A 144179-nucleotide genomic window follows, 5' to 3' on the forward strand; every position below is an offset into this window, starting at 1 on the left:
GAGTTAAAATAAAAGCCCAAACTATAAAATTCACAGAAGAAAACATAGAAGGTCTTTGCACTGTTGGGGTAGGCAGAAATTTCTTAGATAGCAAATAAAGAGCACTAATGCTAAAAATTTTTCAATGATAAACTGATCTCCATCAAATTCTTCTCTTTGAAAGAAAAAAATGAAAAATAGACAAGCCACAGACTGAGTAAAAATATTCACAATATATTTCTCTGGTAAAGGACTTATATTTATAGAATATAGAATGTATATATTCCCTCTCTCCATCTGTGTGTGTGTGTGTGTGTGTGTGTGTGTGTGTGTTTTGTACTTCTGACATGCCTTTGAGCTAAACATCCATTTTTGGAGGCTCTAAATATTAGAAATGGGCCACAAGAGGAGCAGCCTATAAGAAGGAATCAAACAAGGGGAGACCCGAGTGGCCTGAGACCTTGAACAACTCCACATCTAGATGTTTGGGGTTCCTGTGCACCAACCTGTATCTCTGGTGATAAGAAATGCTGCCAGCATTCTTCACTGAGCCACCCTGTCTGAATTACTGCTCTTGCTTTGAGATCCAATTTAACTCACCTCTAGAGAAAGAATATTTTCCACAGTAACTCACTGAGAAATAATTTGTCTACATTTTGTCAAATATTAAATTTTTCTGTTAAAATATTATTTTTATGAATTCCTAAAGATTTTGAAGTGTTCAGTTTTATTTCACAGTCCAAAATCCTGGAAAAGTGCTCTCTCTTTTTTTTTTTTTATTCTTTATTACACCTAAAATACCAGCTACCTGGGAGGCAGAGATGAGGAGGATTACAGTTAGAGGCCAACACCAGGCAAAAAGTTAGCAAGATCCCCATCTCAACAAGCAGGTCAGGTGTGGTGGCTCATATCTGTAATCCCAGTTATAAGGGAGGTGTAGGTAGAAGGACTGGAGGTCAAGGTTGGCCCCAGCAAAAGGAGGAAAACTCTATCTGAAAAATAATTAAAGTAAAAAGGACTGGGGGTGTGGCTCAAGTGGTAGAGTTCTTGCCTAGCAAGTGCAAGGCCTTGAGTTCAGATCCCAGTACTGCCAAAAAGAAAAAGAAAAAATGTACATCTCAGTACTTGTGTGATGTGTGTGCCAGTGGAAAAGTGCTCTCTTCTGCTCCAAAAGGGAATGGCAGGGTGAAACCCCCACCCCCTTCCCTCAATACCCAGTGGATGAGGCAGTATCCCAGTGGCCCAAGCTCGGGACAAAAGGGGGTGAAGTTCTTTTACAGCTAGAGAATTCTAGAGTTAGAGCCTGAGTGACCAACAGTCCTGGTTTCCCCTGGGGCTGTTCTGGTTTTAGCCTGGAAAGTCCCTCATCTCAGGATATCTCTCAGTCCCATGCAAACAGGGATAGTTGACCCCTTGCAAATAGGTCAAGAGTTGCAGGTTGGAGGCCCTGTGTCATTGTGTCCTTGTTGCCCCTTTCAGTAATTTGTACCCTGCCTGCTCCATCCTCTTTCCCTGAATTCTTTTCTTGGAAACAAATTTCTCTCCTACCTACCCACCCCTCTCCCATGCCTTATTGGACTTCAACTACATTGCTGTTCTTGGTGCCTCTGCCTAGTCAGGTTACTTCACAAGGGGCCCAGGGTTTAGAAAGGTTTTTGTTGTTCTTTTTTTTAACACTTGAGTTATCTGTAAATATACTAAGTTATCAACTCTGATGATAAAGGGTGTCTTTTATTTGTTGCTGCTGCCCACAGTAGAACTACCTAATCCAAAATGCTTTGATATAGAGCTTGGGGTGTAGTTCAGTGGTAGAGCATGTGATCAGCATGCCTGAAGCCCTGGCTCAATCTCCAGAACCCCCAAGCCAGAAAACAACAAAACAACAAACTCCAAATGCTCGAACACCATGTGACACCACTAATCACTTCCCTAGTCTGAGCATTTGGGATTTGCTTTTTTGTTTTGTTTCTGGTTAGTGTGAGGTGAACATAAATAACACACACACGGTGGTCACTGCTTTTTAGCTGCTTTGCAGAGGTCTATCTCTGAACATGAAAGCAGCTCTATATGACCATGTCAGTCAACCACCAAAGACAGAAAGACATTCTGGCCTGTGGTATCCACTCATTCAACAAATATGCATTCTCTGCCTAGGTGCTCCAGAGACGAAACAAAAACAAAAATTCTACCAGTGTTCAGTATGGCCTTGGCCTCCACCACTGCTAAACCTCAGGTCCATTTTGATAACTATGTGTTTACAAACCGCTATGTAAGTAGGGATTTCATGAGTGGATGTTGGACTCTGGCAACAATACTGCTGTGGCCTGGAAGAGAAGAGCCTGTAGCTGCACAGTAAACCAGGGGCGGAGACTCATGACACCAGCTTCAGCCCCATTGCCACCCTCCCCCAACACATCCCAAGTATACCTGACGTTGACAGAAGCCAGTGCCTATCATGGCCAGGGCCAGGTCACCAAGACGCCAGTCCACAGTGAGGAGCGCTGCAATGAGTCCTCAAGTCCTACATTAAGTACAGAGCAGATTGTCCCTGTGCCTCAGGTCTGGAGAGCAAGTAGTGACATCGGGTCTGTGAGTTCCATCACAAGGGCGGAAGAGGATTGCAGATCTCTGAACCACTGGGGAGGCTGGCACTTCAGGCTTGGGAATGGGTGTGCCAGGGGAGGGGTACAGAGAATAAGGACAGCAAAAATGAGCATGAAGCAGGAGTGTGATCAGGGGTCACTGCTCAGCTGAACAACAGAAGCTCCCCAGTCTCAGAGAGCAGTATCCCAGGTACTGAGTTTGGTGGTATGTCCACCCCTGGACAGAGAGGAGGACTTGGCCTTCTGGATCCTGTGTAGGCTGCCATTTGGGTTCCCCCGAACCCCTGAGGCATTATGCAATAGTGGGGACACTAGCAGAGGAAGCTGGGCACTGTGGGACTAGGGATAGTGCGAAGTGGCCCCAAAGACACTCAACTCCTGACAAGTTTTGGTTGTCCCTTTGCTGCTAGGCTTTCAAGTACCACTTAGAGGTGCAGGGGGTTGTCCCGGGAGTATTCGCTATGACTTTCTGTACAAGGCTGTATCACAGCCCCCAAAGATACCCAGAAACCCCGAGAACCTCAGAATGTTACTTTACAGGGCAAAAGGGACTTTGCAGATGTGATTCAGTTAAAGGTCTTGAGCTTGCGAGACCATCCTGCATTCTCTGAATGGGCCCTAAGTGTAGTCTTGTAATCACTGGGGTGATTTTAAGAGAGAGGCAAGAAGGTGATTGAAGGAAGGAAGACCATGCGAGGATAGCAGCGATACTCCAGTAACCCCGTTAAGGTAGAGGAAGGGGCAATGGGCTGCTGGCAGCCTTGAGAAGCTGGAACAGGCAAAGACAGCAGTTCTCCCTCACAGATACCTTCACTTTGGCTGGTCAAACTGATTTCAGGCTTCTGACCTCCTGAGCAGCAAGAGAGGACACTTGTGTCACTGGGAACAGCCATGGGAAATTAGCGCACTTTCTCTTTGCAGGAGAAAAACAGGAAGCCAGAGGAACCAAGGGGGCCCCTTAGGCCATGGGGAGTCACATCCCAGGAACTCAAACCTCTGCATCTTCTGGGAAACAGCCTCCGAATCTCCCAACCAGGAACACCTCCCAAAAACCCTCAGAGGGCATCCTTCATTAGCTCCAAGTCGGGGCACTCACCACCGTCAGCCTCAGCCACCAGCCTCTGTGGCTGCGCTGCACCTGCTGGCTTAACAGGCAGTGGAGCCCCCTCAGCTGGAGCACTTGCTGGGAACAGGGCCTGGCTTGCCAAGGCAGAGTGGGAGAGTAGGACTGACAAGACACATCCCCCATTCCCGAGTCTGAGGCTGGGACTGGCTCTTCCATTGCATGGACTGACAAGCACATAGTGGGAACACCCAGAGCAGAGTAGAAGCTGCTAATGGCTCAGCAGGTAAACCAGAGTGGTGTTGCTCTTAAGGCCATCACTGAAGCATGGGGAACATAGAACAGGGGCGTGACTCTTGGGTCACAGGTATCCTTCAAAAGGTGGGGAAACAAGCCCAGATGGAAATGAAATGTTTCCTGCTGGCACATTGAGTGCATTCACCTCCACTGTGCTACTCAGCACTGTGGGGTATGAAGTGCGGGAGGGGAATAAAGTGGGGGAGGGGAGAAGCTTTGGAGACTCCTTGAGTGGGGGGAGGGTTAAGGTTCATTTGGTAATAGCTCCTATTTACTGAAATGGCTTTCTCCTGACAAAGAAAAAGTCCCAAAAAAGGGGACCTGTCATTGCTTCCTTTTGCTTTTTGGTTACAATATTCAAAACTGTCCTTCAAACTTCATCCCAAAAAACATCGGAGCTTGACAATGGCAAATGGGGAACAGATGTTCCGGAGCCATCAGAAATAAAGCTTCCTCCTCCATATGCGGGGCCGTGGGACATACAGTGTGTCCCTAGCTGGCCTCTGAGGCCTGACAGGTCAGGCTCTGGCCACCAACATTTGGGCTCAGGGAGTGTGTGAGACCAGATGACACAGGCTTCCCCTGACCGGGTTGGGTAACTTGGGGCTTTTAACTGCCTTGGGAATAAGGGTGTGCCTCAAATGAGGAAGTAAGACTCTCCTCACTTCCCAGCAGGGGTGCTGTCAAGCTCACAGAGTCCCTGTTCTTGTGGTCTGGTAGGCAGGCCTATGAACACCACTGCAGGGGTGGGTATTCACTCATATTCCTACCTCTACTTACTCCTGCTCTCTCCTCTTCCCCCTCCAAGGGTCATGGAGTGTGGCAGAGCAGGCAGGATGTACCCCAGCTGGTGACAAGGGCAGCCTTGTTCCCTTTGGTACAGCCTCCCTAAAAGATGAGCCCCATGGGTGTCCTCTGCTGCCCTCTGCATACCGAAACCCCAGGCTCCTGCTGATACTGACCTTGAGTGTCCAACCAGCAGTTCTGAGGATCCACGCTGTGAATGATGTCCATTCCCAGGACAGCTAGTACAGGAGGTGGGGCATCGCAGACAGAGGCAGAAGGATCCACAGTCAGACACTTTTCTTCCCAGCAGCCAAGAAGCAGCATGGTTTAAAGGCATCTCACACACTTCCCTGTCCATCCAACTTGGGGAAACTGGCTGCTCCTGCATTCATATTACCAACCACCAAGACCTACTATGTGTCAGGTTCTAAGTATCAGTGGTTAGGAGGGAAGGTTCTGGAGCACGAACCCCGGGTTCAAATCCCAGCTCCAAGATTTATCCTCTTTGGCCCTGGCATTGCTTAAATTCAATGCCTCAGTTTCCCTATCTTTGAATGGTAAGTGTAGTACTTTCCCGTAGAGCTGCTCCTGAGTGTTAACACTGGGGTGTCAAGGGCCTGGGTCTGGTATTCAGGAGAGCCAGTCGTAGATGAAGAAACAGAGGCTCAGAGATGCTGAGCACCCAGTAAAAGCATGGCAGGTCATCTGAACCAGGAGGCCAGGGGCTCTGTCTGAGAGCAGACTTGCCAGCATCTATGGGCCAAGTGCACACAGAGCTGTCATCCACACTGCTCTTGCACACCAAGCAGTGTCCCAAGGGTACAGTGAATCCTGAGCAGAGGTCAGGGGGATGAGGGGGTCTACTGGAGCCCAGTGTACTTTTGTGAAGTACTTCCTGAACAGCGTATTTAGTCACCACAAAATGAGTCAAAGTCCCTTTTAAGTGGCTTGCTGAACTCCCCTCTGATGTGCACTGTCTCCCCAGGATGGATGGATGGCATTAGGCTTTCCTAACCAGCCACCAGACTCCATACCTCCAGCATGGAGCCCCATCACTGGGCACAGTCCTGCCCAGGCCCTGTGTCTCCCCTGCAGCATCCCCACGGGGTAAGGGCCAGTCTTGTCTCCATTTCACAGATTCAGAAACTCAGATTTAGAGAGGTTGGGTGAGTTGTCTTAGATAACAAAGCTAGTCAGGATCAGGGCTACATTGTGAAGTGTCCCCTGCCTGCCTCCTACCCATCTCAGTCACTCCCTGTGGTGATGAGGTGTGGTCAGGGCACTTTCATCGTCTTGAATAAGGTAAAGAGCCCTGGAATAGTGATTCCAGGAAGTGGGGTTGTGCTTCGAAGCGTTGGAACTAGTCTCACATCAGAAGGAAACAGACTCTGTGTTCTGTAGATGGAAAATATAAGCACCTTACTGATGGGACAATAGGAAAGGTACCCCCACAGCCTCCTGTGAACGGATGCCCCGTAAGAAAGGGGCCTCCTACACACAAGGGGCTTCTCTGGAGAGCTTCATTTTCCCTGGATGTGGGACACCCCCAAAGGCTTATGAGACCAACTTTCAGGTGCCTGACTGAGAGGAAGCCACCCTGGAAGGTCCTTTATCCTGGGGGTGAGACTGGGGGCAAAAAGGCTCCCAGTCTCCCAGAAATGTGCTGTCCCACACAAGGGCCCATGCACGTCCTTCCACAGTGGCTCCTTTGGGGTCCAAGGGTAAGGGCAAGTGACACAAACAGGCATGTCTCATGCACAGACACCACACGCTGACAGCAGCACTCACTAACAGGGCTGAATCCTGCTGGGGGCCATTCGGGTCTTCTTTATTTGTTTGTGTTTTTGTCATTGTTTTGATATGGTTTAGGAATTTCCCCAGTAACCACTACTAAGAGCCAGACCCACATACCCACCCACCCACACACCCTCTCTCTCTCTCTCTCTCTCTCTCTCTCTCTCTCTCACACACACACACATACGCTCACACACCTCTCTCTCACACACAAACAGCAGTGTAGGTGATAGACAAGGCTCCACAAATCTGAGAACATTTCCCCATCCTTCCCTATCTTGATGCAATGGAGTAAGATCAAGGTCTAAAGTCCTCACATGTGTTTTTTTTCCGATTCTCTTTGTCTCTTCAAAGTACCTTGGACGGCAGAGCTGGTCAAGTCAGGGCTGACTCTTTCTTATTCTACTCAATGGGGAGGCCTGGGCACCTTTGCTGCCTGGGCCATGTAGAGGCTTGGAATCACTCTCTGGGCCCTTTGTAAGTCAGGGAAGTGAAGTTGTGGGGACGAAGCACAAGCCTTGCACTTTATTGATAAGGCTAAGAACCTCTCGGGCTCAGAGCCCCCCACCTGCTCCTCCACCCCATCTCCATCCCCATCCCCAGCTGGTGTCATGGGACCCTATAGATCACATCTCAAACTTTGCCTAATTCCTTTGCCCTCAAAAGGATCCAGCATCTTCCTCCAGACAACACCTTGACTTCTTTGCAAAGGCCCTCAGCCAGGGCAGGGCTGAAGTTCCCTCCTGCACACAAAGCAGAGTCTCTGCAGAACTCAATCTTACACAAATCTACTGGCAATGGGTGGGTTTTTCACTATGGCTGTGACTCCTTGTCACCAAGTCCTGCCTTCTCACCAAGGTCTCAAGGTCCTGGTGCTGCTGAATTTCTAGGCATGAGTATCCCATGACCAAACTCTGAGCAATGTCCTCACATCCCACAATTGCTCTTGCCTCTAGCTTCATGGAGCTCTGGGGCTGTGTTCTTGCAGGAGGGTCTTTCATACAGTCTCTCAAAACAGAAGCAGAGGGACACTTGTGAGGCTCTAGGAGATTAGGAGGCCATGAATACCCAGCCTTCCACCAACCACAGAGTTAGCTGCCCAACAATGCCTTCCAAGCTGAGCTCATCTGCATGGGAAGTCCCCGATGGTACTGCAGTGTAGCTGAGGACAAAGGAGGGTTCTGTGTGGGGAGTAGCCCCTGAAGTGGGGACAGGTGGAGAAGATGTAGATAAGAGGACAGCATGATGGACGGCAGGGCTTGGGGTTCACAGCAGCTTCCTCAGAGACTGTTGTGCAGGCATGCTCTGCACTCAAAGCCCTCCCCACCAGGCACGCTCAGGAGACTTGAACAACCCTTCTCTCCTAAGTCCACCACGTTCATCAGCAAATTCAAAGTCCTGAGAAGTCTGACAGGATGGGAACAGTTCATTTACCTAGGCCCGGGTTTCTTGAACTTGCAGACCAGAGAATTCTTTTCTAGCAAAATGCTTATTACTGTCTCCCGGGGCAGAGTGAGGAGCACACATTGAAATTGCTGGCCAGGCCTACCTGGGGCAAGGGGCAATGTTGGCCTCCATGCTTCTTAAGCAGTCATGAACTTCCACTGCCCAACTGCAAGGGCCCTACCCCCATTCTTGCCTCCAATGGGTTGGGCAGACTCAGTGTCAAAAACACCTTTAATGATGGCTTGGGTTGAAAACTATGGGATCCCAAACTACTACATATGGGGCAAAAATCTGGCATCCTGCCTATTTTGTTTTTTGTTTTAAATAAAGTTTTATTGCAATACAACCATTCTCATTCCTTTATGTATTGCCTATGGCTGTAAAATCGGGTCAAGTAGTTTCCACAGAGACCATTGGGCCTGCAAAGCCTAAAACATTTGCTGTCTGGGCTCTAGAAAAAGCTTGCTGATTTTCAAAGGAAATCTAAACTCACCTGAAGATTAGTTCTGTAAAGCGTCAATAGCATGGGAAATTTGGATTCTAAATCTTTATAATTTGGACCAACATGGGCTCTGCTGTGAATGGGTTCCATGCTGAAGTTAATGGCCCACATGAGCGCTCTAGGGTAGACAAGGTGTGTTTGTGTGTGCATGCTTGCAAGATGGGAACACAGGAGCAGGCATCGGATGGGGAGGAAGGAGTGCAGTTTTCCTGCTTCAGAATACTGAATTTGGAGCCAGGCCAGGGCTCAGAGTCCAACAATATCAGCAGGCAAGTTATGTCATCCCATAAGCCTCAACTTGATCGTGTGAGAAACATGGAGATGATGTCATCAACTACACAGGGCTACTGTGGACAGCAAATGACACCATGTGCACAGAGCACCTCTGCCCTTCTACAGCAACCTCAGCAAGTCCTGGGAGCACCTGGGCAGGTCTCCATGAGGGTGTCTAGCATATAGTGCATGCTTAACAAGCTGACTCCTCTTCAGGAATTATTCAAGGCAGCCACAGTCATATTTCAGGGGCAGACAATACCTAGATGAGACATTTTTCTCTGGTTGAATGTTAGGTGCTAATTTGGGTGACCTTCTGCGTGTGACCTTCTGCAAGATTCTCAAATGTGTGGGCACACACACTGCTCTATGTGTAAGCCACACAACTGCCTGGAAAGCGAATGGCTCTGTAACTGGAGCCCATAGACACTAGCTGATCCATAGGCAGATGGTATGGTGTGCTTGACTTAGGCTAGAATTACTGGTGAAACGTTTTGGGGTTCCTCAGGGAAAACCTGAGCAGACCTGCTCTCTGTCAGTCAGCGAGTTCTGCCCAGAAAGACCCTCGTGTTTATCTGCCACTTCCTATAGCTTTTATTGCACTCGGTTGCCTTGTATAGTTAATGGGGGAAATTTACCGAAATGGTTACTAAGCCACAGGGAAAAAAAAAGAAAAGGGGTGGGGAACTGCTGCTCCATCTGAAGTGGGCAAAGTTGCCTCATTAATCAGACCTGTGCTGGAATACAACGCTATTCATGTTTAGGACATTAAAACTTGAAGCTAAATTTGTAGCAGGAGGTAATTTGAGTACAGGCTGCCTGTCTTCCTACGATAGATTTATGATGTTTACTCAACAATGGATGGGAACTTTCAGGGAAAGAATGGCTCGCCTCCCCTCTTTTTAAAAAACACATTGTCAGCCCAAAGTTATCGAGTTCCCAGTTTTTATGTGAGTGTGTAGAGCTTTAAAAAAGAGTGTTCAGGGTGATAGAAGCATAGTGGGTTTGATTGTCCCATTCTGAGCTTGGTTGAATGTACAGCTCTGATTAGAATGAATGCCTGTGAGACAATTGGTTACTGCAGAGCTATCTGACAGCAGGGAAGTTCTCTAAAGTGCTCCCTCCCCAGTGCGTGATGGCTGGTGAATCAGGAACATCTGGCCACTGTGCCACCTCACAAGCGACACAGAATTCTCAGTGATAGCCTCCACATTCTGTGTTGAAAGTTTTGCTTTCTGGTGCTTTGTGGTTACAGTTCTGAACACTGATTGCTGGAGACTTCAGAAAAGCGAGGGCTCCCATTTCCCAGAAGAGCCACATCTGCCTGTCAGTTCAGGTACGTGTTTCCCTCAAGTCTCACAGAGCGAAGGAAGAGCGGGGAAGCTCTTTCTGGAAGAGGGTTCCTTTAAGATGTGTCACAAAACCAGGCATGATGGTGCCTGCCTGCAATTGGAAGCCTGAGGTAGGAGGACTGCAAGTTCAAGAGTTTGAGCTCAGCCCAGGATACATAGCAAGGCCCTCTCTCAAAAAAAAAAAAAAAAGTGCTGAAAGGAACTTTCATACTGAACTTGGATAAGGAGGCAAAGAGCCAAAAGCACTTCCAGTGTGTCCATCTTCTCACCTTGGCACAGATGGCCTAGGAGTCCATGGAAGGGGCTCCCATGTTGGTTATCTAGGTCTCTAATTGCTAAATTTGCCTTGGGCCTGGTGAATTGGGGATAAATTGGAGATAATCAGACCAATCACACAGGGTTGTCTCACAAACTGAAGTTAAACTTAACGTAACATTTTAAGCAGTCTGATTAAACAAACCTACTTTCCTTAATAGATCTCAAAAATATGTTATGAACACAATCTAACAGATGAACCCTCATACTTAACCAGTCTCAAAAATGTTGCCTCGACTGACATTTGTCAGCAAGGACACAGGGAGAGAAATAAATGCAATTTCCATTCTTTAGTGTTTGCCCGATGTCTCACCTGGTTTGCTGGGGGACAGTGGCTCCTTGCACGGCTGTTGAAGTAAGTGAAACAGTTTACTAGCAACCAGCAGAGGTCTGCCAGACCAACTCTCCAGATGAACTTGAGAGGAGGGGTGACCTCACAGTAGCTATGTTTTTCTGCAGAGCAGACTCATGTGTGTTCATAACATTTTAAGAAGTAACGTGCCTAGAGAACAGGAAGGAGGATGCTAATAATTTATAAGCAGAGATAAGATATGGTTAGGAGGAGGAGGTCAATCAGATAAAAATGCCACACACACACACACACACACACACACACACACACATACACAACTTGGATTTTAGCCTATTCTTTAATTTATTCTGAAAGGAAAAGGAAGGGAGAGGGATGAGGGTTAAGAATGTTAGGAGTTGACTTCCTACTAGCTGTCTGTCTTAACACATTTTAGGGTTTATTTCAATTCCATCTGTAAGGTACAATGATTCATTTCATCTTTTCTGCTTCCTCCTTCTTTTCTTCCTCCTCCTTCTAAGATGTCAGGGAGAAAATTCCTCAAGAGATCCTATAGTCCTTGCCATAAATCTTACAAGACTTGAAGTATTTATTTTCAATGTCCTCAGCTTACCTTCCAGGTGGATATTATTTGAAAGACTGGCCCTGACAGCATCAGCTAGGCAGACACCAATGCTGAGAAGCCACGGGTACAAGTCACGAGGAGAGTCTGTCCAAGACTGGGGCTGCCATTAGGTCTCATTAACATTTGGACATCGCCATCTCCTGCTACATGAGCCTCCCCGTGGCTTGAGACAAAGAGTGTTTCCTCTTATTCCTCCAACTCCCATGAGGCTTAGAAGCTAAGATATCACATCTTCAGGTAACAGTTAAAGAGATTACAGGGCAGAGGCAAGAGAGTACTTCCAAGGGACAGGCTAGTGGTAGAATGTGTTTCTGGTATGGTTCTCTGTCACTGTTCTCATTTATCACCAGTCTGACACAATTGATAGGCATAGACAGAATCTATGAAAAAAGATGGACCCATCAGCCTTGGGCCTAGAGAAAGATGCTCACTTGGATATGGAAATTGGATCATCAGGTTTGCTCTTTTCTTCTTAGAAGTTATAACTAATAACAAGGTGGTCAGGGTAGGACCAAAGCCAGCAAGAAATGAGGTATAAGAAATTTCTCATTAAAAACAACAAAATTAAGCCAGGCTCCACTGGCTCACACCTAGAATCCTAGTTACTTGTAAAGCTGAGATGGGGAAGAGGATAATGGGTGGATGCCAGCCCTGGTATAAAGTTCACCAGAACCTATTTCAACCAATACTTGGTGTAGTAGCATATGCACCTGTCATCCCAAGCTACAGAGGAGAATGAGATCTGGGGTATTGTGGTTCCAGTCACCTTAGGCAAAAAAGTTTGCAATGGAAAAAAAGCTGGGTATGATGGCACACACCTATCATCCCAAGCCTAAAACATGAGGATCTCGGTCAAGGCCAGCCCTGGAGAAAAAATGAGACCCTACCTCTAAAACAACCGGAGCAAAAAGGGCTATAGGCATGGTTTAAGTGATAAAGAACCCACCTGCCTAGCAAATTTGAAGCCCTGAGTTCAAACCCAGTACTGCAAGAAATAACAAAATGGGAGGTTAGGTTCATGGCTTTGCTTTGTTTTTGTATTGGTTTATTTTATTTTTCTTGTCTCAGAATCATTCTCCAGAATGACTCCCTCCCCCTTTTTGCTTTGTAAGTTTTGTTATCTTTCAATTGGTATTCTTTGCACATTTTAATGATTTTTATTTCCATAAATTAAACTAAAGATACTTTTTTTTTGGTAGTCCAGTGTCTCCTGAAGCAAAGCTGAGAAGCAGAATAATGTTTTCAATCATGCTGACAATTAGCTAATAAAAATCCTTTTCCTCCTATTTCCTCAAATGTCAGTTCTCAGAAAACAATTCATTTACTGAATATACCCTGTTTACCAGCAAGGTTAAAAGTTCAGGAAAAGAAAGACGTCAAAATATTTACATTATGGCAAATGGCTGTTCCTATACCACGTCTGGCCTGCAGATCAGGCGTGTGTCTTGGTTCTCCCCCCGACACCCATCAGAGGCAGAGGAAGCGGTGGTCTGACAGACTAAACCCACATTTTTGACTGTTCTCTCACTCTCTGCCTTCTTTCTTTCTTTCTTTCTTTTTCTTGAGACTGCTGCCATTCTTTTTTCCTAGGTCTTTTTCTTTCTTGTGATATTTTCTATTTCATGGCTAAGGTCATTAGGACTCCATGGGAGTATTTTACTAGTGGCACACTTCTACCGCTTTCCGATACATTTTTTTCAAAGTATTAGATTTTTATGAATTGGATGGCCACCATGGATTGCCTCTGTGTTTGTGGCAGACAGTATGCTAAGTGCTTTCACATATTTCCGAAAATGTTCTCCGAAGCCACTGTGGTAGACATTATTCTCCCTAGTTTATGGATTTGAAAAGCAGGACTCTGAGACAGCAAACAACTTTCAGAAGGTCCTGCAGACCAGACCTGAGCATGTCTGACCCAGTTCTGTAATTTATGAAGTCTCCAAATCCTCAGCCCTAAAAGAGGATCCTTGGTCACCACTGACCATTGTCTTTAAAAATATCCTCCTGGGCCACTCTTGCTTCTTGGAGAAATAGATGAGAATAGTCAGATAGCCCTTAGCCAGTATGAGCAATATTCTTACAGAGGGGATAAGTGAGGGCTGAGGTTGGGAACGGGGCAGTAGGCAGGGTGTCCCTGCTCCCAGGGCTAGGTAGGCTGCCCTCTGCCCATCAGCATCTTGTAGCTGAGAAGTTCACTGTGGGGTTGTGACTGAAGGAAGGACTCCACCAGCTTGGGCCCAGCATCCTCTACAGTGTCTCCAGGAGAAAGAACATGGGGTCTTCAGCAGCCCAGAGACTGGAAGAAGGAGCATATATCTTCTGCATCATGGCTGCTAGACATCAACTTAGAGCCCGAGCATCCAGGTATGCCCCTAGGTCACTAAGCACTATAGGAGAAAGGGGCTTCCATTTGGTGACTCTGCCCTGGGCACCTCCTTCATGAGGCTTAGCTATATGCTGGGCACTAGCTGGGTAGGACAACATAGCCACCACCTGCCTTCCAAGGCTTTAGAGCTGGGTGTCCAGGACTGCACTCACAGTCCAAGGCTATGCCCCACACAGTGAGGCCACCACGTCCAATGACTTCCAGGGAATTGGCCAGATGACAAGGAGGCCCCATTCACACACCAGCTCCTGAGCACAAAGGCTTCCCCATGGGAGGTAGCAAGTGGAACCTTGAGGGTGTCTGTGAGCAACCACAAAAGGCATAGACCTCTGCACCCACCAGAAGCTTAGGAAGTACACAGGGTGTCATGTGCCACTCATAGCTGAGCACCACTCCACACACCCATCACACACACACACACACACACACACATACACACATACATACACACAGCTACTGCACACACCCACACACCTACCACAGACATCACACATCACAGAGCCCACACCCAGCTATATACAAAGCACACATACCACACACACGAACTACACGTACCTGCACCCGCAATATACACATGTCACTCATCCAGCTATCACACACACACAACACAGAACTAAATTCACATCCATCCAGGCACTCCTGTACACCATACCACCGCACACATACAAAACACACAGGAATGTGTGCACAAACACACACAGGTACACACATATTGTAGACACACATCATATATTCACACAGGCACCATAGACTTCCATCCCACATAGGTGATATGTCTTCATATCACCACACTCTGTATCACACATTCATGAACACACCACACACACACATATACACTCATTTCCAAAGTTGGCTGTGCTTATGCTAAGGCAGCCCTGTCACATCTGTAGTGAGCTGCCAGACACCCTTCCTTTCTAAAGAGTCATGGGGTGTTAAAGAGATAGTGTCTGTAAAGCCACCCCCTGTTGAAGTAAAAGAGGCAATCAAAGGTCACATCAGGTATTCAGACTAGGTAGCATTGTCCAGTCTTTGACAGTGAATTGCAGTGCACAATGTAATTAGGGGCATGACAAGCCCACTGTACATGGTCCCCTTACCTACAGGGATGAGGGACAATACATACTGTTATGCTAGCAAGGCCTAAAGACAAAAGTAGTGAACTTGGAATGGAAGTGAAGGCTGGAGGCGGAACAGTAACCAGCTTTGATGGTATAATTCCCTGCTTCCTCGAATGGCAGCAATAAACCATCCAGCAAACTCTGGATGGTTTGTCAGCCTGTTCTCCATCTCCACCTTGTTGATTCTCAAAGGCTTCCCATCCCAACAAGCTGAGGGGTGGAGGTCTGCCTGGGGCCCCCAAGAGTCTCTGTCTGACTGCCTGCCCCACCCCTCTGCCTAGCCTGGGAATAAGAAGGACCGAATTCACTTTGTTCACATTTACTCAGCATTGACACCGAAGAGCAGACCTGGCAACTGCAGGTCCTCTAAGTCCCCTTGGATCTTGTGGAAAGGGTAGATTCTGGTGCCAGTCAACAGGGCTGGAGCCTCTGCAGAGTTGATGTGGGTAGGCAGCTGCAGCAAGGAGCAGAGCCTAGGACTCCGTATGGTGATTCCACTTCCAGTTCTGCTTTGGTGTCTTCCTTCTCAACTGTCACTTACTGCTCACAGTCCTTCATAAGAGAAAATGGCATTCATTTTTTCATATCTACAAACACAAAGAGGCTGCAGAGGTACAGCTGGTGAGGTCAGATGCTCTGGATTTAAAGCCAAGGTGCACCATCCCATTACCAGCTTTGTGTCATGGGGTGAACTGATGGTCCTCACTAAAACTCCATTTCCTTGACCCAGACAGAAGGATAGTGAAGCTGCCTTCGGGACCATCTACCAGGGCTTGAAATAATGATGTAAGCCACCAGAAGTTGTATCCAGAGCAAACCAGAGCCTCTGCTGGTAGCAGTCTATGTTTATTAATCTGTCTACTCAAGCAGTCATCGCTGAGAAAGCACAGTGCCTTGGGACCTGCATAGACTTAGGCAGGTTCATTCCAGCCAGGAACTCAGGATGGTTTTTGAGGTCCTGCTAAGTCACATACAAAAAGAAATTCACCTGTCACTACAGATGAGAGTGCACGATGCATAGACAGGTCAATTTTCAAAAGGTAAACCAAGTCCAGTTTTGAGAGATGACAGTTCTACTGAGACACTTGCATGTCAGGACCAGCCCTTCCCTTTTTCTACTGAAAAAGGCAAATATGAATCAAAAGTACTTTAGTATTAACAAAAAGATTATGATTCTAGAAATTTCACTAGAGCCCTTTGTCAGAAAGCTTCAGCAAAGATAAGCATGATACAGTTGGCCAAGCCTACAAAACCCTCACTGCTTTCAACAACAGAGTCAAAGAACCTAACATAGAATTCACTTCAATGAAGCCAGGCCCAGTTATTTTTGGTCTCTGCATTCTGAGCCAAATGCTCCCCTGTGGTGCAGGGGAAGATGGAGGATTGTTCGCACTAAATTTTCTTCTCCTCTGCATTGGTTTTCTGTTCCTGGCATCTCTGCAAAGTGGGAACATGTAGATCTAACAGTGCCTTGTGGAAAGGGGTTACCTAAAGATCAGGCCAGAGAGCCCTCGTGTGAACCCTTCTGCCTGGGCATGGGCACAGATCCCTTGGCTTAACCACAGTTTTCCTCATTTGAAGTATGTGCAAATTTAACTTCAGACCAACTTGCAACAGCTTAGAAATACCAGTGTGAAAGGGAGAAGGTCTGAGAGGCTGGGAACAAGTAAATCTCACCATTTTCCAAAGGAATGGAGTCTAGAAACTACAAGAGCAGATTCTGTCCCACTTCCAGGAAAACCCAGGGAAGACACAAAACCCAGGCCCACAAGCTTTTGGGAAGAAAGTGGTGGTCTCTAGGAGGCAGCACAAGTTCTCTGAGAGAAAGTCATTCCATGCTAACCTCATTTCCTGTTTTGACGAGCCTCACCAGCACAGTCGATTAGGGGAATGCCCCAGAAAGTGTGTCTTGCTTTCAGTAAAGCATTTGAAAACCTCTCATCATATCCTATCTATGTAAGGTATGCAGATGGGTCAGATGGTGGTACGACCAGGATTCCCAGTTGGCGGAGCAACCATCCCCACAGTTCACTACATGGCACCAGGTCATTCTGGTCGACCTCTACTCCCACTGAAGTCACTGGGTGTGTCCCTGCTGGCCAGGCCACCCATGAAATTTCAGATGGACAGATTGTTTGGTGCTCTGTCCACTGGCAAGTGTGATTTGAAATGACTCTGGAGCTGTACATGTGAGAGCAGGTGGAGGACCCCAGGGTGGTGTTATTAGCCTGTGGCTGGATGCCATAGATGTCCCTCGGAGAGAGCAGGAATGATTCTCATACAGAGTCACTGGACCCTGCCCCACCTGCCATTTTGAAAGTAAAAAAGGAGAAAGTAAGGGGATATTTACCAAATTTGTTGATCGCACAAAGCTCTGAGGAAGAAATTTCTCCCAAGAATCAAGACTCAAGGGTTGAAAGCTGAGATGAAACATGACAGAACAGATGTGAAGTGCTATGTTTCTATTAAAAACACAGCCTACTATAGCAATAAAAGAAAGGAAGAAAAAAAATGCTATGTACATTTACTTCGCGCTGTACCACTAAGCACTTGAGTGTGGCCAGGGATGTGAAAAACCAAGTCTTCGCTTTTTAATTCTTTCCATAATATTGAGCTCTTTCTTGGGACTCACACTAAAAGTCCCTCCCCTACTTATCTCAGGGCCTTGTTATGAGGGCAAAATAAGTCCAAAATGGTAAAGTACTTTGAAAAAGGGAAAGCTCTGAAATTCAAAATAGTATTCTTTTTTGTCTAAGGTGCTTTCCCTCCAACAAAAAAGAAAAATCTGAGTGAGAAGCAGAAATGATTCAGCTTTGGCTTCTACTTTTTCATCTCTAACCCCAAACTGGTCGAGCTTGCTCAGCCACCTTCCCCAGCCAATTCAAAAGCCATGACTCCTCTGAATAGTGGTTGCTTTCCCAAAGTTCATCTTGCATTGTCCTAAATTCTTGGGTTACAGCAAAGGCAGTTCAGAAAGCTTCTTTTCCAGGTTTGGGTCTCCAAAGAAGCAAACGTAGTCAGAAACCAGAGTTAGCCACCAAAAGATGTAGATATGGACCTTGGACTTTGGCAGATATTTTAAATCGTTTTCATCCTATAGTTCAGTGCTTTGAAAGTATTTTTCCTTTGCTTCCACACATACCCTGGCTCAAAATCTAAATGCAAAATACATTGCAGGCCTAAAATGGTAGGGCAGGCCAATATGATGTTAACAGGCAGAAAGGATCACCTTAAACCCCTTCCAGGTTCCACATAATTTTCTGCTTAAGAACTCCCAGCTCCCATAGAATTTTCCATGGTATTATCTTTTCAGGATACATATATTCTCTTCTGAGCTGTGCAATATAGCAGCCACAAACCACACATGGCTATTTACATTCAAATTAATTAAAATTAAAATGAATTAAAAGTTCAGAGCCTTGGTCACACAAGCCACATTTTAAGTGTTCACTGAACACATGTGGCTGATAGCTGCCATGTTGGGCAGTGTAACCTAGACTATTGTTTTTCAACCTTGGCTATACATTGAAATTGCTTGGGGAGTTTAAAAAAAAAAATACTGATGTCTGCCTCCTCCCCCTTTTCCGTCTCCCAATTCTTATATGGTTGGTCCAGGTGGAACATGGGTGACTGGAGTTTTTATAATTCCTAAGTAATTCTACTGTCTGGCCAGAATCAAAACTATTGTCCTAACCATCTAGAATTGTGCAGTCAATTCTCTTTTGCTTTTTCTCCTGTTAGCCTTGTGAACTAATTACTCTGTGAATACTATCCAGGCTATTTCTGTTTCTCCCTGAGCCTGTGGCTTCCATCTTTTGGCGGCCATAAATAACCCAATGGACAGAGGATGCGACTGTGTTCTGCTCAAGAACAAGAGAGGGGACCCACTTAGAAAGAGAAGTGCTTGCCATCAGGAGCCCCTTGTGCCAGGCAAAGGATATACTCAGAGGGAGCTGTAGGACTGTGTGAGCTACCTGCAGGTCATGTCCACAAACCCATAATTGGGCCTGGGCTCCTCGACACTCTCAGAGCTTTGTCCCTGCTGCTCATATTACCCCTCTATACTGCTAGAATCTGGACAAATGGAGCCAGCAGGGGGGAAAAAGTCCCAGGGGAAATGGGATCTTTGGACTCTCTTCATCCGGCCTTCTTAGTGTTTTGTTGAGGAAAGCAGCTGCTTAGAGACACCCCACTGAGGACATGTCCCTTCACCACACTATGGCGTCTAATTTTCCAGGAAAATACGCAAATAAACCAGCTTGAGGACATACATGAGAAAGGTGAGGTTTGGTTTCAATGAGCATCTGACTATCCAGACAGCAGAGAGTTTGCAATCTACCTTTCCTGCCTGGAGGACAGCCTGGTGACTTGCCCTACTGCTCCAGTGACCAGCTGCAGTTTCATCACACACCAACAGTGTTCAGAATACTGGAATACTCAGCATCACAGCCTGCTGGGAATCAAGGAGATGACGGACCCGGGCAGCACATAGCTGCTAAACACATTGTTGGAGGCTATGGACAAGCTGGAGATTAGAGTGAGAGCAGACAGACAAGAAATGAATAATCAGGATAATCGCTGATACTTGGTAAGTTCAATGAAGAAAATATAACAGAGTCATGAGATCAAGGGGAAGAATTCTCTCAGGACAATAGTGCTAAGGGAGGCAGCCCAGAGTCAGGGACATTTGGACTGAGACCTGGACATGCCCTGCAATCCCTGTGCCATTCACAGTGGTTGGAGATACTCATCATAGCATGCTGATTAATTTATTCTGAGATGCATGAAATAGTAAACATGGTCATTTAAATTTTTTTCTTGGATGTCTGCTAAGCTTAAAAGGGAAGACTGACAGAAAGTACTAGGAGTTGACTAGGTCAAGTTGCCCTGCCCATGGTTGGGGTTGACAGTGGGATTCTGCAGAAGGAATACCTGGCCACTCGACCATTTAAAAAAGAAAAACTATTGTTGTGCCAATTTCAGGGTCTCAGATTTGACGGGTGGGTTTGGGGAATCGGGGTATGTAAATGAAATATCCTGCAATGAACATCACAGCCCTCTTGACACGTCTTGAACAAGGTCCACTCATAAGTAGGCTAGAGGTGCTGGGAAGGCAGAGCAGAGTTGATCTAATCCACTGAATTGTTTCCAGAACTTGGCACACAGCAGCCCCAAAGAAATCTTTATGGGATGAATAAGCAAAGGCGGAGGTGGGTGGAATGGACTGGTGGAGGAGTGGAAAGAGGAAGGGAACAGAGAAGACAGAGGTATCCAACCAAAGTTCAAAACTGAGGGGGATCTTGGGGTCACAGTTACAGGACATGATAAGGATAGGTGTAAAAAGAGATTTCCACATGAACCCTGGTACTGTCAAATATTAGCCTGCCAATACTGACTCTAGAGAGATCTTCTAGAGAGATATAAGCAGTAGGATAAACATGGCTGAGTAGTAAGAAATTCAAGGTCAACACTCTTTTAAAGATGCCCTGATGATCTATGTGGTTACAAATGTTCCTTGCGGCCTTGAAGAAATTCATCTCAAATACAGTTCAGTAGTTTTTAAATGAGTATTTAAATCTAGCTAATAAGCAAAAAACAAGGTCGATTTTCTTTAGTGTTGTTTTTAATGAAGGAGAAGGGATTAAGACACAAGAGACTGCCCAAATAAATGGGAAAACAACTGGAGAAAATCATGACTGAAGCATCGCAGACAAAACATTGCAGCAAACACGGAAGCCCTTACAGTCCACAGTAGTTAGAGTCCAGTCCCAGGGAAAACCTTTCACCTGCTTTTCAGCTGTGATCAGCGGGCAGCTGGTAGAGGTGCTGGAGGGACAGAGTCCTGATTTTTCTGTGTCTGTGTCATTTTCAATCAAGTGTGTCATAGGGCTTCCTGTTTCATCTCCCAGTTATTCTGAAACAAAAACATGTATGAAAAACATAGGTCACTGGCAACCGCATTGAGACAGTCACTCTAGTACATGGAAACCGAAAAGGGAAAGACATCATAAATGCCACTGTAAGCTGGGGGATCAAACTGATCAGCATCTATTCACATAGTGATAACAGAAATTGCAAGTAGTGATGACGATGGGAGTATCCATTTAAAAATAATTCAGGAGAGACCAGAAAGGCAAATGAGTCAAGAAGGCCCTTGCTTTGTTTAGGGCCACTCTGTGTTTATGGAAAAGGTGAAGTCAGTTCTGACTTCCCCACCAGGGTCTGACTCCTGATGGGCCCAAGGCTCCTCCTCCATGTACTCCCATTGATTTGGCTAAACAGTCACACAGGACTTACAAGACAACCCAGGCATTTGCCCAGGGGATGCTCTGAGCCTCCCTCCCCAAGGACTCAAAAGACACCTGATGAGAAGTCACCACAGAATTCCAACTCAGTGAGGCCCTGAGCCTTCAATGACCTCTCTCTTCCTAACTCAGGAGATCAGAGCCTCCCAGGACAGCTACCTCCCGGGAACATCATCCTATAACTATGAGCTCATGTGAACTTGTGCTGAGCAGCCTCCGTGAAGAAAGGAGGAAAGATGAGAAGTAGGGCCCCCAGACCAAGCAAAGGCCCAGAGGACAGAACAGGGCTGACAAAAGCTCCAGAAAGACGGTGGTTCTATTAATAACTGTGTTGCTGCTTGAGCCCATGTGGTTGGCCTCCCAAGATGCACCTTGTTTGCAGATCATTCTCAGCTCTCCCAAACAAGTGAAAGGGTATTTCCAAAGACAGACAAAAGGCAGACTAGATTCAGAAATACAGATGGTGCTTTGTCCCCAAAGTGCATACTGTAGTCCCATAAAGTAAGCTTTAGGCTTAGATCTGCTACTCAGATACACAAGGGTGGAGGAGGAACCATTTTTCTAGGAGAAGAATAGAGACAGTACTCCCATGGGAGGAGGTCAAGTCCAAGCCATCCAATATTTCCAGCCACATTTTCTGAGCAGCACTGTGGATGGCTGAGAAAGGATGCCCTTCTCAAAGCTTTCTTAAAATTCTGCTGTCCCCTCTACATGCAACCTGCCCAAGATGCAACTCTGGGTTCGCCCTGAGTACCAGAGGACCCTGCTCCTCCCCATGGCCTTTTGTTAACCCAAAACTTTTCTGCAAAGTGGAAGGGAGGATGTGTGATTTTGGAAAAGCACCATCCTTCCTCTAGAGATTCATTCACAATGCACAGCAGGACACAAAGGGCGTGAGAAGGTAGGGACTAAAGAAAGCCATTTGGATTGGCTTACTGTGTGTTTCCCAACACATATGGGCAGAAGGCTGTGTTGCACCCCGACCTTTGCCAGCAGGTTTCTGTGATAGGAAATGCTATGGAGGGCAGATTGCCCAGCTGTGAGGCTTGGGGAGGAACCCTCCCTTCCTATAGACTCTCCCCAGGGCTTCAGGCCACCAAGAGCAAAGCTTCTCATGGGCTCATGGCCCTTGCTGTCAGGACACATGATGATTATGACAATCTCTACTGATTTTTTTTGGAAACTGTATTCTTTCTCCCCCATACTTTGTACACATGAGTTAACTGATTCACAGAAATTCCTGTAGCCTTTATTTTCTCTAAAAAACCCCATTTGCCAGTGGCAGTGAGAAAGCGAGCTTTCTGAGAGTCAAGGAATCTGGACATGGGATGCCCACACATTCTGGATGAGCACAGCCTCCATGAAGCTGTCAGGCAAACCAGCTTCCTGTTTTGTGTCCTATGAGCTAGCATTTTCTAATGTGGCCATAGTCCAGCCCAGGGCCCAGGATTTCATACCCAGTGCCTTCCTGGGTGGGCAAAAAGAAACAGGAACTAAGTTACACATCAGTGACTGACATGGGTAGAAGGGGAAACCAGGTTCCTTTAGTTTCACCACTGAAATAGAGGTGGCCTACAGGCCTGTCCTCACCAGTCCCCTGCTTCTGAGCTATCAAAATGTAATAGTGTTTGCAGCTACAGTATGGCATACCCAACTTAAACAAAAAACATGGAGCAAGAGTTGACAAGGCCCTAATGCTCATCTGATCTACCTTCATTGTGCAGATAAAGAAGCAGAGGCACGCAAAGGGAAGTGGGCAACCTTCCCCAGGTTACACTAGAAGGGACACAGCTGGATCAAGACCCAGGTCTTTCCCACCTAGTTCCCATGGACAAGTGGCTAAAGCTGAAGTTTCTGTATTCCAACTCTCCACTGCTAAGCCTGAGCTAGCTGGTCTAGGAGCTTTTACATAAAGTCCTGGGGACACCATGTATCTAGCAGCCTGGTTATCAATGAAGAAGCCTGGGGTAGACCAATCTATAAAGTATAAAAGGATTTTTCCCCCATTCCAAGCATACCACACTATGACCATATGCCAACATACATCAGGAGTGGGCAGAGACACCAGTGTCTCCCTACTGTTGGGACAGGCCTAAGGGGGCTTCTGGTCACAAGTAAGGCCAATGTTACTCCCTACTTGGGTGAGCTATGCTGTTTTTGTGGGTCTTTAACATTTAGGGGCCACCCAGTTAGGTCTCCCTACTATGAGTATACAACTTCACTTTTCCATGTATCTAATGGATTGGGGGGGAACATATACCACATTGAAACAAGCCCTTATTGGGAGCCAGAAATGCATCTCAGGCAATCTTTTGGATGCTTCTGGAGCCAGCTCCCAAACCATGCTCTTTCCATTACCAACAACAGTAAGAGGAAAGGCTATAGGAAAGGCTAAAGAGTGTGGGAAACTAAAGAGGGGAGAAAAACAGTAGCTCAGATGCCCATCTCTCTTGAATGGATCCATCCAAGCCCTTAGGCAGAAAGTACCAAGCAGCAGGAAGCAAAGACCACAAACTTCCACTGCTGAAACGTACAAGGCACTGCCAATACCTCACTGCTGAGAGGACAAACCAGAGCCTCCAGTCACCCACAACCAAAAGTCACACTCCTGACAGCAAGGTCTCTGTCAATCCATAGGAAAATGATGGTGAGCACCTCACATGCTGATCCTGTTGGCCCCCATTGGATTCCAACAGTCTTGGAAGTCAGCGTTTTGAGATTTCTAGGCAGTTTCTGAGGACAGGCCTGGCTCAGTAGTACCACATGCAGTGCTCTTGGGAGGACAATGCTTTTATTTCTCAGAAGTGTTTAATACTTATCCTCAATTCACTTTAGGGATAATAAGATGGGTTCCTTGGAAAATTACTAGGCTTTTGTGCTCGTGGAGATGTCAAGGCAGGGGAACAAGGCTCAGACCCTTGAGGTTCCCCCTGCCCTTGTCTCTGGTGGGCCTCTTGTGTCCAGAGTTACACCCACATATTTCTAGGCAGATTTAAAGCCTTTCAGGAAGACATCCCCTGAGAAGCAGCTTCTGCAAAGTGCTCCACGCATCATTACTGACTACCCATGGTTTAGAAAGAATATATTTCCTTGTGCGGGGATCGAACACCCCTGGCAGCAGAGCACGAGTGTCCCAACACAGCCAAGTCCTCTTGGAAACCATTGATTGGGCTCATCTCACCCACCAGATTGTCCACCCCATGTGCACTCTTGCTAAAGCATGCCACCAGCCTTCTGGGGTGGGTGTGTCAGGACCACTTCTCACCAGGCAGGACCCAAAACATGGGGAACCAAACAATTAGCTGGGGGGGTGACACCCAGCTTTCAACACAGCATTCTGGTTGTTGTGCTCCAGGGCCTCTTGGGATGTTGAGGAGTTCACAGGTGAGTCAAGCACCTGAGCCCTGAGGATCTCGCAGGCTGGCCTGCCTTTTACTACAAAAGAGGAACCTCTAACTGCTCTCTCAGCTTACAGTATAGGTAGAAATGGACAAGTTCAGCAACCCAGAGTCAGCCTTCACCTGTCCCTCACCTTGGCCAGTTTCTCTATCTTTTAGCCAAAACCCATTTTTTTCAAAGACCTAAACCTCATAGACATTTTTTACAGGTTTATAGTCTGGTGGACACGTGAAAGTCCAGACTTAAAGATAATCTTGCTGTACAGTCAGTGAGAATCAAAGAGCTTCTGAAAAACTGGTTTTACCTCTAAGATTGGAACCTAAGTCTTCAGAAAAAATGGAGAGAAGCCAGAGATTCCCTGGGTTGGATCCTTTCAGGTGTTCTAATCTCCCCCTGCCCTGGCAGTGGTTCTCAACCCGGATCTCTGGACCAGCAGCATCCCCTCACCTGAGAATGTGCTAGAAATGCAGATTCTCAGGCTTCACCTTGGATCTTCTAATTTGGAAACATGGTATGGAGCCCAAAGGTGTGTGTTTTCACAGCCCCCAGGTGATTCTCAAAATCAGCTGATCACCCACTCCCTGTGACAAGCTTGTACACAGGGTGGTGAGCTTGGTCTCACTGACCACAGTGACCATGGCTGGTCATCTATGATGCTCACAATTTAGGCAACTGTACCCAAGCCACTCACTGGATGGCTCTGTGCTGAGATCCCCATGGTGGGAGGGAAGACCAAGCAGCTCAGAAGCCACTCAGGACTTTCCACAGGTTCTTGGAGTGACCTTTGGGGGAGGGCTGGGAGAAATATTAGCACAATCCACCCCTCCATCTTCTTTTCAGGGTGTTGCTCATCCACGCAGCATGGGGCAGAGCATCTAGGAATACTAAACCCATGCTAGTGATATCTCCCAGATCAAATTGCTCCTCCAACAAGCTTCACACACATGCCTGCCCCCTTCCTTTCCTTAGTCCACGCAGACCCACCACCCTGAAGCCTACTGCCATTTTTTTCAAACAGGAATACAGAAATGTTCTCACCATCTCTACATGCCTACTGCCACCAAGGGGCAAAGGGGAGGTGCAAAGTGTACCCACATTCAAGCTCTGCTCACATCGATGTCAGCACAGGTAGAGGTACCAGCAAAAGGCCCACAATGAACAGGTTAAGAAAAAGTTTGTTTATCATTTAAAAAACTAACCTCATACAGGAAGTATGAGAAAAGAAGAAAGAAGAAAAGAAGAAGAAGAAGAAGAAGAAGAAGAAGAAGAAGAAGAAGAAGAAGAAGAAGAAGAAGAAGAAGAAGAAGAAGAAGAAACAGGCTACAAAGCTCAAAGTGCACAAGTTCCTTAGAGATAAAATAAAATGTGTTCCTCAGTTTCCATATTCACCTTTGCAGGAATGGAGACAGGGAAAGTACGGGCTCTGGAGGATGGTAGGGACTTACAAAGCAAAGAAGGTGACTGTAAGTACATGAAGCACAGGCTGGCCAGACACGGGGAGGACCACGTCCTCATTCAAGGCCCTCCCTGCAGGTGTGACCACTTCAGCCAGACCTGAAGAAGATACCAAAAATGGAAACAACCATCCCAGATCTTCCTCCACTCCCCACCTCTGCTGCCCCAGTTCTGCCCTCCTGTGTGTTTCAGGTGAAGAAGCCAGAGTTGCAAGACGATGACTCTCTCCCTCCCACACCCCTGCAGAACTCCAGTCCCCTAAGGACATGCTACCAGCCCAGCCTGGGGCCCTGCAGACCTTCAGGACAACAAGCCTGAACCTGCAGACTTGTTTTGGTTTGACGGACATTGACATGAGGCCACCTGAAACAGACTAGAATGAGGGTTGCTGCCTGACCCACAGCCATCTGCCTCTGAAATGCAGCTTGACTGGATTTTTTAAAATTGGGGTGTGGGGGGTGGAGGGAAAGACTCAGCCTCCACAGGGTGATTAGAATGGAGACAAACAGTGAGACTAAAGTCCATTTCCTTTCTTACACCCAAACAGTAGAAGAGGAGGAAATGGGAATCCTCTCCTCCAACAACAAAGAATAAACACCAGCAAATGTGCACAGAGGGAAAAGATAGCAACTAAGAGATTTTAAGTCATTTCCATCGCTGTCAAAGAAAGCAATTAGTCAAGAAAGAAAAGAAAAGAAAGAGGAAAAACTCCACACTGAAATCTCAAAATAGAACCAAAACCTGCAAATCATACTGAATAGTCTACTGTGCACCTATAGTTTAGCCTGCTGTTGAAAAGGTTAATAATTTTCCTACCGAAACTGAATGTGGGTTGTGAAAGAACATTAAAATGAAGAAAATTTCCCCGTGGCTGCTAATTTATTATCGCCAAAGCCATCAAGTTTCAGTTTGAGTTATTTGTATTTATTTGTGAAAACAAAGATTAGATAAGTAGAAACATAAACCCCATCCTAATTATTGTCCTGGAGTATCTGATTTTTAAGACGAAAAAAATATAACACAGAAAGAGAGAGACACACACACGGCAGGAGAAGTCAAAACAACAAAGATGAGGGGGAGGATGCTTTTAACTCGTTCTACCATTTCAAAAAAAATGTATCGTCTATGTAAAACATTAACATTTGTTTACAGTCTGTCAAGATATGAAGTCAATGTGTACTTTTTATTTGTTGGAATTTTTTGCCCAGTCAGAGAACTCTTTTTAAAAAGGCAAACTGTAATTTTTGTTTTACACTTTCAAAAGTATAATAAAAGCTAAATCATTCACTGTGGAAGGCTTAGGGAGGAACAGAATTTAAGTTCTCTTTTAATAAAAGATCAAATTCAGAGTTTGGAGGCATTCATGAGCAGGTAGAGCCTGGAGGAAACATGGGGTTTAAGTGCAGAACTGGCTTTTCACTCAAATGTGCCTCATGCCAGGTGAGCAGTTTCTTCTTTGAAGTTTTAAAAGAAATCCAAAGATGAAATAGTTAATGAAACACTATGGGTGTGCAGAGAACTATCTTCATGCATTTCCCTCACAACATAAACATCAGAATGAAAAAAATAACATGCAAAAAAAGCCCTTCAGTGGTCTCACATCACCGAACAAACTGTTTTTCTACCTATTTTGTATTGCTGGCTTTTGTTATCAACCCAATCGGCAAATTGTGGCCAATTTTGTCATGGTGTAAGCAGACATTTTGTTCCCAAACTGCTTTCAACATTTTAGCTACCAATTACAGTTTATGAGAAAATGAACAAGCCACAATACAAACAGAAAAGGTACCTCCTCTTACCAAATTAACCCCTTTTAAGGTTAAAATACCTATTATAGGTGTTATATATTGAAATAGTGGTGTTATACGTTGAAAAACAGAATTCTAGTAAATTCAAATACTGAAACAACCTAATAAGTCTTTCCTGGAAAAAGAATAATGATGAATGCATTGATTGGAATTTAAAACCAACTACATAACATTCCCTAGTTCTGACCAGCATGATTCCCTGAAACTTGCTTTTAATGACACACCATACCACTGTTAATTTACAAAAAGTTACACACACCAAATAACATTTGAAAATGCAGAGTAAGACTCCCCCGGAGGGAACTGAATTAAGCCAAGGTAAAATAATCAGTTAAGTAGCTATTTACTACTGAAAATAGATGACACCCACGTAGCTCATAGTACATATTAATATTGAAACCAAATAGCTGGCTTATACCACAAATCATTTCATAAAAAATAATGAAACTTAGTTAAAATGAAAATGCACGGTTTTATTTTATAAAGCATTAAATATTAAGATCAAAATGATGGAAGATTGATGTGGCTTTTGAAATTTTGTTGTGCCTAATTATGACAACAAATTGAAAATGAAAAAGCCATGAAAGACTGCTTCCTAAAGATTTAAGAACGACTCCTCAGAGTAGCAGCTGAATTTCAGACAGAAGACTGAATTCTCTTCTCTGTAGCCCTCCCTCATGTTTGAAGGTATGGCAAAATGTACAGCATTTTCAGCCTTTTAAAATACCAGCATGCCCACACACTGTCTCAGATTAAACCAAGGAGAAAATGACACATTCTGAAACCATTTTCTAAAGCTTCTTTTCCTGATAACACTGAGAGGCTTACAATCAAATTAATGAGTTTCTAAAAAGCCCAAACAACTCTCCACCGAGAGACAGAATTGTTCAGAGCAGCCTGCAGACCGTTCTAAATTTTTTGGGCAATCCTTTGAGTATTACTCCTTGCTATTTCTGTGCAGAAAAGCTAAGCCGTTTTTCACATCTATTTTAGAAAGAAATACTGTTCAATGGTCTGGCTAATTAAATTAAGGAACACTTTGCAAAACACCAGTAGAGACAGCACCGTAGCTCCCTGACTTCAAACAATTTAGAAATTAGTTAACTCGTCCCCATATTCTTTGTACACATGTATTCTCACAATCTATTCATACTTGAAAATTCTTAAAGTGGTAAAGAAAGGAAACACCCACAGAGAATAAGAAGTCATCATTTCTTCTGAAAGTAGATTTCTTCATAAACATCTACCAGCAAATAAACAGTGAAAAGAACCAAAAACAAATAACAAAGTCAGGAGGACCACTGAAAAATATAGAGAATGATGATCTGGAAGCTTAGCTGGAGGAATTTTCGATCATTCAGAAAGGGAGACACATTTGTGGTCAGCCTAAAAGATTCTCAGTGAAAGGTCGGCATTGCTTCTGGTAAACTTGAACTATGACAACAACAGTGTATTAACATCTTCCATTCGACAATGTGTGATGTTGTTTAACATACATGTGATTCAGAACTTGTACTTCACATGGTTACTTACTTTCCAATTCCCTTAATACAGTGAGACTGTTCTGATATTTTTCAAGCAAGCAGTCTGACTTATTTAAGACAACAGCACTTAAAAATAAACAGACAAAATAACCTTGAAATAACACCATAATTAAAGATGACAGGGTATGAGAAGACAAGGGGGGGGTCACATAATGTGTCACTTTCAGACATTTTCTGGATGAGAATTTTACTTTAGAATACTTGCTCTGTCCTCATCCACCAAAACTGAGTACTCACATTCAGAAACAACCTGACCCTCACGAATACTTGTCACTTTTGTAAACCACACATATCCCCGTCCCCAGACATGAGACTTGGGAAATGATGGTGACTTTAGTCATCTGGAAAGAGTGAAGAGTGACACGGTCTTGAAGTTCTTTGTTCAGAACCGTTGTCATTTTAACTTTGTTTTCCCACCACAGAAAAGGCCGGGCTCACTGAACAAGTTGAAGTTCACCCTCAGTTGTCTGTGTAACCAGGAATTTCTTAAGAACAGGGGAGCTTAACACAGAAGCCTTCACTGAAGAAACAGTTACAGCATTTTTTAAAAATTCTATTTTGTTTTGTAAGTATATGAATTAAAAATGCAAGCTCTTCTATATTGTTTTAGCACAATTATTTTACAAGCAACCTGGCTAATTTACCCTTCCTCTTTCTCACAAAATGCATTTCTTAACACCAAGGCTTTTTTAAACCTTTGTCCTATTTAGAGGCATTTCTAAGTGTAAATAAAATATGGTTCCCCTGCCTCTCTATTTACCTTTTTGGTTGAAGTAAATTTGTCATGTATGAAATAATGACAGTTTTGTTAAAGCAATCTTGTTTTAGAGGTTAGGACTGGCTCAACTGTAGAATTAAAATATTAAGATTTTTTTAAAAGCAAGGAATAATTTTTCAGGATCTATAAAGAACTACAAGTGGAGGAAAAAACAAAACCACTAGACAGATAAGGATGAGAAGCCCAGAGACTCAGAATCCTTGTCGTGGAAGTGTGAAGGACTCTCACATTACATTTCCTATTTTCCACACACAAAAATTTTTGATTTTAGTGATAACATAAAATACATAAACACAAAAGGACTTTGCAATAGATTTAATACTAATTTGTCTAAGTTAACAATGAAAAGTGTGTCACCCTTCTCAAAGCCAGACTCCAACCCACATGGCTGGTTGCTACAGTGAGCTGACAATTCAGACCAGACACTGGATCTACCCACCGAGAGAAAACAGCATGTTTTGGGTTGTCATGTCCGAGTAGAGCTAAGTGACTGTCCTCCAGAAGGCTCCACTCACACATTTAAAAGGCACCATGGATACCCCTGGTCCCTGAAGAGTAGAGTGTATTCTGAGAGTCACCCAACCTTTTCATTGATGTTGGATTAAAAGCTGTTTAATTATCTGTAGGATGCCTACCAATCTCTTTATCAAAGCCAGCTGAAAACAAAACTGAGAGAAACAGCTTGTGGTTTCACAAAAAATGTATTTACATGAAGTATATTTTAAAGGGAGTTCGATCAGTAGGTACAATGTCATCTGTGATGTGTGGTGGGTTTGACATTTAAAGATGTCACAAGTTGTCAGATTTATCTCCAGTCTATTCTTAGTTGAGCTGTCGCCACCCCTCCCAGCAGATCTCATTTTGATTTCCATCTTAGAAAAGATTTCACCCTTACTTACTTCACCCAAATCCTCTCCATATTGCTCACTTCCTTACCTAAGATCTAGTCAAAAGAAAGTGGAGCTGTGGGTGACAAGGGGAAGGGAACCAACTTTCACACATAGTCACAGGGATAGAGACAGGGAGACCAACCATAGAGCTTGGTAAGCTTGGGAAACAGAGCATGTCATTTGCTGAAATAGAGGAGGGTCCCACCTCTCCGGCCCATTTCTTCACCGCCACTTGTCTCAAAAAGAACCTTCTGACATGATGGGTTTCCCTCCACTTGATGCTTGAAAATTGGCGGTGATGAGGAAAACCCAGAGTGACACCAAACATTTCACCTCGCTTAAAGCTGTCTCGATAGAAGTCATATCAGAGGAGCAAAAAAGTCCCTGGATAACCATCTGCCTTCAGGTATCTTTGGCCAGGAACTCGGTTCAAACCTTGTCTGTGTTTAACAAGCAGGAATCAATGCTTCATGTTTTATCAAGTGATGGAGTATTGTGCATCACCACCATTTCATGTCCACACGAGTGACAAATGTGTTAGTCACCCACTCACTGTTTTCCAAATGTCACTCCCCATCTTGCCTACATTGTTGGAAATGAAACTTAAGCCCTAGCATAAATTAAGTACAAACTAGGGAAGACCCACACAGAATCACACTCTGAATGTACCCCCAGTACCCCTGAATTTTACAACCTCTTCCCTGAGGTTGCACACATCTTTCAGACAGAAGGGGAAATGGTCCTTAGCAATAGGATAGAATATCCAAGTAAATGGGGACTCTGTTCCTTATGACCTTCTGCCTTTGTATTGAGGTGGCAGGCATCGGTCCCGAGACATTAATGCCAGTTTTACAGTTTCCAATGTAGTTTTTGAAGAATTACAGGGGAAAATGTTTTATGAAAGACTGTACTACTCACCCATTATCTTCTACAATTTGTTTTAAAAAGGTCTTCTCCCCAGATTCAATTCTTCATTGCTAATCACCTTGGTTTAGGAAAATTGTGGTATTACTACACACTAAGGTGACTTTAAGTAATGATAATGTACTATGTATTTCAAAAATCTAGAAGGATTTTGAGTGTTTTCACCATAAGAAGTGATGAATGTTTAAGGAGGTTTATCTGATGTAAACAAGATCCAATCTATAGATGTATCAAGAGATCACATGGTTCCACACAAATATGTACTTTTTATGTTTGTAGTTATTGTTTTAAATTATTTTTTTAAAAACTGAATTCTATGAAATGTAAATTATATCTCAATAAAATTGTCATAAAAATTTTGTCCATATGGGTTGCCACTGAAGCCTAGGAGAGCCAGGCTAGAGGAAGCCCCCACCCAGGGTTCTGCAGAGCAGCTAGAAAAGGAAGGACAGGGGACCAGGGGACCCACAGGGGACAATAATGATTAGGACCTGCAATAATGATTGCAGCTCACCTACTATGCAAGAAATAGCAACTTTAATTTATTTTATAAACTCAAAGGCACCCAGTCTTCATTTATTTAGAGCTCTCTTCTATGTCTGAGCTGTGGCCCTCATTCGAGAAGCTCGTGCACCAACCTGAGCACCAGGGAGTCTGCTGCTGGATTCTGCATGCCTGGAGGCCTGTTCTGCCACCTTTTGCCCTTGAACACTAGACTGATATTCCCAGCCAGCACACAGAAGTCCCAAGACAGTTGAGCAGCAGATTTGCTCTATGGACTGGTTTCAAGATGAACACATAAAGGTAGAGTTACGAGACAGCACGTCAACCAACCTAATCCAAAACAACAATGCACACCTACACAGTCAAGTGCAAAATCCTCCACTTCAACAAGTCAACAGGACTTCCTACATCATTGGGGTCTCCTTCCCACCTGCCTCTGGCTACAGGCTCAGATGAGAACCCAGTGAGGTGATGTGCTCTGTCCGTGCGTCCCTCCCTCCACGGCTGCCTTTGTTGTTGATGCCGTCCCCACCAGTTTATTAGGACTCTGTCTGAGAACTCACTCTCTGCTGTTGTCTGTTGCTAGGGAATGAACCCTAATCACTTCCAGAGAACAACAGCAGTGATCGTCTCTCGGCAATGAGCTAGCACAAACATCTCAGTTTGGTGACAAAGTAGAAATAATCCTCAAAAACATACTCATTTGCATTTTCCCTCAGAAAGATGGCAGTGTTTTCCCCGTAATGAAATATACATGTTTTCATCATTAATGTTGGGTAAGGTGCATTGGGAGCAGATATGATTTTTTATACTGAATTTTTGTCCTTTGTCACCAACAAGGGTGCCCTGAGTGACTGCAGGCTCTTACAATAGCTTGGCTATGAAGCTCACTCAGTTGACAGCCTTTGTTTACTTTTTTTTTTTTCTCAGAGAAAAAAGCAAACCACATTGTCAAAGTGTTTAAAAACACAAACCAAAGGAAACCGGGTTTCCAAGGTTTAAGCAGATGTTATTAACCCACAATCTATTTCCAAGAAGCACCTTGGAAACCATTGTCACTTGTCATGAGTATTCTTTTAGAAGCACAGAATCTTAGTTGTACCAATGATGATAGACTTGCCTCCTGTTGGTGATCAGCCCACAGCAACCTGTGTCCTCAACCCCAACTCACCTCAAACCTGGGAATGTGGCTCCCCAACCCTTTCACGTGACTTTCATGGTGGTGGCCAGAGTCTGGCCCCTGCTTGTGACAGTAAGTAGGAAGCTGGTGGGATGGAGCAATCAGTTCCTTGTGCCACCACCCCACCCTGAACAGAAGTCAAAGTACCACTTGTGGTTTAAAAGGCACCTCCTCTCCCTCTCACTGGGAGGATGGGCCTCGTCACTGGGCAACACACAGGCCTTGCACTTTAGGCTGCACACTCAGGGTTCCTTGTTAGTCCCAAGATGGCTCCCTGAGGCTGTTGGGGCAGGGACAGGAGGGCCTGAGACTACACTGCTCACTCTAGTCCCACCCATCTCATTCGTGGTTCCGAGTTGGCTCTGGGTGAGATAAATGCTCAGATGGACTGCATGAACCAACTCATGTATCCTTCCAGCATTGGGTCAGGCCGATCCTACAAGACGAGCCATGCTGACCGCCACCAGGCTCTGAAGTGCTTTCCCGGGCCCACTATGTAAATAACCCTCTGAGGCAGGCACTCTAATGATCCTCAGGAGAAAAAAGAAAGCCAACAGAAGGGTGGTCACCTACTGCAGATGGCAATAGGCCAAACATGGGGGAAGGATCACAAAGACCTGTCAGTCCAGTCCTAGGTCTTGCCTTCTCATCACAAAGGCTTCACTACCATTCAGGTCAATGGCCCTCCACCCCACTGCCCACAGAGCCTCTTCCACTGAGGCTGGGAGTCCAGTCTATATCCCTGCCTTCCTGTTGGGTAGTGGTTACCTAAAATAAATGCTGTGGTTAGCTCAGCTTACTCTGCCTGTCCTGCACTGTGCACCCTACCTGGAGTGTCATGGGTGCATGTTTATGGGACTCTGGCTTTTTAAAAAGTAGTTTGCCATTGTCTGTGCATAAAGCTTTCTAATGAAAAGAAGAAACTGTCTTCAGTACTGGATATGTAGATCTCTGCTAGGAGCAAGAAATTAGCCGACCTATAGAAGGCTCCTCACTATCGTCACAACTACCTTGGGCTGCGCCTGTTTGGATCTGCCCTGTACATTAATTTATAAGTCATTCCTTCAACTAACCACCCATTCCACTAAGTGAGTATCACATGCCAGGAGGGAGCCTTTCATATCAAAGCAGACTCAAATAAAAATCTTTTCAAAAATTGTCCTGTTTTCCTTGTCAGCAGTACCTTGAAAGAAAACAGAAAAGTGAAACTGCACAAAGGTTGTTTATCCAATTAAATAACATTTATCTTTGGAGGCTTGCCCGTGTAAAATCTCCACAGTGGAGGCTATAACAAGTCTGGCACACCTAATCCAATGTTCTGCTGAAAACTCTCACGGGTAGAGACCAAGAAAGCCACAAAGGAGCCCCTGATCCAGGGCTCCAGGTGAGCAGGAAGGAAACACCTGTCATGCAGGTGTGTTCTAAGGTGCAGTAAACCCCGGGGCCTCAGCGAGCTCACGTGGGTTGGGGGATATGGGTTTTTTTTGTGCCAAAGAAGGGATGGAATGTGCTTTTCATAGAAACTAGAAGCTTCCCCCCAAAGGGGGAATACTATTATTATTTCCCCTTTGGGTTTGCAAGGAACCTCCAAGTTCACTGATGTTCTTATAAACATGACTTCATTGCAACTTCAGAACTGCCCTGGAGGGCAGGTGGGGTGGGTGGCTCAGGCCTGTTTACCTTTGTGGAAGAGGAAGGTTTTTAGAGACAGAAAGGGGATCCTTAGATATATCCCAGTGAGAGGACCCCAAGCCTGGCCTCCTGATCCTCACACTGCATCCTGGGTCTCTCCTAGTGACTCAGCCTAGGTTCTCCCTGGGACCTCTTGCCCTATAAAATACACAGAGGCCGAAGAGCAGAAGTGGAAGTGGGCACAGAACTAGGTTCAAGGCTAAGGAGCTGACTCCTAGTGTTGGGTGTTGACCAAGATCTAAGCCAGTGTAGTCTGTAGTTGAAATCCTAACTTCAGCACTGTGTTGGCATGCTCCACAGGTGTGCACAGAATTCACCAATCCTGTCTGCTGAGTGAGGCCTGAGACTCTGTCTCTCTAGGGGCTTTAAAAAAATACACTGAAATAATACTAGTCACTACAAAGATGTAGAAATGATTAGGAAGGTAATTCACAGGGATAAAAATGACATGCAGCATGCACACACACACACACACACACACACACACACACATTCGCTGTGCCCCACAGTATCCCAGCACAGGGAGAACCAACCCCAAGCCTGGGAGTTGGGGGCAGAAGACCAAGCATAGCAGGAAAAGAAGAACAGGAAAGAGAAAAAGAGCAGACCCTTTCCTGAGTCAAGGCCACTTTAGATTTCCCTGGTTCCTCTTGCTCCTACGGGGTGTGGCCATGAACAGCCTGTGAATTCCTCCCCCCATGCTTGCTCATCTCACCCCACCTACTGTCCCACTCTCCTCTAACCCAACCATGCCCTAGAAGGATCAGGAGGTGCTCTGTGACTTTGGGTCACTGAGTCCTGCCTCCCAGACCAGTGGTGGGCAAGAGCTTCTCCTGCTTAGCCTGAAGTCCTGCTTTGGGGAAGTGAGTACTCATGGTCACCAGGAAAGCCACGTGCGCCCCACGTGACAACCCCTCTTGGACTACCCAGGGCAATGTGGTTTTTCTGTTTCCTTGCTACAGCCACGAACAAGATGTTTACCACTTCCAATGTGGGAGTGAGATCAACTTTGAGTCACTCCATAATCGGAAGCTTTTATTATTTGCTTCCTACCCCAATTTACTTTTCTTCCTATAGACTAATATATTAAGGGTGGTTTCACTATTTAACATCATGTCTTATTTCCTTTTTGTAATTTTTTAAAAATTAAATTTAATATATTTTTCTTTCCTGAGGGGGCAGTACTGGAGTTTGAACTCATGGCCCTGCACTTGCTAGACAAGTGCTCTAACATTTAAGCCATGCTCCCTCTCTCTCATATCTTTTTTTTTTTTAAAGGAACAAATGTAAAAGTCCTTTTCAAAATCTTTTTTTAAAAAAAGCAACTCATATACATAGTGAAAACCAATAAAAATAGAAAATAAAATTAGGCATGGTTCTGTAATCCCAGAACTCAGAATGCTGAAACAGGAGAATCTCAACTTTGAAGTCAGCCTAGGCTACATAATGAGACACTGTCTCAAAAAAGAAAAAACAAACAAACAAAAATAAAATTGCGGAATAAAGGGAAGACAAGGTGCCAGAAGGAAAAAGAAAGGATAAGAGGGGGAAATTTCAGGAGGAAAGGAAAAAAAGGAAGGAAAATTAACAGCAAGGCTGACTTCATTCACGGGGAGCATTACAGCCTCCTTTTTGACTCAATTGTTTATTACCTGGAGTGGCCATAGAATAAACTGCTTTAAAAAACAGTTATAACAATTAAAGAGAAAAAGCCTATTGTTTTCTCACTATTCTATGGAAACCTATGGTTTGATGTTGGGAATAGTCATTTGTACCTTGTTATGAAAGATGATGTCACATGGCCTTGGAAACTCTGCTAATGAAACTAATCTCTCTGCCTGCAAGGGAAGCACAAATCTAAGGGGAGACTCAGGGAGGTCACAGGGGGCATCTCGCAGGCCCGTTTAATAGGTATAGTTTTAAAGGAAAATGTTTTAGAATTAGTGATGATTCTGCAATTGATTTGGAAAGTCAAACGACAGTTTAAAAACTGATTTTCTATATAAATTCTTACTTGTGACTCCACAATGACTTCGCAGTCTAGAAGAGGATTGAGTGGGAATACCAACTGCCAAGTTTGGGAGGACTTGGTGAGCAAAAGTCCACCTCAGATGCAGAAATAAAGAAGGGCCACCTGAGCATCAAACAGCTGTGGATTCAGAGCAGGTTGGCCAATGTCAAGCAACTCCTCTTTCCCGAGTATTCCACTGCTAGACAGGCTCTAAACATTCCACAACAGTGCCTCAGGTCAGGCCCAAACCCACCTTGCCTACTCCATCACTCTGAATGCAGTCCATTGCCTCCTTCTCCTTCCTGTCCCTCAGCTTTTCACTCTAACGTCTTTGCAATGTCAGTGGAACTGGAACGTCAGGTTTCTTTCTCTTTTTCTGATAAGCTCATTTCACACTGTAATCAACACTCCCCTGTTTGGAAGTTTATTTCTAATATTACATTCCACAATGTCCTCCCTTGGTTTCGCCCCATTACTCTGGTTACCTTCTTTATAACCTGCTAACTACTTGGTCTGTCCCTGGGTGTCCATCACCTTCACATTTGAGAGAGTTATGTTCTTTTTCCTGCTCAAGCAAACAGCTTCCCTCAGGCAAGCTTAACATATTTAATTCTTGTAAGCCTTGGACCACTAACCATTCCCAGTGACTTTCCCTTCCGTTGCTTGGGCTCTCTCTCTGTCCCTCTCTTCCCTCCAGCTCACCCTCCCCTACTTCACTGTGTGTGGTCCATTTTAGAAAGAGCTCAGCATCAGGAAACATGTATTAGATTAGGAGAAATACAGTTCCGCCTACCGTGAGCAGCTAGCTGAATGAAAACACAGAGGAGGCTGGTGCCACACTGACATTCAACTTCACATGACACGGTGTGCAAGCTCCAGTCATCTATCCATCCCCTCAAAGGACAGTCATCAGTCCTGTATTTCCCCAAGTGGTATTTACACACGCAGTGATGGAATGGAGCCCGTTTTTTTCTTGGCAAGGTGAATTGTAGAAAGCGAAAGGTGAGGTGGCTTTTTAGTTGTGATGCTGCCTCATTTGGAAAGAACAAGTGTCATGCTTTTGTTTCACTGACATGCCTGTCTCACACATGAAGGCATTTGCTGTCCCACACTCAGGCAATTTCTTCATTTCACTGCCACCTGCTTGCAGAATTATTAATGCTGATATTGGGCAAATGTGTTACAATAAAACCTCTCACTGATTTGGTGTGCTACCACAAAGTAGGCTAATTGTCTATGACTGGGACAGCTGTTTGTGTGGAGTTAAATATAATCATTCCAGTGAGGTGAGGTTTTAAAAAATATTAAATATGGCCCTTAAACTTGTTTGATGATAGGGATATACACTGAGTCAAAAAAAAAAAAAGGCATACCTTCAAAAAGGCATAAGAATTGAAGCAATTTCATGAGGCTTTAGCTGTCAAGCTAATGAAAACCACTTACAAAAGATCATATGGATGATTTTCACGCATATGCTTCCCTTACTGAAATGGTGCACTTAAGAACAGCAAATCTGAGTAAAATTGAATTAACATTCTAAAAGCATGGGTTAGACCCTGCCAAGTTCAAAGTTCACATAAATCCACACTGTCTAGTTGCTGTAAAAAGCCTATGCTGTCTACTTGAAGAGCCAGTGGGCTGCAAACTGGAGACAGTCACTTTGTTGTCATCTGCTTCCCCCTGAAATAGAGGTCTCTTGTCCAAAGCATTTTGAGGTCACTGGGACCAGAGCAACCAGCTTCTGGTCTGGGGGTCTTCCCCTGGAGACACACCAGTACAATTCAGGAACTGTGTAGATTAAAGGATTAGGACTGCCTTGCTGCAGGGCCTTATCACACAGCCAATCTAATTAGTGGCACATTTTAGTTTTCCTCAGAGCAAAAAGAAAGGGCCAGTCTGGGGGCAGGGTACAGCCAAGACCAGCAAAGAGTTCTGGGCCCAGTTCCTGCTGGTTTCTCTGGGTCTCAGTTTCCCCATCTGTAAAATTAGAGGGCTGGAAGAGAGGGTGACTCTTGAGAGTTTTCTTTTCCCCTATAATTTCTACATTTTCTTGCAAATCCCAGTTAGCTCCTAACTTTACTATACATAATGATTCAAGCACTCAATTCCCATGAATGTGTATTTTTTCTATGGTACTAAAAATAGACATAACAAAATTTGCCATTTCAGCCATGTTTAAGTGTACAGAGTTGTGCAGCCATCACCAACAACCATGCATCTCCAGAACCTTTCTGTCTTCCCAAACTGAAACACTGTCCTCATTGAAGACTAACTCTCCACTTCCCCATCTCCATTCCATGTTCTTTTCCTCTGAGTTCGATTTCTCAGGGTATGTCATACAAGTGCAACCATACAATTATTTTAACCTTTGCAAGTATACTCCACACCACAAGTGATGAACAGGATTACAGTTATTTGATACACTATTCTTTTTCTGTCCTGCTACATATAAGTTATATTAAACACAATAGCCCCATCCAGACCCACTGGCCTGAGCAATGCTTTCATAGATTTGAAAAATGGAAGTTGTGCCCAAACATCTAATTGTACAAAAAGCAGACAGGCAAGGAGAGCATCCCCCAAGAAACAACAAGGACATGCTACGTTGGTTTGGTAGATGACAAACTTTTCAATCTGGTGTTTTAAAAGTCATTTCAAAAGTTAAATAAACCAGGCTGCCATCTCCTACCCACTGTACACGATCTCTCTCTCACCACTGAGAAAAGCTACTCGCAACAACAGGAAACTGTCTGGATTCTGACTTTAGCCTGGTGACTGTCAGCGGCAAATACAGTGAGGAACTCCTCTGAACAAGGGATAACTGAGGCTGATTTTTTTTCAGTGTTTAAAAAATTTAAAAGGATCAACAAAAATGGGGGAGAGGGTGAAAAGGTTTCTCCCCCACTTTAATGTTAATAGAAAAGGCAAGTTTTATTTTTAAACTTCATCTGTAAATATCAAGCAGTTGTTGATAAAGACAGCAAGTGTCACTTGTTGTGTACAATAAGGACCTTGCTAACTTTTAGAACTTGTTTTCTTCAGGGGATTTGTAAGTATACATATGAATGCTATATTAAATGTATTATATTATAGAGATATGTAAAGCATAAAGAATGAGAATAGCCAAGATTTATTAATAGACTTTAGGGGAAAAAAAGAAAAACATGTAGAAAAGCAAGCTCTTGATTTGGCACAATTACTTATAGGTTCTCTTCATTACCTGGAGGCAGAAGTTGGAGGGAGATGTATTTTATAAATATTGAGAGAAAAGACTGCATCTTTTGATAACCCAATACCAAAGCCTAAAATTACACCATCCAAGTCCTCCACTGTTCCCTTCTTTTTGACAAAAGCAAACCTGGACCCTCTGCCACTGGATGCTCTGGATACCAAGGCAGCAGCCACACCAGCCAAAGGCACCAAGTCCAAGCCCCCTTTCCCTGCCAAGCTTTGAAATCAACAAGTCACCAGACCACACAGCAAGCAGGGAGTGATCACTTCCCAGAGAGAAAATAACTATGTTTAAAATGAAAGCATTATCATCTGTAGCCTGGAGGCTGGTAAAATGACCTTGAAGGAAGTTTCAAACACACCAAATTTGTTTTCAATCTCTCTTAAAATACAAAATGTCTAAAGTTAAAGTACACCAACTAGGTTTAATATACTGAAGTTTTAAAATGACTGAACAGTATTTGTCATGGAAATTCCTATAATTTCACAAGAGGATAAAATGGGCCATGAGCCCATTTTAGTCATCTTGTACCTTTGGTAAAATGTCTAAACTTTGATGACTGATGGCAGAATTGGGGGATGGGGAAGGTGGCTTACACAGGACTCTGGGGTGAATGCTTTATTTCACACCCTTCCCCATCACCAAAGATTGTAGCTAGGTGGGGGTGGGCATGTTCCAAAAATACTGCTCACTAATTACTGCTAGTCAAATTCACATTTGACTTTGAAAGCCACAGTTAGAGAAAATGGTCTAAAATGTCTGCAGTAGAAGGCAGAGTGGCTGTCTTCTAGAGCTGCTGGCATCTGTGGTGAGCATAGTACTTCTAATGAGTAAGAGTGAGATCAGTGAAAAGGTTTGCATTAAAGAGAAAAATAACTTATCTGCTCTCTAACCACGCTGCTCAGTGGTCCAAGAAAGGCCTTGACAAGTTGTGAGCACTCTGCCCAAATGCACGAGAGTAGCCATTATTCTTGCAGAAATTTTAAAATTAACTTGATTTGGGGGGGTTAATCCAAATATTTTATCGTTGCAGAGAAGGCAATGATGTGGTCTAGGTAGCACTGTGACACTTTGATTCCTGAAACAGTCCATGCAGTGATGGGGCCTGACTTAGGTAGATGAAGTTCTTGACCCTGCACAGAAAATAAAATGCTAAAACTAGTTCTGAGAGTGCTGCCTGTCTACAAAATCAGATCTAGAATGTGTAATATGTATATGAAACACACTGCTCAGGACTCCCTGAAAATGACCACTGTGCCAGGTCCCTAAAAAACATGGGGAGGCCTGTGAAATGGGGCTTCCAGGCAACTGAGCCTTGAAAGATCCCTTAAGAACAAAGCTCCAACTGGAGACATTTTCCCTCTGGAAACTGGGAGAATGCTCTCACAGGTACACATAGTCCCATTCTTCCTGAAAAGGCTTAATCCCAAAAGCCTTCCTGAGATGTCTAACCATGAGCCCAAAATACCCTAGGGCACGGTCATGAGGAAAGATTTATTTACTCTCCCTCACTTTTTGATGTAAACACAGCAACATTTTTCCTGGGTCAGAGCTCGAACCTACCAGATGCCTTGACTCCTCTGATTAATCCCAGCCTCACACCTCTGAGGCTGCATTTCTTATCCTTCCATTCTAGTTTTAACTAGAACCCTCTGGGGCACTGTGCAGGTACCTAGGACCAGCTCGTCCAGGCAGAGTTTGTGGAATTCAGCCATGGCCTGGGGTGCTAGTGAAGAGGGTATTAGTGGTGTGTGTGCCTCCGGGAAGCTAGACATGCCTCATGTCCAAAGAGGCGACATCACAGTAGGGAGCAAGAGGCTACAACTCCAGGCCTAGTTCTGCCAGCCTCACACAATGATGGAAAACTGAGGAAGAGAGTCAGTGTGGCCCTCTGCTGTAGCTGATGGCTAGCAACCCTAAGTCAATCCCAGGACTCTGGTTCTCACTTCCAGAGCTTCCAAGCCCTTCAGTTCAAACAGGCCAGGACTTGCAGAGGGCAGAGGGCCTGGGGAGATAGGGCTTTCTCTCAGGTGTATCTGCTCTTGCCCAGAATCTTGTACCAAATCAAGAAACTGAGTAATAACAGTAATAACTATGGTTATTAAAGCCATTCTCCCTCTAAGACAATAACATTTCAGATTTTCTTAATTTGTTCAAATGGCAACAATCCCAGATTATAGCTAATTAGGTGTCCAAAAGATAAACAAGTTGCATATTCCTATTAAATTGTTTGTTCCTGGTCCTTTTACATACACACACACACACACACACACACACACACACACCCCATTCAGGGGGAATTAAATATTCTTGCATACTCAGCATGAGAAGTAAAGAAGAAAAATACATTTTCCATAGGAAGGAATGGCCTTACTTTCACCTCCTTAAAATTCTACGACTTGGTTCAGAACAAATAAAGAGGAAAGTGCTGGAATGTTGAGTGGGGCCCCACCAGTCAGAGTTGAAGCCTGGGCTGGAGGTACACAGCATCCCAAGAGGCTTGTGAGCCAGCCTGGTTCATTTCTTTATTAACACCACCACCTACAGGGGCTGCTGTGAATAGGACCGGGTGGCGTGGCTCATAAAGTCCCCTAAGAAAAACATCCAGAACAATTGCACCACATTTTTTTCAACTTCCTGTTTATTAATCTAAGGGCAGCACAAAAGTCTGTATAAATGAGGGCGGGGGGCGGGGGAGACGCGACACAAATGAATGCACTATACAGTCCTGTTCATAACACACAGGCACAAAATCTTTTCACAAACTAGCACATTATGTTTTTTAACTGAAGTAATTGTTTTTAAAATTGTGGGTTCAGTTAAAATGAAATTCATCAACTTATAAATAAATATTAGATTTTATTTGATTATTTTAAACAAGTTTGTTTTCTGCACATCTATAGGACAGTGTTCATTTCTGCACTGCACAAGTTTCACATTTTATCAGAGAGAATTTGTGTTTTGCTAGAAACACCCACAAGTGCCATGAAAATAGAAATGTCCCCCATAAGATTTGTTGCTGAGCTTGGTTGTAGAAGAGAAGGATGAGCGTGAGGTCAAGGAAAGGTATCCATTGAGGTTCCCAGGCTGAAAGGCAGACAAATCCTATGGGATTTCTCCTCTCAGAAACATAGTCTCTCGACTAGCGTCCTTCCAGATAAGCCATCAGTTCATACAGAATTGTGGCAATTTCTGTGGACTCTGCCTTTCTTCCTAAGCCTGCCCACCATGTTGTTCTCAGGGCTCCTTCCATGCCTACTTTTTGCATGAGGGTCAGAGCCACTAAAACTGAGGGAACCATGAATGGCCATAACACTATGGGCCTTGGGGGGGTCACATCTGCCCTTGAGAACAGCCTGGATATAATCTGTCTTTGTGAACTGATGTTCATCAAAAACCTAGGCTTTGGCACAGTTCCATGGGACCCTTTCTCTTTTATCTCTTGTTCTAAGCACTACTGAGTCTAACCTACTTATTACCATCATGTTTGCTTCACCCAAGGAGGACACATAGAAATCTGGAAATATCACCTCAGGGAGTTGCCTCAGATTTTTTTCTTTACCCCAGTGATCATGAATTTTGTTATCATTTACTCTCCATATCTTGGTTCTCAAGGAATTCACATGTGTAGCCTTTCCTAGTGATTCCTGATACCAGTTTTCTCTCTCAACTAAAAATGAGGAGTAAATAAGGAGAGGCTTCCTATTATACAGAATAACAAGAAACACATCTGAAGATAGGGAAGGCATAAATCAAAGCTGAAATGTGACTTCAACATGGTCAGGGCCACTTGTACTAATCTGAAACAGACTATGAATGCTCTAGCAGAACACACGGTATCTTTCTAAGTGGCTGAAGTTGCTGAGGGGGCTCAAAGTGACCTAATAATCATGACAATGAAGGTCACCAAATAATGCAGCAGTCATCACTTGCTTGCTGGTTGTAATCATTGAGAACTTGGACATGCTTAAACATGGGCTCCAAAGAAAAGTGGGATGGCCTTGATCAACCCTGTCAGTAGTGAAATATAGGATGGGGGACCTTATTGAGAAAACATTCTTGTGTTATTCTTGACTGGCAAACAGGAATGAACCTATGGTGTGCTAACTTTGCTAAGGGAAGAAGTGCCCTTTGGGTATAAGAGTAGACAAAACACTTAGGCAGCATACGAAGGTATATTTGAAGCAATTCATTGGCTCTAGCTAAGTGATGCAACGAATAAATCAGAAACACAAAGCTCTCTGTCTGCTCCACGGAAAAAAAATGTGGGTAAGTGAAATAAGAAAGTCCTCCTCAAACTCAAAAGACAGCTCTGTGCCAGTAAAGGAGGAGCCAGGAGCTAGGAACCAGGAGCAGGGACTTCTTGGGGGGTTGGGGCGAGGTTAAGCTACAAGGGCAGGCAGCCCGTGAATAGGAGCTGTCCTGCCACCACTTCTCACTGGGTTTAGGAATAATGGAATAATGGATGCAATGCTTAATTTGTTAGGGGCTACCTTTATGTACTGAGGACCCTCTTCCAGCCAGCCTAAACAAGGGACAGCTAGTGTGACACGTAACAGTAAGTGGCTACTTGCTAGTCAAGAAAAGGCTCCTATGCACACTAGTAAGCTGGATTTCCTGTCATTAAGCACAACCTAGTGGATATATGTGGCTTGTTTCCCCAGGGTCTATTCACAATCTTCTTTCTGTAGTTGTTTTGTTGTTGTTGTTGTTGTTATTGTTATTTGTTTTGGGTGGCCCTGGGGCTTAAACTCAGGGCCTCATGCTTGTAGGCAGGTGCTCTACCACTTGAACCACTCCACCAACTCTATTAACAATCTCCATAACTCTGTCCCCAAGAGGGGAGGGGAGATGTACATTAGAGTCCTTTGCCCACTGTGATTGGATCAAGGAAAGGCTCAAGACCTAAGTTGGTCCAATCAGTGTGAATACCTGCAGTTTTACAGGAAGGCTGGGACAAAACTTCTTTTCTGTTGAATTTGGACCTGAAAGGACAAATGAAAGCCACCTTGAGCCCATGAGAGCTGAGTTTGTTGGAGAATGGAGTTGACACTTTAGAAACTGGCCTAGGAGGAGAAGAGAAAGAAGCTGAAACACATCTTCACATCCTTTGAGCTATAGCTATGCCAGACCTATTCTAGATTGCTCACTTACATAGTAATTTGGTGGTTTTTGCTTAAGCCTCTTTGTGTGGGGTCTTCTGACATTTTTGACAATTTGTCAAAAAGCTTTTTTATTTATTTTTCTTTGAAATAGGTTCTTCAAATGTAGCTCATGGTGCCCTAGAACTTGTGATCTTCCTGCTTTAGCCTCCCAAGCTGGGGTTACACCACAATTCTTGGCTTTTCCAAAAGATGCTGGATTGAACCAGAAATGCCTCTGCAATAACATGCTATCCACTCCTACAGGAAAGGATCTACATGTGTTGATTCCTCTTCCTTCAGAATGTTCTCCACATTACTCAACAGTCCATCCATGCTGCTAAATGCATAGAAGTGTGCAGCAGAGGATCCAGGAAGATCCAGGGAAGAGCAGTTCTCTTAGTACACTGCTCCATAGCATGGGGACATGTTACTCCCAGTGATGTCACCCCAGGCTGCCAACGTGGGTCTCTCTCATTCCCCTCTATAATTATACAACTATAAAGGAAATTAAAATGGAAGTTAAAGCATCCAGAAAAAAATAGAAAGGTTAAATGGTTCATTAAAACACAGAAGACTAAGCAATGACAAGAGACTACATAATAAAATCATTAGGCCTCTTTCAACATCAACATTTCAACACTATTTCTCTCTCATCCAGCCATTTTGTAAGACACCCACTCCTCTACCCCAGAAATCTTATACTCTTTTGGTTTAGTGTTCTTTGTTGTAGAATCTGACCAAGTAGGATAGAATAATGCTTGTAGAGCTTAACATATAAAAGCCCTTGATTTTTATATTATAACAAATTTCACAGATACATTTCTTAGTATTCTTGGTTGGTTTATTCTTGAAGTTTATAATAACTAAGAATAATAGAGACTTTAAAAAAGGTGTTCATAAAGATATACTTAGAAATATCAAGAAATATGAATCCAACTTTGATTGAAGTGAATTTTTTAAATGTTCTCATTACTCTGCTTTGATTTGCTTCATAGACAAAGCTCTAACTCAGAGGGCACCTGCAGAAGTTTGACATTTGATCTGCCCTGATCTTTCATTCATTCATCATTGTATACCAATGAATACAAGCAAAACAAGACCACGTCACTGAGCTTAGAATTTAACATGAAACCAAGGACCACTTAATCTGAGGACCTGTGAAGGAGCACCAACTAGCTTCCATTGGCAGTGATCGAAGAGCTGAAGCGAGCAGGTAGCTGTATCCATCAAGCCCACTGCTTCCCGTGGACCTCACTCTGCTCAGCCTCCTTGGTCTATGGATGGATTCTGATATGGAGGCCTTAACTCACCTCTCCATTTCTCCAGGAGATATAGGGAGGGGACTCAGTCCCTTGCTGAAAGTCTCTATCTGACAATGGGGACACTCCTGGTCCCCCTCCCCTAAACCAATGGTATAGATTTCAAATGCCTTAGAGATCAGCTTACTTGCTCTCCTTTTCAGAGCTGTTCTCTTTCCAATCAGAGTGGAGTTTCAATGGGCTTAGTCCCAGGTAGAATTCCAATTTCTTGGTCCATCAGAGGCCCTCCTCTACCTATCCAGCAGTGAATACTGACATAAAGGTAAGGAAAGAACCCTCCATTTCACCAGTGTATCACTTATCCATGGGCCACCGGCGAAGCCTTCTTATAGCTGCACTCAGCGCTCCAAAGCCTTAAAGTACCAGTCTTCCCACAATGTACGTGGTGTTGACCATGGAATCCCTTCCCCCCACCCCACTCAAAACTACAGAGCTCCTACTGCCTCCAACACAGAATTTACATTCTCTTCCCAGGTTGAAAAAGACCGTTATGGTTTGCTCCTACATTAGCATTGCAAAAGTTTCTTCTTCCCATCCACCTACTTGTTGCTTTTATTCAACAAAAATGAACTGATTAGTTCAGGCTGCCATAACAAAGTACCACAGACTGGGTGGCTAAAGCAACAGAAGTGTCTTCTCCCCCAGTTCTGGGATCTGTGAGGCTAGGATATAGTTGTTGGAGGGGTTGGCTTCTTCTAGAACTCTCTTCTTGGCTTGTAGATGGCTGGCTACTCACTGTGTTCTTCCATTGTCTCCCTTGTTTGTGTGTCTATGTCTTACCCCATCTCTTCTTAGGAGGGCACCCAGTCATATTGAATTAGGGTCACTCATATGACACATTACCTTAATTACCTCTTCAAAGACATTATACCCAAGTACAGTAGATTCTGAGGTACTGGGGGTTTGGGGTTCACCATATGAATTTGGGGTGAGACACAATTCAGTCCATAACAAGAACCAGTAAGGAAGGAACAAGGAAAGGAACAAAGGTGGATTAAACATGGCCATTGCTCTTGAGGAGATAAAATCCTACTATTCAAAGAGGACAGGCCAACGTCCTCCTTGCCTACACCAAGGGCAAGCTTATCGTTAGCTCCTACCTCTGTTGGGCGCCTCTAACACTCCTTCTCCACCTCCATGCACATTCCATGGAGCCCCTGAACGCCTCATCCTCCCTGAGTTCCCTACTGGGCTCCCACTGAGCTGAGCGCCTCCTCCCAACGCTGCCTTACTCACCCGCACCCTCTCCAGGGGGCCCTGTTCAGAGGAGCCAGCACAAGAGCAGACATGGCAGGTACCAAGCAGCCATGGACCATCAAGGAAGATGCTGCTCTCCTCTTCCTGACTGGTCAGAGCTGCCGAGGGCACTCGGGGGCACCCAGCTCCCCCACTGCGTGTCTCAGCACCTCTCTGGCCAGGATGACCTGTTTCATCATTCCCACAGTGAAAGGCTTTCTAACATCGGTGAGAGCCCCAGTCAGTATCTCTTGATGCAGCCGTCTTTTGCATTTTGTATTTGCGCTTATTTAATACCCAGAGTTACACATATGAGAAGTGACATCCTACTGTGTGGGACAGCAGTGACATTCTCACCAACATTCACCCCGAGATGACAGAGGGAGAAGATGCTGAAACACAGCCAGGGCGCTTTAAAACAGGACACATCTTTAGTGTGGACAAATGGCCACCATTTTGTACCTCTCTTCTACTGTCATTAACAACAAATGTCATCTTATGTGTGCATTCAACGCAGGCATCCCAGCCCTCCCTGGCTGAGTGAGTCATCCATCAGCTCTTCTTTGAACATACCCCAGACTCCCACAGACAGAAGCCTCGGAATTCTCTGTGCCCTCAGAGTGCTTGGTTTAGAGTATGGTTTGATGCCGTCATGGTTAAGAGCATGTACCTGAGGATCAGATCCAACTGTCTGGCGTCAACTATGGGCCCTGCCTCCTACCTGCTGTGTGACTGAGACAAGTTATTTAATCTCTCTGTGCTCCCTTTCCTCATTTGTAAAACAGGGGTTATAACATTTACCTCTCTCTTGGATTATGTGAGGATGAAATGAGATAACTGATACATTGGACCTGGCACATGTTTGACCCTCAGAAAACACAAGTGCTAATACCACACATTATCTTCCAAACTGTAAACCTGCCAAGGTCAGGAGCACTGTTCCTTATGATAGCATGGTGCCTGGGACATAATAATCAGCCAGGCAATGTTTGTGGAAATAAACCTGTCACAGCTCAATTCTTGTTTTAACACTTTAAAACTTTCTTATTTTTCCTCTGTATTCCAAAATGTGACACAGAAAGTACACAGACCAGTTAAAAATTTTAAGTTAACTAATAGAGTAGTGCCCCCTGCTTCTGCCTGCTGGCTTCTTGCAGAGGTTTTCAGGACCAACACTCCACAAATGTCTGATAGAATTGAGACCGTGCAAATTCCCTTCTTTTCCAGGTCCCTGTAAAAGCACATACTTCTGATAAAAAGTGGGCAGCAAAACACTGGACTCATCGTGGAAACATGAAAGCAGGACAGTGAAGCTCAGCCTGAAGCCAAATGAACAATGAGCAAAACTCAGAACTGAAATTTCCTGGTGGTCACCTTGGTTGGCTGTGCATTGCTGCCTCCTCACAGCTGTCCTGGCCAGCACAGAAGCCCCTGGGAGCTGAAGCCCTGAGCCTGGGCTGGACCCTCCCATACCATACAATGATATAGCTATAGTTGATCATTTGGTCATTAAGGAAAACCTGTAACATGACTTCAACAATGCATAAAGAATTTGTATTATTTCCATCTAAAGAGCACCTACATCAAAAGCTACATAAATGCTAGTGCCCTCAGTTAGCTCTCAATATTTACATGGCTTACAGGCAGGTGGATGTCAGAGCCCCTTGAAAACATTTGGGGACCAGAGGCCCTGGGGCGGGAAGTCTTCAAAATATTCCCCCTCTGTCTACTTCAGGCTGAAGACAGAGCAAACAAAAACATGACTACAAAAGGCTTCTGCTTTTACAATCGTATGAGGAGTGCATGTTTGACAGCGGAAAATATGGTCCTTAAGGAAAATCAGTCCTGTATCAAAAATACCCTGGTGCCAGGTGTGGTGATGCATGCCTGAAATCCCAGCTACTTGAGAGGTGGAGATTGAAGGATCCCAAGTTCAAGGTCTGCATGGGCAAAGTTAGCAAGACCCTATTCAAAAACAAAATGAAAATAAAAGGTCTGGGGACATGGTACAAGTGGTAGGACCCTCCCTAACATGAGCTCTGAGTTCAAACCTCTGTAGCATAAAAAAAAAAAATCACCCTGCAACTTAAAGACATCAGCTAGTTAAACATGGCAGAAGATCCAAGAATGCTTAATTTTTAAATGACTACAACTAAAAATACCTTGCTGTTCTTCAGGGGACTAAGAGAACAGACCAAGTAAGCAAAAGACATGGGTCCATGCACACCTTTTATGACACTGGAAGGCTGAGTGTCCTCCAGCAGACAGTGGTCTGTGCCCTTCATCAGCTGTCAGACTCTAGCTTACTCAGGAAATGGCTCTTAGAGAAGAAAAAAGAAACAGTTCTTCAGAACTGATTTGTCCCCATTTTTTAAGATTTGCCATATCACACAGGAAAGACCCCCACCAATAGATTCAGATGCACCAAAAATAAAGGACAATGTGCCTTTCTTCACAGGGTGACAGGGGAAGTCTGCAGGCAGCCTGAGCTCCAGGTGTTTCACCTGTTTTCACACTTGCTACCCCCACCCCCAGGCCTTGCCATGCCCCCTGACTCTGGGCGTTGGTGGGGACACTGGACAGCAATGTTGACGTTAGGAAACATGGTCCCACCCACACGGGCTGGGTTTCAGTTTCTCCCAGCAACAAACCCCATTATGCAAATTACCCTCCTTACCCACGCCACCCCCACCACACTTCCATATTCATTCTGCATCCCAAAGTTAATATGCACCAAGGCCAATGAAGTATTTGCATAGGAAACACCCAGGTACAATTTGGAAACAGGATTCTTTTTCAGAAGGGCAATCAGGAATATAAAGTAGAGAATTAGTATAACTGTCCACAGTGAGGCCTTGGGGAGACCACCAAATCCTAGCACATGCCAGGAATGAGACAAGTGGCCTGAAGGAGACAACGGGCTGTGAGCTGTTGTGTACCCCAAAGGGAGCCAGGCCCACAAGGGTGGAGGATGGACAGATAGCCTCAGGCACTGTGGGTCTCAAAGGAGTGTGGGATTTAGGAAAACAAATGTCTAGTTCATATTCAAGGCAGGTTCTGGAAACTGGATGTGCAATCATTTTATCTGTCACTCATCTGCAGTTACCTCAAGTGATTTGAGGCAGTGTCCACTCAGACAAGAAATTCCCAACCCAAAAGCAGTGTTTGTAAAATGTTGGGAGATGGGGCACATAGGCATGCCTTCTTTTACTGTCATATTAAATAGATTATTTAGGGATTTTATTACATGAATTTTCAACCAGAATAATTCTATTTAATTGTGATCATTACCATTTTATTAATGAGATGCAGATAGCATTGGGGAAGGATTTATGGTTTTTATCAGCAGGTACACAGGATGGGCCACTTTCAGGATAGAGATTTCTATTTCCCTCAGAGACATTCTTCCTTCGTCCCTGCTTATACTCAGTTTCATTTTCAAGGTTTGCGTAAAGCTCACAGCTGCAATGAAGGGAATGACAACTCTATAAATCACCCAGAGTGCAAAGAAAATCTAGTTCACTTATTAAAAGTCCTTAAAATAATTGTAAACTCAACAGCAGGTGGGGAGACTTTTAATGACAAAAACTAGAAAGACTGAGCCCTTCAGGGAAGCCCTGAGTAGTAAGAAACAATGCCCATGAATCCTTTGGTGACTTGTCACTCAATTTACAACTGGCCCACAATGCAAATGGTGGCCTCTAGCCTTCGCTGTGAGAACAACCCAAATGCAAGTCAAGATCAGGTCCATTCCGCCTGCGATAGGATTCTGAGCAAACTTAGAGGCAGGTTCCACCTCCATGAAAGGTCATGAGCGTCAGGTGAAATTGAGAAATCCTGCACAGGTGAAGTGCACCTGGACTTGCACCAAGACCTGCCAGCTCTGACCAGAGCACCATTGCTGTCTTGTGTTCAAAACATGAGAGAGCTGTGGTCTCCATTTACAGATGACAGAGGTTAGGGAACTTGCCAACACCAACAAAAGTCTAGAACTCAAGACCTCTGTGCACCTCTGTGCTTATGGGAAGAACAGAACTCTCAGAGGCCCACATTCCACCTAACCTCGGAGCCCATGTACTCGGGGTGGCTTTTCTTTTCCTGCCTGGCACAGCAGGCAGTGGCTGCCCAGCCCTTCCTAGTCTACGTGAACACATCTGGTGGATTCTGGGCTGTAGGGTTAGGTACCTCATTTCATACATCAAAAGCATGTTCTTTGATAGGTCTTACAGTAAAAATAGCTGCTATAGGAAAGAAAGAGAATAAGAAAGGAAGGGAGGGAAGGAAGGAGGGAAGGAAGGAAGGAAGGAAGGAAGGAAGGAAGGAAGGAAGGAAGGAAGGAAGGAAGGAAGGAAGGAAGGAAGGAAGGAAGGAAGGAAGAGAGAGAAGACCTAAGTTTTTCTTGATTCAGGAGTCTAGTCCTAGCCTGCAGAGAAGCCCTTGCCATTCTTCTCTGGGTAGAATTCTGAGAGTCTGTCACCTCCCCAGACTCCTCTCTTCCCTTCCTGTTTCCTGGAGAGTTTTAGAGTTGGCCTTCTATAGCTAAGGGAAGGGAGGAGGGTCCCCAGCATCCCTGATGGGAATGTCAGTGGGTCTTTCCATAAACTCACATGAAATATTGCACAGTATGATCTGAGTTATGGAGCTGTCCATTCTCCTGGACACAAATGTATCTCCTATGAGGCTTTCACCAAACATCCAGGGACCTGCTATCTGTGGGTGTCTAAGGTCCAGCCACTAGCTCTTCCCCAGACCTGCCCAACAATCTGCTGTCAAGGTGAGAAACATCTTTATGAGGATGCATATTAACCCACCCAGTCAGGGTAACCTGGGGCAGAGGTCAAAACCTCTGAATGGCTCAGGTATAGTTGAGAAATTACTGATTCCTTTGGACATCGATGCTGTTAGCCCAACAAAGAAAGATAAGCCCCTGAAATAGATATGACTTCAACCTTTGTGCTAGGAAAGACAGTGCAGAACCCAACAACAATTATTTCCAGAGAAAAATGGAACTGCTTAAGACATGAAAAGTTAAATTGGGTTTTTTTTAAATCCCCTTCCACATTTCTTCTGAGGAAGGTAGACTCAGAATGTCAAGAGTAAGCACTGGTTTTAAGGGTGAGGAAAACAAAGAGATAAAATGGCAACAAATCCAGCCAGGCACATGACTCATATCTAATCCCAGATACTTAGGAGGCAGAGATTGGGAAGATCAAGGTTTGAGGCCAGCCCAGCAAAAAGTTAGTGAGACCCCGTCTCAGCCAACAACCCTGGCAGTGGTGCTGCACACCTGTCATCCAGCTATGTGGGAGGCATATGAAGGGGGATCATGGTTTAAGGCTGGCCCTGGACAAAAAATAAAAGACCCTATCTGAAAAATAACTAAAGCAAAAAAGGGGGTGTGGCTCCAATGGTAGTGCCTGCCTAACAAGAGCAAGTTAGTTCAAATCCCAGCCCCACTAAGAAAAATAACATCGAACCAAAGAAAGTACAACCCAGAGATGCCTAGACAGTAAGAGCCAAGATGCTGGGAAGGAATGGGGAGTCAGAGGGAAGCTGGAGAGGAAAGTTCAGGGAGGGAGGCCAGAGACAGCCACCTGGGGAAAACAGGTACAAGAGAGAGGTGGCCAGGGACATTGTTCCTGGGTCCTACTGGGAGCCCTGGAAGGGTTTCTCCTTCCACCATGTCAGGACCCTGTAGTCAATTTCAATTACTTCCCAGTAAGCACGGGACACAGTCCCTTTGATTCAGCGCCACTTCCTAGTTAGTAGTTTGGGCAATTTCACCACCCATCCCAAATTCTTATTTCTAATAATGTAGAACATTTAAAAAATTTCCCCCAATAAGTGTCTAGAAATTTAAGTGCATTTATATACATGTGTAAATATATTTACATTTACAGGCTTTTATATAATACTTGTGTAACTAAATGTTATTTCTTTATACCACAGATCTAATAATGCTATCATTTGCATGACTTTAGATTCTGGAGATTAGGGAGTGCATTAGGACAGTCGCATGGGGAGGAGAGAGGAGAGGAAGACAGAGATGCTGAAGAAATTGGGGTAGCCCATGGTAGTGCTCCAGTGGAAGGGGCATGAGTGCCCTAGGGAATGACAGTGCCCAATGGAGAAGGTACCCGCCTGCCCATTAGGATCCAAAGCCCAACACATACTAGGTGCTTAATACATGTTTTAAGTGGAACTCAAGAGAGCCCTGACAGAGCACCCCCAGGAAGGATCACATCCAAATGAGCTAAAGAAAAATAAAAGGGCATGGCTGTGAGGGAAAACGATCTTTCTACTTTCACTTTACCTATCCTTTCTGTCAAAGAAAATACAATTAACACTGGGAAGAGGATGGAATTAGTCAGGGACCTCCAGAAAAATAGAGTCAATAAGGTGTGTGTGTGTGTGTGTGTGTGTGTGTAAGAGAGAGAGGCAGAGGCAGGCAGACAATAGTGATTTAAGGACATGGTTCACACAGTTGTGGGGTAGCACATCCACCATCTGCAGGGTAGACAGCAGGCTGGAGACTCAGGGAAAAGTCAATATTACAGCTCAAGTATACTGGCTGAAGTCCCTATTGGTCCAGGAGATCGGTCTTTTGCTATTAAGCCCTTCCACTGATTGGATGAGGCCCATTCACATTACTCAAAGTCTGCTGATTTAAATGTTAATCTCATCTTAAAACACCTTCACAGCAACATCTAGAATAACGCTGGACCAAATTCCTGGGTACCAAAGTTGACACATACAATTAGCCATCATAAGGACCAGGGACATCACATGAGGCAGCTGAAGGCCAGGGATGGAGGTGGAGACAGGACAGGCAGTGGAGTGATGAGAACTGAGTGACCCAGGCACTCAGCATGGCAGCCGGGAGCTGAGGTCCCAGGCACTCATGGAACATGGGCTATTCTGATGGCCAGAAAGAGCAGGAGTAACTCCATCACCCATGAGGCCCATGTGTACCTTTAACAAGATTCTAAACTGGATTGCCGAAAAGAATGCTTTAGAAGACCTGACAAAAGGAAGTGGTGAGTCTCAGGAGCCAGCTGGCTTGGTATGACAGGTCTCCTCCACTGATCATTTTCTTGTGGCAGTGTCTCAAGACTGGTAAGCAGCCCGTCTAGACTTCAGCAAGGGACCCAATAAGGAAGTCCTGGAGGCCAAGGTGAAGAACTAAGTCCAGTAACAAGTTCAGTGACTCAGAATTGGCTGACTGACCCGACTGACCCAAGAATTCCAGCTGGCGCCACTGGAGGGCCATCTCCATCTGCCATTCTGTCCTGTCTGTCTGCCACTTACTGGCTTGGTAACAACATATATGGCATATTTGTCAGATCCACTGATAATCCAGCCCTTGGAAGGGTAGTGAATTCATGGAATAACAAACAGGGTACCAAAGACCTTGGTGGCAGAGGACAAAGCAAAAATATTCCAAAATAGAGTGTAATAAAAATAGTATTAGGTTAGGTGTTTTGGTGTACAAAACAACCCCCTAACTATATAAGTTTAAAAATATAGACTTGTCTTTTGTCACAGACATTAAAGAGGAAAATAATCTTACACAAGATCCCATCGTTAACAGAAATATGTTGTGGTCGGTAGCTAAGCAAAGAATTCCAAGATGTGCAAAAGGGGCCTGGAAGGTGGAAGGTGGGAGACCCTTTCTGCCCTGGCTACCTAACCCTCATCCAAAGTCTTTTATTCCTTTCTAAGATCCATAGGAGAATGGAGGCAACTGAGAAGATGCAGGAGAGAATGATCAGGCAGCCAGGGACTTATTAGGCAAGAAATAAAGAGCTTTGGGCCTGGGAATATCTTGGAGGGACAAGAAAGGAGGTAGATAGGTTGGATCATTCTGTACCAATGGTGGCATATAGCTCAGAGGTGGCAAATTTCCAATACACACACTGGTTCAACGAAACTCAGAATTTTCCAGTGATCAGAAGAGTTGCAGGTCCCGAGGTGCTATACAACATGGTCCCCTGGATTCTCTGTAGCCTTGGGGTGAGTCCAAGAAAGGACTAATTACTTTGCAAAATTCTACAGCAAGTCCAGAACAGCAGAGATAAGAACATAGCTGACGTTTTCTAAACACTCACTCTGTGCCTTACTCAGAGCAGTGGGTCGTGTCCCCTCCACTGAGGGTCATCAGATACAATGGAGGCAGACAGCATACACGTATTCAAGGGACACTCAGTCCACATGATCCCAGTCACATGTGGAAGTCTGCCTTCACAATATCTATGATGTTCAAAGTAATAAGGAAAACAGTAGAAAACCAAGACTTCCATGTCAATAATGCTGGAGATCACACAGACACAAGTGTGCATCACACACACACACACACACACACACACACACACCCAGCCCAGAGCTAGCAAGGGCTAGTTCTGCAGAGAAGCAACTGAGCTATGTGGGGCGCTGTGGCAAACCCCGCCCCCCTCGCCCCAATGGTGGAAGAAAGAGCCCAGTAACACAAAAAGAATGCCAGGTCAGTTACTACTTCAGAGTCATGTGAATATTGTGCTATGTGATGAAGAAAGAATATTCCAAACAGGTCTGGCTGTTTAAAACTGTTTGGAGCCAGTGAAATCCACCACTGGTCTCGGAACTGCCTGTGGAATGTCATACATTTGCACGGTGGCCGTATTAGTAAAGGACTAACTCAATAACTCAAACAAACCCCGTGGCTTGGAAGTCAGTTTGCTGCTTCATGTTTGATTTTCAAGCTCTTCTTTTGCAATAGCTTTTCAGTCCCACAGCACATTTCGTGAGTGCTTGCTAGAGTGAGGAAGTTCACCTGTAAGCCCTGCCAGGTGAAGCGAGCCAGGTGGGTGGCCTCTTTTCACTGTGGTTTCTAAACCAGCTGAGCTCTCAGGATGATCTCCCAACAGGAATTTCAGCCATGTCTTCAGCAGTGTCAACTTTAGCAGAAGAATGTGTCCTCTGGAGGGAGCTGCTGCACCCATTTGCATATCTAGGTCGTAGGAGGCCTGATCGCTAGGGAGCCATGTACCTGTACCTCTGTGCACTCCTTGGCCAGCCAAATGACAAACACCCCCTCTCAGCACGAGGACTGGACTTCCCCACCTCCATGCCTTCCATCCCCTACCTGGGTCACCTCTGCCCATCTACTTCTACCTGCCTATTGAGGCCTGTCCAAATGCCACCCTCTTCATAAACCCTACAAGACCCAGAGCAAGCCACCATCCTTCCTGACCCCTGCACGTTTCCCCACCTCCTTTAAGCCCCTGTTGCTCAGGTGTTACTTTTCTGAAGTGATCAGTCATTTCCACTGACATTCCTACCTGACTTATCCCCCTATATCCAGTACCCACCTTACAGTGCTGAACTGTATCTGTGTAACATGCTCAATTTGTTTGAATCTCATTTCTTCCTAATCACTATGCACCCATTTCTTTTTTTTTTTTTTAATGGTACCATCAAGTTTGAACTCAGGTCTCAAACAGGAGAGCACCCCAGAGCACACCACACATCAGTGTGAACATGCAGAAGTGGGACAATGAGATAGGACCGGGACAGAGGACAGAGGCTGTCAGGACTTCGTTGGGAGACAGAAGGAAGGAGCTGCATGAGCCCCACACCTGAAGCCTTGGTTGAAGAAGCGATGCTCTTGGAATGTGCTTTGTCTCATGCACGAACATGAAGCAGCAAAACCTGTATCTTCCAAACTACAGGGAGGGTTTGACTTACCTTCTCGTTCCTTCATGAATGACTTCAGTATGTGACATGCAATTCAATAAGCAATGGATTTCGTTAGTTCCAAATAGCAAGAAATTGCCTTGTTTAAAAAGAGCCAGATTCAACTGGAATATTCTTTATTCATTGTATGTTTATCTAACATGGTCTGTGATTATAGCACTGACCACCGATGGTCAGCCAGTCTTCACAGCCAAAGGGCTTGGATGTGCCTCCTGTTTCTCCATAGCTGCTGGAGCCTTGGATCCTAGTCACCCACAGGATCTCCACATAGACAGCCTGGCAAAAGAGCTGGCCTGCCTGATGGGGTGGCAGTGGTGCCAGCTTGCATGCAGGTGTCCCAGTTTGTTATTGGTGGCTGCTCAGCCAATATACACTTGGGGGACTGAGGGGGAGTCCCCTGGAGGTGCTTCGCTGATTCTGCAATACTTCTAGTGTGAGACTCTTAATGCTTGGGTGAGACAGATCTTCTCTTTGTCCCTGTGCCCCTGCCCCCTGACACACGGCAAACTTTTCTGACCCATCTGCACAGAAGGAGGCCCAGGTGTTGCCATCTGTTCTGAGTTCTTGAAATGCCAGTATGACACAAGTGGCCTTGAGTTTCACAGATCAGCCTGCAGTTTTATACATCGTGGCCCTCATGTGACCATTCATCTGCCACCTGTGGTCCAGGACTCATGCCTTCCCAGACATGCTAAGCTTCTGTACAGAGAGCAAGTTCCAGGAGGGCTACAATCTCCATTGTCTTCATGTTAGTTCTGCCCACAAGGTCATTATCCTAAAAGCTAAGCATTCACTATCCCATCCCCTGTTCTAAAACCTTCTGGCACCCCCAATTCTTTTCCCGTTTTAAAATTTTCAATCCAAGTATCACTTAATTTAGTTCTAATCTACAACATTCATTTGCTCTGTCCTAAATTACATTCTTTGGAACTTGGGTCCCATCAAATTATCTAAGAAAAAAAAAAAAGCGAAGGGTTCCATGTCAACTACATTTAACACAAGCTGCATATTTTCTGCTATTCTTGATATTTTCAAAGCACAAGTTCTGATATTTACAAGGCATGGCCAAAGACTCTGAGAAATCCTGCAATTAAAAAAATAAAATGTGCTCACCGGGTTCTGATGCTCACGCCTGTAATCCTAACTAATTGAGAGGCTGAGATCAGGAGGCCAACCTGGGCAAATAGTTTACAAGATCCCATGTCCAAAATAACCAAAGCAAAACTAGATTGGAGGTGTGACTCAAGAGGTAGAGTGCCTGCTTTGCAAGTATGAAGCCCTGGGTTCAAACCCCAGTCCCACCAGAAATAAAATAAGATAAAACTAAAACATGCTCGTCTTGGCTTAACCCTATTTTCCACTTTGGTATGTCACTGTGGACTCTTCTGGCACACAGCATATTATCAGGGTTTGCCCCACTTGCTGGCACCCCGACCTTCAGTGCTGCCTTTACAGATGTCGCCACACTGTGAACAATGGACCCACAGGGGGCCCAAATATAAACACAACAGAGAGGAAGTCGCCTGGGAGCCTCTGCTTCCTATGGGGCAGCTGCAGGTGGGTGTGTTGAGAGCCCTGCTTCGTGGGCCTTCTTGTCCGCTGAGCTCTGACTTGGCTCTGGCCTCACGGTGGCTGGAGCCCAAGTCCTGCAGTCCAGGAGAACGGCTCAGGGGTTGGGAAGAGTTTGGGTGGGAACAGGATGGTACCATGGTCCCCTGGAGCTTTCTCTAGAACTGCACAGCAAGTTTCCGCATAAGTGAGTGCTCGTGTGAATGCCTGGCCTGAGCCTCACGCCCACAAGGTGACAGAAACACAGCTCTGACCTCGTTCTCTCTGTCCCTGCGTGTGGAGGCCGGGTTGCTGTCCCTGTTCAGGGAGGAATATTGGATGCCAGGAGAATGAGGTGGCAAGAGAAGAATCCTGAGCAGAAAATATGGTCCCTCATTTTCATTTCAAGCCCAAGGGAGCCCTGAAATTGGTGGATAAGGGGGAAGGTGTGCAACAGCTCCCCCCATGGTGCGGGGCTTACATGGGGACAGGGGAGGAGTTCCCTACAGCCAGCCTCCTGGGCCCTGGAGTCCTAGCTCGGGAACCACACAGGATACTGCAGGCCTCAGGGCTGAGCTGTGGTTCCACGGTGCACATAGGCCTCCTGCTGGCAACCTCTCTCTCTGCGCATCCTTCTGGAGCACAGAACAGCCTAGTATAGGACTGGAGGCCTTCTGTGGGTCAGAATCTCACCACAAACTCCATCCCCGCCCCTTCATTGCTTTGCAGCGACATTTTTTCATAAATCAGGATCTCTTTGCTGTTACTTAAAGCAGTGGTGGGGAGTTCAGTTACCAAGGCCAATGCTACTTCATCTGGCGTTGGCACTGGCTCCCTGGAACAGCCTCTGGAGACCTGGAGACAGATGTCCAGGCCGAGCTACACAAGGTGTGGGCCTCGGTGCAAAAAGAAAGTGTGCAGCTCCTTGTTCAAAAACTATTAAGAATTTCGAGTCGGTGACAGTGGAACAGAGAGCCAAGTGCAGGTCCTTCTGGGATGACACGGGGCACTCATCCCTGAGGCTGGCCTGCCTGCTGTTTCCATGGGCCCAGGAATCACAGAGGATTTAACCATTTGGCACTGAGCCCCTCTGACCTGAGGTCAAGTTCTCTCACGAGCAGGTACTTGGATCTGATCATCTCAGCACCCATAGTCTCTCAGGGCCCTGTACCTAGCACTGAACGTCTACCTCTCCCTGGCTGACCACCTGCTGGACATCTTTCTGACTTGGTTTTCCTCAGCTTGCTGCCGGAAATCTCTGTGCTGGCTCTAGCACTCCCTGATGTCCTAACCCATTTGCACCTGGCCATCTGCCCTACCCTTCTTGTCTCTGTCTCTGGGACTTAGCGTCCTCATCCCATGCCCCTAGGCACAGGAGTGTGCTCTTCCAGTCAGAGCTCAACGCAGCTCCACATCCGGGTGAACCTGTTTCTTCACTTCCCCAATACACAAAATCTATATACTTTAAAAAAAAAAATTAGAGATAGGGTTTTGTTTTTTTGTCCAGGCAGGCCTGAACCACCATCCCCCTATTTTATGCTTTCCTGCTATCACTGAGATGACAGATACACACCACCACACCCAGCTTTTTTTCTGTTGAGATGGGGTCTCACAATTTTTTTTTTTTAACTAAGTTCTTCCTGATCTCAGCCTCCCAGAGAGCTTGGAAAGCCAGAGGCATGCCACTGTACCTAGTTATTGGTTAAGATGAGGTCTTTCTAAGTTTTTGCTAAAGTTGGTCTCAAACCGTGATCCTCCTGATTTTAGCCTCACAAGTAGTTAGAATTTTAGGAGTCAGTCACTGCTGCCCAGCAAAACTTATACACTTAAAATATCATCATTTCATCAGAGATAGGTAGGTTACTTAATAAATAGTCTTGGAAAAATGGGTACCTGGTTAGGAAAAAATTAGGCCCCCTTATTGCAAATCATAAACAAAAATAAATTCAAAATGGGTTTCATGTTTTAAATTTCAAATATTGGGCTGAAGGTGTTGTTCAAGTGGTAGAACATTTATCTAGCATTCATGAGGCCCTGGGTTCAATCAAAAAAACTTGCCAGGCATGATGGTACACATCTGTAATCCCAGCTACTGAGAGGCAGAGAGTAGGATCACAAGTGAGGCGAGTCCAGGCAAAAAGTTATCGAGACCCTCATCTCAACCAACAAGCAAGGAGGTATAAATAGGAGGAATGCAGTCCAGGCTGGCTGGGGGGCATGGGGAGATACAAGACCCTATTTGAAAAATAACTAAAGCAAAAAGGGCTAGGGGTATGCTCAAGTGGTAGAGTGCTTGCTAGCAAGTGCAAGGCCCTAAGTTCAAACCCTAGTACCACCAAAGAAAGAAAAAGAAAAAGTATCAGAAGAAACACGTGACAATAGTTTTTGCAAATGAGAGGTGAAAACCAACTTTTTAAGCAAGACAAAACCTGAGTATTAAAAAGGAAACTAACAAGTACTTTAAAATTAAATATTTGGGCTGGGGATATAATTCAGAGGTAGATCTCTTGCCTAGCACATGCAAGGCCCTGACTTAGGTCCCCAGCACTGCTAAAAAATGTTTTCAAAGTAAAAAAATAAAATATATCTGCAATATAAAAGGTGAACAAAGTAAAACAGGTAATCTAGAAACATATTCGCAGCATATGTATTAAAGGAATAAAATGCAAGATCTTAGTAGAGCTCTTCCAAAACAACAACCAAAAATGTAAGCAAGAGAGGAAAAAAGAAAGGAGAAAGGAGCAATGGAGCGAGGGAGTGAAGGCAAAACCCATAAAACAGCAATTAATAAAACACAAGTCTCCTTTTAAACAAGTTCTTTCCAGAACAATCTGCTAGTTAATATATCTGCTTTTAAAATCACTATTTCTGGAGGAAGGTTTAATCCTTTTTTACATTTTTTTCAATGCATAGCAACAATTTTATTGAATTTCTGCCATAAGATTCAACAGTATGGAGGACAAATTTTAAATATAACCCTAAATACAGAGTCCTTCTGAAGAGACCCACTGGATGTGAGTACAAGGTCACGTGATGACAAAGAAAAAAATGAGGCCAAGGGCTGGACATAACTGTGCCATGCTAAGTCCCCAAGGGGAGTAATGTGCTGTTAGCAATTGATCCAATGTACAGAGAAGACTCAGCACTTAGCCTTGTGGCAGGAATACCTGTGAGTGTTTGCTTCCTCTTCTTTTTCCTAAACCCCACTCTGGCATCACCACCACCACCTGGCACCATCCCTGGGTGTCAGCAGAATCTCTTCTCTGTCCCGGGACAGTCATTCCTAGGCCACCTGTGTCCTCAGGGCATCTTTCACCTGGTGCTTTTCTATTTTCTTCAGCTGTTACCTTAAGGTAACAAACCCTTCCCATCTTACAGACATACTACCTTTTACAGTTTTTGCTTGTTTTAAATAATGCCCTCAAATTTACAATAAAAGAATTCTTTAAACATTAGCAGCTGGCCCTGTAGCAAATGGTGGTGATCTGGGAGCCCTGTAGTGGTGTATTCCTTGCCCTGCCACAAGGGTGTCCCCCAGATGGCTGGCTGAGTTTCTAAGGTGGGCAGGGATCCCTGGCCCTGCACCCCTGGGCACAGGGAGTACCCACGGGGGAGGCTATGTGCGTGGGCACCGACCCTGCAGCCGCCCCCGGCTCTGAGTCCTCACTCCTCACCTCCTGCCTTTGAAGTCAAGGTTTCACACTCTTGACAAACACCCATTACTGAAGGCTACCCCTGCTTCTAAAATAACTTTCCATGAAATACTCTGAAAAAAGCCTCTTGCCTGTAAATGTCGTGATGTTATAAGAAATGCCCATGTTTGTGTGTCTCGTGTTACTGACTCCACGGGGGTTTCGGAGGTGATAATGGCTCGTTTTTGTCATTTCCAAAACCTGACATTCTTTCACTATAATGTGGCATCTTCTCAGTTCTTTAAACTATTTTTTTCTTCAAGTTCTCATGAATTGACAGTTCCTGTTTTCTGAACTCTCTGTGGAACCCATGTTTCTAAGTGTTCACGGTCACCCTTGTTTGATAACTGGGAAACTTGCTAACAGTCCCCATGTAAGCTGTGACTTTGTGCCCCTCCGTATCCTGGATCCTCACGCTGTAGACTTGGACATCAGGGAAAGGGAACAGAGCAGGAGAACCATGATGGAGTGAAAGTTCCGAGTGCCACACATGACTCTCAGTGTGACGTTGGCAGTGCTCCGAGTCACCTGCCGTCCCAGTGCGTGGGCACTCTGTCACCCACTGGAACATGGATCACATCATGCAGAAGGATGAAATGCATCTTTCTCTCACTCTCTCTTTTTTTAAAATAGTAAATGTAAAGACCACATTCCATTTTGGAAACTCTGATTTTTTGCAGCTCAAGAAAACTTAAAGTGAGAGTATTTGTGCAAATTAAAAAAAAAAAAAAAAGCCTGGTGATAACAGATGTGACAGCATGTCTATTAGCAACAGCTGGGCTGCGTGGCTGATCCCTGCGGACCCAGACCAGCCCCTGTAAGGTGCCTGCTGCCAGGCAGCCTTAAGTAAGCACCATAACCTTAGTGGCTCAAACAGTCCACACGGATTGTCTCCATTTCTGAAGGCTGAAGTCTGAGCTCAAACAGCCTGCAGGCTGTGCTCCCTCCATAGGGAAGGACGCACTCCAGGCCTTTCTCCCAGCATTTGAGAGCTCCTTGGTTGTGGCTGCTCCACTCCATCCTCATGTGACATTCTCCTTGCCTGCCATCTGTCTGTAAAGGTCCTCCTTTTCTAAGGACAGTCATATTGGATTAGGGTTCCAGCCTGCGCCTTTATAGCCTCATCCTAGCTCATTACATCTGCAAAGGCGCTTGCCATATCAAGTCATTTTCTGAGCTGCTGGGGACACATGAACTTGGGGAGACACAGGCCAGCCCCTCACACACACATGCACACACACTCCCCCCCAAGGGATGACTCACCGTGTCTGAGGCTCCTACTCTCTCTTTGCTGCGTCCTCTACCATAACCCTCCCCAGCCCATTCCCCTAAAACGTTACCCTTCTGTTAAGCACTACCATTTGCTTTCTTTTTCATCCCTGTCAATGTCTATGCTAAGAAGGTGTCAAATTAATTAAAAAGCAGGGCTCCCTGCTCCTCAGCAAGGGGCCACAGCCCAGCCTCTAGAAGGAATAGGACTGGCCCACGGCTGTTACCCTGCCCCTACATGTCCCCATGGGACTCTAAGTAAAGTCCAGGACACCCCCCCAGCCTGGAGGCCACTGCTGCACTCTGGTGGGCAGGTGGAGGCCTCGCCCTGGCTCAGGGCTCCCACTTGTTAGCCAGGTGACCTCAGGCTCTGCTTCACTCTAAGAAAAGGGATCATCATTCGCGGTCACTAGGCGGGTTAAAGTGTGGGGGACACTTAGAGCAGCACCTTGCCCATCCTGGTACAAGGGTGGCCACAGCTGCCCACCTGCTCTTGGCAGCTTCTGCCACAAAAAGAAGCGCTTACCTTCACTAGGGGAAGTTTGTTCCAGAAACTTCTGAGGCTACCTCTTTTGAACACCCTCTCTCTCTGTTTCCTCATCCATCTGCTTTGTAAATACTACTTGGAGTCCAGGTGACTCTGGGAGTCTAGGTTCCTCCCAAAGCACATGGTGCTCTAGTCACTCTTTTTGTATCTGATTGTCACACTGGGGAATGGAGTCTCAACCCCCAGGGGAGCTTCAAAACCCTGCTCACCCTGATGATGACCCACACCACTGTGGGTATTAGCTGGAGCTGGAAGACCATACACAGTGCCTTCCCTATGTGCAAAGACCTCCTTCCCATCGTCCCTACCTCCCCTGGGGACCCTGGTCCCCCTGGCAGGGAAGCAGCCAGCCCACCTCCTTGGAGCCCTGGTCAGCAGCCCTAACTCAGGTCCCACACTTCTGGACACACAAGTGGCTGACATTAAAAAGCTATTGGAGGGAGGAAGGGAGGGAGAGGCTGGGTGTAGCTCAGAGCCAGAGCACTTACCTTGAAGCACTGCAAAACAAACAAACCCAAAAGCTGTTGTGATAGCTTTTGTGGAAAATAAAGAAAACGATTCATTCTCTTTTGCAAATATCTGCATAAAGAGCCTGTGGAAGGTATCGGAGACCAGGAGAGAAGGCCATGGTGGGGACCGGGTGGGAGGCTGGTGTGCGAGAGGCTTTTCTCTGGGTAGCTTATAGTTTCCTTTTTAACCTTATGCAAAAAGTCATTTAAAGCTGGAAGATTCTAGTCCTTTCTTCACCTCATGAGCAGGTTACAAGAGACCCTCGCTCATTTCCAGAACTGCTGAAAAGGCCCAAGTGAAGATGAGCACCTTGGCTCTGAGGTCTCTTTCCAGGTGAGCCAAGAGGTGGCTGCTGGCAGCCTGCCTTAAGAGGCTCCCCAGGGTGCTGAGACACCATGCAGAGGACAGGACACATGACTGTAAAGACTGTGCAAGGACGGGGTGAGGCGGCAGCTTGTCCCCCTTCTGAGTGACTGTGGCTATTCTGTTCCATGGCCCTATGAACAGCTCAGCAGTGAACACAGACAGGCAGGAAAGGTGAGCCAGTCATTATATGACCCAGGACATCCTGCTCTGCGGTCACCTCCCATGCTGCAGTAGTGGCATCAGCACTCACAGTGTCTCACGTCTCCCCTCCTGGAGCCTGACCAAGCAGGTGCTTCGGGGGATTTCAAGGAGACTGTGGGGAGCCACAATGATCCAGTGTCCGTCTTTCAGGTAGAGCTCGGCAGCACCAGCTTCGAAGTCATCTCTGAAGTGAATCAAGCATGGCTAACTCACAAATACTGAGGATGCCACTGTGTACAGCCAACAAAACGTGGATGCTGAAGGTGGGTGACTGCTGCCCTAGGGATGGCAAGCCTCCCCAGCGCTCCCTGTGATTCAGGGACAGGAAAAGGCTAGTGGAATGTCCTATCTGCTCCTTTTGTCTCTTGGGACCACTGTCACACATTCGATTGCGTGGCATGTTTCATAGTCCCCCTTGTCCCCATCAGTGACACCTGTGCTGCAAAAAGAGCTATCTGAATTTGGGAGATCTGGACAATATTGGAATGTTGAAAGCAGTCTCTATTGGAGTGCCGCAGGCCTCTGCTCTTGGTATCCATGGACCCCGATGCTTGTCTTGTGAAGACTCAAGAGGAGAGCCCTGCAACTTCGCACTTTATGGTAAAGAATATGCAAGCTAAGCTAGATTAAAATGAGAACAATTACAGTTCAACTGAGGTTTAAGAAAAACATCAAAAGCAAGAGTCACACCGGCCCCTCAGCTGCAGAATGAGAGATGTGTGGTGTTGTAACATGGTCAACACGGAGCACGGGCATGGGAGCTGTGAGTGCACCGTGGGTCTGATAGGCAGGTATGCTGGACAGAAACCTTGGCTGGGGTCCAAGACAATGGAGCTCACTATGCTCCTAGGAAGAGGGACCTTGGAAAACGGCTGAGTCCCTGCCAGCCAAAGAGGGCTCGTCACAGGATCTTTTCCAAAGCTGAGAGGCAGCAAGGTACCAGGCTGGCCTGGGAGGAGGAAAGAGGCTATGAGTGGATTGCACAGCCACTGGAGACTTCCATGGCAGTGTGCCGTCCACACGCACAACCCGATTCACAGTGAAGAGGGACTGAGCGATGATGACAGTGGTTCCCAGCGGGCAGGCATCTGACACTGTGGCCACCTCACCTATGCCTGACGAAGATCAAAGAGAGTGGATGACTGGCTTCTGGCTGTCAGGAAACCAGGAGATTTTTGACTCCACATGGGAACCAACACAGTCCAGGCTCCCGATTCCCCCTCTGTGTGCCCCACTTCCTGCTGCCACATCCATCCAGGACAAACAAACCAACTCACAGGACACAAGGCCACTCCTCTCAGCTCCCAGCTCGGATGTCTTCTCACCCCACAGAGAGGCCCTTCTGCCGGGCACCACCCGCCCTTCTCCCCTCTGCTGGCCACCTGTCACAATCACATGTGGTCACGACCTTCCACAAGTCTCAGTGAATCTTGTTGCAGACTGAACAAATAAATGACAGGCAGTGGTGTCTCCTTCCCCAAGAGTCCTCTACTCCACAGCTGAAGCAAAGGTAGCTTCATGCGAATCCCTGGCTGCAGAGTCAGAGTGGAGATCGGGGCCCTGGGCTCAGGAGAGTATGACAAAACACAGGAAGTCCTACAGGACCAGCTACAGCATTTGAACACCTACATGTGCCACCCAGCCCTGGGGGTCAGGGCCCTTGCATTGCCATTTTACAGACTAGGAAACTGAGGCAGCACGCTGAGTGACTTGCTGTGCATGGAGCAGAAAGCTGGCTGAGTTGAGGCTGCATTGCCAGGCTTCGTGACCTCCCCGGGACAGATGGTCCATGAAACTAGAACAAACGGGAACGTGGCTGGGGAGGATCTAGGGACATCTTGGAACTGGAGTTGTGGCTTAGGGCGGAGGCAGCCTGGGGCCTCAGCCCACAATCCCGCACACGGAAGGATGTTGTGTGGGCTCGAGACAGCCTGGTGGGGCTCAGGAGGAGTGAGGTGAGGGCACAGGGCAGGAGGGAGGAAGAGGACAGGACTTGGTCTGAGCCCTGCCAACCACCTCCAGGGCCTGCCACCACCACTCCCTGCAGCTTGCATGTTTCTTATCGATGTGCCCGAACACAGTTTAATGACTGTCCCTTAAAAAGCCATCCAAAGACAAGCTTGGGAGACTTATAGTACACTGACAGCAATCGAGTCTGACCCTGACCCTTGGTTATGCCCCTCTAGTGACATAGTCCCTGGAATGACTTCACACAAGCAAAAATACAGAAGTCCCTGCCCCGCCCCCCACCACCACTTGCCATCCAAGGAGAAGATCCAAAACCCCCAGTGGATGCCTGAAACCACAGGTAATTCCCAACCCTGTATAACCTGTTTTTGCCCCTGTACATATATACCTATGATCAAATTGAACTTATAAATTAGGCACAGTAAAAGATTAGCAATTACTACTAATAAAATAGAACAATTGTAACAACATACTGTGTACTCTTGTGCTATAGGGCCACTATTAACACGTGAACATAAGTGTTAAAATACTGCTACAGTCTGACAGCACAGATGGCTACTAAGTGTCTAACGGGCAGGTAACATATACTGCACGGATACACTGGACAAAGGGATGATTCATGTCCCTCCAGATGCTGAGAGATTTCATCAGGCTACTCAGATCAGTGTGCAATATAAAATGTCTGAATTGCTTATTTCTAGAATTTAGTACTTTCTGGATCATAGTTGATCATGGGAAACTGAATTAAAGAATGTAAAACCACGGATGGGGGACAACTGTAAAGGACATCCACCCCCAACTGGGAAAGTTCGTGCACCAACCTGGTAGCTGCCAGCCATGGCGGCTATGAACATGTAAATGAAGTGAAATTAAATACAACTTCCAGTTCAGTTCCTAGTCACTCAGGCCACATTTCCAGCACTCCCCAGCCACATGTGGCTTGTGGCCGCTGCGCTGGGCAGCACAGAACCGCTCCATGGCTGCAGAAGCTTCTCTGAGAGCGTACTGCATCAGAGCCTGGAAACCACAAGAAGACACTGTGTGACTCCCCCAGGCCCCGAGAGCTTTCTGTTTCTGCCTCTTCTGCTGTCACTACTGTCCTTTGCCTCTGGTCCAGGATGAGAGACCCAGGCTAGAGGAGGCAGCGGCCAGCAGCTGATAGGACAGGGACATAGAGAGGACCCATTACACACAGGAGTGCACGCCAGGCCGAAAGTAGCAACACACTCCCAGCAGCAGAGTCTGTGGCTGGTGACAGACCCCCAACATGGTTGGAACAGCCCTTACACTGAGTGTGGAAGTGGCAGTGGTGGGTCGCAGCCATCTCAGATGCTGGGCACCCCTACCCCTGGTTTCTGGCACACAGAGCCGGGCTGTGTGATGAAACCCAAAGCACTGGGAGCAGAAAGTCTCCCCCCTACCCGGTTTCTCAACGGTTGGGGTGGGGGGCAGGGCACGTGAGCAGACCTAATGGAGCTTTGAGTTAGAGAAGAAGGAAATGTTCCAGGCTCCACAGGTCCCATTGTAGACCAAAATTCACACACTCAAAACAGACAGATTGAGTGAGCAAAGGGAAGTCTTACAGGGGACAATGAAGAGTGAGAAGGTAAAAATGGGCGCAGGACTAAGGGGTCCACTCTGAAATTTCTTACCACTGTTCCCATGGCTACAGTGAGCTGAGCAGACTAAGTCCACAGTGCCTGAAAAGTCACATGCAGACACGAGATTCAGAGCACATTCTGCTGCTGCTGAGCCCACCCACTGTTCACAAGCCACCCCTTAAAAAACTAGCCTGCAGCTGCTTTCTGTACCCCTCAGGCTAACTGGATATAGAGGGTCCAGTGCATGGAGCCTAAGATACTTTTAGGGTCCCACAAAACTGTTTAATTATAACTTATTTTGAAGTTAGAGGAAAAACATGAATATATTTTAAATGAACATATAATAACAAGCCCAGCCTGGCTGAAATTTATTTTTATATCAAGGCAGTCATAATTTTTTTGGAGGTCCAGAAGGCTGCTGGAGCTCCAGTCATCACCTCTGCATTCCAGACAAGAGGCGGGAAGGAAAGTGGGGGAAAGAGGACCAAAGTACCTGGAGCCAATGAGAATCATGAAGCAGAAGGGAAGTGGTGGACAAAAGGTTAAGTTGGTTAGATGCTTGACTTCTTTAAAGAGCTTTCAGCATCCTCAGTGAACCTTTCCGGCCTCCATCTCCCCTCAGCCACCCTATGTGCAAAGGAGTCTGGAGAATACAGTGTGTTCGCTGACAACATAGATGTTGTTGACAACACAGGAATGGATGTGGGGTGGGCACCGAGGCTGCTCTACAATTGGACATAGGTTTTGTAGCACCCTCTATCCCTCAAGTGGACCCAAGATAAGTCCCTCCATTCCCCTGGGGCCGGCGTCCACTTTGTGAAGTGACGACATCACCCACATCAGAAACAACTGGAAACAAAGAGACTTTGGCTTCAGAGATGTTCACAGGGGCCAGCATCACTTGTCTGGCTTTTGTTTCATGTCCAAATGGGATTTTGTTTCACCCATTCAGTCAACAAACATGTATCTTTGCCTGATAAATGAAAAGAGATGGTTTAACCTGTAATCCCTGCTACTCAGGAGGTAGAGATCGGGAGGATCTCAGTTTGAAGCCAACCCTGGGCACAAAATTTTCAAGACTCCATCTCAATCAGTAAACTGGACGTGGGGTGCATACCTGTAACCCCAGCACTCAGGAGGCTGAGGAGTGAGGATTGTAAGTTCAAGGTCAGCCTGAGCTACATAGGGAGACCCTGTCTCTCAAAAACTCAAGAAACAAACAAAAAACAGCAAAAAGACTAGGTACCATCCTGAGTCCTGTTGTGTTCACTGAGTGTTCGCTGGGTGCCAGGCTCTGCCCTGGGGTCTTCCCAGAGGTGACCTCCCTGAATCCTCACAGAACCTCATGTGGCAGAGTCTGTCACTATCATCCACGCTTGTCCAGCTGAGGAAGAAGGGGTGCAGAGAATGGAGGGAGATGCCTGAGGTCCACATGTCAGCCAGTAGAGATGCCAGCGTTGAGCTCGGTCTGGCTCTGAACCCTGGAGATGTGGGGAGAATGGGCAGATGAGGTCCCTCCTCTTTTGTTCTTGCTGATGACACAGATCCAAGCCCATGCCCATTGTGTCTGGTCTCCTTAGTGCCCCAGGGGACGGGCACAGGGGACACCCCTGCCTAGACGGGCAGCTGCTCAGACTCGTCAGAGCTGAGGCTTTGTTCCCCCAGCAAGGACCCGTGGGGAGCCCAGCTGCCTCACCCTTCCCTCCCACCAGCCCTTCCTGAGTCAGGACCCTGGGGACAGCAGGAAGCCAGTCAGAGCTGGCTTCAGAACCAGATTACCTCCAGCACAGAGCCAAGGGCTCTTGGCTTAGAACTTGTGGAAGGACAGGCAATCTGTTCACCTAATCATCTTGGTCAATGGCCAGAGGACCTGGCACATTCTCTGTTACCTGCAGGTACAGTCAGGGCCAAGAGTGTTCATGGGATGCAATGGACTGGTGGGAGGGTTGCTGTTATCCCCTTTCTGTGCTTCCCCTCTGAGGACCTTGCTTTACCCCCATCTTCCTTCACCAGCTCCTTTACAGAGAGAGTAGCCAATGAGAGATGGAGACCAGAAGGTTCACTTTTTCTCCCTATTTTCCTGCTTCCTCTGTCTGGAATGCAGAAGTGGTGGCTGGAACTTCAGCAGCCATCCTGAAACTATAAGACAAGTTGGTATAAGGAAGTCAGTGTTAAGGAGAAAGCAGGGAGATGGGTGAACTAACTGCCTGCTCACCCTGCCCTGCACAGCTGGTTTCCTGTCCGAGGACTGTACAGACAGGGGAACAGGATCCTCTTTCTGTGTGAGGGAAGACAAGCCTAGAATCACTGCTATTCTATACATTTTCCTTCGTTCAGCTGAATCGATGGAAGCCCAGGCATCCCTCTCACACTCTGTAGTCTCTTGTCTAATAAGCGCTAAAAAGATCCATTTGCTACCATCATTAAAAATTCTTCTATTTCACAGATTTTAAAAGGGCAGTGTGCCACAGAAGCCCTCACTTGCTGGTAATCAGTCCTTGAAGCAAGAGACAAGCAGAAAACCATGGTGGACGGGGTCTGCCATCACCCTCAGCTTTCTGACTACATGAATCGCAGTGACGGTTTTGTGATCAGAAGCAGTTCTCGGAGACCAGCCAAGCATCCTACACACTCCTCCTTCCCAGGACCAACTTCCTCCCAACTCCTTGTTGCTTTTTCCTCACCTGAGCTTGGTGATCTGGTAAGAATCCTCCAGAAGTGATGGGGAGCTCCGTCCCTGTCCCTCGGCCCTGGCTAATCACAGCACTGCCCTGCCCGGCCCCACACCGTGAGCAGAGGGGCCTCCCCCACCACACACACACACCATCGGCAATCACCCTGCCCACTGTGACAGGCCACCACCATGGGGCATAGCCATCAAATCACACAAAGCCCCTTCCTCTGGATCCTGCAGGAGAGCGGGAGCCCTGGCTTCCCCAGCCGCCCCGCACAATCTTGAATTATCTTCAGAACTGGCAAGACAAGGGTGTGCTGTGTGCATCCTGGGTTTAGTTTTAAGTGTATCTTATTTAACGTTTTCAGGTTGACTCATCCCCCTAGACAGCGATGCTCTTCAATCAACAGAGCTAGAAGCCCGCGTGCAGGATCAGCCACCACCACCGCCCTCGGGGCAAGTCCCGGGCTGGAGGTCTGGGCTTTCCATCCCTCAGTCTGTCTGTCTGGATCACACACAAGCCCTGCTGGTCATCTGTCACCATGTGCCTTCAAGCAGCTGCTGTGTCTAACGCCCGCTGGAGAATCCTTCAACAATGAGTGAGGCAAGTGACTGTCCCCCTTCCTGTCATTTGGGTGTGTGAGGTTCAATGGAGCAGGATAAAATGGGAGCTGCTCTTTTTTGTTGGCAGTACTGGAACTCAGGACTTCCGCTTGCTAGGCAGATACTCTACCACTTTAGCTACACCCCAGCCCTTTTTTTGCTTTTGTTACTTTTCAGATAGGGTCTGTCACTGTCTTTGTCCAGGCCAGCCTTGGCCCTCAATCCTGCTGTCTCTGTCTCCCAAGTATCACAGGCGCATGCCACCATGTTGGCCTGGAGCTGTTCTTTTTGTGATGATGCTGAAAATGACAATGACTACAATGATGATGACAGCTAGCACCCCAGAGTTTCCTGGAGAGGACCAAGGAGTGGCTCCCATTTACCCAATTAGTGAGCCCCCTGTGGATACAGAGCCTGGCATGGAGCTGAGGTTGCAGGAGGACCTCTCACTCCAGGGGCATGAGACTCAACTTTTGATGGGGTCCCACAGGCAGAGGGACCCAGGCAGACACAGAGGTGTCCAGTGACATCTTTGAACAAGCAGATGTCTGCCACAATTATGAGTCTCCCAGAAACTCGAGTGTATTCATAACAAAATCTTCACAAGAGTCACTAGATGGCAAGGTACCCATTCCCACGTCACAGGGAGGAGGGTGAGACACCAAGGACTTGGTGAGCTTACCCAGCACAGCAGAGAACTCAGCACACGGCCACCAGTGGTTGGGGATAGGTTTGCTGCTGCAGGTCCAGTGAAGGGGAGAAAGAGAGCCAGAGCCACAAGCCACAGGCCTGTCCCCAGGCTGGGGGCACCATAACACCATGACCCTTGAAAAAGCATTCTTAGTTTCCTCCGTGGAGTGACGTCCCCCTCCCTGTATCCTCTGTCTGCAGCCATATGCAGCTCCTCTCCTGTGGCAGCTGGAGCAACAGGCCCTGCCCCTGGGTGTCCCGTTTCACACTCATTCACAACCTATTTCTTGCTTTGCTAAACGACTCTTTATCCTAATTACAAAAGTGACATTCATCCCCAGCTTGTTCCTTATTGGTCACAGATGACCCGACTTGACACTAGAATCCACACAACCCCAAACTCTATCTGAGGGAACAACTGATTCCTAGAGCACAAATCAGCAACCTCAGAGCCATAGCCCTGTAGTGCGCACAGGAGGACTTGAAGATGCTGGAGCCAGGGCTAAGCACAGGTCCTCTACTCAGGAACTGAATCAGGAGTTTGAACACAGCTTCTAAAGCCATTTGCTTTTGATGGCTCTTGTTGCCCAGAAGGTGGCATTTCTTGGATTGCTCATCTCAAGAGACAAACCAGGCTGGCTTCGCCCCTTGGAAAGGCCTGAGGACCTGCACTTGGGACTATCACTCCATACTTGGAACAGCAGTCTTTCTTTAAGAAGTCACAGAGCTAGCCTGGGGCCACAGGACCTGGCAAAGTGCTTATGAATGGAGTCCCTTCTATATGTGGGCCCTGTTCTTAGAACTTGGCAGCGTCCCCCAGCCTAAGGGGGGCTGGTGCCCAGGGCTTCGAGAGACCCAGCATCAGGGTTTGGGGACATCTGTCTCGCTGCTGGGCCTTCGCTCTCATCTTGCTAGCCAAGCCTTGTGGTGTCAGGGTGTGTCAGGGCCTGTGATCCCTAGGACCCCACCCAGGAGTTATCTAAACACAGAACACCAATCCTGCTCAGATCATCAGGACTAGATGCGAACAGATTCCAACAGGGCTGCTTGTGGCCTGTGAGCCAATCTCAGTTCTCACTGGATCTCTAAGGGGAGTAAGTCTGAGAAGGAGTTCTTCCTCGGACCTTGCTCTCTGATTTTAAGCCCACTTAACCTTCCCATGCTACTTGTCACGTGCCAAATACCAGCTTTGACAGTCACACCCTCGTCTGAGCCTCCTGCCCAATCCTCCAGCACATGTGACTCTGGATAGCAGATTGTCACAGGACGCTGGATGCAGCTGCAGCCCCAAGCCACCCAGTCCTTCACGAACACCGGATATTTCATTTAACAAACTGTTCACCCAGCCAGTCCCTTACGGTGGAATCAAAGTCATCAACATCGTTCAAAGCAGATGCTGAGGAAGCCAAACATGTCACTTCTGAGGTAGGGACAGACCCCTTAGCCAAGAGGGCTCCCAGCCTCAGCACAGAGGGGCTAGGACAAAGCTGAGGGTCATCCCTTACCCCTTTCAGCAGTCAAGCCCTCAGGGACCCACAAGCCCACGTTGCGTGTGCTCAGGGGCCAGTGGCTGCTCCAATTTTAGCACCCGGTGGTGCTGATTCATTATTAGCCCAGGAAGCCCACGCACTCAAATGACTATCTGAAAAGCTCCTGTCATGCCCCGTTGCCTGGGGTGCTGCTTTTTAAGCAAATTCAAAAAAATGTTTATCATGAGGTATTTACGACATTATAACCGTTTCATTTACAGTAACTAGAATGACATTTTTAAAAATGTTTCCTGTATTTTACTTGACAGTAAAGGTAAGCCCATTGAAGTAGTAACTGCTCCAGATATAGCAGCCAAGGTCAAGTGTGACCTCACTGGAGCCATGACCCCATCCTCAGCCTCCTGCTCCCCAGCTCTACCCCCAGCATATTGGGTTTCTTCCTGGTTTTTACCAGTTTATGACTGTCGGCATTAGGGACAGGAAAGGACATCACTCATACTCAGTTAAGAGAAGGAAGCCAAAATTCTTGCCTTACTGTTATAATTCTTGCCCAGAAACTGGGTTGCTCAGACCAGGGAGCCAGAAACCACTCAGGGGCTCTTTCCTTCACTTCTGAGGAGCGGAAGCTAACCCAACCTGGGTGAACACAAATTCACCAACCTCCACCTCTGACCTTCACTTTGGCTTCTAAAAAGAAGTTTCAAGGAGCTTATTTTCCATGCAAGCACTGCTATCTTTTGCTATCTCTCTCCACACAGCACAATGTATAAAAAACATCCACAGTCCCACAACCACTAACCAAGAAATCCCCCAGGAGAGGATTAGCCTAAAACCCAGTAACTATGGGGTGAGAGCAGACAGAGCCCCTGTTCTAAGATTACAGACCTTCAAAGAAACTCAGTGTCACTGGAGGGACACAGCCACTTTGACAGGGCTCAGCAGGGGCTCTGAGGCACATGCAGAGTAAAAATGACAGAACCTACTCACCAGGGTGACGCTGAGACTCCACTTCCCAGAAACTGCTCTGCGAAGACCTCAAGATATGCACTTGGATTAGGCACAGCCTGCCTAAAATGTAAAAAGCAGCGACCATACACTCACTCAGTTCCCTCCATTCCCAGTGATGTCCACATGATTAAGACCAAAAAAAGAGAAAAAGAAAAAGGCGCACACCTCAGCCTTGATTCTCACTGGAACGAGATGACTCATGCTGACTCAGAGTGGCCACTTCCTCTCCCGACATTCTCTTCATACTTGAGAGCTGGGCTGGTCCCGTTCCCAGGGTCTCTGCCGCCCTTCCGGAAGGAGCCGCCTTCCTGACCCTGGCAGAGAAACCCACAGGCAGGGAACCCAGGGATCGCCCACACTGGAGAAATGCTTTATTTAGGAGACTTGGGGCAACTGAAAAGTAAAATGCATGACTCTCATGTGCATTTGAATGTCAAATACACACTGAAATTGTCTAATGCACTGCAAGGCTGCTGTATGAAACTCTGGCCACTTTCAGGGCGTTTGCCTGGCTCCGATAGATGGATTTCAGAGCATGCATCCCACAGCTATAGCAATTCACAATATCTAAAAGCAGTATCTTCAGAGCTAGTGACGAGACGGGGCTGGTGTCCTGTCTTAAGGCTTACGTGACTTTCTATCCTTACAGACTTCAAGAATAAAGCTAGATTGGAAAAGTAAAGGCCCAAGGAATTAAATGAAGGTATGGCACTGTAACTTCTAAAAACTGTTGATGAATGTTTACATGCAAGAACCAAGAGCTGCCTCCCAGTTTTCTTTTGAATGATGCAGAGGGCGGGGCTGTCTGCTGCAGCTTCTAGCAGTTTTAAATTTTGAGAAGCACGGGAAGAGAGCAAAATCCATGTGACACTCAGCAGCCTCTTGTGAAGCCACAAAGGGCTGCTAACGACTGGATTCAGTGGACTCAGGCTTCTGGAGGGTGACACACACAAGGTCATGGTGCCCTGGAAGCCTGTCTGACTAGGTACCTAAGGCTCTGCAGGCCACATTCAGACTCCCCTGAGATTGTAAAGTAAACAAGTACATCTCATTTTGGGGGAAGACAGAAGACTCCAGGCGACCCTGATGGACACAGAACCGCATCTGCGCGTGGTCCTCCGTGTCATTGAGACCTTGCAGCCTCAGCTGGAGTGGGGAAGGGTATACTTGTTCCTTACTCTACATCTCAGATCTTTTATTAGGAAAATCAAGGCGTTTTCCATCAGACAATACAAGTGTTTTGAGTTCCCTATGAAAGTTGTAGCCTATTGGCCATTTGGTCAAATCTTACTCCTTGCAGTTTTGTTTTGGGGGCTATTTCTCCAGGAGAGTGCAAAGCCTGTGAGTTTTCTGGAATTTAGAGGTATTTTTGTTAGGCCCTTCATTGCAGAATGTTTTCTTTAGGGTGCAAGAGGGGAACAGGGCTGGGGAAGCGACACCATAGAACAGCTTCAGTTCATCTCATTCCTCCACAAGGGACAGGGATTAGAAACCAGGTGTATAGCAATTTATGAAAGGAACACATTGACCCAGAACTCTGGGGAGCTCCTGAAGCAGGGACTATGTGGTTCCTGTGTGTGGAAAGCAAGCCTTTTCCTTATGTGTGAAGACTTTTCATTAAACCAACTCATGAATCCCTGGTAAAACTGAAAATAATAATTATAATAAGCACCAGACAAGAGTAAAAGAAATCTGAAATAGCTGGGAAATGTAGCCTTCTCCCCAAACACCAGTGTAAACCAGCGCCATGGAAGGTCGATGTGACTATGTTCTCCTCGTCCAGTGTGACACTAGAAAATCCCATGCATGCCCAGTCAATTCCACCTCTCTGCCCTTTGCTTTGGGCTGGAAAATGAGGTTGTTTGGGTGAGAAGGGGCAGCCACTCCCAATATGTCCATAATGCACTGTGGGGATATACGACACGCAGCACTCCCCCATGACTATTACTGTGGGATTTACCAGAGCGGAGCCTCTTTAAACTGCTCGTGCCTGCCTATCTCACATACAAGGATGACGTTTTAAACATCACTGCTTTGAAAATGCCTTGTGACCAGCTGCATGCTCTTCCCTCAAAGAAAATAACACTGTTCAATAAAACTTAGGTTTTATTGAATTTAAAAAAAGAAAAACAAAAAAAACTTCTTCTAAGATCAACGTTCAGGGTGAAGACAGTGCATTCTAGAAGCTCACAGAATTCTTACAAGTACAATGGTCACATTTAAGAGTATCTACGTGGACCAGTAACTCTCCTAAACATGGCTAAATGAGGGTTATGGATGATGTAGGAGAGAAGGAAAGGAATTTGGTGGCCTAGGAGGCAGGAGTAGAAACCATCTGTTGGAGGGGCCAGCTTGGCTTTGGGGAGGGCCCCAAGGATTTTCCTCCAAAGCCTCCAGACAGAAGCCCAGCCTGTCTGGCACATCAATTTTGGGCTGTGAAACCCTTGAACAGACAGCTGGGTAGAGTGTGCCCAGACTTCTGACCAGCAGAACTGTGAACTAAAACACAGACACTATTTTAAGCCACTCGGTTTGCGGCTTACGCAGCATAAAGAAAGCTAAAGACACTCAGCCCATTTGCAAAATGGGGACAATGCCAGTTCACCCTCCTAGAGTTAAGTGAGAACTGAAAGTTGATACTCACTAGGTGTGGACAATGGCAGTAGGCACGACCTCTGAGTACTGGCTCTTATTCACATGTGCCATTGAGCTGGTTAAAAGTGGTAGCTGATGAAATGTGTGGTTGATTATCTGAAAGTTTTCCCACCAGTACAGTATTTGAGTCACAGGCCACAATCAAAAGTCTAGAAGCTAAGTAAATGAATCACACACTAAACATGAAATATGTTTTAAAACACAGGGCCTGTGAATAAAGTATGTGACCATAGAACATTGCCTGACAATGCAGACCCTAATAAAGAAGATATAAGAATACAGAAAGCAAAGCACAGGAAGTTTGGAACTTGACCATTCACAAACATTTAGCAAACATACTCCAGATGCCATACTCTGATCCAAGCCCTGGGGACACAGCAGGAAAAAGACACAGAAGGCCCCTGTGCTCATGAAGCTTATTTTCAAGAGCACTTGAAAAATACAAGCCAGCAATATGAATTGTGAGAAAAATTGGAATAGGGTGAGAGGAACTGCCTGAGATGGGTGGGCATCCTGGCAGGGATGGGGCTAGGCAAAGGAGGCAGGGAGAGAGCTGGAATTAAAAGGCAAATGCTATGTGGAAGCACTGGACAGTTTAAAACAGGAGAGTGGGGAGATCTGATTTGAATTTTCCAAGGACAACTCTCTCTGAATGTATGGATCACTTGTGGAGGACAAGGAGATATGGGGAGTCTAGCTGGTCCCATTAAGGCCTGATGATTGTAGCAGAGATGAGGACAAGTGTGGAGACAGAGGTGTTGAATGGGTTGGGTTTGGGGTAGTGATGGAGAGAGATTAATCGGGCTGAACCCTTAGGTTTTTAGTTAGTGCAACAGAATAGTGCCACACGCTGAGATGATGGGATGGCTGAGAAAAGAAACAGTCTGGGTTGGGGAGAACTCATGGGTTCTGAATTTGGGCATGCCTGTCAGACATGATGTGAAGATGTTGGTAGATCTGAAATTCTGGCAAAAAGTCTATGTTAGAGGCAACTTTTAGATTCATAGATCTAGAGGTGGAACTAAAGACCTGGCCTAGATGTCTGTGTGTGTGTGTGTGTGTGTGTGAGAGAGAGAGAGAGAGAGAGAGAGAGAGAGAGAGAGAGATGGAGTTCAATACTCAGCCAGAAGAAAACCAAGAAACTCAGGGCTCAGAGCCAAGGAGTGGAGGTTTTGTGAGGACAGGAGAGGCCAGTTGGTCAGGGCTCCTGAGAGTTCCAAGCACATGGGAGCATGGCAGGGTATGCTGGCCTGGTGATGAGGCAGGTGGCACCTGGAAGTCTGCATGAGCAGGACACAGAGCCTGACTGCAGAGGTTGCTGGTAGGTAGGGGAGGGATGCAGCCAAAGGAGTGGGCCAGAGACCAGTCTCAGAAAAGGCATGAAGAAATAGGATGCAGGCCCTCTGAGGCCTCACTGAGAACAGTGACAACGATTAAGTGCAGAGCCCAGCTTGGGAGCCACATACCTGTGACAAGCACTGCTCTTCACCTGCAGATGGGGGAGGCATCACTGCAAGGAGTTAGGTGGATGCAACAAGAGCAGTCTATGAATTCGTGTTAGCACTGTCATTGATCTTGACAGGCACAGTGACAATATTCTGAGGTTATTATTTGTATCAGCGGTCTCTGGTTTGAGGAAGACTTATTACACTTTTGAAATATTAACAAGAAAAACCTAAAGCAAAACTATTATTAAAAGCCAAGGCAGTTGCAATTCTCATTTTTGGCTAACAGGAAGAGTTTATGAATGGTTTCTCTCCAGGTGATAGCCTTCATCATTGTACCTGATTTGATACAACTAGGAAGTTTCTTAGGTTGATAACTGGCAAAGCAAAAGCAAAGGAAACCTTTAATATTAACATAAATTTTTTGGCCTGATGTAAACTGCCAAGAGATGGGATGGAGCCTGTTCTGGGACACCATTATGATTCGTAGCTGAGTGAGTTTTTCACACAGAGCAGAACTGGCTTCTTTATTTCCACTTCATTATTTTTCTGTGTCCCTAATGATTCTCTCAGAAACACTATAAAGACAGACACACCACAAGCAATCTGAGTTTGCACCTTGAAAAGCTCATAATTAAAAACTTTTAACTGTGTTGAACTCACACTTCCTGGTGGCCACTGATGGGTTGTTGGATTTCATCAGACTTGGTCATTTGCATTAATCTAGAGAGGTTTTAATGGAAGCTTAAGAGTTCCATGGCATATCTAACAGAGGCCCCCCAACAGAGGGCTCAGGAAGAAGTACCTGTGTGTGCATTCTGGTCCCAAATGGTTCCCCACCCCCGCCTCGCCCCCACCCCCCACCCCAGCCCCTGTCTTCCAGGCATTGTGGCCAGCGTTCAGCACCTCATGGCAGGGTCTGCCTGAGCTTCCTGCCTCTTGCCACCAGGCTTCACTTCTCTGAACTGCTTCTTTCACTTTTGCGATGACACAAAGCCACAGCTCTGATCTGGCCACTCTCCTGCTTTCACATCTGCATGGCTTCTTAGGTCCAGGTGGGGTGTGAGGGGTTGTCCCTGAGTCAAACAGACTTGGGTTTGGAACCCAATTCCCCACTCAGTGGCCTTGAGAAAGTGCCAGTCCTGACCTTCGTTTCCCATCTGTAAAATGAGAAGAGTCCTCAGCTCACCATTTGATGGGGATTAAACGGCTGGTGCAGGTGGAGTCATTAGTAGAGGGGAGCCTGCCCTTAGTTGACTCCCAAAAAAATGCAGCTTTTTGTCGTGGATATATTCTATCAATGGATAGCTTTGTCTATCAGCACCCTTTCCTGGATGCCTCCCCATTATGTGATCCTGGTAGCATCACCCTCCTATATCTCCCCACCCCAAACTGCCCATTATTAGGTCTGCTTACACATTCTGGAAAAAAATAACAATGTCTTCAGTTTGTCCTTCATTTCTCTCTCACATAAAAACATGCTGGCATAGGTAACACCGGCTGTTGGGGTGGCCCCAATGTATTGTTAGGACCCTGAGCTCTTGTCTTTCTAATCTGCCATCTGGAGCTTGTCTTTCATTCTCAAAGTGACTTCACATGGCTTCTGGAACCTCAGCCAGCAATTCCATATTCTCCCTATTGGCAGTAGAAAGAACTAAGGAAGGACAAAAAAAAGTATGTAACACCATTCCTATCCCACCATTATGGAGTTTTATTAAAACCTCTACAAAATAGTTCCACTAGCTATAAAACCAAGTCACATGGCCTCTCCTAACAGCACACTAGGCTAGGAAATGTAGCCTTGTCTCTGGACTCATTATCACCTGAAGTGTGATGGGGTTTTCAGTCGCACAAGAAGGGGAAAAAAATACGGCAGTATCTGCCATGGCATGGGGCCATCTGTGCTCTTCCATGGAGTCTGGTCTAGGACACAGAGAAAGAGATGATTCAGATTCCTTATAGGTCACAGGTGGAGGAACACAGCCTCACTACACAGAGGACACAGTCGGCACACAGAGCGATGCAAGAGGGAAAGCATGCACACCCAGGGGGAGGCTGCCCTGGGGCTTTGGCTGGGGGACAACCAATCACCTCTTGACCTGGGTGAATTTATATAAGATGTCCCTTAATGTCTCACGGTCACATTGCCTCCAAGACCACAGTGACTAGTGCTTATTGTAACAAATGGGTTATTATAGATGCTATTATGAATAATAGTGATGCTTGGGTGATATCAGGGGTGTACCCATCACTGTCTGGAGCTCCCTGCAGCCCCTTCATCCATACTGAGCCCTGGACTCCTCACAGGATCTCAGACAGAAAGCACCTGTCCTCTCTTCATACCCTTTATCTTCTGTGCTCTCCACCTCACCAGATAATTTCTCCTCCATCCCCTCCCTCTGAGAAAACTCCTAGCTTTGAAGACCTGGTTCCAAAGTCTCCTCCATTCATCGGCTCCTCAAATGTTTTAACCATCTCTCTCACATTTCACTGCAATCCTTTACCCCTCCCACTAGAGCAAAAGGACCCCAAGGGAAAATCCCCATCCTACCCACACACTCCTACATATGACCTTTTGTGCATGTCATAGGATGACTGAATGAACCAGTGGACTGAAGCGAGGTTCACATGCAAACTAAATCCAAAGAGGACTCTTCTGAGCTTGAGCTGCTGTGTGTGAACCCACCTGCCCCCTCTCTTCCACTGCCTCCTGGTAAAAGAGAGATGGTAACAGTGAGGCCTCCCTCCAGGGCCTGACTCACAGTAACACTTCAGCTAGTGCCAGCTCTCGTCATACCATGGCTTGCTGCCTGCTGCTGACTTCAACACATTTCTTTATCGTACTGTGAAGCACTTACAAGTAGATATGACATGGTTTAATTGGCAGTTTACTTGTTTGTTTGTTTGTTTTCCTGGGCAAGCAAAAACTCTCACTCTCTTTCCATTGATGCTGTTCAAAAGTCACTGGAGTTGTCAGGAGAAGAACAGTGAGAGTTCAGAGCCTCACAGAGCCAGAAATGTCGCTGCATATAAATCAGCGAAAGCTGAGACTAGGCTGACCTTGGAGGGGACAAGGTCCCAAGTGACACAGAAAGAAATGGCCTGGCCTTCCCATGGAACGTTCCAGGAAGAATCCAGATGGCCACCATTCAAGCAAAATAAAGCAAGGTCAGGGTCAAGAAAGGGAGGAAATAAAGAAGGTCTGAGACCTATATCTTAAGAGCTCAGTATGATTGCAGCCAGGTAGAACTGCCTGGAAGCAAACAGACCAGAAGCTGACTCAGTTTTATGGAACTTGGATTGCCAAGGAGACTAAGAACATTTTATATATATATACAATGGATTTGAATTTGCTTTGTAGCCCAGGCTAACCTTGAGTCTGCAATCCTCCTGACTCTGCCTGCCAAGTGCTGCGATTACATACGTGTGCCACAATATCTGATCATACAATGGAATATTATCCAGTCATAAAAAAGGAATGGAGCTTCAGCACATGCTTCGGTATAGATGCATAGAAAACATCTTGCTGAGTGAAAGAAGCCATACACAAAACGACACGTAATACATGAGTCTATTTATATGAAATATTCACTATTGGCCAATCTATACAGATAAAAAATAGTCTAGTGGTTGCCATGTGTGGGGGAAGAAGGCAATAGGGATCAAATGCTTAATGGAAATGGGGTTTCCTTTTGAGGCAATGAAAATGCTTTGGAACTAGGCAGAAGTAGTGATTGTACCGTTTTGTGGTTATACCAAAGCCACTGAATCACTCATTTTTAAATGGTTAATTTTTTATATGAATTTCACCCAATTTTTGTGAAGACATTTGACAATTCAACTCGTCAACCTTTCAGAAACAAGAAGTGGGCTGGGAAAGCTTGTAACCCCAGCCAGAAGAGTGTACCCAATCCCATGTCCTAATCAGCTGCCCAAAGCAAAGCGCCAGGATGGCCTCCCCTAGCACAAACCAGGACCCCAGAGAATAAAGGGTAAAGAGGCTCTGCAGAGGGAGGACACCGGAAGATTTGAGGGAAGGGCCTCCCCTTGTCTGTTCTGAATGTTTATTGCTGTCAGGGTTCTCTGTCCACCCCTCAGAAGGGCAAGCTGTCCTTATTACCCTGTCCCTCTTCTATGGCAGACTGCTGGGCTGTCTGAGGCAACTAATTGTTTTATTGTTTTATTACCTGTTTGTAGGTCTCCAGGTCAAGATCAGTCACATGGGGTACTACTGAGAGGCCCATGTGCCACATAGTTACCAGGAAGAATCTACCAAGCACAGTTCAAATTACGGCCATGGCAACAATTGCCTTTTGCCTAACACCACATCTCCTATGCCCTTTGCCCCTGATTTTCAACTGGACACAAAATAATTCTTCCTAAACAATTCCACATGTGCTGTTTCCCTTGCACCTGGGTATGGCTACCAGCTAGGGAAAGCAGGAGATGGGCTGGAAGGAACTGGGTTAGCAGGGATGGGCAGCTGCCTGGTGACCCTCCACTGTAACTTCTGGATTGAGCCTTTGTTACTACAGATTCCTATTAAATTGAATAGCCCGTAAATAGAGATTTTTGGTGGACTCCATCCCAATCAACCCTGAGTACCAGACACTAAGAACCCCACCCCCATTTGGGGTCCAGTGGACACTCTCATTCACTTAGACTTTCAAAACAGATCAGGGCACCACCAGTTTCTGGCAGAAAAATCCCACATTTTCTTCTCAGAAAACGATCATTTCTGAGCCTACAGGCTATCTCCAATGCCACTGGGATTTTTAGACAGACCTACAGAGTTGTGCAGAAAAACAGCATGATCACTGCATCTCCATGCAACATGTGCTCAAAAAGCAATTACAAAATACCTTCATTTTACCCAGAATATTTCTAAGCATGTCCAAAAGAGGAAACTCATTTCTGATGTAACTTATTGGACTTCTGTTTTTGGTTTTATATGTTTTTTTGTTCTATTTTCATTTGGTAGGCAACTTCATCTACTGATTACTCACAGAAGATAGATTTTATGAGTTTCTGTTTAACGCTCTTCTTCTTCCCTCTCCTCCTCCTTTTCTCGTTCTCCTTTTCCTTCTTCTCTCTCTCTCTCTCTCTCTCCTTCTCTCTCATCATGCTCACTCTGTATACATACCTTTTTCCTGCTTTGTTCCATTTAACATTAAGCATTTTCCTACATAATCCCCTAGTACCCGCGCCGAGGCCTGTTTTCCCGGGGGAGATCAGGTGGGCCTCCGTGGGTCTCATGCCCAGTCTTAATTACACAAAGATAAGTTAGGAGGACATCAAGGATGTTCCCTCCAAAGCCAGAGCTGCTTCTTGCCCACTGAGCAGGAACCGGAATCAAGACAGTGAAGGACAAGAAGATGCTGAGTCATTTAGCGGTCTGCTTGCTTCAGGACAGCTTGCAGCCAACTGACCCAAAAGCTCTTTCCTGAAGAAACCTTCCGGCTTTGAACACAGGAAGCAGACCCACTGCTATAGCAGCCCCAGAGTGGGCAGGGAAGATCCAGACAGACATACACACATACACACACACACATGAACTATGCCCAGGCTCATGCAATGAGACAGCAGGACTGCTCATTTTAGCTTCCAGAAGAGCAAAGAGTCGTCCTCACTCACAGGTATGATGGTAGTGGCCCAGTACCCTCTGTTCTGCTTTAACAGGCAATAAACACACTTGAGGCAAGATGAAGGAGGACAAAGGATAGGCAGGCGTGGAAATCCAGAATGGACTCTGGACCAGGCTTTCTGGGCCTGATTTGGCCTCTCTTAAGAAAAGGTATCATTTCTGCCAGGGCCTGGATATTTGTCCACTTCTATATCCTCCAACATCTCAAACAGGCCTGGCACATACTGTAATCTTCAGAAGCGTTTACTGAATAATGATTTTTTATAAGCTCCCTTCAATGTTGACACTTAGAACTCCCTCTCTGAGTTCACAAGTATTTTCTCATGAAGGAGAGAATGCCTCCAGAGGATCCTCGACTTGGGATGGGGCTACTTCCCGATAAACCTGTTGTAAGATGAAAATATGGAAAGCTGAGCATGCGTTTCACACATGCCACCCACCAAACACCACAGAGTACACTGCAGAGGAGCCACTGTTTCTATACCTACCTGACCAGTAATTGTGGCCTGGAGAAGATAAGTAGTCCAAGAAAAGATGAAAATTCAAATTTTGAAATATGACTTTTATTGAATGTGTCTCCCTCCTGTACCATATGGAGGTAGAAGAATTATCAGTGGGACATGAGGGACTGGCTGGACCCATCTTGGCAGCCACTTTTCCTGGGGGAGTCCAGCTCTCTCAGCTGGCCACTCCCTCCCTGCTCTGCACCTTATCCTAAAGTGGATGTGGCTTCAGAAAAAGAAGGGCAAAAGGACAGGGAGGAAGACCTATACTGAGGGACAGAGGTGCAAGTAAACCCAGATAAACTTGTATTTCAAAATTTATCTTCAGCAGAGGTATCTTCCTTAAACCTCCCCTTATTTTCTGTTTCTTACTCTTTTTTTCTCCCTCTCGTTCCTAGGACCCCAACTTTGAGTCAGCTGTGTAAAGAGGTAAATACATCTTCACGGAGCAATCGCTACATGTCACCTTATTTCTGAGGAGATAGAATGACAGTTTTGACTTTAGAAGAATATTTTGGTCCATGCACCTGTTCATTAGTTGGGTGTTGCTTGTCTGGATAGCTATATGGACATTTAAACCAAACAAGAGTTATTCTGGACTCTTCCCTGGGAGACAGGGAGGCATCAAAGCCCAACTACAACATGGAACGGTTCTCTCTACGGTAGGAAAGAGAGACAATATGCAATGATATGTAGAGAAGAGCATGTCCCCAAAAGAAAGGAAACTGTAACCAAACTCTAAAAACAGAAACTGAATCATTGTCACCATCATCGTCATCACCATCATTGCTATCCTCGTTGTTGTCTATGTGGTTAGCATGTGTTGGGATGGCACTGTGCCAAGCGATATACATCTTCTCATGTAATCCTCCAAACAGGCAAGTACTTCATAAATGAGGAAACTGAAACTCAGAGATGGTCAACAGTTAATCCAAGACAACACTGCAATGGCATGGCAGGGAACCACACTCAGACTATCTTTCCCAAGACCTGGGCTCTCCACTCATCCATGTAGGGAAGCAAAGTAAATGGGATTCCAGGACTCTGACTTGAATTGAAAGTGACTTTGTGCCAAGCCCCTGGTAGCAAAGCAGGGTTAGACGTGGTCCCTCAGTGCTGCCCAGATGCCTGCCTCTCCTATTCAGTACAGTGGCCCCACACAGAACCACACTCACACTAGACTCTAGGAAGATCGCTATTGAATGGAATAAGAGAGACAAAGTTCTTGAGTACATTTCACTTTAAACTTCCCATGTTGACTCCCACCCTGTACTTAGGAGGCTGTACTGATGGCTGTGCTCCCAACCACACATGTAAAGCTCTGTTGTTCTCCTTGTTGCCTGAGAATAGGCAGGATAAACAGTGCTGAATCTCCCCACCCAGCCACCCAGACTCACAAAACATAGGGCAACTATTAATAAAGTCACTTGCTTGAGGGGCAGGCATGGTGTAGAAGAGGGGTACTCAGGTAGCTCTATGGCCATGAAAGGTGAAAGGGGGTGGGACAGTGAGTGCCTTCAGATCACAGCGCATATGGATACATTTCTGAGTCTCCCTAGCAGCTAGAGATAGCCATGGGTTATGTACCAGTGTATTGAGTGGTACTTCCTAGAATGAAGGTAATATCATTTGTTGTGGCTTTTTGCCCTGTCCTCTGATTCCCCACTTGTTCTCTTACTGCTTGGAATGCAGATATGATGGCATGATTCTAGCAGCTAACTTAGGACCTTAAGGGAAAAGCTAGACAAACCATAGCTTTCTGCCTCTGAGCCAAATCCTGAACTGTTGGCCTCCAAATTTCTTATTATATTAGAAAAATAAACCTTATGTGTTTGAGTAACTTACGCCAGATCAGCTGACTCTGATTCCTAACTGCATACTTTCTGGGATAGGCAGCCTCTGAGGTGGCCCCAGGTTCCTTATACCCTGGGACTCAGTCTTATAGAATCCTGCCCCTGAGTCTGAGCTGGACTTACTGACTTGCTTCTAACAAAGAATATGGCAGAAGCGATGGAATTTCATCTTCAAAATGCAGTTACAAAAAGACTAGCTTCTGTCCCACATGCTCTCTCCCCTGTTGGATTGCTCACCCCAAAGGAAGTTAGCTTGTATGTCATGAGAGAGCCCAACAGAGTTATGAGGGACAGAGGCCTGCAAACAACCACATAGGCAAGCTTGGGAGCAGAAAGCACCATCCACAGTTGAACCTCCAGATGAGACCACAGCCTCAGCCAATTGCTTGGCTGTAACCTCACAAGAGGCCTTGAGCTAAATACATCCAGCCAAGCCATAGAAACTGTGATGATATGTATCTAATGTTCTAATCTTATTTTAGACAACTAAAGCATGTTCCACACAACACTTTCACACTAACATATTCAGGTTAGTGTGAGTTCTCTGTCCTGCATTGTGTTTAACTCACACCATCCTCACTAAAACACAGATTGGCTCCTGAACAAATGTTCTGGAATAGCCTGGCATACAGCAGGTGCTCTACAGAGGAGGAAGGAAAGATGGAAGGGAAAAAGGGAGGAAATGACTGACAGGAACTGAGTCTTACTCAGCTGTTTCTACATTACTGATAGCCTCAATAAATGTCGAATAAACACATGAGAAAAGACAGAAAAATAACCAAGTGCAGCTTGCCAGCCAGCTAGATTAGGTCATCACTAGTTTACTCTGGTCCCAATGTTGTAATGAACAGAGGGTAAATTCCTCTTTGGAGACCTTATTAAGTCAGAGTATTTTTGTAGCACACATTTATCTTTGGGCATAAAGGAACACAAAAGCTTCATTTATTTCTGTGTTCCACTACCAACATATTAATCTGATGTGTGAAGGTCAGAAGCTACCAGTCAAGTGAACAGAGTGATGTTAAAAGAGAGAACTCACCAATTCCCTCCATCATTTGTGGATTAATGCAGAAGTCAGAGCTAATTTCAGAATCAGCTCCAAGGGTTGTGGGAACAATGATTGCAGCTGTTTGAGAGGCAATGAGGGGGTCGTTCTTTACTGTCAAATGCAGACAGGGCTCTTACGGTCCAGCTTTTCATTTCATTATCCAAGACATTTAAATGGTAGCCTCAGGCAAACTATAAAACTCCTATCTTGCCTTAATCTAAAGCAGATCTATTTAAAAGCTTTGTGCCAACAGTGATTGTTTGCTGAATTCTAGTTTTATACTAGCAAGGTTAGGGCAAAAGGAGTTTTGTAAAATTGAGATAGAAAGTATGTTGGCTGGAGGAGTTGGCCATGGGGAGGGGAAAGACAGGCATAATGAAAGGTGAATGATAGAAGGGAGGAGGGGAGGTCTCTGTGCTTTACCCTGATTGTCACCCAGCAATATTTATGGTCAGGATCCACAGCATTTGCATACACTGGGGACACAATTCCCCTAAAAGTTATTTACATGACAAGGAAAGTATTTTTTAACCTTCTCTGTAACTCCAGTTTTAAAGTCAAAGAAAAATGGGTCTGGACTTTCTGATTTGCTTCAATGCATTAAGTAGATGAATGGTTGTCACCGGGGTCTTGCATGGAGTTCAGAGGAAATTCTACCCAAGGAGTCTGGGGGCGTTATCTGGTATTTATTTTGGCAGCAGTAAGATTCCCTCCAACCTCTCAGTGCCTGCTTCATTCCCTCCTTGCCTGCATCTCCCCAGCTCCCCAGGACAGATCCACATAGATCTATAGAACAGAGTTCCCATTCTCTGCCAGGCAACATCTATATTTCTCAGAAAAAAAATGTATTCTAAGTAGAAACATCCTGGAAACATAACTGAATTCTACTACTGGCCTCAAGGAGAAAGATAATTCACATAATTACTCAAGAAAATAGTAATGTTGAAATCTCTAAATTGTCCTTATTGATGAAGGCACAGTGCAGGAGGCCAGTCTGTCAGAGGTGAAGGCCAACCCCTCTCAGCCAACTCCCTCACTAGCACAGGCTGCAAAGGCAATTCTTCAATCATGTAGCAACTTTGTGCATTTCCATCCTGGTGGCTTTGGATCCATTAGCAGAGAGGACTCACAAGCCAGAGGGATTGTCCTTTTCTTAAATCTGCTAGTCTCTCCTCCTTCTCAGAATTCACTTTTCGAGGCCCTCATAGAGTTTATGAGATACTCCTATATCTTCCCATAAATTCTCCCCCCTCTCTTCTATGGAATCTCAGGTTTTCTGACTTTCTTGCTACTAAAAAAGGCCTAACAAATAATCTGATCCCTACTCTGGCAGCCTATGCCTCCGGACCTACAGTCACAGCATTTCAAGCTGTTTTGCCAGCCTTACTGAGCTGCAGTGAGGGAGAAGTGAAATTTTTCCCACGACCACAGTGAATGATCCCTGTTAACCTGGGAATCAACATTGTGATGACATTTGAAGATCCCAGAGACTCCTTCACTGGGAGAACATAAATTAGCATCTCTATGGCTAAAAGCCACCTGGAGAATTTGGAGATAAGAGTAAACCTGTTAGTTTTGTGTGAACAGCTAAACTAGAATCACCTCAAATGGGATACCTTGGTGACAGGCACCGAGTCTTCTCTTGCCACCAGTGCTCTGTATGGTCCTGAGTTTGTCACTTATCCCGTCTGACTCCTTGTCACAGGGTAGGTGACAACAGGACAAAAGTGAGTTATTGCCTGAAACATGTTGGGAGGGGTAGGGGGAACAAGACCCTTGTCATTGGCAGGTTTTGATGTGAAAACCCAAAGGTAGAGCCTGAAAGAGATGTAGAGTCCTCTCCATGTCTTTGACACCTCTCAGAGGTTGGGACTTATCTGGCAAGCTTATGGAAAGAACCCAGAATCCCTTCCACTGAAACATGTGCAAAGTAGAGGCTTTGACAGGTTATACAAGGAGGTGGAGGTCTGATAGGAGGCCATGGGGACCATCACAGCCCAAACGAATAGGGCAGAGGAGGAGAACCAGAAATGCAAACTCAGGCATGGGCAAAGCAAGGGACCTAGAACTGGACGATGGGATGAGACCGCACAACCTTGACCATCAAGTTAAGGATTTATTTCAGATTTAAGACATTTGGAGCTGGTGGGCCTTAGCAAGTGTCTTACCTGGTGAGAAACTCACCTGGTGAGAAGAGCAAGGAAGGAGAGTTGTAAGAAAACACATCTGGCCTCCATGTAGGAAATAGACTGGAGCTATAGAGGATGCTTGAAGGAGGAGCAGGGCAGGGAAGAGGGAGGAGATTATTAAAGGTAGAAAGAGACAAGCAAGTCATCACACGGAGGTTATCACCGTGGCACCTGAGAAATCAAAAAAAGAGGAACGGGGGAGATAGAATGAAGCACCGTGGGAGTAGGGGGTTCAGTGTTTGGAATGTCTATTCACAGGCCAAGGTGACACACAGGCAAGAGAACAAGAGGGCTAACCACAGCAGGTTAGAAAGGCATACAGGGGATTTGAACCAGAGCAGTCCACACAAAATGGTCAAAGCTGTGAGGAGGGGCCATGGCGGAAGCTCCCGAAGGTGATACATAGAGAAGACAGAAGGAAAGCCAGGATTCCATGGAAATCACCCCCTGCCCACCACTACTGAGCACCCACAAGAAGCTCCCAAGCCCTGCATTTCCAGCCTACACAGCAACTCTTCAAAGGAGGAGACTCTGCCCATTTTATCGATGAGGCAACTGAGGCCTAAGAAGCTACAATTCTTGCTCAAACTCAGACACTAGCAGGTAGTAGAGCTGGGCAAAGGTCTCTAGAGTGGTAAAGCTGGGTTCTGCCTTGTGGGGAGGCAGGTGTCCAGGCAGAAGGCTGGGTCCCTCCCAGCCCTTACGCGTAACATCTGTGTTCAGAGCAAATTAGGTGGGAGCTGGGTTTTGGTTACTGGATTACTTTTAGTTTACCAAGTATATCTGTAAGGGTTTTGGTTTTGGTTTTTGTGTGTTGTGTGGGGAGGTGATTTTCAGGTTCTAGTGAAGTTATGAAATCCAGAGACAGAAAGAGTACAGGGCTGGCCTGAGCCCAGTCAGTTCTACAAGTGCTCTGGAGCCCAAAGATGGCAGAGCTGAGCCTAGATACATCAGAATGTGGGAGACAGACGACCTGGGTACACAGGCTGAGGCCAGGTGAAAGCCTCAGTCCCGGGACTCCCAGGCCCCAATCACTAAACAAGTCACAGCGCTGCTTCTCTACACTTAACTTCTTGCTTACCTTTTGCTTTTTTATTATTTTTTTTTAAAGTAAAACCACTACCATAGTGATGATAAAAGCAGACATTGCAAAGCAAGGAAGTCCCTGGAATCTTTATTTCTCCTTCCAGTTCTGCCAAAATGCACACAAATTTCCCTAGGTCCTCAATTCACTCTGTAAACTGAAGATACTGCCAGACTCAAACTTCCAAACTAGAATTCGGGTATCTTAGAGGAAAGGTGCTCTTCAACCCATGCAGAAGCATGTGTGACATAGGAGAGAAAACACCTGTCATCCAAAGTGTAGTGCCCCATCTTCATACTATGGAGCTGCAGCCAGAAACTGTGTAGCCCAGCTCCCCTGCACTCTGCCATGGCCAGAGCCCAGCTGTCACCTAGGGGAGGTGAGGAAAGTTGCTGAGGGTCTCATCCTAGCCAAGGCCTTGAAGAAACAGGGGTCTCTCCATTCTTCCCCTGTCTGTAAGATGGATGCAGAGGACCTGAGGTCTCAGAGAAAGTAAGAACCAGGATGTAGGAGGAAACAGGGTCTCCTAAAACACAAGGGAAAGGAAGGGACTGCCAACCAGGAGCAAGCTCTCCAGATTGTTCTGCAAGCCTTAAACTTCTGGTATGCTGAGATTTATTGCATACCTACTGGCCTCACCCTAACTGATCTATCTGTTCATCTATAAATGTATTTCTATGTGTGAGGAGGGTGTGCATGTTTAAAAAGGAAGCCTGAGATCCACACACAGGCTTTTATTGAATTAACTACATTTGCACTGCAGGAGGGTTCCTGATTGTACAAATAATTAGCTGCAAGATTCCTTTACAAAGACCCCAGCCCCTGCAATACAGCACTGTCTGCTTACAAAAAGTAAAATGTGGTAACACTATGAATGTGAAACTTGGTTCACCCCGGAGGCAGGGAGGCCCTGGCCCATCCTAGAGTCTCAGAAGGCCTCTCCCTTTGTCCCTTGCCTCCAAGCAGACAAGGCTCAGCAGATTTTCTCCATAAGGACTCACTTCCCATGAGGCTTTTTCTTATAATGCACACCACATGTTAGCAGGACATTTGTACAAGCAAGATATCAAGGCTACAAAACTGACTAAGTTGTAATGGGTTCACTTTTTTGTTGGTGAACAGTGGAGTTGAGGTTCCCAGGTTTTTCCTTCTAGAGCATGAGACAGAAGGCCAGTGAAGAGCATTTGGGCCCAGTATATCTATCTGTCTGCATGGGGGAGAGGGGAACCATGCTCATGGTTATCCTAGAAAAAGCCTATGCCTCCCTGAACACGCAGCTCTCATTAATCATTTATATTAGCAGCACAAGGTTGATTTATGAGAAAGTTCCCTAATCTCTCTCCGCCCCTTTTGTGACTGATGCAAAGCAACAGATGACCAGTCAGCAGGTTTCATCAACCTTTTCTTCCTAAAGAGAAAGGAGCTTAAAACCTGTGCTGACTTAGGATGGTCTGCTCAGGATGCCAGTTCACCATCTTGCCAGTCTTGCTGGCTCACTGAATAAATTGTTTCCCTTGCCCCAACAACTTGTCCTCAACTCACTGGACCCTTCTCCAGTGACAAGCAAACAGACTTGCGGTCGTTAACAGGGAAGGGGTCTGGGATCAAGGCTGGGAGTTGGAGCCTGTATGAGGAGCCGGGGACAGGGGCAGGTATGTCTTCTGGAAAGGTCAAGGGAAGGGAAAAAGGGGTCTAAGTATGATACTTGCTGTGAATTCCCACTAAGCTGACCAAGAGCAAATTTTAAGGAACCTCTGGCAGAGGGGTAAAGCTGAAAATAGAGGGATAAATCCAAGAAGTAAAATGGATCCTAAAAGCTAGCTGCCCTTTGTTTTATTTTTTTATTTGATTTTTACAGGCAACTTTATTAAGATAAAATGAACATATCATGCAGTTCACTCCTTCATAGTTTAAAATTCAGCATCTCTTAGTTTTTTCAGAGCTGTGTATTATCATTGGCAATATTAGAACATTTCTATCACATTGAAGAGAAATCTCAGTCTCTTAGCTGTCACTCCCTGGGTCCTTCCATCTTCCTCAGTCTCAGAAACCAACTAATTTGTTCATCTCGGTAATTTCCCTGCTCTGCACACTTCAGAAGAGCTGTATAAAATTTAGACCTTCTTTTTTAAATCTTTTTTTTTATTACTGCTGTACTGAGGTTGCATTGTAACATTTACCAAAGTTCTTATAATATTTCATAGTTGATTTCACCCCCTCCATCATTCTCCTTTATCCTCCCTCCCCCCGCCCCCCCATTCCTGGAACAGTTTCAGCAGGTCTCTTTGTTCCATTTTCACACACAAGTACATAATATTCCCACCATATTCACCCTTCTACCCTTTCCTTATATCCTCTCCCCTTCCACGGGTGTGAACCTAGTAGAAATAGTCAGGACCTATTTTACCTTCCTGTTCTCCATGTTTTAAAATAAAAAAGACATTTTTCTGTTTGTGTATAAGATAGCTAAAAGGAGTTTCACTGTGGCATTGCCATGGATATATGTATTACAACACAAACTGGTTCATCCTCTCTATTATTCTCCTTCCTGCCTTAATCCCCCTCTTATGGTGATTTTGACAGGTTTAAAAATTCTATATTAATTCTTGTATAGAAAGTACATAAACCACATTCACCTTCTTAACTTCCTTCTTTTACCCTTCCTCTCCTGTTTAGTGACCTCCCTTTGGTGTGACCTGTTTTTAATAATATGCTTGTATTTCACCATCTTGCCAGTCATATGTGGGCCTATATTCCACATATGAGAGAAAACATGTGACCCTGGCTAGCTTCACTTAAGATGGTGGTCTCCAGTTCCATCCATTTACCTGCAAACGACAAAATTTCATTCTTCTTTATGACTGAATAAAATTTCATTACATATAAATATCACATTTTCTTAATCTGTTCATCAGTTGGGGGCATCCTGGCTGTTTCCATACCTTAGACTAGCTGCCCTTTAAGTCCAATAATCATTTATATGAAAAGGCAAAGTGTCATGACATGATTTTAAAATATTTTTTATCCAGATTTTCTGGGGAAGAGAGCTGCTTGTTTTACCAAACAAAAAGTGATTGCAAGTACTGGTACTCATTGGGATTGAAGGCAGGTCCCAGTATTCTGCTAAGACACCATGTTAGGCCTGAGGACAGACTGGGTAGGGCTTTCTTTTTCCCAGAGAGAATCCCCCAAAGGCCTATGGACTCAGCCCCAAATATGGGCAGATCATGCCACCTTCCTCTATTCCTTAGATTACTAAAATCCATTTTACCTATAATAAATCTCTTTCTCTCTAAGGAAGAACTTGGTAAACAAAGTGGCAAGGCACCAAACTAACCAAGGAACTTGACTGTAGATGCTATACCAAACAGACATTAGACAGCCAAAGGAGTTTTAAAACACTCATCCCTTGGTCATATTTAATTATTAAATCAGCACAGCAAAGATGTCAAGAATCCCAGAAGCCTGTTCTAAAGCCACACTTCTGGGTTTCTCAACTCCCACAGCAGCATCTCAGCAAAATGTCCATTCTGATTCAGAAAGTCTGGGGTGAGGCCTGGGATCAACTTGTTTGACAAGCTTCCTGAGGATGTCATTGCTGCTGCTCTGAGGACCACACTTTGAGTAACAAGTGTTAAGGGTAATCTGTTTAAGGACTAAAGAGGCTGTGGGTAGTAGAGACACCACTTCAGATCTGAGCTTTGGGGCTTGCAGAGTGATTATAGAATTCAACAGAACTCTTCTCACATCCCTGAAATTGTCAAGGTTTAATCACAGACAAACACAGACACACATGTGTGAGCTCACACACATGAAGGAATCTATTCAAAACCTATGCTACCCAGAAAGACAAATATTACATGGTCTTGCTTACAAATGGAAGCTGAAAACATCAATCTCACTGTAGAGAAAAGAAGAGTAGTTACCATAGCCAAGGAGGTTAGGAGGGAAGGGAGGACAGTTAAGGGGTACAGGGGTACAATTGAATAGGAAGAATAACTTGTCACGTTCTGTAGCACAGTAGGGTAACTATAGGTGTAGATTTCACAATCACTGGTAGAGAGGATTTTGAATGTTCCCAACACAAAGAAATAATAAATATTTAAGGCAATGGATATTCCTATCACCTAGACTTAATCACTGCACATGGTACACTGAAATATCACAACATACCCCATAAATAAGTATAATCATTACGTGCCAATTAAAAATTACACTACAGATTTTTCTCCGTAACCTGCATCACGTAGGCAATACATTCAATCTGGAAGTTTGAGCATTCATTCTGGAAGTTCCTTTTTGAGACTCAGTCATGGGTGCAACTTTAAAAAGCAAATGTCCTAAAATGCATTCTGATACCCAGGCAACTATGCCCAACTCTTTCAACACCACTAACCTCAGCAAATGAGTGTTGAGTTTTTTAATTGATATTAACACACTCAAGTGTTCATAGCCTGGACTCCAAAATGAATGTGATCATCTCGTTTTTCATAAATCTGACAGCTGTTGACTGCTGGCAACATGAAGCATACCAGGCTCTGTGGAGGAGAAGGAGATTCAAGGAGATTGGGTCAGAGCCAAGTCCCAAGACTCCTCTCTCTGATCACTCAATAGTTAACTGACATCTTGAATTACCTTGAACTTAAAAAGGGAGGGTCTGTTCTCAATCCTCCAACCATATTAAATGAACTTAAACAATAAATTTCCATTGAGAATATGGTTTACAAGTAAGGAAAATTAGCACGGCAGTTTCTTTGCAATCTGCTTCATTTAGGATTTAAATTATATTCTGATTTTCCTATCAAACATTGATCCAAGTATAGTAAACAAATAAAATAGAACACAACAGTGGCCAAACAGAAGCCAGGCCCAAAAAATACAAAGAAGGAGCAAACACAAATTCATGCTGAGTTTGGAAATCTCTGGGCCCAGGTCAAGAACACAGCTCCTGGGGCTGTATGAAGGGGGGGACGGGGGGCTCGTAGGGCTCACAGTTCTCATTAGCATTGAAAAGGGACCTGATTTAGAGCAAGTCACCTGGCTTCACCCAACCTCAGTTTCTTCTGCTTGCTAGGGTTGCCACCCAGATGGAATGTGATGTTGTAGGGGAACAGTTACACATGGTAAACCTCCCTGTGTGACAGTGGGTGAAGATGGACCACTTTCTTAACTTCCTTACCTCAAAGGGTTTGCAAGATGACACCCCCCGCCCCCACTACCAAAGACTTGTCTTTCCAAGATGGTACATCTCTGCTGCCCTGCTGTCTTCTCTTCAGATTCCATAACCTCTTTCACTCAGATGGAGGGAATTAACTTCTCCCCAACAGTTCTTCAATGACTTCTTTTCTCCACTCCTTTCTTTTATGTTGTGTTTTGTGTCCTAATTAAGTGTCAAGATCATTCAAGATCATTCAAGATTATTCAGATATCTTCCTGTGTTTTCTTCTAAAAGTTGTAGTGTTTTACCTTTCTCATTTAAGTCTACCATCCATCTGGAATGAGTTTTTAGCAACACTCTTTTAAATATTAATTTAGTATTTAAATATAATTTAAATACTGATTTGGTGGCATTTGTCATAATTTTTGCCTTTTGTGTTTTTAAATAAGAAACCAGAAATTTAGGATTAGTTTTCTGAGGGAAAAAATGATATATCCTAAAATTATAGTAGTATCCTACTTTTACTTGAAGACAGACAAATTCCAGATAGTAATTTTCCATTTCATGAGGCTGGATAAAAGTCAGTTTTCCACTAGTATTTATTATACACAGAGAGAGAGGGTGCTTGTGTGTGAACAATCCTGGTGACATTTAGACTGGTGTGAGAAGAATTCAGGTCTTGAAGTACACAGCAGTGGTAGAGCTTTGCCTAGCATGTGCAAGGCCCTGGGTTCAATCCCCAACACTGCAAAAAAAGAAAAAAGAAAAAAAAATTATTCATTTGATATTTATAACTATTCACAAATATGTACTTAAATAAAAGTCATATTTATTAGTGACATTCATTATGTTTATTCAAACATGTTAATCTATTCATGAATATGTACTATATGAACTATACTATGCCCATGAAGGTACGTGATTTGCCTGGTGAAATTGGGGAGATTCCAAAAATCACTCAGCATAACCACTGAATAAAGACATTTGACATCTGGTTTGACCAGGTCATTGGTGTTCAATGTCAAGCTGTCTGTTTTGTTTCTGGGCATTGTGATTATTTCAAAGCAGTGTCTTTCAGGTCACACGCGAGACTCTGTGTGTACCAGAAAAGACATTTGTCTCAGTCTAGAGTGAAAGAGCCTGGCCCTAGTGGTACAGCCATGGCCACAACCTGAGTCAGAACTGGAGCTGACTGATTTAGATAGACTATGTGTGACAAAGCACAATCTGTCTTGCTGGGAATTGACTTCAGATACAAGCGCTGAAGGAGACCAAGCCACCAAGCAGGGAAAGCAGTTCATTTATTCTTTTTTATTTACTTATTTTTTTAATATAAAGATAGATGAAATTTTGAAGTGATTTTGAGACAGGCTAGTAACAGAGAGAGAAAAAACCCACCGTGGGACCCAACCCTCCTCAGCAAAAGGTCACTCCACCCTGAACTCCTCCTCGTTCCTACCTGGTACCATCCTCAGCCATCCCCTCTCATGGTCATCTTATGGTTAGGATTGCAATTGTAAATTTCTTTTCAATTGTGAATTCCTTTGCAGTTATAAGTTCCTCAGATAGACAAGGGAGTCTCTTTGTCAGTTCAGACCAGAAAATGGCACATGCTCCGTAAAGAGAAATCTATCTTCAATTCGCCATCTCAGGTAAAGCCCTCTACTTAAGACCTTCTGAATATTGGTCACATCTCATGCATACAAATATAAAAACGTGGAAATCAGCATGCTATATAACAAGACCTTGGCAGTCACATCTGTCAATTACCCTAGCACCTGCTGCAAAAACTTTCCAAATTTTTCCAGCTGTTTGCCCTTACAACTTACAAATTGGTCTTTGAACAAAGATTGGGGCTTCTGTGCCATCTGGCCAGAGCTCACCACTCCGTTTTATGGTGTTTACGCCAGTCTAGACTTTCCTTTCCCTTTGCTGCTGCTTCATGATCTATCTCTGTCCAATTCTTTGTTCTGAGAGGCAAGCACCTGACATCAGATTGACCAGGGTCTTCTGAGAACCTTAGGTCAAAAGCAAACCTATATCTTGTCTGATTTATAGCACACAAATCACTTCTTATCTCCAGCTACAATGTTATCATTGAGGATTCTGGGATGTCACATTCAAATAAAAAACGTGCCACCTGAGAGGAGGCTCAAGCCAAAGGAATCAGAGTTTCCATACAGTAAAGACTTGGGCCAAGAACAGGGCGTGGTGTCTCAGGCCTATAATGCCTGCTGCTAGGCCAGTGGAGGTCTGAGGCTGGCCCCAGCAAAGTGCCAGGTCCTATCTGAAAAATAAACTAAAGCAAAAGGACTAGGGGTGTGGCTCAATTGGTAGAGCTCTTGCTTAGTAACCACAAAGTGCTGAGTTCAAACCCCAATACTAAAAGAAAAAAAATATTCAGCTAAGAGAATGTCAAACAGCTTGAGCTCTGTTTTCTGCTGAATCTGAATTCCAGCCTGTGGTGCTTATAACAGAGTTGCCAGGTTATTCAGAGAATTTTTAAAGTTTATCTTTATCTCTGCCCAGATAAAAGACTAACTTAATTTCACATTCATATGGCCTGTGGGCATGTGGGCAAAAGATTTCGCATTTTTCTCAAAATCATCTTGACCAAAGCACCTGGGTAAGACTGGTGCTGCTGTCATTGCTTTGTTTTGCTTTCTCAAAGAAGAGTCTCACTATGTAGCCCAGCCTAGCCTCAAACGCGGGATCCTCCGGCCTCAGCCTCTTGAGTGCTGAGATTACAGGCTGGCACCAATGTGCCCAGTTCACACATTGGTCTTGAACAGGATGATGTGGAATTATAAAACTTTTTCCCAAGTTGCATCAAATGCACAGAAATGGCAGCAAAGGACATATGGGATAGTGTGACAGTCACTTCTAAGTGAGACCACAAGGCACTGTTTAGCTCTACTGCCCAGGCCAAGGATGGAAACATCTACTGAATACTCAGTTTTTGCTTTGGTGCAGTGGACTCTAAGTTTCTCTGCCTGATAATAATTTACCTGTATGTTTTGCTTCTTTTAACCCCAAGTTTGAAATAATACAACAGACTTTGGCTCAAGGGAGGATGCTTACCTTCCTGGGTATCAGTGTCAACTACTGGCTGCTCCAAGTGGCCAATAAAACTTGAAAAGGAAGGAGAGTTGGTTCAGGTCCCCCCAGTCACATGGTGTTCCAAGTGCCCAGCCTCACCATTCCTTGCTGGTTGGTAGCAGGTATAGTTTAATCCTCAGCCAGCTGCACTAGTGGGGAATAACCCTTAACAGGACAGAAATGCTCTGGCACAGCCTCACTGGTTCTTGATGGAATGAAATAGATCTGCCAAACCCACCTGCTCTTCATGCTGGTGTCTGTGGAAAGAGCCCCTTCTGCCCTACAAGTCTTTAGTAGCCTCCAGGACACTGCCGGTCATGGAGACAGTAGCATCCTTTTCTCCTCTCTCATGGAATCCTTAACAGAGAAAATACCTGAGATGAAATTCTGGGGCTGCTACAATGTAAAACCTGAATTAGTGAATTCTGCAAGCTCTTTTCCAACCAGCTTGAGAAAGAAATGGTTCATTTCAATGTGATTCCATGAACTTACCAGTTCAAAATGTCATCCTACCCTTTGATGAAAAGAAGTAAAGTTAAAATAAATGTATAGCAAGAAGGTAAAGACTGCCATTGTGATTGCTATGGTGTCAAACCCCTTCCAGTGATGATAGAAAATTAGATTTGATTTCTTTGAAGGGGGGCAGAGACAACAACAATTTGGAAAGAGAGAATGGAGAGTTGAATAGAATATTTCCTTTAAGTAATATTCCAGATTTTTCCCTCCTTGCTCCAGCAGTGCCAAGGCACCAATGCAGTGAGTATGCAGTGAATTAAGCACCTGGATCCTGACTATAGTGTGGGGATGCCCACAGGAGGGAGGATCACATTTCATGTCCACTTTGCTTCTCCATGGCCAGGCTCTGTGGAGGCTGAGCAGCCAGCTGGCTGCCTTGTCCACCTCTTTGGCCCTTTGCTAAATCACAACCCACTTCAACATGGAAAACGAACAGAGAAACATCAGCACACCGTTTTTCCAAATGTCAATCATCTGCTTTAATTCTGGTTGTGCTGATTTTATTGCTCTTGGCAAAACCTTGTCTTTCCTACAGTATATAGCCGAAAATACTAGGTTGTATCAATTGCCATTGAAAACACAAGCTGTTAAACACCAGACACAAAGGAAATAAAAAGTGCTGACACTCTGTTTTGCAAGGACAAATTAATTTGCTCCAGAAATGGCAGGTTTGCCACCGATCTCATTAAAAGTACTCTGAGATTATCTGGAAAAATTAATACAAGCTGTTGGCTATCAACTACATCATTTCGGCTCACAAAGGCAAGTCCTACTTGTCAGTTTGCTGCTGGGGGCAAGGACAGGCGTTAACAAAGAAAGTCACATTCAATTAGAAACCGTTGCCAGGGCTGGCATTCATGACGGTTACGCTGCAATGGATTAGCTTGAAGAACAATCACACTGCTTCTTTTTGGCTTGAACTTGAAGTCAAAGGCACTTTGGGCAATAAGGAGAATCAAGTCTTTTCTCAAAAATGCTGATGAGGAACTGTTTGCTTGAAAAGTTTGGAAACTGAGGTTCCATAGTACTGGGCATGTTCAAGAAATATAGTATTGGATAATTATGACAATGTAGCTAGACAAACACATTTGCCAAAGATGGGGCTGGTTGCTTCTCCCTCCTTCCCTGTGCTAGGGTACCCTAAGTACCAGTCCCCAGGTGACTCTCCCCGACCTCTGTCCATGGCTGCCAGGCATGGCAGGTCCTGGGCAGGCACAACCTGATACCTAAGAACGCCCATTGGCAACTACCACACTGACATCCCTGCATGCCTTTCCATTTAGAAAACTGTTATTGAGCAATAGCTAGGCGCCAACACCATTCCATGGTTCCATGGAATGTGAAACAAATTCCATTCAACACATCTCAACCAGGCTTTGTGGACATGTACAATACGGAGGTTGTGTACAGAGTGCTGTGGGGGACGTGATATGACAAATGACATCCTCCCTCCCTCCCCCACAGGATATGATAGTCCAGCACTGGGCTCTGCCTGCCTCAACGGCTCCTCTGAACCCCCAGAGGCAGGAGTCTGTCAGTGACACAAGAGCAGGAAGGCCAACCTGGGACATTTCCAAGCAGCCACACCTGCAGCTTCTCACAACAGTCCAAGAATATTCCCCTGAAAGGAATTAAAGTTGATCTAGGAACCCAATCTTTAAGTCCTGCCTCCGTTCTTGACCTTGGAAAACTCAGCCTCCCACTGAAAGCAACTCCATTTGCACTGTTCTGATGACCTCAGTGAACCAGAAGGTTCTGGAAGGTTCATAGGCTTTTGTGGATAGACACTGAGCTGAGTTTGTCAACCTATAAACCCTGTTGAGAGCCTCCATCTCAAGGGCACATGCTGCAAAGCAGCTGGGCCTCGAAGGGGATGAAGGATTTACATCCCCATGAGATGGAATAGTCGTGGAAGAGTGCCTGTCCCCAAGTGTCCTTGAAAAGCAAGTAATTAAAAGAGATTTTTTTTTGGACAGAGCCCTCGGAGTGCATCATTGCTGTGGAAGTCCATGGAAGTATCTGATACCCAAACAACGACATTTTGGTTGGCAAGGCAGCTAATTTTTATAATAACTAGAAAGAGTGAGAGACACAGATGCCTGTGGTTGGAAGAAACATGTTAATAGCCTGTACAGTGGAGAACATCTTCTGTTGTTCATTCTACAGAAAGTGTCCCTCAGGGGCAGTGTACAGTCTGGGCCAGATTGGTGTTTAAACTGACCATGATTCACAAAGCAGCTCTTTACATATCACTTCCAAATTTCCTTTTTGTTCATTCAACATCCTCTGACAAGCTCTCTATATCTATTCTGGCTTAAAATCTGAGAAAGCCACGATGGTGAATATTCATAGTTTGAAATTGTGCCCCTAGTCCTCAAACTCACGCTTGACTCCCCCAGCTCCATCCCATGAACACGGACTGGCCTTGATCGAGGCTATAGGTCAGAGAGGAAAGCACTGCTTCCTCATGTGCCGTGTTTTTTTTGTTTTTTTGGTTTTTTTTTCCTCAGCATACCCATTTTAGGCTTGTGTGGCATTAAACTTTTCTGCCAGTAAGTAGAAAAGGCAATTTTGTAAAAACTGAGAAACAACTTACAGGCGAGAGCAGATATTTCAGAAATGACTCAGAATCATGTTTTGCTAGAAGAATGCTAATGAAATACAGAGCACATAATCATGAAACTGATAACACTCCCTCAGAAAGAAAATGACTCTTATTAGACATTTGAACTTGAGCAAAACATTCATTGATTATAATACTATGGATTACCTTCTAGTGTAGTGGCAAAATTTAGCTTCAATATCACCGTATAGGGAGTATTACTCTGGGGGACTGTGATAGGGTGTATTGTCTTGACCATCTGAAATGGTTCACTGACATGAACCTCAGGGAAGAAGCTTCTCAGAGACAACAGACCCAGTAAGGTAAACAAGTCCCCAGTGCATCACCTCCTACACCCACCACCTCCAATCAAGGACCCACTTCAAAACAGCTTTCATCACATCCTCCATGACCCTCGGAGAACAGTGCACAAACATCCTACATCCAATTACCCATGAAAAGCCAAACTAGCTCTTCAGTTGGAGCATGGCCAGCATTGAACTAGCCAACTTCTGACTGTTAGAAATTAATCACATATTTGTGATTCCTATCAACTACTGAAGGTGTTTTGTAGACATCTAAGTCCTGTCTGGGAAGCAGTCAGCTAATCCTATGTGGATGTCAGATGCATCTCATGTTTAGGCAGTTTTTCATTTTCTTTTTCAAAGAGATTGTGTTGACAGACACTTGCTCTTCCACTTGCTCCTGTGTTCGACAAAGGCTCTGTTTTCAGTCCTGACTTCACTGCACTTGAGGATTTTCTGTAGCCATGAATAGGGATGGTTTGTATGCAAGAGGGCCAGATGGACAAAAGTCTGGAAAGAAGGTCAATGTATTCACAAAGCCATGCCCAGAGGCTCTAGATCAGATTTACTCCTTCCAGAATCCAAAGGCACCTAGTCTACATGGCTCAACCTCAGATGGCACCTCTAAGTTTCTCTAGGAGCAGTTTCTGGAAGGATCAGAGTTGATTTATAAAGCAGGCTGAAGCAACATTCAGCGTAATTTAAAACCTAGGGTATTAGGAAGAGTGTGGATATAGGAAATATTTTAACATCATGAATTGAATTTGATTTTCCTTAAAATCATGATTCCCAGCACTCAGAAGGCTGAGGCAGGAGGATTGTGAGTTCAAGGTCAGCCTGGGCTACATAGCCAGACCCTGTCCCAAAAAAATCAGGATCATTATGATTGTATCTAAGAAAAACAAGAGTTCTTATATTTTACAGATAAGTACTGAAATCTCTACAGATAAGATGATATGATTCTTAGAATTTGCTTTAAAAAAAAATCCAAAGAGTGGCAAGGTGGAGTTTGATTGATGAAACACATTGGCCATAAGTGGATCCCTGTTGAAGCCAGTGACAGGCACATGGGCCCATAGATTAAAAATTATATGATATATGAATGTCTTTCAGGGTCAGTTATCTAATTTGAAACTCAGTTTCCTTTAACTCCTAAGATTCATTTGCATGTACCTAAATTACATGAGGTTTGCCTTGGAAAAAGAGACCACAGTGTTAAACCAAAGCAAGCTCCTTTCCTCTACTTTCCTCCCTTCTGCTTTGCTTTTCTCTTCTCATTCTGCTTTCTATGCAAGGCCTTGGAATGATGAGGCACACAGCATAGCCTGGCATTCAGTCGATACAATCCCAAGACACTGTGATGTTGACCTCACCATGGAGACCCACTCCTCACTGAGCAAGGCTGGCTGGCTAATGGGCCTGAGGCTACGTGGCCCCATGAAGCCTCTGGACCTCTGCCTTTGAAAACACCCTTTAAAGGAACAAATGCAAAACTCGACTATTGAAAAATGTACAAAATATTTTCAGATTCTTAAGTGGGGGGTGGGGTGGAATAACCACGGTGCTACTGAAAAACTTGTATCTTGGTCCCCTCTCCACACAGACCAGCCTTCTCTCCTGAGACTGATAATGAACATAACAGCTGCCCTACTATAAGTGGAACCTAACTAAGCTACAGCCAGTGACACAGAGGAGCTCTGCATGGACCTTGCATCCACTATGTCCTCCCAGAACCCACAGACTGTTCCTGTCAACAAATGACATCTATTAGCTGACTTAAGAAAACTCAAAAACCAAGACATTCCTAGAAGATCAAACTACAGAAAGAAGCCACCATCTGCCTGAGTCAGGAAAGGATATCACTTAATGATATTTGTCCCACAGAAGGAATTGTGGCTGAATTCATGTGACAGGAGAGGAAGGGTGGCTGGGTGCAAAACAAGGAGGATGGTTTATGACCAGTAGATATGGAAGCAGAGTTGGCCAGAGGTCACACAGAAAATGTCCACTGGGGTGGCCTCTCAGCTGAGTGCTTGCTCACTATGCACAAATGCTCTTATCTGGAGAGGTTGAGCAATCCATGCTGTGAAAAGAATCCACATTTGAATTCCTGCATGGCTTGCCAGTATCTTCAAAAACTGCCAGTCAGCTGCATGACCTCAGTAAGTTGTCTACTTTCTCCATGCCTCAGTTTCTCCATGTATAAAACAGGCAGAGGCAAAACAGTACCTGCTTCATGGGGCTGCTGTGAGTACTAACTGATTAACACATTAGAAGGGTTCATTATGTGACATTTGAGAGAGGGAACACACACCCTTTTAGCCTTTGCAGGGCCAACTCTGTAGCAAGGGTCTGAGTCCTTCCCCTGCCCAGTGTCACCTGCTTGCTTCCCAGAGCAGTGACCAATAGCATCCACAAGAGTGTACAAGACTGTCTCTCCCCTGCCCTGAGAGCTCTCCAACTGTAGAGTTCCATGTCTTCCGCACTCAGCATGCTGGCACCCTGGGAAGTCTCTTTGAGCATTTGAAGTAAGCAAAACCCACCAGACAACAACTGGCTGAAAGCTACTCTCCCAGGTCAGGTTGTCACATAACTAACAAAGGTGCTTTCCACTAGCTCTAGCTGCTCTACCTTTAGGAATGGAGGCCACACAGGGCATAGAGCAGTAAGGGCTGAGACTTGGTGAGCTCAGCTGCCCATCAGTTACAGCTGGTGGGTGCAGGCACCGTGCGGGAAAAGAGAGGACAGCAGTTAAACTGGCCCTGTCAGTGAATACTATTCTTAACCCATAGTAGAGGTTCACACACGTTTTTCCTCTGGTAGCTACTGTGTACACCTGGCTCTTGGGCATTAGCTGTGAGGTAGGACAGGGAAGATAGTAAGCAGCTCAGCCTGGTGGGGATCTAGTGTGGGCACAAAGGGAGGCGCTCTGCTGGGATGCATCTGCGCAGACGCAGCTCCTGCACAGCTACTAGGACAGGACCTAGAGCACAAACACCAAGCAGAGAAGCAAAATTGTTCCATTTAACATTACTTTTTTTTAATCCATACTGCATCTTCCTCTCAAAAAGACACAGTGTCTGTATTCAACCCTCACCCACCCACCTAAGAGCAGAGAGTGAACAAGTGACCGTGCATTTGCATCTGTTGCCTGTGTGGGAGAGTTCATTATTTAGCAGCACCTCTTCAGTGCAAGGCCATGGCGGTGCACAGGTGCAAAGGTGGGTCCTTACCTGTTTGGCTTGCACGTGAGAGGTCCAGTCCAGGGTGCTACAAGCACAGACTCCTATTTGACCCCCAAGGATGTAACTGTCAGTTGGCCTGCCACAAAGTCACCACTGCATAGCCTAAGGCCAGATGACAAAGAAAGCTGAGGTTCAGAGGAGCTGCAGGGTCAGGAAGATCTGAGTGGTGGAGATCAGATATGAAGGACCTGACCACCAGCTGGATCCAGTGGTCCAGCCCCACCAACACGTGCCCTGCCTCAGAGGCACCATACACCAAGAGAGGCCTCACCATATACCACGAGAATCCATGGCTTCTCTGAGCTGCTATCCTGCGACAGGGAATAAGGAGACACCCTTTGAAAGGGAACTCTGAATTTTTATCTAACCATGCAATTACCTAAAAGAAAGTGAATTAGATCAAAAGAGTCCAAGTTACTTTCAGTGGGCAAGTCTAAGGTTTGCCCTTTTCCCCACCATCCGTAGGAAATGATGAGGGGAGCATACTACACTGGTGAGTATGGAGAATTTTTTAAACGAAATATGTTACCATTTTCTGTATGTGAGTTGTAGTGTGTAAATTCTTCCTCTGCTAGAAGTTTGTAGGATGTGAGAATGCAGGACACCTCAGGAGCTTAATTTATGCTTCTGATTTAATAAATGTTTGTCATGGAGGTGCCAGAAAGCATTGCTCATGTAAACCCATTAGCAGACATTTATACCAGATAGAAGCAAGGGTTGGTGAGGAAGAGAGGAAACTGCTCTTTGTAGCCAAGAGACCCAAGTTTTCCAGGTCCATTCCCAGCATCAAGCAGCTACAGAACCCCACGTGAGTGGTGCAGTTGATCTGAGCCTCTTTCTCTTTTTTACCAAGGGAAATTGGTTAAGACAATTCTAAAATTCTCCTATTAATTTATGAGAATGATAATAATGCCAATAACTACAAACACTTAATACACTTAATAGCTGCTAACCACTGTTATTTACTTTAACTCTAACTTGTCCTTAAAATATCTTATGAAGGAAATAAAAATGTCACCATCTGCACAGGACATGATTGCTTATACAGAAAACCTCCAAACAAATTTCTAAGGAAATCATAAAATTTGGTGAAGATAGCCAGGCATGATGGTACATACCTATAATCCTAGTCCTCAGGAGGCTGAGGCAGGAGGATTGCAAGTTTGAGGCCAACCTGGGCTACATAGTGAATTTGAGGCCAATCTGGACTATATTGTGAGACTCTATCTTATAATAAACAAAAACAAAACTGGTGAAGATATAAAATTTTGCTACAGTTTAGACTGGAATTTCCCCCAAAGGCCCGTGTGATAAAGGCTTGGTCTCCAGGTTGGTGCTGTTGGGGGGTAGTAGAACATTTAGGGGTTTGGCTTAGTGGGAGGTCTTCAGATTACTGGGGGTATGTCCTCACTGGGGATTGTGAGAGCTGGGTCTTTTCCTCTTTTTCTTTCTTGTCCCAGACATGAGATGAGCAGCTTTGCCCCACCACACAATCCCCACCATGATGTCGTGAGCCTGTGCCTCACCACAGGCCCCAAAGCCATGGGGCCAACCAGTCATTGGCTGGAACCTCCAAAATGTGAACCAAAATACACCTTTCCTCTTTATAAACTGATCATCTCAGGTATTTGTTACAATAACAGAGAGCTAATACAAAACTATATATCAAACAGCTCAGAAGTTCAACTAAAGAGACGATACTATTTACAACAGCACCAGAAAATATAAATTCTCTGAGAGAACATGTGACAATAGATGTGCAAGACCTCTAAATGGAACAGGCAAGTGTTCTACCAATGAACCACACATCTCCAGCTCTGCTTTTCTTATTAGAACCTGAAAAAAAAATTCCAAACTTGTTTGAAAGAGTAAAGGACCAAAAATGGAGAACATGTTTCTGAAAAAAAGAAGTGAGCATCAACATATCTCCCTAGATATCTGGCCTTTTATGATACTAGAGTGATTGAAACCTTGAATACTGGTACATGGAGAGGAAAAATGACCATAGAATATGAATGAGATCCCTCCAAAAGATCCATGTATATAAAGAATTTCAATATGTGATAAAAGATGAAGATAAGAATCTCTATGAGAAAATGGGAACTTAGAGATCTCTCTCAAACTCTATCCAAAAAATAACTCTAGGTAAGTTAAGAGATTGAATGTCAAAAACAAGCCTTAAAATTGTACCTTGGGATAGCTAAAGATTATTTTATATAAGCACATAAGTTATTGACTGTAAAATGATACATTTAACAATAGCAAAACCAAAAACTTTTGTTTACCAAGAAATGTCTTCAGAAAGTGAAAAGACAAGGTAGAAACTGGAACAAGTTATTTCATAATGTCAACCACCAGAGGTTTAGTATCAAGAATATGCACAAAACTGTTAAAAATTAATTTAAAAAAATACAAACAATGGTGTAATAATGACAGGGAAACTACCAACAGTCATTTCACAGGAGAGGAAACATATACGCCCAATAGATTTATAAAAGCTTCAGGAACAACACCACTAACAACAGGTGTTGGCGAGGATGCAGGGTGAAAAGGAACCCTCCTACACTGCTGGTGGGAATGTAAACTAGTACAACCACTCTGGAAAAAAATTTGGAGGCTACTTAAAAAGCTAAACATTGATCTACCATATGAGCCAGCAATACCACTCTTGGGGATATACCCAAAAGACTGTGACACAGGTTACTCCAGAGGCACCTGCACACCCGTGTTTATTGCAGCACTATTCACAATAGCCAAGTTATGGAAACAGCCAAGATGCCCCACCACTGACGAATGGATTAAGAAAATGTGGTATCTATACACAATGAAATTTTATGCAGCCATGAAGAAGAACGAAATGTTATCATTCGCTGGTAAATGGATGGAATTGGAGAACATCATTCTGAGTTAGGTTAGCCTGGCCCAAAAGACCAAAAATCATATGTTCTCCCTCATATGCGGACATTAGATCAAGGGCAAACACAACAAGGGGATTGAACTTTGATCACAAGATAAAAGCGAGAGCACACAAGGGAGGGGTGAGGATAGGTAAGACACCCAAAAAACTAGATAGCATTTGTTGCCCTCGACACAGAGAAACTAAAGCAGATACTTTAAAGCAACTGAGGCCAATAGGAGAAGGGGGACCAGGAACTAGAGAAAAGGTTAGATCAAGAAGAAATAACCTAGAAGGTAATACACACGCACAGGAAATCAATGCGAGTCTACTCCCTGTATAGCTATCCTTATCTCAACTAGCAAAAACCCTTGGTCCTTCCTATTATTGCTTATACTCTCTCTTCAACAAAATTAGAGATAAGGCAAAATAGTTTCTGCCTGGTAGTGAGGGGTAAGGGGGGGGGGGTAAGGGAGGGAACAGGGAGGATAAGGGAGGAGATGGGGGAAGGGGGGAGAAATGACCCAAACATTGTATCCACATATGAATAAAATAAAAATTAAAAAATAAATAAAATAAAAACATGCATTTAAGTAAGAATCTCACAAAAAAAGCTTCAGGAAAATGAAAATTAAGATCACAATGCAATAATATTACATACATACTCAAGGCAAAAAAATAATAAATGGCTTAACATGAGTCAGTGTGGTAGACGATGGAGCTTATGGTGTAGAATGGGGCAAACTCTTTAGCAGATGGTTGGCACTAGCTTCTAACATTGTACTTTCACATGTTCTATGATGTGATTTCCTTCAAGGCCTACACCAAGAGAAACTCTTGCACCTGTACAGGGGTAAATGTGTACAAGCAGGATTCTTACAGTACTGTTCTAACTACAAATCCAGATCTCCCCCCATCCCAAGGGCCTGTCAGAGAGACACACTATAATGGGCTCATGAACTATTATGTAGCAGTCAGAACAAGTGAACCACAGTAACCACAATATTACGGAGGGGTCTTAGCAGAATAGCACTGACTGGAAAATAGAAAGTCCCCCAAAGTTACAAGTAGCATTCCACTTTTATAAAGTTAAAACTATCATGATGAAAATACACATACTTTCTAGAAATATATACACAGAAGTACAAAATCGAATAAAAAGAGAAGCAGTGGTATTTAGCAAAATAGAGTACAAGATGGAGGTTAGTTCAGGGATGGGTAGAGAGAAGGGGTTAGAGAGATCTTGGGAATTCCATGGCTATCATCCTAGACTTAGCTTTCATTTTGGGTAGTGGATTCATGGGGTCATTATACAATTGGAAATAGTTATATAACTAAATAAATGACAAAGAAAGCCACACACAAACCAGTGGCAGACACTCTTATAACCTTGGATTGGGATTAATCTCATTCTTGAGCTCAGAGAAATTGATGGTGGAGCAGGGAACCCTGTGTCCTATGAGGAAGTGCTGTTGTTGGCTACATGTTACAGGCTAGGGAACTGGGGCTCAGGCAGGTGAAGAACTTGCTCCAGGCCCACAGACATAGGAAATAGCAGAAGCAGAACCCAATACCACAGCATTGATTACACCCATGTATCAGCAAACAAACACCCCATGGTATCCATAATGGAGCCTCATCTTTGAGTCTGGATCACTTATTCACACTTCAACTCTTTGCCTGGGGGTCCTGAAACACTGAGAAGCTCCTCTCTCCCCTGACCTCATGCACTTGCATACTCAAAGTATTTTCTGGCACCTTTTCAAATCATTTTCATATTCTTTTTTGAGCAGTTTCATTTTCTAGACCTGTTAGTTCAGAACTCATTCATAGGGAACCTATGAAAGAGATTCTGCTCGGCATTGACTAAGCAGATGAGTAAGTTTTTATTTTAGTAGCTCATGTAGGAGGTTTCTTTATAAATGAATGGGGAGGGGAGGAGGGAACGCTTGCAAACAGCCCACAGACAAAAGCTGAACTTTTCAAAGCACAGGAACACAGCATTGCTCTTTTCAGTTTCCGGGTAAGCTCTGTTTTGTAATAGCTTTTGCAAAAAAAAAAAAATTAAAAAGCCAAGGAATAATCTTTTTACCTGGTAGCTCTTAAAAATGACTATTGACTGTTAAACAGAACATTGCAGACCAACTATAAAGATAGCCAGGTTACCAGACCCCATCCTGTATTGGAAATGCATGTACAGCAGAAATGGCCAGCTCAGAACGGAGGAGGCTGTTGTGCCAACATGCAGCATTGCTCCAACATGCTTAATCCCATAGGAAAACTCACTGCCAGAGAGATCAGGCTGTGGTGGGACTGAGGATGGCTGTATGCATCCTATAGACCTTGCACACTTGATCTTGTCACTGACTAAGGCAACAGCCATGTCTAGAAGGCAGCTCCCAGCAGAGCTATAGCTGAGTGTGTGGTATGTGACAACATAAGGCCTTTGAGAAAGAGCCTGGGGGTGGTTGTGATGGAGTTAACTCCTTTCCTCCACCCCCACCTGTCAAAGAGCTCACCATGTGTTTTGTAGCCTCATGAACATGTCCCCTAGTCACTTTCCCATAAGAGAGGTCCTTGAGCCTCTTGCTGAGAAGGGACAAGGTCTAGATTCCCCTGGCCTGTCTCTTGGTTATGCTCAGCAGGTGCCTGTGGTCAGCAACGTGCTCAGCAAGTTCCTCCTGGTAAAGGACTGACCCTCCCAGCCCAGCCACTCTTCCATAACTTCAATATTCACCTCTGTCTCTCAGGATCCCCAGGCACAGGGACACAAAAGCTCCACAGCCCCAGCTGATGGCCATTTCCTGTCAGTGCTCCAATGGCCAGGTGGTCCTGAGCCCCCTTGAGCAATTCCCGTGCCACAGGGTCTGTCTAAGCTCCTCCTGGGGGCCTCGCCTCAGAACAGTGTAGGGGAACCTAATCCCTACTTTTCTCTCTGCCTTTTTTCTTCAGACCCTGGCTGCCTCTTTCCCCTGAGCTTCTGTGGGTGACCAGGCCAGGGACCACACACAGAAGGGGCATGTAGGGATTGGGAGGTTGCTGCAGGGACACCAAGTTGGGGTGGACACGGCCCAGAGCATCCTCTTCTGGGGAAACTATCCTAAAGGTCATTACCCCCATTGTAGGATCCTGAGCCTCTCTCCAGTGTTATAGACTGAATGTTTGCATCTCCCCCAAGTTCATATGCAGAAGTCCTAAGCCTCAATGTAATTATCTCTGGGAGGTAATTAAGTTTACAAGAGGTCATGAGGGTCGGGCTCTCCACATCAGATTAGTACCCTTATAAGAGGAGAAAAAGAAAGAGTTCTCCCCTTCTCTACCATGTGGATCACAGGGAGAAGAAGGCTGTCTGAGAAGGTAAGAAAGTGGGCCCTCATCGTGTCCACTGGCACCTTGGTTTTGGACTTACAGACTCCAGAAGAGAGAAAAATAAATACCTGTTGTTTCAGCCCCCAGTCCACAGTATTTTGTTAGAGTATCCTTAACAGACAAAGACCCTAAGAAGCCTCAGTCGGCCCTGAAGTGAGTTCATGGCTCCTGAAGGACCTGTGCACTTGGCACATGAAGCAGATTGAGGAAAGTGTGTGCTGCCATTCGACCAAAAATTGTTGCTGCGGAGCAGTGCTGGGACAGCTGAGAGCAAGCAAGTTCCTTGGGCCTCCTTCGTGCTTTCTAAACAGGCCCCATTTCCCCAGCAGAACTCAGCCCTCTTCCCTTAGTGCTTTTCTTTTTAATAGGCCGGTTTTCAAATGACAAGTATAAAATCACTTTAGCTACTCCAAATCTAGAAGGGTCTAGGTAAACAGTCAAGGCTCTACAAGAGCCCCGTCCACAGCTGAGTGGGCAGTGCTCCCTGTCTCTCTCTGTGTACATTCAACAGGTACAGCCATGGCCACAGACATAGAAATGGAGGTCATGGATAGATCTGGAAACCCCTCCCTTGATGGAGCTGACACTGGGCACTCCCTTCTCTAAGGGTGTTAATCTAGTCTCCTCTGCCAGGAATGATGCACCCTAGGAGTTTTCACTCTAAGGACTCTGGGTTGACCTTCTAGATGAGAAATGGGCTCCTATTGAACCACCCCCTCTGGTGATGCAAGACTGACTATTCCCTGGGATTAACTGCAAAGAAAGGAAGGTCAGTACCATTTGTTGACCTTTTTTGAGGAGTGGGGGGATACTGGGGTTTGAACTCACTGCCTTATGCTTGCTAGGCAGGCACTCTACCACTTGAGCCACGCCCCCCGAGCCCTGTTTTGCTTTAGTTATTTTTTGCATAGGGTCTCTCATTTTTGCCTGGACCGGCCTAGGACCTCAATCCTCCTACCTATGCCTCCCACATACCTAGGCTTACAAATGTAAGTCACCACATCCACTTTATTTGTTGAGTCTTCCTAACTTTTTGCTGAATTCGGCCTCAAACTTTGATCATCCTGATCTCTGACTCCTGAGTTGCTGAGATTACAGGTATGAGCCACTCTGCCTGACTATTTGTGGTTCTTTAGGGCTATTTTTATTTTCTCAGCACCAAGGTCAATATTTCTTAGGATGCTTGTCCTAAAGTTAGCAGGCTGGCATTTCCTGGTGTTTTTATATCTTCATCATGATGGATTCTGGTATATTCTTTGCTTTCAAACTAGCACTAGAGTCTTCCTATGACAACAACTGGATGCTCTTGCTGTAGAATAAACAATTTGTTTTGAAGATTATAACACAGCAAAAGGTAAAACTACCACATAATAATTACCAAAAACAAAAGAATGGGGAAGCACGTAAACAATGGGGATGACACCAGTCGGACAGGGAACAGTGACATTTCTGTGTACTTGTTCACTCCTTGCAATGTGAAATGATTCATGCCCCCACCTCACCCTCTTACACAGCTACCAAATTATGTCATTTTTTGTTTGTTTTTCAGCAAAGGCAGTTTTTCGTTATTTCAAAAGTTTCAAGTCCCGATTACTCAAAATTCTGTAAAATCTACCCACACTGGTCAGGTAGGACTGAGCTCCTTTTCTGCTGTTTTCAAGATCTCACCATGGTGGGACTGCATAAAACCAAAAGGCTTCTGCACAGCAAAAGAAATGGTCACCAGACTGAAGAGGCTGCCCACAGAATGGGGGAAAATCTTTGCCAGCTACATATCTGACAACAGCTTGATAACCAGATATACGGGGAACTCAAAAAACTAAACTCCCTGAAAATCAGTGACCCAGTGAAGAAATGGGCAAATGAGCTGAACGCTGATTTTTCAAAGGAAGATGTACAAATGGCCAAAAAACACATGAAGAAATGTTCAACATCCCTGACTGCAAAGAAAATGAAATCCAAACCACATTAAGATTCCATCTCACTCTTGTTAGAATAGCTTCCATCAAGAACACAAAATAACAACAAATGTTGGTAAGGATATGGGGAAAAAGGAACCCTCATACACTGTTGGTGGGACTTAAGTTATTACAACCATTATGGAGGTTTCTTAAAAAGCTAAAAATAGAACTGCCATATGATCCAGCAAAACCACTCCTAGGGATATACCCAAAGGAATGTAAGTAAGGTTACAACAAAGGCACCTGCACACCCATGTTTATTGCACTACTATTCACAATAGCTAAGCTATGGAAACAGCCAAGATGCCCCAATACTAATGAATGGATTAAGAAAATGTGGTATTTATACATGATGGAATTTTATTCAGCCATGAAAAAGAAGGAAATTTTGCCATTTGCAGGTAAATGGATGGAACTGGAGAATATCATCTTAGTGAAGTCAGCCAGGCTCAGAAAGCCAAAGGCCACATGTTTTCTCTCATATATGGAATATAGACCCAACAAGCAATACTATATATAGAGAGACATATATACAGAACATGTACCCAAAAGTGGGGCTGGCAGAGGAGTCTAAGGGAGGAGGAAAGGAAGGAAAGAAAGATAGCGAATAATATGAAGTATATCCTATCTATGTAAAAGCAAGGCACAAGGAAACTCACTGAAAACTTCAACAAAACAGGACGGGGCAGGGGTTGGAGAAAGGACAAAGAAGTAGAGGGGGTTTACATTGACTTAAGCATGATGCCAAGTACAAGCAGAAATCCCACTGACCAATGAACAGACAACTAAGCAATGAAGGACAAGAATGAAAAACAGGTCACAGTAAAGGGAGGACACGAAGGGGAGGGGAGGGTAAAGAAGGAAGTAAAGAACGTGAATATGGTTGATGTACTTTCTATACAAGAATGAACATAGAATTTTAAAACCTGTTGAAATCACCATAAGAAGAGGAAGAACTAAGGCAGAAAGGAGAAAAATAGAGGGGATGAACCAATTCAGGATACAATACACATATATATACATGGAAATGTCATAATGAAACTCTCTGCATAGATAACTTAAACAAACAAAAACATCTTTTTCGTCTGGGCACCAGTGGCCCGTGCCTGTCATTCTAGCCACTTGGGAGGCAGAGATCAGCAGGATAGTGGTTCAAAGTCTGCCCAGGCAAATAGTTTGAGAGACCCGATCTCAAAAAATACCCAATACAAAAACAGTGGTGCGGCTCAAGTGGTAGCATGCCTGACCTAGCAAGTGTGAGGCCCTGAGTTCAAACTCCCATCCAAAAAAAAGTCTTTTTTTCAAAATCGGAGGGCAGGATCATAAATTAGTTCTTACCTGGTATCAGTGGGAAGAGGGAGGATGTGGGGAAGGGGAGTAGGAGGGTGAATATGGTGCAAATATTATGTACTCATGTATGAAAATGGAAAAATGAGACCTATTGAAACTATTCTAAGAATAAAGAGAGGGGAGATAAAGGAGAACAATGGAGGAGCGAATTCAACTAAGGTGTAAGCACTTTTGTAAATGTCACATGTACCCCCAGTACAACAACAATATGATAATGAAATAAAAAAGAAAAATAAATATATCGCCATGGGGCTGTGCAGCCCCTCATCCCCCACAACACCAGGGAGCATGGGGTACCTCCTGTGGTCCCAGACTTACACCAAAAAGCTGCCCAGGTGGTCAGGCCTTAGCAAGTCTATACAAACCAAGGAGCTCTGACCCCTCCAGTCCAGTGCTCTGGAACTTTGCTGGCTATGCCTGGGGGGTTGAGAGAGCTTTTGTCTGGAGTCAGGAAGTCCCCATGACTGTGACCCCACTTCATGGTCCAGCCCACCTCCCTTCATCACCTCCCTCACACCAGGCCCATCACTTGCTGTAGGTTCTTCATGCACGAGCCAGGTTTAGCTGTGGACACCATAGACATTTAGTACAGGGACTCCTTCCTTCACCCAGGGCAGTAACACAGAATCCAAAGTTGCCCCAACTGCCTCCCAACCTAGTCTTCTACCTGCTGGACAAGAGCTTCAGCATGGTCCTGCCTGAGTCACCCTTGCCCTGCACCTTTCTTGTCACTCTGGACTGTACCCCCACCCCCACCCCATTCCTCTGGAATGTACTACCGCCTACTGAGAATGCTAATTCTTTCTCTTTGGTTAGTATTCTCATCTTCATTTGCATCTTACCACTAAGATTTTCTGCAAATCGCTATCAGCCATGAGAAATTCTGAGGCACAAATGGCACCCGTCATTTGGGAGGTAACTGTCCATGCTTCACCTGACCAAACTGACTGGCACCAAGTGCCAAGAGGTACTTGAGCACCTGGCATCATCCCTGAGGTACCCCACACTGTACAAGAAGTCTCTGGTACCTCAAGCTGAATCCAGCTGAGACCTGTTGACAGCGCTGGGTGAGCAGACAGTGGGGAGAACTGGCCAAGTGGTTTAGAACGCAGGAGGCAGGAATCAGGTGAAGCTGGTGATGCTAAGTGGGAGATGGGGGGGGCAGGCATAGGAATAAGGGAGGAGCAAATGGGGAGGGAAAGAGGTGGTAGGAGGGCAGGGGAAAGGGGAATAGTGAGAAGGTAGGGGGTTCTAAAGAAACAACAGGCAAGGGGGACATCCAGGTAGCAAGGTCACCCCACAGTTAAGGTGATTTATGTCACACTGGTGGGCCCTTGACAGGGTCTGAGTTTGGATCACGCACAATCCATTATAGCCATCGAACCCTGGAGACAGAGCAAGGAAACCAGAACTACCAGGGCAAGTGGCCCCTGTCATTCCGGCCACTGCAACTTTGACCCCTAACAGCCTCAGCATTGCCATGTTATCATCACTTGATGAACTGGTCCTCCCCAGTGTCCGTGCCATAGAGGGGTTGGAGATGATATCACGCGGTGTGCAAAAATCATAAAGAATTCTCCCCCAAACTTGAAAAACCTACCCTCTTCTATGCCATATTATCATGTATTTTTATAATACCATGAAGATCTTTAGCGCCAATGAATGCATGAAAAGAAATACTATGAATTGTTGCCTCCTTTGTGCTGCTGAACATTAAAGATCTCACTGCAAATCATCACACCACTCGGAGGGACCGAGAGTCCTGTACCCCAGGGACGTACTCACCAGAATCTGTGGCACATGGTTGGAAGGACTTGCAAATAAGAAGGGCTAACCAGGGCTTGGGGGGCTTGGGTCTCTCAAGGACATTTATCTTCCTCCATGGGAAAGTGTCTTGAGCAGAGCTGAATGCAATATTCCCAGAACTGGGAGAAATGGGACAGGGACCACCAGAGGAAGGGGGAAGCTAAGAGGGGGCTTGAGAAGAAGGGCTCAGGTGATAGGAAAACAGTTAGTAAGGGACCAGCTAACAGGCAGAGGAGTTATGGTCCCCTCTAGGGGTGCTGGGCCCAGTGGGAGGAGACTCATAGGGTGAAATGGGCTTCTCAGGGATGCCTAGCCCCATACCTGCCACTCTTCAGCCCCTGGCTCAGGTGTAATTTTTCTTTATATTCCTTACTGCTGCCTGATATTCTATTACATCACGATTGTTTGTTCATTGTTCATTGTCTCTGTCTCCTATTAAAATCTAAGCCTCCCACACCCTACACAGCAGACATATTAATCACCACCACCATCACCATCGCCACAGAAACACTGATGCAGGGCTCCACGGGGGCTAGCACTGTGCCATCCTTCCCACCGTGGTACCCACCTGACTCCCACAATCCTGTGCCCTAAGCGCCCATCACTCCATGTTACAGGCAGAAACATCAGGTATAGCTCTGAAGTTCTCATAGTTGGGAATAGACTAGACTGGAATCAAAGCCCTACTCTCAGTGATCAACGTGGCTACTCTTGAAGGTTTTATGGGGTGCAGTAGGGTACCCCAAAGCTGCATAAAGATAGCCCATGAAGTGCCTCTACTCTCCCTTCAAGCTGCCTCTTGACCACTCTTGCCTCTCTGCCTCCTCCTTGCACCCCACTTTTCCCAACAGCTCTTCCCCTCAGCCCCTGCCTTCCTCCCTCACCTGTCAACCTGCATGGCAAGCCTACCTTTCAGATGATGAGGGAGACATAAGTAACATATATATATTTCTCCCCCCACACTAATAGGTAAGGATGTACTTGGAGAGGGGACCAGGAACTGACATTTATTTAGCTCCCACCGTGGGTCAGTCACTGTCCATGTGATCTTTCTGTCTGTCATCTCACTTAACGTTCAAGGAAAAGCTTCTGGAATATGCAATCACTCTGACTTTTCACATAAGGAAGCAGGGAGACATAGGAAGGAGAGAGTAGAATGGGGAGACCAGCATAGATCACATGGTCTCCTAACAAGTGAAAAGGCAGTTAGCAGCCATCTGAGAGCCAAGGGCTGAAGTGAAGGATGAAACTCCCCACAACACCAGCTCCCCAGGCTTCCCAAAATGTGCAGAGGAACCAAGGTGGCCCCAGGGTGAGCACTGCAGGATGTGATGCCAAAAGCAGGGATCAAGTACCCACGAGAGGAAAGGGCTGGGCTTAAAGCAGCAGGTTTGGTTTAGGCCACAGCAAGGTAAAAGGCCTCTCGGTCTAGGGAAATGTTGATCCCTAGCTTCTCTCTGGGCTGACTGGCACCCACAGAGATGATTCACGATGGTGTCAAAGTCAAGGGAATACCCCTCCACCCCCCCTAAGTTTCAATAATCGAGTCTTCTCAAATATACTGATCATAGATGAGTGGAAGAAAAGACACACAGGGAAGTTATGTTCACCAGGGCATCATGGGAAAGTGGGTACCCAGAACCCAAAGAGATTCAGAATTGTATACCTCCTCTCTGTGGGGGAGTAGGAAATGAAGCTGTAAGCAATTTAGATAAAAATTAAACAATTTTAAGAGAAAGATGAACAGACTCAAAGAACAGATGATAATCTATGGTAAAGTTTGCCTGAGCTCCGACTGTGCTGGCAACTGTAGTCTGCCACAAACACCCATCTTCCCCCATTGGTAAGATATGTGGGGAAGGGATCCAGTACAACACCCCTGACTGTCTTGTAGGGGAATCCAGCCTCTAGGTAGATAAGAGCTTTGGCAAAAACCCCATCCTGTACCTTGAGGGAGAAGAAGGGACAAGAGGGGACAGGCAGGAGGTCAGAAAGACCTCAGTTCAGAGGTCTTTCAGGCCAAAGTGCTCAGCATATCAAAGTGTCATACTTTGGAGACTCATTTTCTGAGTCCCAACAATGGCTCTCCAAGGCCTAGGGTGGCTCATGGTAGCTCCCTCAGAGACTTGGACACAGTCAGTTCATGATTTCTGTTCACCTCACCTCGCAAACCACAAGAGATTCACAGCCTAGCACGTGGTCAGATGGAATGTCAAAGGTTCCGCAAGCAGGAAGCCCCTGCAACTTTTCCTAGCACCCACACGGAGGTGACAGAGATGGGGCAACAGGACGGGAGGATGAGGGAGACTGGAGTAAGTGAGGAGCAATGAGCCAGTCTGACTTCTGATAATGTACATAAAGAGTGAGCTTAGGAATTTCCAGAACCAAAAAGGTCCACATGACAGTCGTGGTTGTGTGGCATTTGTGCCAGAGATCAGGATAGAAAGGGGAAGCGGCTGCTCCTCTGACATTTGATAAAAGCTTCCTGTGGGCATAGGATGGCCATGGCTATGACCCAAAATTTTCACAGCAGGGTAACTGCCAACAGAGAGGCAGCCAGGCTGCAGGAGCAGCTCAATATAAAATGTGGTTCACAGCCATTGCTATCTGCGAGGGACCCAAAAGTCTTACAACTTCTATTTCTTCCAGTAAAAAATGGACAGATATATTCTGTCACATTTGTTGGGTGAGTTTCCTCATCACTTTAAAGGCACAATTTTAATTATAACAAAGGCACGGGGTGTTGAATACGGAGGGTGTCATGGCTTTAACCACCCTTTTAAGTCAAAAAAAGCATTACCACCATTTGTTGAAAACTTCCGAACAGAGAATGATTTAGCCCTCACTGCTGCTCACTAGCTCCTTCTACTTCTTAGCTGTAAACTTCAGTTTGCTCACCTATACGGTAAAGGATATGGAGATACATAGGTAGTTATTAACCTCTTTCTAGCAGAATTACTTTTGTTAAATACAATTTTGCACATAGCCCTAGTAACGACAATAACTAACATTTATTAATTGGGCACTATTCTTGGAGCTTTGTGTGTTTTAGCACATTGAAACCTCACAAACCCTCTGAGATAAGAACTAATATTACCCTCATGTTTCAGATGGGGAAACTAAGGCAGTCACTCCAAAGACCACTGAACTAGGTGAAGTTGGGTTAAAACGTTACTCCAAAGGTTATGGTCTGTTTCTAAACAGTTAAGTACTCTACTTGGTCTGAAGTTTGAAGAACCATGTGTGTATTCATCCATTTTCTGTTACTATAATGAAATACCTGAGGCTGAGTAACTTTAAAAAAAGATTTATTTCAGCTCACTTCTGGTCCAAGGTCAAGGTGCCACACCTAGTGATGACCTTGAAGGCAAGTCCTAAGGCAGCACAGAGCAGCACATTGTGAGAGTCAGTGTGTGTGTGTGTGTGTGTGTGTGTGTTCCTTCTGGTCTCCCTCATTCTTTTTTTTTTTTTTTTTTTGCAGTACTGGGTCTTGAACTCAGGGCCTACACCTTGAGCCACTCTGCCAACCCTTTTTTTGTGAAGGGTTTTTTCAAGATAAGATCTCATTAACTATTTGCCTGGACTGGCTTCAAACCTTGATCCTCCTGATCTCTGCCTCCTGAGTAGCTAGGATTACAGGCATCAGCCACCAGTGCCCAGCCTCCCTCATTCTTAGAAAAGCCACTCAAATTCAATCATGGGATCTTACCTACTCCTAATCCCTCCCAAAGGCCCTATCTCTAAACACCATAGCTGGATTAAGTTTCCATCCTCTTAATACTTCACAATGTGGATGAAATTTCACACCATGAATCCTTGGGGGGCACTCAAGCTATATTCAAACCATAGCAGGGTGTGAAGACCCTGCTTCCCCTTCACTATTTAGCATAGCCATGAAACCCTCAGGTTTTGTACACTGCAGAAGGTAGTGGAAATGTTCCTCCAAGAGCTAAAACGCAACTCTGTCCTTTTATACTAGTGTGTCATGGGGTGTCGGTATCAGGTAGCATAGCCATGGGTGATGGAAAAGGCAGGACAGATAGATGAGGGGACAGAGAAATTACACTATTTTAATAAAGTAAAGGGCGAAACTCAGACATTGAAACTATAAAGTAAAACTAAAAAGCCAGAGCAACTAGCCACCCTCTCCCAAGAGCAAGGTTATCTGCATTCCAGAGCTATCTGTGTCCACCTTTCTGTCTCCTTGGATGGGTGGAGGCTCAAAAAGAATGAAAAACATGTCTAGCTAATGGAAGTCTTAAAGCACATATTTCATCCCTGTGATCTGAGTAGGCCTGGATAACACTTTCCTCTTTTAGCACCCAAGATTCCAAGATCCATTATGAGACTAAGAGATGAGTGAGGGCCACCATTTTGAGTCTTCACTTCCATTTTTGGCATGGGGAATAGAAAATGTTACTCCTTTTTTCCCATTTCTCCCCACTTTTACCATGTTATACTGAATTCCTTTTCTAATAAACTTTACTACCATCTTTACTACATTTTTGTGTCTTGCTTGAGTTCCTCTCTTGCTGGATGCAAAAACCGAGGTATTTACCAGCGCTAAATTTTCCAGTAACATCAGGAGTGCATTTTATCTTCACATGGAAGGGCCCTGGAACTCCAGAATGGTACACACACAGGTAGTGTGGGCTCACAGGTAGCACAGCTGCAAACGGCCCCTTTCAAGCTACTACCATGATCATACCACTAAAGCCGGAATTAGGAGAGATGTATGTGTGTCCACCACACAGAAGCAATAGACATAAATAACCTCAAGAAGGAACAGTAAAATGTGGTAAAGCAAACAGATTAAAGTTTTGAGAATCCACTACCTTTGTTTTTTATTTTACGTAGCAGTTTTTATAATTTTTGACAGTGTCTGTGGTTAACAATAGGTTTACAAAATTCCTGAAGATCTTAGAGTCAGGTGTGGCCAGCCAGTACTGGCAGTTCCAGCCCCCCTGTGCAAGGGTGTCTGCTGAAGAGGGGAAAGGTGTGACTCCCCAGGAAAGCCACACCTATACCTAGCATTGCATGCACATGGCTCCATGTTGCTTGGAACTCAGAGATCCCAACAGGAAATGGACGCTGAGAGAGTCTGGGAAAACACGTGCTGTTCATCCCAGCAGACAGCTCCTGTTCCCACATACACTTGAGAAAAGGAAGCACACTGGCCTAGCAGGGGTCCCATGGGAATTTCAGGGATGTTTCTACAATAAGCCATGAAAGAATCTGAGTGTGGGAATGTACTAGAAGGACAGCAGCCCAAGCATGAGAGAAGAGGGTTGGGGGAGTAGCAGAAACTACTGGAATGGCCTAGAAAGGGACAGTAACTCTGGCCTCATCACCTCCTAAAACCGCCTACTGGATTCCCGCCCCTGAGCAAGGGGCTTACTTTGAAAATGTTGGGTGTGGGCAGAAAGGAATGGGAACAGGGAAATGAGGAAGAAAGATGGCCAGCCTTTGACTCTCACTCCCCACTCTCATGGGTCTAACATTTCTCTAACAGGCTTTCCTGCCTTCAGGAAGCAGGAGTCCTGAGCACATGGTCCAGGACACCAAAGCTGCTCATGTGTTCAGCAGATGTTTCTCCCTCTCCTCCTGGCAAACCCAGTTTCTAAGCTGCCTGGTCGAAGGCAATAATGAACAAAAGATGACCACAACAAGGCTTATAGAGGCATCAGGACCTGGAAAAGAGGGCCCAAGGAGAACAAGAGCAGACTCTGGCGAGCCTGGCCTTGCCTGTGGTCCCCATGAGACTCATGGTTAGAGGAGGGGCCAGGGATAGATAATCTCTGAGAATTTTCAAGCCTTACACCCTCATGTAGTCACAAAGAAGGTGGCAGTGATTCACGGATGACACGCATAGGAATTTCAGATGCTCAGGGTTCTTGAGCCTGCTCTGAGAATGAAAGCACAGACAGACTCTAACCACAGGGGTCAGAAAGATTTTATTTGTAGAGAATTTATCTTTAGAGAAAAGAAGAGAAAGACTGCATATTGGGGAATGCAGGGGGACCCAGAAACCGGTGATCCCATGGGTCAGGGTGGGGAGTGGGTTTTATAGCCTATTTTTGCATTGCCTGAGGGCGGAGATGCCTTTCAGTTGCAAACAGGCATTTCCTAGGGAGGAGAAGTGTCTCCTTGACCTCACGCGGTCTGTCCTTCAAGTCCCCCCTCTCAGTGACCACCCTAACTGCTGTTAGGAATAGGCATGACAATGTCTGTTCAATAACTACTTCCTGCTGACAAGGGGCAATGAAGGGGCCCACAGCATCAGGGCTGACCATGAGAGGGGTTGTCAAGGGGACCGCGGTAGTAGGTCATTTTCATCTCCACCAGAGGCATTTGTAGTTTGATGGATTCTAGGTGAAAAGAAACACACTTGACAAGTAAGTTTAAAATGCAAGGCCCAAACACAAGCAAGAGAATAATGGCAACTATAGGCCCCAGAAAGGATAGGAACCAAGTCCTGGAGGGGAGCCAGGATTTTATTTGTTCCCATACCTGAGTTGAAACTTGAGTTTCAAGAGATTGCTCCCAGAGCCACTTAGCCTGTTGGAGAATGTAATCTGCACGTTCCTCTACAATGCCTGAAGTGTTTATATATGTGCAACAGGAGGTATTCGCGATGGCACATACCCCTCCTTGTTTAGCCAAAAGAAAATCTAGGGCCAGGTGGTGGTCCATTACCATACAGGCAAAAGACGACAAAGACCTTTGCATGTCCTTAATGGCAAGGCCTACCTGGTCTGAGGTGTCCTCTACCACTTTGGTTAGGTTTTCTGCAGTTACATGATTGGCAATCACCCCATAGCTGATTCCAGCAAGGGCTGCAACTAATGCTGTTATCCCTAAAACTATTAAAGTAACCTCCCTTTTATCCCTATGGCAAGCTGTTCCTGTTGTAGTTAGCATTTCTCTTTTCTTCCAAATGGCTGCATGAGCAGGATCAGGAAGGCATACTTAGAATCTGTATAGATGATATAAGGGCCTAGTTAAGTCTGCATATCCCAGGATCCAAATTCTACAGTATCCTGTGACCCCCAAAAAGGCCCTCAATTGCTTTAGAGTTTTAGGTAGAAGATTGGATGGATTCTATCTTCTCCCAGAGACCTCATTTCTTTCTCCAGGACAAGACCTAAATATGTAACCCTAGACTGACACAATTGGACTCTTTCTTTAGAGATTTTATATCCTCTATCTGCTAAGAAGTTTAGTAAGGATTCAGTGGCTCATGAAATAACAGGCTCACTTGGTCCACAGAGCAGGAGGTCATCTACATTGTAGCAAAGTAGCTTGTGGATATTGCCATTCTGCCAAGTCTTGGGTTAGAGCCAACCCAAAGAGGTGGGGGCTGTCTCTGAATCCCTGGGGGAGGACAGTCCAAATGACCTGTCCAGACTTTCTTATGGGGTCCTCAAGGGCAAAGATAGGTTGACTTTTAGGGTGTAAGGGAATGTAAAAGAAGGCATCTTTTAAATCCAGGACAGAGTAGTAAGTGGTACCTGGAGGTATTTGGGCTAAAAGCATATAGGGATTTGGAACTACAGGGTGGAGAGGCACTAATGCTTCATTGATCAGGCAGAGATCCTGGACTAGCCTCCATTTGTTGGGTCCCTTCCTGACACCGAGAATAGGAATATTATATGGGCTCGAGCATTCTATTAGCAGTCCCTGTCTCTTTAAGTCTTTGATTATGGGAATTAGCCCCTCCTTAACTTCTGGCTTTAAAGGATATTGATTTTGATGGGGAAACTAGGAGGGGTCCTAGAGATGAATTAGGACTGGGACAGCTGTTCGTTCCCATCCCCGGTGTTTCCATCTGTCCACACTGTGGGGTCTACTTGTTCTTCTATTAGGGGCAAGCAAAAGTACTCTCCTGGTGGTAAAAGGAGCTGTACCCCCAATTTGGATAGAAGGTCTCACCCTAGCAGAGAAGTAGGGGTTTCTGGGACAATTAAAAAGGAGTGACAGAAATGGAAATCTCCCCGGAGCAGGCTAAAGGCTGAGTGAAATAACACTCTAGACACTGGCCTGATATGCCTCAACCAGTAATTTTCTTGGAGGACCTGGGTCTGGGGGAGAAAGGAATAGCTGAGATGCTGGCTCCAGTATTGATAAGGAGGCTGACCTTGTGCTTAACCCAGGGCTCCTCTGCTTTTATGGTGGTTACAAAGCCTGGATGGGAGGCCCAGGGACCCATCATTGGGTGGGAGGCTCTGGCCTTGGTTCCCAGGGGAACCAGGGACAGTGTGCCTTCCAATGTTTTCCCTGACAAATGGGGCAGGGTCCCAGAGGTAGCTTTGTCTGGGGGCACTCCCTCCTAAAATGGCCTGTCTGTCCACATTGAAAGTATGTCTTCGGGTTTGGACTTTGCCCTGGGGAAGCCTCTCTGAGCACTGCGATCAGAGCCTCCTGCTGCTTATCGTTTCTCTTTTCCTTTTCCAGGTCCTTCCTTTCTTTTTCTAAGTCCCTATTATAGTATAGAGATGTGGCTACATTGACCAATTGGTCCAGATCTCTGCTCCCTTTAGCCACCAGTTTCTGAAGCTTTTTATGGACATCTGGTGTTGACTGTGTTAGAAATTTATCTTTTAGGACAATTTCTTCTTCTTGTGACTCTGGTATAATGTTGGTATGCTTTTGTAAAGCATCCTTAAGTCTCTGTAGGAAAGCTACTGGAATTTCTAAGGGTCCTTGCTGTACAGCTGTGACTTGGGAGTAATTAAGAGGTTTTACCTTGGCTCTCCTTAGACCCTCAAGAATGCAGTGGATGAAATGGTTACGACTCCATTCATTCTTGTCATTTTCAGGGTCCCATTTAGGGTCATACCTAGGCACTGCCTGATCTCCTGTTGGAATCGGGAACCTAGGTTCCCTTTTAGGTATGCAATGCCTTTGTCTTTTTCTCCCTCCCCCTCCTCCTCCTCCTGTGAGAGCCCAGTACGAGACAGACCTGTAGGACCACTTTTATCTAAGTGATAATTGTCTCCAGCTGTGACTGCCTGATCTAGAACCCGCTGTTTCTCCAGAGAAGTGAGTGTCTGAGATAGCAATAGCATTACATCTTTCCAGCTCAGTTCAAAGTTTCAGCTGACTTCACTAAATGCCTGTATGTACTGATCTGGGTTTTCTGTGTAATTTCCTAAATCCTTTTTTATTTCTTTAAGTTCTCTCACTCTAAAAGGAACATGAGCTCTGTCCCCTCCAGGAATTAACTGGAGGAGGTAGAGTCCTGTGGGACGATGTCTGGTGTGTGAGGCAGCCGGGTAAGGGGGCAGAGGGAGAGCTGATGGAACATTAGGTGGGTTTTTTGGTTCAAGGGAGTTTGGGGGCTTTTTGCAAAGCGTTACCATGGTCTGGGTATCTAGCCTGCATTTGTTCAGCCATTCTGGGTGGTCTCTTAGGAAAAAGAACAGTTGAATATATGGAACTTTGGTCCACTTTCCCTCCTTTTTACAGAACATATCTAATTGAAGAATGGTATTATAATTAAGGCTCCCCCTTCTGGCCATCTTTCCTCATCTCCCAGAGGATACTGTGGCCAAGCCTGGGTGTAGTAAAACTTGAGTCACTTTTGCTGAAGACTTTCTGGATCAAGATCTTTCCAATGTTTTAATAAGCAGGCAAGGGGGGGATCCTTCCCGGATCCTTGAGGCTTGATTTCCCATTTAAAAAGGGATACAAGGGAAAATTGGTCACCTTAACAGAGGTTTCTCCTTTTATCTAGGTGTCCCCAGATGAGGAGAAACTCTAGTGGGAGAGGGCATCCTGCTCTCCCTTGCTCCTTCCACTGCCACTCGTGGGTAAGGTCGTGGAGGATTTACAGATACCTCAGTTGCACCCACCCCCCTGGGATCATCTTTGACCAATCTCCCATCTATTTTGACTTGCTTGTTTGCCCTGTGACCCAGGTAGGCCTAGTTCTCCTCTACCAGCTGCAGGCTCGTAATTAAAAAATAACTATCAAAGTAACCAAGAAGGCTTGCATGGCCAGAAGGAGGACCCCTGTAGAGGCATGGATGGGGACTCCTGAGGAGGTAGACTTTTGTCCCCCTATATATGCTGTGAGGCATACATGCTTTTTATGAAAAGAGAGAGAGTGAGAGGAGAGAGAGCATCTGGAGGCTTTTGCTCCAGTAAGGAGCAAAAATGGAGAATACCTGAGGTTTTTGCCTTTTAACTGTTTTTTTTTTTCTTTCCCTGAGGGCAGGCTGCGGAACCTGTTTAACCAGTTAACCTGATGCTTGACAAAGATAGTTAAGCCTAAACTGGAGACTAGCACTTTCTGGTGCCTGTAAGAATTTTTCCCAAACTCCCTGAAGAAAGAAGCTCACTGCTATTTACAGCAAAGGGAGGGAGGGGACACTCATCCTGAACTGCCTGGGAAAGGGGAAGGAGAGGCTGAGGGGAAAAAGAAAGTTTCCAGGCTCAATGCATGAGGGATTATTGGTCATCCCTGCTGTCCAGGTCGATTTTGCCCAAAGGCAGTACTGGAGCACTGGAAGCAAGAAGTGACCTCCACTCTTGGGCCACAGAAACCATGGAAGGAAGCATAAGAGATTTGATTGTCTGTTTACCGCAGACATGGCTGGAGGGGTCCGAGACTTAGCCACCTTTGGAGCCTCAGGGTGGGTCAGGAAGTTGCGTCTCCAGCCTTTGGGTGACACCAGGGAGTGTCCCAGCCAGAACACCTTTTTTGGCTTGAAGACAAATTTTCTTTTCCACTAGCTGTTTTCAGACCTCCCCTTAAGCGGGTCAGATCTTGAAAGAGAGAGAGTTAGAGTTTAAGGAGAGGAAAAAAAGAAAAAGCCTTGGTGTGCTGAAGTCAGGTTCCACCCACGTAGCATTGGCAGTGCAGTATAATCCCCCACCTGGCGTCTGAGTTTCCTCAGATTACCTGCCATACAGCTGTAGTGGGCTCAGAGCTTTTCCTCAGTTTCCCAAGGGAGAAACCCTCTTTAACAAGACAGAGAGAGAGAGAGAGAGAGAGAGAGAAAAAAGGTCAACCTGAGAGTTCCACCGTAGCTAGGCCATGGTGGGGGGGATCTCTCCTGGAAAGTAGACACCACTGTAGTGCTGGATGCTCATGATCACATTCCTAGGCAGTCTTTCCCAATTTGGCACAACCTATACTGACCTCAGGTGATGGCTGGCCCCTTAGTGCATCACCAAATATGGTGCACGGATAACATGCCCAGGAATTTCAGGTGCTCAGGGTTCTTGAGCCTGCTCTGAGAATGAAAGCACAGACAGACTCTAATAGCAGAGGTCAGAAAGATTTTATTTGTAGAGAATTTATTTGTAGAGAAAAAAAGAGAAAGACTGCATATTGGGGAATGCAGGGGGACCTGGAAAACAGTGATCCCATGGGTCAGGGTGGGGAGTGGGTTTTATAGCCTATTTTTGCATTGCCTGAGGGTAGAGATGCCTTTCAGATGCAAACAGGCATTTCCTAGGGAGGAGAAGTGTCTCCTTGACATCACACAGTCTGTCCTTCAGCAGCAGAGACTGGGACAAGCAAAAGCATAGCACTGAGACACAGAGGGGTCTCCAAGACATCCAGTTGAATTTAATTTCAGAAAATACATATTGTTGAATGAGGGTAAAATCTATCTAGTCAAAAACTAAGAAAAATACATTTATTTGAAGCTAATTAGGGCTGTAATCTGAGGAAACAGAGTCAAGCAGTCTTAACAATGTGCTCTGAAGTTTTAAAAGTTGTTTTTACAGCTTTAAACTGCAAGGGGGTTGGAAGTTACATCACTCGTTAGTCAGCATTGTGGTTTGGATCTTAAGTGTTCCCCAAACTATACTCAAGGCTTGGTCACCAGCCTGTGCACTATTGGGAGGTGGTGGAAACTTTAAGAGTTTAGTGGAAGGAAGTGATGTCACTGGGAACATACCCTTGAAAAGGAACTTGAGACCCTAGTCCCTTCCTGTCTCTTGGTCTCCTGCCTTCTTGGCTACCATGAGGGGAGCAGGTTCATTCCATCATGTGCTGCCTGCTGTGATGTTCCACCTTGCCACAGGCCCCAAAGCAACAAAGCCAACAGACCATGGATTAAAACCTCTAAAACTATGAATCAAAATACATCTTACCTACTCTTGGTTGATTTTCTCAGGCATTTTGTTACAGCAGTGGAAATCAGAAATTATGATGGGTGCTTGCAGAAGCTAAAGTGTCCTGAAAGAAAGTTGGATGCAGTCTCAGATTCTGGGTAACTAGGGGGAGAAGTTCATTCTACAGGAGGTCAGCAAAGGTTGACAATGGCTCAAAGACCACATCCAGAGGTGAGCATGTCTATAGTCCAATTCAAAGGTTCCACTGTGGACTTGACTGGATTCCAATGAACAATGTCCTCCCAAGTCCATTTTAAGTACTCATGTCAATGCTACTCCATTTGGATTTATTTTTCCTTGACAGTATAAGTAAAAAAGAAGTTCCAAAAATGGCATCCATACCCCCACCTTTACAGGAAATTACCACTTGGAACACATTGAAATTAATACTCCTAGTCACCTCTACTTTGAAAAGGAAGATACTCTGTTTCTTTACTTTGGAACTATTTTCTACTACACTAAGAGCCAGAGACACCCCCCTTCCTTGCAGGATGTAACATTCACTTCTCTAGAAGTTGCCCATAGGCATCACAGCCTACCTCCACCTTACCTATTAAAAAGTTGACAGGAGTACCTACCTAGTTAACACACACTTTTTTCTGTGCAAACCCCAGGGTTTTGCTTTACTCTCTCACTGCAGTGAGCCAGGGTGGGATCCAGGTCTAGTGGAACGTTCCCCAAAACATCCTGGCCTTTTGTGCTGCTTCAGAATAAAAGCATTTCATGTGATATGTATTCCTATTTTGAGGCATAAGATTGGGCTGATTCATCCAGGGACAATCCTGCCCAGGCCCTATGGGTTTGGTTTCACTAGGGGTCTCCCCCTCCCTAATTCTGAGAGATCCACTCATTCCAAGAAAAGCAAACTAAAGTAAAAATGAGAAATTGGAAAGGAATAACCAATATAGCTCCATTGAGAAGACAGAAGGACCAGCATCTTCAGCCTCAGCGAGGGTAGTGGGACTGATATGAGCTTCATATTTAAATAGGAAAAGACTGGGCCAGGGAGTAAGAGGTAAGCATAATTAAATAATTATGACCAAACTGAGGCCTGGTAGGTCATTTATCTCAAGTCTGGTTTTGTGAGGTACTGGAGAAGTTTTATCAGTTGGGGTCGAGGGAGACTTAGTCCCTATCATGAGATGATTGCTCCTGCTCAGGGGGCAGCCTCAGCTTCCATCTGCTGGGGTAATTGCTCCTACTGGGGGGTGAGGGGCAGTCTCATCGTGGGGTGATCTGCCCACAGACCTCACTATTCCTGGCATGTTTGGGGCAATGATTAGGGACTTGTAGGCACTGTTCTAGAGGTCTGGAAAAGACACTGTTTGACAATCTGTTGATTATGATATCCCTGAAAATCTTGAAAATATCTCAGTTGCTCTTATCTTGGTGTTTTTAGCCTTGACAGGGAAGATTGCCAGCATTAGATGAACACTTCTTATCTGCAGAATTAAGCAAGAGTCTGACCCAAAGTCTTAAGGTAATAAAGGAGACAGATGAAAATGAAAACTAGAGATACCAACCTTTTATCTTACTTTTAGTTACCTATGATATTTGCAGGATCAAGTGAACAGTCAGTGCTTTTAGCAAAAGCAGCCTCAAAGCCCTTATTACACTACTTTTCCCAAAATAGTTACTGTCAGCCCACCTGGATTTGGCTCAATTCACACTCCCAGTTCTTTGTATTTGACATAAATTCCTAAAATTTTGGTTGATTGCTGCTGAGGGACAGCACCAGCAAGGAGCATGCTGGAGATCATTCTCAAAGCAGTGCCTCCCCAAGGAGAAAGTAAGCAGGCAATTTTATTGGAGAAACATACATTTTCATATAGGAAAAACTCATCATCACCTGGAGAGGAGGCACATTCCAAGCATGCTCAGTCAAGGTTATATGTCACACATCCAAAATAATGGCTACAGGAACACCTTGGGTGGAGAATTTAGTAGTATAATAAGCAAAGTTTACTCTAGGTTACCTAAAAAGAGTGAGTCAGAGTGACTCAGCAATTTGGGCTGGTTCTGTCTAAGTTTCTCTGGAGGATCTTATCTGAAACAAACAAACAAAAAGCCTTTGGATTGGGGTGTAACTCTCTAGCATGCTTACCTAGCCTGGATGGGGCTCTGGTTTCCATCCCCAGCATCACACACAAAACAACCACAGTAATTTTGAACGCATGTTAACAGTCACTTAAAGGGATAGAAGCTTCCCTAGCCCCAGAGGTAGCATAGGTGATTGGCCCTAAAAGCACATGTCTGGATGCCAACAATTTCTTTAAATTCTTTCCTCACTCCTTTTTTTACCCATGTTTTCAGAGAAGCACCACATCTCTCTGCCTCCAAGGAAGAAGAAAGAAATAAATAGGGAGCTTAGAGACAAAGAAAGTTTTAAGATTCTTACTTTTCCCCCAGTTTAAGAGAAAGATTTTGTTGTTTCAAAATCAGAAAAGACTTCTAATGGAAATGAACATCTGACGTTCTTATCTATCTGTCTCACAGCACATCCAATCATATCTGACATGGCAGGCCATTTTCTATCTCCTGGCATGGTGCCTGTGGGTTAAGGAAGGAATCTGCAGCCCTTTATGGACTATCATTCAACCCTTTCTGAGCCTTCCCTGGAGAACTGGTGCCCCATTTACTCAGTCTCTTGGAGAGTCTATAAGGGCTCTGAGGTCTTCCTGTTGGTGCCCCCTTTCTGTAGGCCCAAAGATATGTAGGAAACCAGAATATACCACCTCCAAAGACACCCTTTGGCATATGGATTATTTTGGGCTGATTATTTTGAGAAATTGCAGACATAGCATAAGCTCTGCAAATAGAGTAGAAATGACCCTTCATATGGGAAATTAACATTTAAAAAGGAAATCTGCATTTCTAAGTGTCTCCTTCTGTGTACCTGGAAAAGAAGGGTGACTAAATCACAGAGCTCTTATCAATGGAGAAGAAACTTCACCTTTGTGCTTTTCCTGGCCATCCTCCCATTCTCCATCCCCTTCTTTCTTTGTTTCAGTGGATGATAGTATTCAAGTCATGAGGTATACATGTTACTAAACTTCTGTTTATTTTTTTTCTTGTTCATCTGCCTTACTACAAGGGATCCCAGCTAAGAACTCACAGAGGAGAGAGAGAAAATTATTTTTCTTCCCCTACAGATGACAACATCATCATTCTTTTTTCAAAAAATTCCCTCCTATTCTTTTTGTATTTAATGGGTAACATCTTCTTTTGTTTGCATGATTTTCCTAATTTTAATGGTGTTGGGGAAGGAAAGCTAATAAATATGGAATCTCATGATTTTTGCCTATAGTAATTGAGCATCAAATACATTTTCTGGACTCTAAAATGCTATTTATCATTTACTAACAACATCTTCAAGGCAAAAGGAAAATGGTCTGCCATGTCAGATGCGAATCAGATGTGCTATGAGAAACATAGATAAGAATAGTGGGATTTCCCCTGGTCCTGACCCAGTACTGAGCAGCTAGAATTTGCTGTCTTATCCTCCTCAACAAGTTGGAGAATTTTCACATTCTCACACTTGCAGCACTGATGAAAGGCCAACTTTCTTACCTTACAAGACAGCCCACTAGTCCAGGGCTTGCCCTCTGCATGCCCTACACAAATATAAAGCATTTCCAATCCACATATGTTCCTAATTATTCAACAAGATGACAGAGTCAATATTACCCAACAACTAGCAGTATTACCCAAAAAAAGCAAACACAACAAAAGACATGTGAAGGAAACAGGCATCAGGTAAGAACAAAAGGAAACATCCAAAATAACAGTAAGTATATTTTGAATCTAAATTCTGCTATAAATAAATTTTTCACTACTGTCAATAAACTGAAATCTATTATCAAAATATGTAAAAATATTGAAGCCAATACCAAAGAAATAAAACCACAAGAGATGAAAGTAACTGAAGGAAGGAAGGCTGGGGTAAGGGCTGCTCTTTTTCACTATTTTTTAAATTAAGTTTTTTAATTTGAGTAATTGTAGATACTTACACAGTTGTAAGCAATACTAGATTGTTCACTGACCTGGAGGTATAATTTAGTAAAAACAAATTCACAGATTCAATGCCAAGCCAGTTATTTACATAATATATAAAGCCCTTGGCAATATTATCTATGAACAGAGGGCATTGGAGAGATAACTGTTGTTAGCATAGAGATTGACACTTAGGTAATTAAAATCATGGCAATAGAAGAGGAGACAGGGTGGGGATGGAGTGAGGGGAAGAGGAGGTATGAGGCAGGGGGAGGGGCTGTGAGGTAATAGGGCACTAATGTTATAAAGGTGTAGTTCAGTCATTGTGGGGAAGAATGCTATTGCCAAGGACTGCAAAAGGATAGAAAGGATGGGGTGAAGTGTAAAGTTGGAATAATAGAATACTCAGTGAGTGGTTACTGAGAAGTAGGTAGGGGCAGTGGAAGGTTGGGAAGGAGAAGAAAGGAAGAGAGAAAAGAAGAAAAAATTGAGGAAAAGTGGAAAAAGAGAGGTCTAAGCAAATTAAAATTTCAACAGAAAAGAAAAAGGAGAAAAGTCACAAAAAATGAAAAAGAAAATTATTTTTCAAAAATTAAAAAATATATATGCATATATATAAAAACATGGGTATACATTTATATTCCAAATTTCTTCCTTGTTCAATGAGTGCTCTTGGCTCTTTCCTCTGATTTCTAATCCAAGTGCTGACCCCTGACAGGAGCTTTCTCTGTGTCGCCTCTCTTAAGGTTCATATTCTGGAACGTGTGGCAATCAATGGTGCCCCTTTCTACAGGACAGCTTTTAGGGGAGGGAGATCTGCTCAGAGTGTTTAAGCCCAGGCTCCTTTTGAGGGGGCATGGGCAATCAGGGTCAGCTTGTTTCTTTAAGCAGTTTCTCTGAACTGGTCCTGAAAGGAGCTGGCATGTGGGCAGAGGCAAGCCCCTGGCCCATAGGGCAAATCTGGGAGCTGGAGTTGAGCTTTTTTTCTGGGAAGGCTCTTTCAGCTCACTACCAGTTTCTCCAAGGTGTTGTTATTTTCCCCAGGCTGCAGCTGGATCACCCCTCACTCACAGAGGTTGGCTCAGCTCAGCAACCTGCCCCACCCCCACCAGGCAAAACAGGAATATTCCCTCAATTTATTAGGCCACAGAATGGGAGAAAACCTTTGCCAGCTACATATCTACCAGGGGATTAATAACCAGACTATACTGGGAGCTCAAAAAACTAAACTTCCCAAAAAACAATGATTCAATGAAATGGGCAAATGAACTGAACAGAGCTTTTTCAAAGGAAGAAATACAAATGGCCAAAAAACACATGAAAAAATGCTCACCATCCCTGTTCATACAGGAAATGCAAATCAAAACCATTAAGATTCCATCTCACACCTGTTAGAATGGCTATCAAGAACACAGACAACAACAAATGTTGGAGAGGATGTGGGGGGAAGGAACCTTCATACACTGCTGGTGGGAATGCAAATTAGTACAACCACTGTGGAAAGCAGTCTGAAGACTCCTCAAAAAATCTAAAAATAAAACTGCCATATGATCCAGCAATGTCACTCCTAAGGATATGTAAGTTCTTCCAAAGGAATGTGAGTCAGGTTACAATAAAGACACCTGCACACCCATGTTTATTGCAGCTTTGTTCACAATAGCCAAGCTATGGAAATGTTGCTGGCAGGTGCAGTCTGTGATCAGAAGATTTCCAAATTCTTTGTGTCCTCCCAGGAAGAATCCATTGCAGGCCACATGGGTGCAAATGGAGTTTATTAAAAGTTAGGGAATTACAAAAGGGAGCAAGGTGGGGCACAGGGGGAATCTGCAGGCAGAGAGAGAGAGCATGCTTCTCTTCTCCAGATGCTTTTAAAACATGCTCATCTATGGGAAGGAGGTTTCCATCCAATAATCAATGAGTGGGGAGGGGCATGGGTGGTTCCTGGCCAGGTGAGCACAGTCCCTGAGCCAGGGCATGGCTAATCTGAGATGTAATGTTTTTCTAGGCATCCCAAACATACCTAGTTTTAGCTTGCCTCAAATTCCCCCTGAAAGATAAGATCTCAAAAAACCTTTTTGAGGTTGTTGAGGGGCTTTTTCTTCGGAATCTGCTTCTACTTGACAAGGGGCAACAGACCCTACCTACATGGGAAATTGTCTCTCCTACTTCCTTCCCTTGGTGCTCATTTGGACACAAGGTGTCTGAATTATTGTCCAGTACAACCAAGATTCCCCATGGAGATCTCCTTCATCTGCTGAGGTTGACAGCTTTGTTACATCATGATTTGGGTCCTAAAGGCTTTTATTCTGGAAGAGATAAATTTGGTTTAGAATGCATGCCCCAAACATGAAAATGACAGGAGCATCAGAAGGGGCCCTGCCGGGTATAGCAGAAAGGGTAAAGAATCTAACTTTTCCTTTTGAAAAGTGACAGAGTCTCATGGCTATTTTTTGTAGGAGTCTATACCTATAGTTATCTTTGACCCTTAGATGGCCCCCTGTTTGGACTGCCATTGTGTGGGCAGTCAAGAACTGATTGTTTGGAGCAATATGTACATTAGGGGCCAGGACCAATGGCAGGTTCAGTCCAATCAGAGAGTAAGCATTAATGAGTTAGTCCTATATAGAAGACTCTTTATGTCTCTAAGCAGGAAAGTAGAATACAAAAGAGAGTATTAACAGCTTTTGAGTACTATAAAAGGACAAATCCCGAGTTAGTGGAAATAGTAAACAGAAGGCCCTGGCCAAAGGCATGAGTTTGCCTTTTGCCAGAAGCCTAGAAGGCTTAAATATTAGAGAACGTGTCTAAGAGCCCCTTTTAAAATCTCTCAGCTTTGGCTACTTTTAGTGGTCTGGAATAACTGACTCCATCTGCATCTGAAGAAGACCCCTCATTTGTGCAGCCCTTTTGAACTGTTTCAGGTGGCTGAATGCCACTTGTCCCTCTAAGAAGTTGGGAGATGCTAACCTGTCTGGGGTCTCGTCCTCTTAAACTTTTTGTCTTTGAAGATTTCACCAATTTGGCAGTTTTGTCCCCCAAGCCAGTAGTAGCTTCTCCCAGAAAGTCATAACTTCTTCCAGAAAATCAGATTTTTCCCACAGAGGAGGAGAAATAACACACTGAGCAGATCAGAAGTGGCCAAATTAAGCAACAAAGAGATTTATTAAAAATGGCTCTTAGGCTGGGCTCAATTAAATCTGATTGTCTGTCCCATAAGGATATACTGACACCTTGACGTTGTTGTAGTGTCAGCAGACAACAGTTACTAAGTTTCTCAAGGGAAATACAAAATGACTCCAATACTTAAGAATGTCTGTCCTAAGCAATGCAAGTCAACTCCCTGTATAGCTATCCTTATCTCAACTAGCAAAAACCCTTGTTCCTTCTTATTATTGCTTATACTCTCTCTTCAACAAAATTAGAGATAAGGGCAAAATAGTTTCTGCCTGGAAGCGAGGCGGTAGGTAGTGGGGAGAGGGAGGGGGAAGAGGGAGGGGGTGGGGTGGTTAAGGGAGCGGGCAGGGGGAAGGGGGAGAAATGACCCAAACATTGTATGTACATACAAATAAAATAAAATAAAATAAAGAATGTCTGTCCTGGTTGACAGGTAAGCACTTGTCAGAGTCATTTTTCATGGGCTTGTCTGTAAATGTCCCAATAGGATTAGAATTGTAATAACACAACTTAGAGTAACCATGGTTAACAGTTCAGTAATTAATAGTATCATATTACTAAACCTCTCTTACTACAATTAGGAACATATACACAAGCTTGTAAAAGATACCAGCTTGGTACAGTGTCTTTTTATAACTCTATTTTAGAAGGCTTATATACTTGAAGAACACAAAGACACCTAATATATAAAGGACACAGTATCAGTCTCACAGTTTAAACCTCGAATTTTGGTTAGGTAAAGTAATAAGTTAGTGGCTGTCAATATTGTCAATTAAAAACCCTAAATTTTTTGATGGTTTGGGGGAGGCAGTGTCAGTAATCCAAATGCCCCTGGATTTAATGCTCAATTGTATAAAACAATGTTTATCTAGCCAATGTCATATAAACCATTGTTTATCTGACAGATGTCAGGCCTAAATGGCATACCTCTTAGCATTTGTCATAAGTAGCAGAAATGTCAAAGATCTTAGTAGATAGAATGTACCTTAGATTAAAGAACTATAGCTGTTTATGTGTATATACTTTTGACTCTATAAATGATTTTATAGCACTTAGATACATATACAAGGCACTACCAGTATTAGAACCATTTAAAAGAAATTTTATCTAGTTTAAACTTAGTTTTCTCAGTGTTACCAGAAAAATATCTTAGGGTTTTTGCATCTGGCAAGAGACTAATTTTAGAACTATCATACACTGGGAAAAGAGGTTGATCCCAAAACAACATATAAGTGAAAAGATAACAATATAAAAGAAGACAATCTGTTGAGTGTTAAAAAGGAAACATCTTAATATGAACTCTGTAACCAGTACAGAATTAACGATCAAATCTGAATCACAGCAAGGTAAGCTTGGCTTATACAAGCCCATGGCCCATGATCAGTTTTCACAACATGAGGTTGTAGTCAGCTTATAAACTTGAGAAGAATGGGGGAACAAGTATATATTTTTTTAAAAAGATAGTAATAAACCAACATGATTAATGTCTCAAATGATTAGATACAGAAACAGAGATAAGAGAGTAAGCATAAAGTTAGGAGACCCAATGACTGAAAGTCATTGCTTGGATACTGATAAGAAATCACATCGGAGCCAGGCTCTGGTGGTTCATGCCTATAACAGCTACTCAGGAGGCAGAGATCAGGAGGATTATGGTTCAAAGCTAGCCCAGGCAAATAGTTTGTGAGACCCTATCTCAAAAAAAAAAAAAAATCCAAAAAAAGTGCTGATGGAGTGACTTAGGGTGTCAGCACTGAGTTCAAGCTCCAGTACCACAAAAAAAAAAAAGAAAAGAAATCACATCCTACACTGCTGATGCTAACAGTATGGCTTGGGACACATAGTAGGGTTGTCATTGACCTGTATGTAGCCCCTAGAGTCCAAGAATAACAGACTCAGTCACTGAGAGTTGATGACATGCACAACCCAGTATTTTAGGATTCAGCACCTTTTAGTAGACTCCAATAAAAACTTAAGGTTTTATCATCCCATCTGGAGGGTGCGCTTTTGTTTGGTTTTGGTAAAATTTTGTATCAACCTATAGCATCTAAAATCCCTGAGAGTTATTTTCATGGAACAGAAACCTATTTTTAAATACACATTAGTATTTAAATTTTGACCTCAGAAAACTCTATAGGCAAACTTTAAACTATAGACAACCCAATCACATAATATAAAACTTATAAATTTTAAGACCTTAATTTGTATTTTGAAGCCACCTTTGTAAAAACCTGAATTTATAGACAACACTATTTTTAATAAAACTCTTAGTAACCTTATACCTTTAAAGACCCAGGAAGAAAAGTAAATTAAACTATCTTTTTTATAATAGCAATCTATAAGAACACAGGTCAACAAACCTAATTATAAAAGAGTTAAATGTAAATTACACTCATGATGCAATGAAACAGATTATTGTCCATTATTTTTTTAGCCCTAAATCAAAGGATAGGTAGACTTGGTTGGGATTAGAACTTTAAATAACTTTTTAAATAACAGTTTTACACATTAACTGTATAAAAGTAGTTCAAAGGTAATCCTAAACACATCTAAACACACACACACAAATATTTTGACCTAGGCATATCAAAAAAATGTCAGTTTAAGCACACATGAGCTAAAAGAAAAAAGTAAGAATTCAGTGGCCACAATTAGTAGAAGACAAAGACACACATGGAAGACACACACAATGACACACAAAATGACCACATTAATTCAGAGCACACTCTTAAATCATTTTTTGTTATTATTTGTAGTTTAGCCAGCTAGATTCTTAAGTAGTTTAGAATAGATCTTTAACATAAATACCCTATTTTGGTTTAATTCTTAACAGATTAACACATTAAAGACAACATATATAAAAACTATGTTAATTTAGAGAATTTTAACAAGTTATCGCTTTCCTAGAAGATGGCAAGATGGCATCATCCACAAGTTTCCTATCCCTAGGGAACGGCAGGATGGTGTGAACACTTGGTGGCTCCATCATGGTGGCAGCATTTTCAGTCTCCACATGGTCTCTTCAAAGGGTCTTTAAAATGGAATACAAAGACATGTTAGATGCAACATACAGGCTCAAAATAACAATCTGTTATAGTGAGACATCTCACCCCTGAGAGACAGGTGTTATTGCCCATATGAGTTGGTCATCTAGATCAGCAGGATCAAAGTGCTCCCAGTATTTGAGGATATAGCTGGTTTCCCTTTTGCTGGCTGGTGGAGAGAGAAAGGGAGCGAGAAGGGGAAATTTTGCCCTTTAAGAGAGAGCAACAGCTTCCTGGATCCATGAGGCATCCCTTGTTTAGATACCAAAAAAGTTTCTAATACAAGTCCTTTCCAACCTGAGCCCATAGGACATCTCTGGAGTGAAGGAGCAGCAGCGTGGGTCCCTGACTTCAACTCATTTGTTTTCCTAAGGGCCCACCTCTCCTGAATGGGATATTGATCCTGAATGCTACCCAGTGAAGAGACCACATAATCAAGGCAAACACAGGTAAAATTCAAATTCATGGTCTCACATTTGCTAGGTAGGTGTTCTACCATTTGAGCCATTTTGCCAGTCCTTATTAGCTTCCCTAAAGAAAGTCTCCTTTCTTTAAAATCTGGTAACCGATCCCATTAATCCCATCAGTGAAGGGTGCCAGCCACCTACTGGTAGACCCGGGGCACGTGTCCCTGGTCCCTGGGCACGTGTGACCTCAGAGAAAGCACTTCCATGACCCCTGCAGGCCATGGGGACAAGGAGAGCAACAGTGATAGACAGGATGGGGTGCCCAGGGCAAACAGAGGCCAGGTGAGTAAGAGAGCAAAGGCAATAGTGCGAACACAAGACAGTGCAGAAAAAAAAGGTTTCCAAGCAGAGGCCAGAGCTGGCATCTTTATTAGCTTACCCAGGCCCTTGCAGCAGTGGAGGCGTCCTCCTGCCATTCCTCCTCCCACCAGATGCTCAACCACACAACTCCAGCAGCCTGACATGGAGGCTTAAGCTTTGGGTTTGTTTGTTTGTTTTTCTTGTGGCTGCCAGTTCTAAACTCCAATGGGCAAGAAGTGGCCCCAGCCCCAGCCTCTCCTGAGGCAACTTAAAGTCCGGGGCTGGTTGGGTCAGGCCAGGCATGCCTCCCTGGTGGCCCATACCAGGTTACAAAGTAGGGTGGAGGATGGGCGGAGCAGAGCCCCGCCCAAGTGCCTGAGCCAATGGGAGGGCCTGCTCCCCCTGGGTCACGTGGCTGGATGTGCCAGATGGTTCGAGACCCTGGCGTGTGCTCTCCACACCGCAGCATTTTTGGGAGCATGAGCCTATAGGCTGCAGGGCAGAAGCCGCTGGCCCTGACCGTGAGCTCCCAGCTGTTGGCTCTGAGACGTGGGCCAGAGACCTGAAGTGTGGGTACGTGTGTCACATGCATGGCACAGGATGGGGGAGGAAAAAGGAGGGGGGAGGAAGAAGGGAAAAGGGCATCTCAGTTTAATGTGATTCATCCTTTGGGGCGTGTATCCCCGTGAGGAACCCGGCAACATGAGCTTTGTGCCATGAGGTGATCCCAGATCCAGGTGTGGGCAAGATGCCTGCACACCTGGTGGGCAGCACCTGCCCACCAGGGCACAACTGCTGCCACCCGTGGGCTTCCGATTGAGTCCCAAATCCCATGTATTGGGCACACAACACTGGGTCCCTTAGACGCCTGTGTCTCCCAGCTGCATTTCCCTGGGGCAGAGCTCAGCCTGTTCCCTTGGTGTGCAGAAGGAGGAAAAGAAAAAAAACAGTAGAAATGACCCTTTAAAATCTGGGGGCTCACTGTTTCTCCTGGCTGGCTTTGCCACATGGTTGCTGGGGTGGGGAGGTGGGGGAGAAGCAGTCTGGGATCTTCCAAATTCTTTGTGTCCCATGGGGAAGAATCCATTCAGGACATGTGGTATACGTGGTACATGTGGAGTTTATTAAAAGTTAGGGAAGGGAATTACAAAAGCGAATATAGTGGTCACAGGTGGAATCTTCAGGCTTCTCTTCTCCAGATGCTTTTAAAACCTAGGCTAATCTATGGGAAGGGAGGAATCAGGTGGTTTCCATCCAATAATCAATGAGTGGGGAGGGGCGTGGGTGGTTCCCCCACCATGTGAGGGTAGTCCCTGAACCTGAGCATGGCTAATCTGACATGTAATATTTTTCTATGAATCCCAAATGGTCCTAATTTTAGACTGTCTCACAAACAGCCAACATGCCACACAACTGATGAATGGATTAAGAGTATGTGGCATTTATATACAATGGAGTTTTATTCAGTCACAAAGAAGAATGAAATGTTATCATTTACAGGTAAATGGATGGAACTGGAGACATCATTTAAGTAAGGTTAGCCAGGTTCAGAAAGCCACATATTTTCTCTCATATATGGAATATAAACCCAATGCAAATTATAAGAAATATTACAAAAAACAGGTCACACCAAGGGGAGGTCACTTATGGAAGAGGGAGGGTAAAAGAAGGAAGTTAGGAAGGTTAATATGGTCAATGTACTTCCTATACAAGAATGACTATAGAATTTTTAAACCTGTTGAAATCATCATAAGGGGACTAGGATGGAAAGGAGAAAAATAGAGGTATGAACCAATTCAGGTTATAATGCATATATAAATGGAAATGACACAATGAAACACCCTGTATTGCTATCTTAAACATACAAAAATGTCATTTTTTTTTCAAAAATAGAGAACAGGAAGGCAAAACAAGCCCTGTCAAGGTGTTGGTACCAGTAGAAGGGGGGAGGATATGGTGGAAATATGTACTCATGTATGAAAATGGAAAAATGAGACCTGCTGAAACTATTCCAGGAATGGGGGAAGGAGGATAAAGGAGAGTGATGAAGAGGTGAATTAACTATGATATATTGTAAGAACTTTGGTAAATGTCACAATGTACCCCCAGTAAACAATAATATGTATACATGTATATATGTATATATATAATAGTAACTTAAAAAGTAATAGAGGT

The sequence above is a fragment of the Castor canadensis genome, chromosome 12 (genome assembly GCF_047511655.1).
Source record: "Castor canadensis chromosome 12, mCasCan1.hap1v2, whole genome shotgun sequence".
Taxonomy (NCBI): domain Eukaryota; kingdom Metazoa; phylum Chordata; class Mammalia; order Rodentia; family Castoridae; genus Castor; species Castor canadensis.